Consider the following 144,179-nt stretch of genomic DNA (forward strand, 5'->3'; position numbering starts at 1 on the left):
GATTTGAGCTACGTACCACTTTATCTTGTATCGTAGCTTGGAGATACTTTCTCCCCTACATAATAGATATAATAATGCTTTGAAGTATTGCAAGGGTTGACTCTTGTGGTGTGCATGGTTTGTTTTCCTTTTTAGATAATTATGTATACACAAATACAAGGGATTAGCTACTCATATACATGTGAAATCATTGGACTATGGAACATCATTGTGACATACATACCCCTAGCCTAGGCAGGGGAAAGGACATTTGGTAGCCACTCGGATGTCTTTCCTAAGCAACATCGCCATCCAAATGCCTTAGGATTTGCAAACTTAGCTAGTCAATAAAGTCTATCTCACAACCCATTAAGATTGACCTAAGGGACCTATGACCTAATCATCTCTATCATCATTCTAGTAGCTAGCCAAGAAGGTCACTTTGTTAATGAGCTAAGAGAAAAAAAGAAGTGAGAAATGAATGGAAGCTGGGATTGACCCCTTTGCTCATAAGGCATAAACTTAGCTCTAGTCCCCTAAAATGGTGCTTAGTCAAGTTCTAAGACACTGACCCTAGGAAGTCATCGTCTGTCCTTGTTCCTATTTCCAATCTTTTGGAAGCACCTGAGCTTGAAGGGGCCATTAGCATATCGCCTGATACCGAAGGTGCTTCCAGCTCCTCTAGCTAGAGAAATATGCATGATGTAGGATTAGCAACTACTCCAGATGGCTCCAAGCCCTTGGTCTTCTTCTCTTGTCCTTTTTAGAGCAATCCATCTTGGAGTGACCTGTCTTTCCACATTTGTAAGAGTAGCATCATTTTTCTTCTTGGACTTGTCATCCTTCGTCTTCTCTTTACCCTTGTTTTTGTCTTGTACATTTTGACATGTAAGAGCCTCCGAGTTTCCTTTTCTAAGGAGACTAGACCTTGAACCTATATTCTCGGTCAAAGATCATGGAAACCAACTCTTTCCACTTAATGGAAACAACTGGCCCCAAAGTGATCAAAGAAGAGCATAGACTATTCTAGCGAGGTGATAATTGTGCCAAAAGAGTTATAGTATTGTCCTCTAAAGAGACTAGCTTTCTAGTGTTAAGAATCTTCATCTACAATTCTTGGAGTTTGTCAATATGATCCTTCATTACTGTGAAATTATTTGGATCCAAGGTCCATATCTACACCTCTAGAGACACCACCTTCATAAGCATCATCTAATTATATAGATACCCCAAGTGCACCCATATTTGTCAAGCACTTGTCATTTGCTTCACATGAGTAATAACTACTAGTGTACATGAGAGGAAAATGAATGGCTATGAGCATTTGGTTTTTCCCAAGGCATCTAGGCCTTCTCAAACTGTGATTTCTCAGATTGAGAAAGGATGGAAGAATCTTTGACCATTGAATGGTGAATGGCTTTGGTCACAAGATCCACCAAATGTTAAGACTTCAAAATGGCCTCCATTATCACTTTTCAAATGTTCTATTTCTCACAATAAAATTTTTTATCCTAGGAAAGAGTCAGTAGAACAACAACCTTATAGTCCATGAGGGCCTGGAATTACATGCCTACATCTAAAGACATCCTATTCTGTCTTGAAAAAACTCACGCATGCCACAAGTAGTCCCCCTCTAACTCCAAAAATGCAACCAGCTCTATAGGACTTCCTTCACCCAAACTTTGAGGAAAATTTATTGTCGAAGGTGACAAAAACTTAAAATCTAATCCAACAATGCAACTAGCTATAGGACTTCCTTCACACAAACCTTGAGAAAATTTACTATCGAAGGTGACAAAAAAAACTGACTCCAAAAATGCAGCTAGCTATATAACTTCCTTTGCCCAAACCTCGAGGAAAATTTGCTATCAAAGGTGGCAATATCTCAAAATCTAGTCCAAAAAGCTAAAGCATAGCACTTTTAGCAATCAGTCAATTGATTTTGCACACAAAAAATTAAGCAAACAAGTCTTCATTCAAATGCATCTTATGTCACTCCAACTATATATTGATATCCAACACTTCCACTCGTACTTATATGTTGAAACCCTAACCTTTTTGTTGCATAAGAACCTCCTCTTTATATGTGTTCAATTTAGATCATCCATGTCGTTTCACAAGTAGTGAGAGACAAACCCAAGTCACAACCCAAAAACACACAAGAAAAAGGGGTGCCAATAAATTGAATGATTTCGTTTAAGAACAAAACTCAACAAGGAAATTTTTCAAGCATAAGAAAATTGCCACCATTTATGCCTCACATAGCCGCAAAATACAAAACACACAAAGCAACAATAAACACCCAAAGAATAAAAATCATACCTCAATTTAACAATAAAATCACGAATCCGTAAAAACTTGTTTCTTGCACAATGTGCAAACCTCGAATGAACCAATACTCTACACAAACATCTTTTGTTTCTGCAATCTGTCTTTGCTTTTGAGTGACCCTCCTCTCTTACAAGGAAAAAAATCTTGATCACAAGAGAAGGGCCCCTAGCTCTAGTTCTTCAAGGGTTTATATAATTTTCTTTTCCTCCCTCAAACACATACGTGCTTTTTTAAAAAAACTTAAAGCTTTTACATAGACATTTAAAAGCCTTAATCCTTTTATCTTTCTTTTTAATTAAATTTTTCGTTGAAAGCAAGCCACCATACATGACGGCTAGCTCTAATCTTTGAGTTTTACTTTAGAGTCTAAGAGTGCACTAGAAGCCAGAGAGGTCCACTGGCAAGCCCCAAGTGCAGTGTATCCAACAAATGCAATGTGAAGTGCTTGTGAACCCACAATCCGTATGATGTGCAAAGATATCAACAAGAAAGTATACTTGATTTTAGGATGTCTAGCAACAACCATCAAAATACAACTCCAATCTATCCAAACTAACGCCAATCTCGACCAAGACTAACAAGTTTTCAAGCATAGCCAATCCAAAATAATGACAAAAACAATTCCTACTCTAGACAAACACATAAAAATTAGCTAAAAAGCATCAAAACAACGAGTCACGCAAATAATTCAAGCACAAAAAACCTACCAACAAGACGCAACTCTAGGGGTTTTCAGTTTACGTGAAAATGCTTGACACCTACATTGCTCTAATGCCATGCCAAAGTGCAATATTATGGAATTGGAATGCACATCCTAAGAGTGAGAATTGAACATAGAAAGAAAAAAGAGACAGAGAGAACTCAAAAATGAAGAAAATTTGAATAGTAAATAAGAGGGTTTAGAAAAGTACAAAGTGGTTGTGCATGGCAAATGTTTGAGGGAAGGGGGGCAAATGTTACAAGTTGGACCAAAAACTATGTCCCCCCTACCTATGCACCTACCATGTTGCCTATGCACTTGCCTTGCTACCTAGATCTGCTCCAAATTGCCCACCGTGGCTGCTTGTATGCTTATGACCACCTACCCTACTTGCCAAATGGTATATCTAGGAGGTGACTTCTAACAAATACTTTTCCCTATTACATCTATACAACATTGTACATGTCATTTTTTATATGAATGTTTACTTTACTCTGCATTTTAGAAAACAAAACTACAATATTAGTGGACTAAGCTCGAACTTTAATAGGAGGATCGCAAGGCCTACATATAGAGATTGAGTTCAATTTTTTGGACACTACTTGTAATGCTAATAGTAAAAAGTTTTCAATTATATGGTTGTTTTATCTGCATTATGTGCAAATATCCCATAGAGAAGTTCTATTGACCTAATTACTCATTGATGCCATTGAGCAAAGCCAATTGTGTGCAACTCTAAGCAAGTTAGAGCTTGCCATAGATGGATTTGGCATACCTTTCAATCCAAAGTCTTTTCAATTCAATATCTATATATGAGTAAAGGTTGTGTATGGTATTTGTGGGACTAATGAAAGAGACTAGATACTTAAGTTGTGCCCTTGGATGCAAGGGCAACCTTGTTTATTTTTTGCCATGGGTAGCTCCTTAAGGTACTTAAGTTGTGTCCTTAGATGCAAGGGTCCTTGTTTATTCTTTGCCCTGGGAAACCACCTTCAGTAGAAATAGACTATTTAGATTACTTTCTCTAATGTTCTTGTGTGGTTAGATTGCCTTCAATTGCTTCCTCTAATGGAGTTTTGAAAGGTAAGAAAATTATTGTATCTTGAGGCATAAACGAATGACCCTATGGATGTATTGTAAGTTTTTGACACTAATTGGTTGGGCCTTTGTCCATGAAATTGATTTTTATCCCTTTCCAAATACTTCTCTTGTTTACATTGGAGTTTGTTGTTTCACCCAAGACTATCCCAAGGAACTTGATGTTGAGCCCAAGAGGGAGGAATCTCCCATCAAAGAATTAGTTGAAGCTTGTGCAAAGGAGCAAGAGAAGCTAAAGCAAATGGTTGCAAAAACAAAGGAGACTTTTCCCCCGCTCCTTAAAAGTAGCCATTGGAGTCAATCCATGGGTGATAAGGAAGCTCAGCTCCTTTTAAGGCACCTAATAGGAGGGGAAAGGAGAATCACAACATGCATATAGAATCTTCATAGAAAGGCAGGAAAAAATAAGTAAATATATCAAAAATCTCACCCTTATATTGGTGGGTAGAAATTGTTATGTAGCAATTGAGGCAAATGATGAGACTTGTGAAGGCCTTGATATCCCTTATTAAAATGATAAGACTTCTAGCAGAGCCAATGTTGTTTCATGGGATGTAAGAGGAATTTGCTCAATAAAGAGGAAGGATGTATTGTACTCCATCATAAATCAAAGGAAACCAAATGTGGTGTCCATGTATTGAATCAAATTGGGGATGGAGGAATCCAAAATCTTACGATCTGCAAGTTGATCCATGCAAAACAAGCAAAGGAGGAACATTGTTAGCTACTCAAAGATTTGTTTGTATCTATCAAGATCTGAACAAATGCATATGGCTTGACAATTGCAATTAAACTAGGCATCATCCTTGCCCTAGTTTTGCAATATTGATATTGGTAAAAGTCATAATTGCTCATAATATGATGACATATTTAATGCACAATAGTTGAACACATTTTGCCTATTTTGTAACTGCAAAAGTCAAATAGCCATAATATCACGATCACAATAAATCAATATTTGTAGTCTTGATGGTTCAACGTAAAAAATGTTGTGATAGGCAATTACATCATATAATTCCACTTGAGATCTCGATGTTTCAATATTAAAAATGTTGCAATAGACAATTACACCAAATAATTCCACTTGAGATTGACATTGAAATTTATACTCCACATTTTAATGCATTATACATGTAGGACAACAAAAGAAAATAGAAAGAACATTTCAAATAAATATCAATACTAGTTTGCATGCACACATACATATATATATATATATATATCCATCTAGTAGCATTAATGAGAAGCAGAGAGGAGCTTTGTAAAATATAGCATGTGGATCTTTAGATTACTCCACAAGAAACAGTGGTATGCCCTAAAGCCTACTACATCAATAGTTGTAACTTCTTTTACTATTCCCTAACATAAACCCCATTACAAAATCTTGAAGTAAAATAGGAGAGACTTGCAATGTTGCTGTGTGTGTGTGTGTGTGTGTGTGTGTGTGTGTGTGTGTGTGTGTGTGTGCGTGTGCGTGTGCGTGCGCACGCTCACGTAGGACCACAAGGTGCATGTGTAAACATGGGTTACTATGACAATATTGAATATTTTGAACTTTGAGTCACCCTTTTTCTATGCCCAATCTAGTCATCCAAGCACAAGGTGCATGTGTGCAAACATGGGTTACTATGACAATATTGAATATTTGGAACTAAGTCACCCTTTTACCATGCCCCTAGCTAGTTATCCAATCCACAAAGATCTAGTATCAAGGACAAAGTAATGTGCCCACACATGTGAAGTTTTAGGCTTTAACCTTGGTCAATTGCATAAACATAATTTTTCTCGTTGAACATTAATACCACACATTGACTTGTTCAAGCAACAACCTAATATGACTTTGTGTTTAGACTATTCCACAACCTTACAGCTAGACCTATCTTCAAAAGCCCATAAAGCAACTTGAAAGGATGAACTCTTAACAATGACCATGTTATGTTATCAAAGGCTCTACTCAAGGATAGCTAACTTAATCATGATGGCAGATCACCCTTAAAGCAATATGCGTAATCCAAGAGTTTAGAATAAGTCGTCATTTCATGCTACCCTACAAGCAAGCGTGCCCTCCACCTGAACATGTGCACCCACACAGACCAAGTTTACATGCATGTACCTTGGATTGAATCCCTTAAAGAGTACAATCATCTACCTTTGTAATGGGAAACTTTGTATTTTGTAATCATTGGAGAAGTGTACTTTCAAAGCTATTGTGCAAGGCCTACTATAGATACCCCATGAATACTTCCCAGAACAATAATAATTGTCACACTTTATTTGTGGTACAACTTGCAAAATAAGAGTCACCACATATGAAGTTCCCTAAATAGTTTAGCTACCAGCACATTTATCACTTCAAACCAACCAAGAATAGTTCTACCCTATTATCTATATTATTTAACTAATATTGATAGTTTTGCAACCCAAAGACTAGCCTTACGTCTTGATTGGTTATACATCACTACTAAGCCCAAGTGTATCATGCAACAAGACACCCAAACTAGAGGCTGCCAATATTGCTACCTAAAACAAATGCAGATGTGCCCTACCATCCAAGAGTTAAAAGTTCAAGTCTGACCTTGTGTACCTGAAACCAGTTACTGTGAGCCATTAGAGAGCTTCATAAGGGTCGCGAATCATGTGATCTCAAGTTGTATTAATTTATACCTCTTAGTTTCCATATCTCCTCTTGATTTTGAGGATAAAACAAGGCAGGCTTGTTAGAATTGTAAGAGTACTATACTTGTGATTGTATCTATCCTTTTGGAGAGGGCACCAAGATTTTGTCTTACTCCAGTTTGTACAATCTTGAGCATTTTCACAACACATCATGAATCCTTTCATCTCATGGCACAAACAATCTACCAAGCCCACCTTATGCACATCCACGTTCAAATATCATACTGTAGGTTCGTCCCCAATGGTGTTTCACCATGCATAAGACGCACCAGGTAATTGGCCATAAGGTGGAGGGCATTTTCACGACACATCACTTCTTATCATCTCATGGCACAAGCTTTCTACCAAGCCCACCTTATGCACATCCACATTCAAATATCATACTGCAGTTTCGTCCCCAATGGGGTTTCTCCATGCATATTGCCAGATCATACTTATGATCTATGCAGCCTTCACCATACCTAAGTCCACTCAAGAGATGGCCATTCATGTGCTTCAATCCCTGCAACTCTTCCAACTGTCCCTCTTTGCATGGCATTTCCAAGACAAGCCCCAGCAGCAGCTGTTACCTGATCGAGAACCTGCTTAAATGGTACATTAGTCGATCCCCTCCCCGTCCCTTCAGCAACCTCCACTCTTCTCCTTCGTCTTTCACCCTCCCCTTCCAAGTAGTGCCATGCGGAGTTCATGAATGTTCTGCCCATTATTATACTACAACATGATTTGTCAGAATTCCGCCATGCTCTGCTTTTCCAAAAAGGCATTGTTCTAACAATTTATTGAAAGGTGTTCTTCAATCTCAAAAGGGAGATCTAACAATGGCACATGCCCGCCAGTTCTTACATGGAAATTTACAGCCTGAAGCTTTTCGTAAATAAAGCAAGAATTTGAGTGCTCAATATTTAGGACATTGAACTGCAGCAACTCATTGTCTGCCTGTATGATCGCCTTTCCTGGTTTCTTCCATGCCTGTGCACTTTCTTTCATATTATTGATAATCTTTACATCCTCCCACATCTCAGCATCAGCATAAATATTTGCCATAAGCACATATGCTGAGGCATCTCTGCAATCTGCATTGATTATTTGATCAAAGCAGTGTCTTCCAAGTTCCACCTCTCCATAAGATCTGCAGCTAGCCAGCAAAGATGTCCAACCAACCACATTTGACTGAAATGGCATACGTTGCAACATACTTTCTGCCTCTTTCAAGCATCCTGAGCGACTAAGAAGGTTGACCAGACAATTCAAATGCTCAACATCTGGAGTGATTCCATGGTCCCTGTACATGGAATTTATGAGTGCTTCGGCTTCTCCAAATAAACCCATATCAGTGCACGCAGAAATAAGACACAAAAATATTACTCTGTTGGGCTTAAGACCTCCTTTTTGCATGTCTTCAAAAAGTTGCATTGCCAATTTGTACTGGCAATTGAAAATAAAGCCAGCAATCATGGAACTCCACGAGACCAAATCTCGCTTTGACAAGGCAACAAACACTGAATAAGCGTCTTCAACGCTCCCACACTTGGCATAGAAGTCCACAAGAGTACTCCCAACAATGGTATCTCGTTCAAAGCTATTTTCAGTAATTTGTAAATGAATCAACTTGCCCTCTTTAAGAGTTGCTAAGCCAGAACATGCTTTCACAGCACTAGCCAGTGCAACCTTATCAGGCTGCTTCCCTGCTTTCAGCATCTGGTGGAACAAATCAAAAGCCTCCTGGTCATTCTCATGCTGAGAGTATACTGCAATGATTGCACTCCATGCCACCACATTCTGGACACACAGTTTTCGAAAGATTGACCGTGCGTCCACTAAACACCCAGATTTTCCATACATGCTAATAAGTGTGTGACTGACAAATAAATTTGGCTCAAATCCACTCTCTATGATGTGTGAATGAATAACTTTGCCTAACAAGAGGCCACACACATCAGCACAATCAACACAAGCAGTGAGTACAGCAACAAACACATGGCCATCAGGTCTCAGACCAGCCATATGCATTTTATGATACAACTTGATGGCCATTCCACCTTGCCCATTCTTTGAATGAGCAGAAATGATTGAACCCCATGTAAACACGTCTGGTTCCAAGACTTTACTAAATACTAGATTCGCTTCAGGCAATGCCCCAATCAAAGCATACATACGAATCAATGAGCATGCCAAATATGAGTCAGATTCATACCCATGCTTCAGTATCAAGGAATAAGCCTCCCTGCATGTTATAAGGTCTTGCTTTTTTAGGCAGCCTTGTAGAAGGCAATTCAATGCACTAGAAAAGCATGTTTGTGTGAAGTCCATATGCTCCACATATTGAAGTGCTTGAGGAAGCTTTCCTTCATTGCATATATTTCTAAGATATCCAAGGGGAGAAAGGGATGGCTCATGATGAAGATCGTGACCTGCTATCCTACAAAATAAAAACATCAGACATGGGGATCAATGATAGAACTAGTTCTGTCAAGCAGGATGGGAAGCTTGTTAGGAACATCCAAAAACTGTAATTTTCACTGTGAGAAAACATGTTTAGAAAATACAGTCACATTTGCAGCAAAACTTTAGGGCATGGCCCTGTATCAGATAATGTGTATGCTGCTCAGTACAAAAGGTTACAGGTCTGAATCAAACAATGTACTGGACAGCTTACGCGAAGATTAATCACAGCATTATGCAAAGCACAACAGGTGAAAGTGAGTAAAGCAGTGTTAACCTTACAAGTTAGCCAAAATTTGGCAAAAAAACCAAAAAAAACATGCAAACAATAACGCAGTATTGCTGGTGGCTGTACAGAAAGGAAAATTAACCGAAAGACCTACTTAACAAAATTCAACTGACAATGACTGAAGTCCTGACAGCTTTTTTGAACGTACAGTACAGCCATTTAAGTTGGGCTACAGCATTTACTGAATACATCAGCTCCAAACCAAAAATCACCTATGCCTACTCCTGCTATTACTTGCTCATACTGTTACCACCAAAAATGGGTAGACCTAATTGCAATTCTAGTCTTTACCTGCAAGATCTCTGATGAAGGAGGGTAGCTGACTAAAAATGCGGCCTCCAGGAGGTGTCCCACAATTGACAGCTGCACCAGCAGTACAAAATGCTGCAGTATGGTGCCACATGGCAGCCTGTATGCAAGTGATACCAGGCTAAGATGAAATGCAGCTGTATCTGGAGGAAACAGCAGTAAGTGGCACCACCAAAAGGGCTGGCAGCAGCAGGGACAGCAGCCTCTGGCAGTGGGTGGATAGGCAGCGGCACCACTGGCCAACCAGATGGGCAGCAACCAATGATGAATGATGATGATGAAGATGAAGAGCTGGCACTGAAAGTGTGGGAATAAGGGATCGTAAATGGATGCCCACAACATGTCCTTTCATAGGAGATTTTTGGGCAGTTATCCTTCTGCCACAAATAAAACATCATTTTCATAAATATTTCAATTTGGCACTATTTTGTGAAGTCAAACCAGGCCAAATTGAATGTTAATGTTCTCTTAATTGAGGGCTTTAATTCTAGGAGCAAAACCAGCTCACTATCAAAGCACACCGGCTTCAAGGTTTCAAACCCACCAAAGAAATTCAATGCATGTAGAAAGCCATGAATAAGGAACCACCGCTTCCAAGGTACAAGAGACACATGAATGCCCCACTACCAGAACCCTCTCACAATCTCTCTCTAGCCCAGTGAGGGGTGACACCTCACTGCCAAAAGTGGGTGCAGCAATGGAAGCATAGAAGATTGCTGTAATAGACTGCACAACACGAGAAAACAGAAAACAAAAGAAAACAAAAGAACACTACAAAGGAAGAACTCAAAGATATGCTCGGGAATGGAATCCATATACCAAACACAAGGCAGTCACGTACAACAATGAGTCATTGGCTGCATGGGCACTAGGACCTGCATTGGGTATCTGCAAGTGGATGATGATGATGATACAGATTGAGGAGGAGGAAGCCAAATATATAGGCGCAAGATAGTGCCATCAAATAAACAGGTTGGCCAGCATCATAATGCAGTTGGCCAGCAATAAATGGCCCAAATCATCAGAATGATGACAATGAAAAATGCATTAAAAAAAGCCTACAATGCCCAGCCAACAAATAGGCATGCCCAAACTCACTCATGAGCTGTCTAATCTGCTAACCATAGTTTCCATGCCTTCCTAATGTCCTTGTCGACTCAAACTGAGGCTCATAGGCAGGAGATAACCACACAAGACACACGACTGCTAACACGCCCTCTTAGATCTTGGATGTGGCGAAAGGCCAAAGGCAAGGCAGATCCGAGGATGGTAGGAAGAGTGCCAATGCCGATGTAGCCTGTCGGTGAAGGAAACTAGCAAAGGAGCAAAACCCCCTCTCCATATAACCATCTGATCAAACAAAAAGCCACCCAAGGGCAATGGAAATGGAGAGGCCTCAAACAGATCACGCCACGAAACTCCAATGAAGGATGGGGGAGTCAAGCCTCTAACCCAACTATGAGACAATAGGGAGGAACTATTGAAGGTGCCATAAGCTGCATAGAAACAACAAGGACCAAGGGCCAAGCAGTAGGGAAGAGTGGCTCAATGACAAAGAAAAGGGATAGCCACATAAAAGAAAAGACCAAAGTAGACTTGAAACCTTGAAGCAACTCCTCACAATCTTGGGAAGCCCCCTTTGAAACACAAAGAACCAGGAAATCCACAGCCGCATCACCAATATCGCCCCCCTCTAAAAGGGATGAAAGGTACAAGGGAACCATCAGAGATGGTGGGGGATGACATGAAACCTGTGAAATAGATGGTGCACAATCGGGAATAGGTGCAACAATAGAAAGCTGCTCCGTAGTGCCCTGCACAATGAAAGGAAAATGGAGCATCGATAGCCCCCTCTCCTACCAACTGATCACAAATGTGGCTCCTGTAGAAAAATCCTCGACAAAGACAGCCAGCCCAGTGAAGACGAGGTTCCTAAGTCTGACATGAACTGAGAGGAGAGTGAAGCCCCAAGTCATGAACATGTAAGGCCTTAGAAACAAACCTCGATGAATGGTCAAACAGTAGAGGACAAGGTGCCAACACCACTAATATGCACCAAAAAAATGTCACCAGTAGTGACAATACCCTCTGATGGACGAAGATCCTGCAACAAAATACCTCGTGGAGTCATAGAACTCAATGCACCACTGTCAAAGAGCCAAGGCTGCTCAAAAGATAAGACAGTCGAAGAAGGCTCCCCTACCTGAGAAATGTGTAGAAACACTGGCTCTATGGTAATAGCGGGTGGCAAAGAAGAAATAGATGAAGGCTCCAATGTAGATCCACCCTTCGCTCCCAAACAAAGTTGAGGGTATATCCTCCAACACTTCCCCCTCAAGGTGCAAGGTCTTTCCACAATGAGGACTTGTGGAATATCCTCTATGTTTCCCCACAAAAGCTATATCAGAGTCGAAAGATGACTCCAACTTCTTCCTCTTCTTTTGCTTTTTGGCTTGTCCAATACCTATAGATAAAACCACTTCTATAATCTATCTGATGAAGTGATATCGCACATCTATATGCTTTGTGCGTAAATGATACATGGCATTCTCAGCCAGATACACAACACTCTGGCTATCACATCCCAAAACTACAGTACCCATAGACATGCCGAGATCATCTGCAAGTCTGCTCAACCATATAGCTTCCTTAGAAACTTCAGTAGCTGATATGTATTCAGCTTCAGTGATACTCAATGCAACAATGTTCTACAATCTAGAACACCAAGAAACAACCCCACCAGCAACTGTAAAGACATACCCATTGGTGGACCTACGAGTGTCCAAGTCACCTGCCATGTCATCATCACAATAACCCTGCAAACTAAGTGCACCCTGCCCATAGCAAATACTTTTTCTTTGTGTACCCTTAAGGTATCGAAGAATACACCTGACAGCCTCCCAATGTGCTTTGCCAAGATTTGACATAAACCTGCTGACAACTCCGACTGCATGAGCAATGTCTAGATGAGTAGCAACCATAGCTTACATAAGAAAGCCACAAGTTGATGCATAAGGAACTCCCTTCATAGCATTTGCTTCCACGTCATCTTTTGGACTGTTGGCTTTGCGAAGCTTGAGATAAGGAGGTAAGAGTATCCCAAAAGGCTTAGCTTTAGCCATGTTAAATCTGTCCAGTATCTTTCCAATGTACTTTTCTTGAGATAAAAACAGCAATTTCTACATTCTATCTCTACAAATCTTCATGCCCAAAATATGCTCTGCATTCCCCAAATCTTTCATGGAGAAAGCTAATTTCAGCTGATTTTTTAGAGCATCCAAGCTAGTCTTTCTTTTCCCACTAGTAACATATCATCCACATATAAAACAAGTATGATGGGACTGCCATCTGTATCCTTTTTCATTTACAAACAATGATCTAGGGTAGTTCTTTTTGTTGTTCTATGCTATAAACATAGTTTTAATAAGCTAGTCTTGGGAGGGTCTCCCAAGTCTTTCTTCCATGAGCTGGCATATAATACCTTCGTTAATAATAATAATTATCTTCATAATGAGAGTCAGTTTCATAATTAGAGCTAGTTTTTTTTAAACCCCTTTTACTTTACCAAACTTGTCAATTTTTTTAAATTATAATTCAAATACCCCTTTGTAAATCTAATCTTATAAATTTTTGTAATGTCCCCATTACTTAGTTTATTTTAATGTACGTATACATTCAAAAAAAATTTGCTTTATGTTACACCAATAACTTTTGCATCCATACCACCTCATATGCTACCATAGCAACACCTTTGTACTTGGCCTCTATACTTGCTTGCCATAAGACAATGATAACAAAAGTCAGAAAACTTACAGTCAAGGGGTAAAATATATTGTAAATGGGTAAGCATTTTCATTTTGTTTAATGACATGTGTCTAGGGTGGTGATATCAACTCATGAGATAGCATAAAAGTGTCAAACTTTTTGTACAACTGCCGTGGTGCTTGCTTCAGCCCATACAGGCTCCGTCAATGTCACCATGCAGAAAAGATGTTTTTACATCCATTTGATACAGCTCTAAATCCAAAACAACAATAATAGCAAAAAACACACGTAAAGTGATCATCTTCACAACAGGTGAGAAGACCTCTTGGAAGTCAATCCCTTCCTTTCGTGCATACCCTTTGGCAACTAGCCTTGCCTTGTACTTGGGTTTCCCATCAACTGTCTTTACTTTGTACACCCATTTGTTTGGAAGTGGCTTCCTTACCTTGGGTAGTGACACAATATCCCAAGTATCATTTGCATATAGAGATTTAATCTCTTCCTGCATAGCTAGCTCCCACTTACTGCTGAACTCAAATGGCTTGGCCTCTTTGTATGTAAGAGGCTCACCCTCATCTATAAGCATCACATAATGCAAGGAGGGGTCAAACCTATGTGGTTGCCTTCTTACACATGTAGACCTATGTACCCAGTGATCAACATTTTCAAGAATTGGTTCTACATCTGGAGGTATATTATTTTCAACATTTGTTGGCTGTTGTAAGCCATTTTCAGCATGCTGTTCATGCAGTACAGCACCTTCATTTTCATTTCTAGGAACTACATTTTCATAATCAGCAAGCCCATATTGCTGTCCATGACCTCCTTGTGCTTCTATTTGCTGTCCATCATCATTTGGCTCAAAAATAACCGGCTGATCATCAGTTTCAGCCTGTGGTACATCACCTTGAGGCTCATTTTCTGAAGTAATGGGTGGCTGCAAACTCTGAAATTTCACCTTTTTCAGATCTTCATTAGAGGCTAAAGTGGCTTTCAGCAATTTTGCCTCATTGAGCACAACATTATGGCTGCGAATAATTTTCTTGGACTGAGGTAACCACACTCTATAGCCAAATTCACCCTCATCACTATAGCCCATGAAAATGCCTTTGGTGGATTTTGGGTCAAGTTTATTCCTTAGCTCATCCCTAACATGCACAAAAGCATCAAAGCCAAATATACGTAAATGGTCATATGAGGCCGATTTGCTAGACCAAACCTCCTCAGGGATGCCATTATTTAAGAACCTGTTTGGAGAGCAGTTGCAAATGTGAACCATTGTTTTGAGTGTCTCTCCCCAAAATGCATGAGGGAGATTCGCAATGAACAACATGCACCGCACTCTTTCAGATAAAGTCCTGTTATATCTTTCAGCCACCCCATTTGAAGAAGGGCTATAAGGGGCTGTAAGCTCCCTCTTAATACCATGCAAGTCATAAAAGGACTTGAATTCAGTCGATGTGAACTCACCCTCATTATCAATTCTCAAGCATTTCAACTTTTTACCTGTCTGAGTGGTCACAAATGCATGAAAAGTTTTAAAAACAACAAACACTTCACTTTTCTTTTTCAGCAAATACACTCAAATCTTCTTGGAACAGTCATCTATAAAGGAGACAAAATATACGGTACCATCCAACGATTTCACAGGCATACTACATACATCAGAATGCATTAAGTCCAAGACATTGGACTTACGAGAGACACCAGAGTAAAAGGAATTTTTTATTTGCTTTCCAAACTGACACTCATTACAAAAGTCACGTTTAGAGCCTTTTCCATCAACCCTCTTCAAAGAGGTAAGGACATCAAGTCCTTTTTGGCTCATATGGCCTAATCTCTTATGCCATAACCCCAAGTGGCTCTGCAAATTTCAGCAACTACAAGAAACTACAATCCCATCAATGTTGCAAGCATGGTTATTTCCAAAATACACCTTTCCATAACTGCCTGCATTGAACATAGCAAAATACTCCATGCAAGGAGTCACATGGAAAGAGGCACCAGAGTCTACAATCTAAGTCTGAGTGACAGTATCATCAACTGACAAGAGTGCATCAATCACATCAGCCTTGATAATCTACATATCCTGCATGTGACATACAAGGGCATCATAATCAACTGCACATAATACATCAGCCTCTGTATCTAAAAGCTCCTCTATGACCACACTAAAGGCCACATTAGCCTTTTCTTTGACTTTGGTTGTCTCCAATGCATCTATCTTATCTTCCTTCTTCTTTTTATCTCTTGCATTTTTCTCTCTCTCTTGTTCCTTCTTGTAATGCCTGCAATCAGGTTTCTTGTGGCCCTTCCAACCATAGTGATAGCAAGTAATGTCACTCTTTTCCTTTCCTTTGCTCTTGCTCCTGTTTCTCTACCCTACATTTGCATTTTTCTTTTCAGCCTTGCCTCTTATATTATAAGGTGAGTTATTGCCTTCTCCCCTAGACATACGTCTAATTTCTTCATTCAAGATAAAACCCCTCACCCCATCATATGAGAGATTGGGGTTATTGCTGAGTGAAACCACCAAGGTCTCCCAAGAGTCAGGCACTGTCATGATCAAAAAGATCGCCCTCAACTTGTCATCAAAGTCCAAATTTGCATCTTTGAGCTGATTTAAAATCCCTGTAAATGCACTCAAGTGCTCAGCTGCAGGCTTTGACTCATCCAGTCGCATATTCACCAACTTGCGCATTAAATCCACCTGATTAATAGATGTGGTGATCTCGTAAGTAGTTTTCAACTTCTCCCATATTGCATAACCTATATCTAAACCCTTAATGTTTGTCAGAATGTCATCAGTGACACCCATCTTTATGTAAGCCACTGCCTTTTTATTCACTCTGGCCAAATCTGCATCAAACATTAGTGCGGATTTATCTTCCTACAAAGCATCCTCACAATCCTTTTGGAAAAAGATGCCCTGCATACGGTCTTTCCAAAGATCAAAGCCATGACCATCAAACTGTTTGATCTCCATCAAACTCTTGATGTCTGAACTGGAAGAAGTTACAGCCATTTTATCATCAAGCTTTTAATCTAATGGAAGAGCCGGTAGAACAGACACCTTCCAGTCCATAATCGCCTGAAACTCTGTCTCAACCTCAAAAGACATCTTCACTTACAATGCCTGCACAAAACAAAAGAACAACCCCCTCTGACTGTAAAAATACACCGTGCTAGGACTATGGTTTGCTCATCCCACTCCTTCACCCGCCGGAGGCAATAAAAAGTTAAAATCTGCACTTGACGGCCAAAAACTCAGCCTTCCTCCTCTTGAAACAGCAACAAACAACGACAACTTCACCAACTTTGCTCCTTTCCCACACGCCCACGCTCGCTTCAACCTTGTTCCGATGCGCAGCCCTCCTGCTCGCCTCAAACACTGGAAACCCAGCCTTGTGTCGCACTGAAATCTCCTCTTCAGATGGGTCCTTCACTCAGTCAGCCCATCTTCACTATTCCGATACCATGTCAGAGTGCAGCAATGCAGAAGCATGGGACCAAGACTGAGAAAGTAGGGTGAACACAAAGAGGAGAGAGAGAAAGAGACAGAAGAACAAGATCTGTTGTATAAAGTATACTGAATACAAAGGAATGCAGATATGTACACGGGCGTAGTCTGTATGTCTGCGTATTTCGACCTCGACAATGTCTCCCTGCTAGACACCTCGAAGTCTGTTGCAGTCTACCCAATCTCTGCCCTGAAATCTGCAACTGCAAGAATAAGAGTGTGTGCTAGTGGTAGGCTGTTTACAGCCTGAAGAAAACGCAAAAAAATTGTTAGGTCAGCTGCACTGCATTAAATGCAGTCGATATGCTGAAATCTGGCCAACTGGACTGCCACATGGCAGTCCGACTGCAACCTATATGTCTGGCTGCTGATGTGGCACTGATAGATGAAAACACTGCTCCACACCGAACCACTCTCGAATGACTGGCTAGCTGGAAAACTACGTATGTACATAGCCTAACTGAGGAAAATGTCTGTCCAAGGGATGACAATCTCTAATAAAAGATACTATACTTGTTGAGCTTGATGTTGAACTTTGATAGTTGAATCTTCCCCTCCTTGCTGATTTAATGTGGCAATCTTGTTGGAACTTCAATAGCCCTAAGGTTGCAAGACGAATTGCAGAGCGTGCTGTCAGTGGGAGTTGTACGATCTGTTATGGGAGCACTAGATTGTGCTCAAGAGACTAGACTAGATGCAAGATTTGTTACAAGAATTTTGATTACAAGATAATCCCATGTAGGGGCACAAGGTACAATGATAACTTAACAAGATACAAAAAATCCCACAACTCGGAACCGTAGGTATAGACAACATGACTCCATAGGATATGAAGGATCCCACAACCCGGGACCGTAGGTATGGATACAAGATATCAAAATTACAAGATCTCTCTCGACAGGGATGAGCAAGATACAAGACAGTACTAGACAAGATCTCGTAATATGAGATTACAAGGTGTGAAAACTTTCACATATTTTGAGCTCTTTTATACTTTCAGATGTGAACTTGTGACCAATGTTGGAAGGATCACGAAGACTTGGCTGATTTGCTACCCTATCAGCCAACCCTTCACTTTCAGGAGGCAGTGGGATTGCCACAGGATTGACTTTCTTATCCACCGTTTTGTATTTTGTCTCCACTTGCGCTTCAACCTTGTTGAGTAAACCAATGTCTTCCTACTCAACAAATTCTTGAATTGTTTGATAAAAATCCAATGTATATACTTCTATGGACTGATTTTCAGCCTGATTTTTTGTATGAGTAGCTGCATATATTTCAGCCAATGTGTCAATAGTAATTAATCCAAAAAAAATGCCCAAAATATCTTCATTTTCAGCCATCATGTCATAAGTTTTCAACTCCCTTTTTACATGACATAAATATTTTCTTTCAGCTTTAGTCATGGCTGGAAGAGACTTATAACAGCCCATACTATTGGCTGTACATACATACAAATTTGCTAGAGAGACAGTTTCTGTAGCATAAGGAGGTTCAATCTTTTTACATGACGCACTGCCATAGCCTCCTTTTATAGCAGTGCAGCCCGAAAACCCTTAAATTCTCGGGCATTAGGAGGCACAGGATAATCACACAGTCGATCTCTATTTTGATGATGGTTAACACACACAGTAAGAAATTAAACAGCTCGTTCATTATCCTTGCTTCGGATTCGAGCATAGGAAGAACCATCATCAAGAGCTTTTGTTTCCAAGTGGGCTTCAGAAATGTAAGGTTTCCCAAGAATGATAGGGTAACTACAAGAGTCTTGAACAAAAAAGTGAAAATTGTATTTTATGTCTCCAATAGTTACCTACACATTAGGATATACAACATATAACTCTCCAGAAGAGTTGTTTGCAGCTCTCATTCGCCAACTTGGATCAATATCTATGGGCCATCCGCCGCTTTCATAAAGACTCCTTGCCATGACGTTTATCTCAGAACCATGATCTAAGAGTACAATACATGGTGTTTCTTTTTCTCCAATTTTTACAACTGTCTCCGTTGTTGCTCTTACCCAATGTGTACGGGAGTAGTGACTACTTGGAATGAACCAAGCCTCTTCCTCCTCATACATGTGCTGTAGAAGGCCTTCTTTTTAAGAGGTGGACTGTTCAACTAGTTTGGACCAGCCGACCATTATATTTTCAGCTTTTACTTCTTTAATTTCTACATTCATGCTTTCTTTATCTTCAGCTTCAATTGCTGCAATTAATTCTTTAACTGCTTCAAGATAAATTCCTTGTGAAGCTAGCTTCTCTTCATTCTGCACAAAAACTCGAAGAACTTTCAAAAAAGCATGTACTGTTTCTTCAGCTTCATCACCAACATATTGTCTTTTCCTTTTGATTACATTAATAATTACATCATGGAATTTACGTTTGGCAATTCCAAGAATTTTGCCTAAGGTGAATTTAATTTTGCTTCCCAGAATTTGTTTTTCTAGGACTCTTTTGAAATCGGTTGCAAATTCTATGTCCAGACTACAATTTGTATCCTGGCTGCTTGCCTTTCTTCTTTTCTTCGGTCTTCTTTGTTTGTGGCGCATCTTCCATCTCTTGATCTGGGGTTATATTTTCAGCAAACTTTGGTTGTTCAGGCGTTCTTCTAGTTACTCGTTTCGGAGGGCCAGAAGAGGAAGGCCCTGGTTCATCTTCTCTTCTTCTCTTTTCTTCAATCAAGACTTCTTTATGATTGACCTCAGCTAAATATGCAAAGGCAAAAAAATAATACCAGTTCTTTCCAACCAGTTATTCCTCGAATGCACTGACTGGCGTTAGCCAAATCTTCTTTGATTGCTTTACCACATTCCATTTGATCTAGTGTGTGCATCCATACTTTAGATTGCACATTAGCTTTACATGCTTTCAAATTTGATTTAGTTGGCTCAATTTGCAACCCACAGGTAGCTGCATCAATCGCTGCATAGGCATTCTTTACAGCTAAATCTTCTAATCTTTTCTTCATTCCACCATTGCCAAATTTTGGCTCCAGTGGAAGACCAGTTTCAGCTGCATGAATTTTTCTGTCTTTCCAAAAGACGAGCTTCTGTGCTTCAGCCTCACGGAAGACAGAACACTCCCTCTAGTCATGTTGTTTGCTATTACACCAAATACAACGTCTCTTAAAGTCTTCTCTCATGGGTCTTTGAGTTTATGATTGTCCTCGTTCTTCAACTTTGACATCTAGCTTCTCCACCTTTGAACTAATTTCTGTAAGATTCTGATGAAGGTCACACATGCTTTTAATGAGTTCATCCATGACATCATTTTTAGAAGGAACAGAAAAAGAAAGAGTTGGTTGATTAGTCAAAGGAATAGGGGATTTTGAAGGTGAAACGAGCTCCATCAATGGAGTTGTTGAAGTTGAAGTAGAGCCCAATCTTAGTCGCATCCGCTCTCTTCGAGCGATTATGTTAACTGCATCAATAACATCTGTCCATACTATCTTGACTCCTGATTCGGAGGTAGCATCTTCTAGGCGATCACCAAGCTTCGCTTGCAGAATAAGATCTACAGTCTTAAGGAATAATTCAATCTTCTGACCTTCAATACTTTGTTGGTCTTCAGCATCAAGTTGTCCAAATTTACTTTCAAACTCATGGTATAAAGCTGTTGCAGCTAAACCTTTGTTGGGTTTTCTCAACCCAATCAGTGAAACTTTTCTTCATCATTAGGCCAAAGTCTTCTAAGAATAATTCTTCACGTAGAGCTTTTTTTAATGCAGCCCAATCCGCATCTTGTTGAAAAAGACCATGGATTCTTCCTTGAAGACCATGCTTAGCTAGTCTGGCAAAATAGCAACTCCATGCATATTGCGGTGCACCAAAGAAGAGCATTTTCTCAACATACAAGCGAATGAAAACAGAGACATTTTGACCATTAAACTGTTTTAATTTCTGCCCAACTTTCTCTAGGGCCTTGATAGCTGTGGAATCAATCTTCTCTTTGTCTTGCCTTTGTTATTGTTGTTGTAACATTTGGATTTGTTGTTGTTGAGTCTGCTGCAGTATGCGCACCAATTGTTGCAGAGTATCTCCAAAAGAATTCCCTGTCTTGGAGTTCTCTTACACCGACCTTCACGTCGGGTTCATCAATGTCACCACGCGTAGGGTTGAAGATCACCACAAGGGTTTGGCAAGAAAACTAGACAAGATAGATAGAGATGTGTCTTCAAGAGATAAGTAGATTATAGTGAATGTTTAAAGGTTCAAGAGGTACTTTACGATCAATCAAAGGAGTTTAAGAGAGAAGAATGTATAGGGGTTCAAGAGCTTAGACTCCGGAGATAGTAGAGATAAGAGAAGGGTTGAAGGTTTTAAGCCAAGTTCTTGAAGATGTTGATAGAGCTTCCAACTGCATGTTCTTTGATGATAGCATAAACTTTCCCTAACACGGTGTCAGTGCGTTTGGCGTCGAGAGTTCATCATGAGAATAAGAGACAGCAGGGTGAAGGCAGATTTAGGGAGAGAAATAGATGGAAGAGAAGAGGTTCGAAGAAATTGAAAATGTAGAAAAATACTCCCAAAAAGAAATAGAAAATGAAAAAGAATACTAACAAAGATGAAGCCTGTCAATTTCTTTCAGCATTATGAGAAGATATAACTCTAATAGACAAAAATGTGTATAAAATAATACATTCCTCTATGCTGCTCAGATCACCAATCTAATGCTTCCATTGGCTCCGAAAGGGAGGTAAAATACCAGCACACCTAGCCAGAATTCTGCCAGATCACTCCATCTCCCACTCTGGAATGCTGTTCATTGCCTGAAAACAACGATTATGTGTCACGCAATTTCGCCAATCTCTCTTTTTACATAAAATCCTCTCAAATTAGCTGAAAGTTACATGCTTTCTTTTACATGTTATCATAATCTAGAAGTTGTCTACAGTTTTATGGATTTTTACAAGAGATAATGTCTAGAATATGAAAAATTGGCTAAAAACTAATATTTTTAAACCATGGACACTAATACTAATGTCTAAAATGGCATTGGCTCTCTAAATCAATAAAAAATCCACACTCTAGATTTTTTTTTTTAACACGGTGTACGCGTAGCTGCACGACACCGTACACTTGATCATGGCATGTTTGTGACACGATCATTCAGGATGCAATCTGGGCAACGAGCTGAAACAAGCGCAATCCTGGGCTACCAAGGGCTCGATGTGTTAAGGTATGAGGTAATAAAAAGTTTCCCCTTAAGCAAAAAAAGTCTCTAGAAGAAAACTTCTTGAGATATAGCCAAGATAAGGAGATCTAAGCACTCCAAGACACGTAGATACTGCTAGCTATGGAGGCCAAGAAGAGTAGAGTGAAGATGGAGTGAGGAGATGAAGTTATCTACTGAAACTAAGCTAGACTGAGATTGAGGAGAGTTGGAAAAGCAATGTGTAGAGCTAAACCGAGCTCACCATGGCTCTGATACCATGTTGAGAAGCACGGATCCTTGAGCAAGGTTTAGCTATGAAGGACAAAAATCAATGACAAGAAAAATTATGATGATTGAGACTAGACACACTAACCGTTACTCAAGTGAATTAGGTTCCAAGATTGATTGGCTTGGACTCATAAACACAATCTTGAGTAGACATGGACAAGACTGAAAATACAAAGTACAATAGCATTGCATTCAAATGATACTCAAGTACATTGCTTTATAGTTCCATGATGGTAGTACTTTCCCACACTGTGCCTATGGGATACAAGTAACTTCTCCTAGGCTGTTACATGTCTCTTGCCATACTACTCCATACAAAGAGGCTATCTTAGGAGTGTGATTACATAAATCTCAACATGGAAAACAGTGGCTAATATTGTGACTATGATGCCCTATGGAAATTCTAGTGCAGTATGTTTTTCTTTTGTCGCAATGCAATGCAATCGAGAATGATTGCAAGGAAATAAAGTGGGGGAGTCTGTCACGGGGATGTGAAATTTTGAGATGCTATAATCTTGCTGATAACATTTAATTAAGATATTAATCAAATGTGCAAGGTTATTAAGCACATGTGATGCACATGGCAGTCATTTCATGGTAACAAGCCAAGAACCCTAAGGATGCAGTGGTGGGTATCAAAGGCAAAAGTTGTAATAAGTTATGCCTAACAGATACTAGGTGGTACCCAATGTCAAATTTGAGCCTCGACCAATTTATTGGTCACTTATATCAATGGTGACATTAGAAACTAGGTATTAATTAATTAATTAATACCAATCTAAGGGTCAGTAACTACTCATGGATACTTGAAGACAAACTAGCCTAGCCAATTTGATTATTGACTAGTGAAATTAATTTTTTAGCACTAGAAAAATAGTTAAATTAATATTTTAAAAATTAATTTAATAAGCTGGATCATGTTGAAAATTGGAATTAGAAGACTACCACTTGGCAAAACTTGTCCATATAAGTAAAAAAAACGTTTTTAGGGTCTGGTGAAGTCTATACCAACCATTGTGAGAGACAATAAGGCTATCAAAGAGCAAGCAAAGATTACTGATGTGATTTGCAACTACTAGGGATCAGCCCTACAATATGTGATAGTAGTTTGAAGCCCTCCATGAGCAGGTGACAGCAACCCAAGGTCCTTCTAGTGGTACAGAATGATAGCATACAAGAGGAGGCAGCAATCTTTTTGATAGATAACAGCTTCCATGGCTATTTGAGTAGGACATTAGTAGTTGTTCAATATTTCTCACGATGAAACTATGAAATTTCTGTCTCTACAGCATTCTCTCTCATCCCCCAACCATCTCTCAAGTTATCTCAAAATTTTTCAGCAATTTGAACCATCAAAGAGAGAGATTTCAGTCAAATCTCTGCTGTAAACCCTAATTTAGGGCAAAAATTAGGATTTTGATAGTCACCTTGGGATACGTACTCAAAATTGAGGGCCTAGGACTTGAATTATAGTAGTTGAAATTGAGAAATTTCAGGGAGTTTCAAAAGGCCAGCCAACCAAAATCAGATTTGGGGCTAAATTTGTCTTTCAAGGAGCAAGGTAAAGGCTAATCTCCAAGCAAACCAAGGGGCAAATTGGTTTGGAGACTTGCTGGTCAACTTTGACAATAAAAGCCACTTGGATTAACAGAGGAGATTATTAGCCCTCAAATGAACAAGGTGGAAAATCCACAAGATCTAAAGCATAAGATAAGGCCAAGGCAAGAGCGCAATGGAGGACGAAGGCACGCCAAGAAAAATCAAAAAACACAAAAAGTGTGAAAAAGTCCTAAATCAAGGAAAGGCGCACAAGAAAAAGTGCAAGTCAAAACTTTTCTAAAAGAGCGTAAGGTGCACCATGATTTATTTTAAGAGCGCCGGGACTTTAACCCGTGCAAATTGTAAAGATAGACGGGTGGTAGAAAGAAACCTAGAAAGATAGGAGAACAATGGAAAAAATGGCCTAGGTTATGGCCGGCCATGTAAAAAGGGAATGACCGCCCAAGAGAAAGAGGATTTTATATATAAAGTTCAAAAAGTGAATTAGAGCTCATTCTTTGATATGTGGCAAAGTGGATTCTTCTTCTTCTTCTCTTCTCTTGCTAGCTTGTAGAGTGCTTGAGGGAGGGAGTGTGAGTGAGTGAGGGGGTGAGTATGTGAGAGTAAGGGATCTTGGAGGTAAAGCTCTCCACCATCTCCTCCCTTCTTCTTCTTTTCTCTTCTCTCATCTCGCGTGGCTATGTACTGAGAAACCCTTCACCAGCAGTTTGCGTTTTTGCATTTCCGCGTTTTGCATTTAGGGTTTGCAACCCCAAAAAGGGATGCCATTCTAGACTGACTGTGCCTATTTATAGGCCATACTTTCATTCATTCCTCACGGCTGATCCATTCAGTCCGTCACCTCTTCTTTCTCCAGCCTCTCCACTACCCTCACACCCCTTCAGGAGGACACTGAGGTTCGTGGTTCGTGGCTGTCATCGTCATCTTCCTTGTGCTACCACACCCTTGTTCCCTTGTATCACAATCACTCCATGATTCGAAACTTCATCATTCCATTCATCAAAGTTTCTTCTCTCTTCTCTTCTCTTCTCCATGTTTGCTGAGTTCACTCCCTATTCCTCCCCGCAAACCCTATTGTCTCGCTAGTACGTCATCTTTTGACATGGTATCAGAGCTGGATCTGCTCAAACAACGGCAAAGATCCTCCACTCCAGTAAAGGCAAAGACTGGTGGCGGATTCGGCATCCACTTCTCTTCTTCTTCCGCTGCATCAAAATCTCGTTTTTAGAGATTTCAGGTGTTTTCAACTTGCTGCCCACACCCCTTTCGTGGAGAACATCGCAGTCTTAGCTGTCCCTTGCTGTTATCTACAGTCTAACACCTGTTTCCAACCTTCCATCCACAGTTTGCAGCTGTTTACAAAGCAAAGTGACTGTTGCTGATCACTCTCCATTCAGAAAACAATCTCATTCTTGCATATTTTAGGTATTTCAGCTTATTGCCCACACCTCGGACATCGCAGTCCAAGCTGGCCATTGCTGTCTACAACAGTTTGGTGCCTATTTCCAGCCTACCACACATTGTTCGGAGTTGTTTTCAGCATACTGATTGCTGCTACTGTTTTTTTTCTGCGTTTCTAGTCTTTCTCTCTCCTGTAGGCTGTCCTGCCTGCATTTTTAGTATTTCTCTCACCTGCTGCCTGCATTTTGTCTCTCTCCCCTACTGCCTACGTTTTTAGTTTTTCTCTCTTCTACAGACTATTTTTTTCCTGCGTTTTTAGTCTTTCCCTCTCTTGCAGGCCGTCATGCCTGCGTTTTTAGACTTTCTCTCTCCTGCTGCCTGCGTTTTTAGTCTTTCTCTCTGCAGGCTGTCCTGCCTGCGTTTTTAGTCTTTCTCTCTCCTCACCTATGTTTTTCTCCTGGTGACAACCTCTTACTGCTGGTCGCATCCTCCTTCCAGTGGCAACTCACTTCCAGCCCTTCCATTGCCCTCCCACCCCTTGAGACAGACATTGCGGTTCGTGCTTCACGCTGCCCTCACACCCCTTGAGGCAGACATTGCGGTTCGTGGTTCATGGTGGCTGATCTCTTCCTTCTTCAGCAAGGCACACTGGTATCCATGGCTTCTTTACTAATAGATTACCAGACTACTGGGTGCTCCTACTGTGGCATCACCAAACACGCCACCAATGGTTGCTGACTTCGACCCTTGCTTTCCACCCCCCCGGAGTACATGCGTCTTCCACCAGGCACTCCTTGTGCCACCTCTCCTTTCTGGGCCATAGAGATCATTCTACATCGGCTATCAAAGTACTATGCTCAAGGCAATAAGACACATCTGATACGCACTAAGTCCCTTCAAGTATATGGAGGATCGATTGGGGCTACGACCTCTTGGAGATCGCCGCAATGCCAACGGCAGTCTTCTCCCACTTATTTTCAGGTACAATGGCTTCCACGACCTACGGATCTGCAGTCCGCTCCACCAAGAGACGGTGATTTTTTTATAGTGTCTCCTAGTCAATCCGCTCCTTCAAGAGACAGTGGTTGCTCGACTCCTTCCTCTTCTTCGGCTACCCAGTCTGCTCGACTGGGGGACAATGACTTTTGCCCACCTCTTGCTCATTCTGAGCCCCACCCTCAACTACTCAGGTTTGAGAGGCTACCTCTGGGAGCTCTTCAGTATCCCAGATACCTTCTTCGGCACGACCGGCAGCACTTCCTTCATCATCAAACATTTTGAAGTCCGTGATCCATGAGTTTTTGGATTCCCTATCTACTTCAGAGGGGCATTCTGAAGGGGATGTTATTTCTTTGCCCTAAGAGGGGGCATCTACTTCTTATTCGACTTCAGCGGGGGCCCCTCCACCTCCCACCTCAGAGGGGAAACCTACTCCACATGAAGTTCTTCACCCATCCTCTACTTTCTTGGGGTGGCTGTCTTCGACCAGTCATCTCTTCTACTAATACCCAGGATCTTCAGGTATCACCTAGATCGGAACCTCGGAGGTTCAGCCACGACTTGGTGACGAGGCCTTCGTATTCCTTCCAACATGGATGCACGGAGCTAGTGGCTTCTCTCCCGAGGTGTTACCGGTTGTCCAGTTCACTCTGTCTACTGTTCTTTACTACAGGTTTCCTTTCCGGTGAAAATCTTGGATCTTAGGAATCCTCTACGTCTTCTTCCTCCTCTTCTCTTCTTGCCTTGGTCACTTGGTTAGCATGGAGCCACCTCTCGAGATCGAATACGGGCATATTCTTATGTTTCTCGGCACCACACAAACTCCAACATTCCTCCTATGCATTGCATGTTTTCATCATCTTTGTACTAGGTCACTTGGGCAAGTGAACAATTTTCCCACGAGGGACACTGTCCAAGTGGCACCTGCTGCATAAGCATTGCATCTCCACCTCACTCTTCTCTTGTTCCCCTTTTTGGGCCTAAGAGGGGGTGTTGAGTCTTATTGTGCTTAATCTTCAAAGCTTCAGTCAGGGCTACTATAACATTATTCAAGAAATGTGACTCTCAATCAAACACGATCTCCTTCAGTGGATAGAAACGACAAACAATATGCTCCATGATGAAACTGGATCTCTCCTTAGCATTGTCCTTTACCGTTGCTTGAGCTTTAGACCACTTCGTAAAGTAGTCTTTTGCTATAATAATATACCACATTCACATAGTTGATGAAGGGTATATTGGTCCCATAAAATCAATACCCCATTTTTCAAAGGATAACGTAACCAAAATGGGATTTAGAGGTTGCCTATGATTTTCTCTTGCATCGTGTCTTTGTAGACATCAGAGTGCTTAACATAACTGCAAGTATGTTGGAAAATCAATGGCCACCAAAAGACGCTTGATGTCTGTAAGTACATCATCAGACACTGCCATCTTAATGTATGCAATGGCATTCTTATTAAGTCTAGCCCAATCCACATCTGTCATAGCTGCAAGCTTAGTCTCCAAGAGAGCATCTTCACAGTCCTTGAGAAACAAAATGCCTTGCATCCTATCCTTCCACAAGCCAAAGCCAGTGCCATCAAACCTCTTGATTTCAAAGAGGGATTTTGTGTCACTGCTGCTAGAAGCATTTGCAGCCATTTTTCAGCAATACACCAGAAATTCAATGCTGCAATTTATGACAGCAAAAATGAGCTGAATATTCAGCTGATTTCAGCCCAATTTTTCAGCAAACAATAGCAAGATTCAGTCCAAGTACATGTACAGCAGTAGAATGAATGACTTTCAGCAGTATGACTGCAATTTCAGCATACAATAAATGCATACATCACTGCCAAATAACTCCCACTTCAGCAATATCACCAAAAATACATCTGGACCAATCCCAAATCTACAAATGATCACTAAGACTGCTGCAACATGAATAATCAGCAATACATCAACTCAATGGGAGCTGCCCAACATGTGTACTGCATACATATGTGCTCGTATCAACTTGTGATAGCCCAAAACACCAACAATTCTCTGCAATTTCTCCAAAATCGCACAAGCGGGAGATAAAAATGCTCAAATCACTCTGGTTATGGCAACAAGATTGCTTCAGAAATATTCCCAAAGTTTGCCAAAATCCACAGATTTCAGTAAAAACCCCAAAATTTCATCGACCAATCTGCCCCGATTGCATTAATACATGTTCTCGAAAGCATAAAACGGGTAAATTTAGCAAAATTTCACAAAATTTTGAAAAGCCCCAAGTTTCTCGGGTTCAATTGTGCACCAATGTCTGCCAATCTGACTCAGCTAACCAAAATTTCGCCAATACAACAAAAGCCCCAAATCTTATGGGTCCAACGTTGAGAAATTTCACTCGGATGAGTAAAATTTCAGTAAATTTGGCAAAATTCCCAATTCAAACGCGCACAATGTCTACAATTTCTAACGCAGATGCCTCGATCTTGCATGAGCAGCACTCAATCTGAAAAGCCCCAAATTTCTAGGCCTAAATCTACACAAATCTGCACACTGTGCTTGCACATGGAAACACCCGGAAGAGAGGAGGTAAAAATAATCTCAACTATTTCTGAAAAAAAACGGAATATGGTTCCGTTGACCCGACGTTCAAGTCCGTGACCTGTCAGGCGACGTGACGCCTACCAAACTGCCGCCCATGCTGGTCGCGCTACGCCTGGTGTCATTGGCATGTCGCTACTGGACAAGAAGTTGACTACCTTTTTGCCATCACGCTGGTCATGCTGCGCTTGGACGCTGGCGTGTCGACGCGATGTTCACTGCCTTTCAGCCGTCACGCTAGTCGTCACGCCCGCTGTTGCTGCCTCCGACTGTCGCTCGTCCACGTTGGACCTGCCATGGTCCTCCCCGAATGTCGATGTCGCCTGCGACTGCTTCCTCTCTCCTATAGCTGTAGCTATCACCTACACCTGCTTGCACCTGTCTCGTCTACGAGCTTGGATCGTCGCACTCTGATACCACTTTGAAGGGGTGAGAGTGCGCAATGGCGTGCAAGGTCAAAGCGTTAGCTGAAGAGCAGAGATGAGCTGAGAGTCAGAGGAAGAGTGAATGCAGAGATAGGTGTACCGATGTGATGGTACACAAAGAATAAAAAGAATGTATTTATATGTTAGGGTACATTAAGGGTGTGTTCACACCCGTCAATCTCTTTACACGGATACGAAGGGACTTTACATCCAACACATGGAAATGGGACCACGCAAAGAGGAGCTTGTCCCACCACCTCCTTCCCCGTGGCTTGAAAAGCAACAACACAAAGACACTTGCATAGAAAGAAAGGCGGCACTGAGGGAAAAAAGAAAACAAATGGTGGAGGAGACAAGGAGAAAATGGAACGCCAAGGGAGTGAGGGCACCCTAGGCACCTATCCCACCATGTGAGGACAATGCCCCAACAAGCTTCCACACCGACCTTGTAATCTAGGAGAGCCAAGAAATGTCCAGAAGCCCCTTCAATTTTAACTTCCAGTTCCACACCACCTTGCTTAGGATCTTGCCCATCAAGGAGGTGGAGGAGGTTATTAACATCGAAAGCACGTTGGGCCAGAAATGACTAGAGAAGAGAGCGCAGAACCACACATTATGGGCCGCTGAAGATGCCAAAGTTTGGCAAAATAAAGTTTTTGAAGTACGAAGGTCAATGCCCGGCTACAAATGCCAACCTACATGGAGAATAAGGGTCTGCAACACCAACCTGGACACTTGGATGGCCTTTTGCAACGCTCAACCCTTCGAGCGGAATGACCCAACCTTTATGCCCTACCCTCGAAGGGTAGGAGTGGATTTTGACTCCAATGTCCACGGCTGCTACGACTTCCCTATAATCCATAATCCTCATTGTACTACATATGAAGATCCCCTTATCTTCACATCAAAAAACTTATATGATACCCTAATCCAATTCACTAACGAAATCTCTTCATGCCGTGACCCTGCCTTCATTACTACTTATTAATTACCTTAGATTGCGTAGGATACTCCCTAGGCAAGATACCACCCTGTAGGAGCATGGCCTCCCAATACTCCACTTTGATCCTAACACTATAGATAGTTACGCGATGGCTCGACTAATGATGCCAGCTACTCTATTGCCTTCATTTTGCTTAGCTTTACTAGAGGACATGAATGATAGCCACTTCACCCACTGCAATTATCCATTCCTCTCCACCACCACCCTTCAAGTCCGCCTAAACCTCAAGGGGTATCTCCAAAGCTGCCGATTCCTTAATAAATCTATTAAGCCCCTTTCTCCACCTCACTCTGATGACAAAGATTAAACTTCTTTCACGACCATGTAACTTTATAATATTTTATATTTAAAAATTTTTAAGGGAGAGAGAAACAAAGAAGAGAAAGAAAAAGAAAAAGAAAAAGGAAAAGATATCACATGTAGCCACCGCAAGTTTTACATCGACCACAGTCACTACACCTAGGGATCCTCAAGCTAGGTACGTCCGATGGCCTCGGTCAACTGGCTCCGTCCCTACCCCCCTATCCTCATTTTAATCCCCCTTCACGCTTAGGGCACATCAAGGGTAGGACACACCTAGGGAGGTAACACTCGCCTACGGTTAGACCTGTTACCCTAAGCCCCCTGCACCGCACCTTCTTGATACACCGACTGAGTCCTCAAGTGTGGGACACCACCAAGAGCTTGCCCAAGGTAGACCCATCTCCCAGTTCCACAAGCACCGGCACCACGCACTCCACGGTAAGGCAAACACACCCCCAAGTAGTGCACCTTCTTTTTTTTCCAAGTACAAACAAAGGCTCCCACCACCAACTCCAGAGACCCCATCATCCATGCAATGTACTCCCCATCTTATGCAACATATCACCATGCAGGCACAACAAAGCAAGGGGCGGACGCAACAGCCCTAGTCAAAAAGTGAATGAAGAAGCTCATTTAAAACCGTGTCGGAGACGGCAGCCACGGAGGAGCAAACAACAGATCTATCCAACTTTATCTTCAATTTCAAAGCCGGATCCGTCCACTAGCCTCCCTCCAACACTAGGGATCATATCCAACGCAAAGGCCTTTCAGTTTCATAAATCCCTTCAACAGGTCCATAAATCCCTCCAAGACCAGGGCTCATTCCAAAAGCCTAGGCTATGGCCGGCCACGTAAAAAGGGGATGACCACCCAAGGGAAAGAGGGTTTTGTACATAAAGTTCAAAAAGTAAATGAGAGCTCATTCTTTGGTATGTGGCAAAGTGGATTCTTATTCTTCTTCTCTTCTTCTCTTCTCTTGCTAACTCGTGAGTGCTTGAGGGAGGGAGTATGAGCAAGTGAGAGAGTGAGTGTGTGAGAGTGAGGGATCTTGGAGGTGAAGCTCTCCACCATCTCCTCCCTTCTTCTTCTTTTCTCTTCTCACGTCCCATGCGTGGCTATGGAGGATGGAGCTTGGAGAAAGAGGCTTAAGGATGCTTGAGCTTGCATCACGAATTGTGAAGCTTGGAGGAAGAGGCTTGAGGATGCTTAAGCTTGCATCACGAATCGTGGGGCTATCGGAGTGCTTGAGAGAGGAAGCAACTCACTTGGACATCAAGGTAAGCTCACTACACTCGTAGAGATGGATAGCGCGTCGGCTATGTGAGAGGTAGCCATTAGTGCTCGCTTGAAACGCTTAAACAATAAGCGGTTCGTGGGTCTTAGCGGTTGAGCTTGAGCTCGCCTCTACAGAGATCAAAGGATCTCGATTATACTCCTTCCATTTGCAATATAAGATAAAGAAGTGCCGCAAGGGGCACCAATTTTGGGATCAACAAGGTGCCCAATGTCTAAGATTAAAGTGGTAAGGCATGCATTTTCAGTCTATGTGAATTTTATGCTTGCTACAATTAGTGCTTAATTTGATACTTGAAGATTTGTTGAATATATATTCTAGCGATATACTGAGACTTGATAATTTGCTTGACTGGTATAAAATAAGTTCGCTTGCTGAACTTGTGAATAATAGTCCGTATGCCATCATTTCCATTTGTTGATTTTGGCAAGCCAAAAATAAAATCCATAGCAATGCTTTCCCAAGGTTGGCTCTGAATTGGTAATGGTTGCAAAAGCCATACAATCTTTGGGCGATCAAACTTTATATTTTTGCACACAAGATATTCTTTGACAAATTGTTCAATGTCTAATCGAAGACTTCGGCAAAAGAAATACATTTCAAGTGCCTTGGTTGTGACCAAAATACCATGATGAGCCATTTAAGGAGCAGCATGACATTCTTTCATTACTCTAGGCCTACAAACTTTAGTAACGCATAACTTATTCTCCATGAAAAGTGTTACCTTTTTACCAAGCTATAAATTCTCCCAAATGATTTTAAAGTCTTCATCACAAGCATACATGTCCCTCATACTAGTGAAATTTATATGATAAATCATAGACACTACATAAATCTAAGGCCTTCTTGGCAGTGGTTGCTCTACGGATGAATATCATCAATACTAGTTGCGACTATTCCATGATTTCTTCTTTTTGTTGTACAATCTTGTGCTTTTTCTAGGCTTTTGGCTCCGTGTTTTGTTTCATACCTGTCTTTAAGTTTGCTTGGTTGGCCAAGAGGTTCTTTGTAAAGAAAGATATAAATGTTTTATACATGTATTTGAGTTTGCTTTTAAAGAGACAATGCCATCAGGCATATCTACAGGAGCCATATATGAAGCAATGGCTATTTGACACCATGGTCACCCCAGCTCTCATGTATTCAACAATTGTTTGGGTCCCCCAAACTAGCTACATCAAATTGGACACAGATAGAGCAGCCCCAAATTATTTTGTTGTCACACATAATATGCAACAAACCCTCAGTATCCCATGAGATTCTTAGAGCAGAGTTTGCTACAACACCCATGGACATAGGGGCTCTCTTCCAAATAATCACTTTTATATGAATACAAGACATGACATTTACACGTTTTACCATGGAGGGCATTGGAGGCATCTAGACAAATGACCCAAAGGGATGTGAGAGCTCATGGTACTTCCAATTTGTTGGTTAGGTATGACATCAACATGATGAGTCTTACTCACCTTTTTGTCCAGCTCTCACATACAAAGAGAAACACAATCATCAAGTATAACTTGTGTCAAAGATACACATACAGTGTTGAGCTAAAACACACTTTGTAGCTGATTAGCATTTTTAAATAGCCCCAATACATGCTTAATTAATGAAAAACGCAAATTTGGTGCGTGGTTCGAGAAAGTTTCAATGGTCCCCCAAAACCCTAATTTTTGGGGCACCCTTAAACATCTACAAATAGACAAGCTGCCCACCATTTAGTCTTATTCTTTAGTGCAGCTTTCAGTCATCGACCTTCACGCACATAGTGGTCTACCCTTCACAACTGCTGCCACTCCTCCATCAGCTCTTCCAATACCAAGTGCCTTCTTCCACAACTGTCACCCACTCTCTAGCGCTCTCTCGTAGTTCCCTTCCATAGCATTAGGTGACCTTCTACACCTTGCGTTTGACCCTATTGCTTGCAAGTGACAACTGGTTGTGCTCTTCCTCCTCCAAGCAGCCCTTCTACTCTTGCTTTTGCAGTTTTCTACTACCACGCTCATCATCGCGCATCATCCTTTGCAATCGCTTCCATTCCCTAACACTTTGGTGATCAACGTTTGGTGTTTCCCACACTCCGCACTCTGACTGGTGGTCACAGCCACTCAGGATCCATCTCCGATAGACGTCACTCTCCGACATTGCATTGCTTTGCCCTTGGCCATTATGTACACTCATTACATTCATTTACAGCATTCATTCACTTCAAAGTTTCTTCTCTCTATGTCTGAGTTTTGTGTTTTGCGTTCAGAGTTTGAGTTTTGCTTGTCTCTCTCTGAGTCTTCGTATTTTAGTCTTGGTTATACATGCTGCATTTCCTCAATGAAAACCCTAGCATTTCTTCACATGAAAACCCTAGCATATCAGAGCCAGTGCTCTTCTAAAGAGTATCCTTCAGTGATGGTGAAGGCTAGTCTTTGTGTGAGACTCACACATGACTCAATTCTAACTCATAATGTCTCAGGCACCTTCTTCTAAGGATCTTATGATGCCCTATCCGGCTTCTCTATCATTGGAGGCTTTGAAAAGGCATTATGGTCTCAAGGAGGAGGTAGACAAACCTTCAATTTTACCGTCTTCTTCTTCTCGTTTTGGTCACCTTACAGATGAAGAGTTTGAGGAGCACTTGCACATCATGTACATTCGGTTTACACTCCTCCAACGAGTGCTTTTACTCTGTCTGGACCAATTGGTGAGACTAGCTACCTCTTTGATCTTAGAGGGACCACAACATTCGGTGCGTCTAGCGATCCATCTCCTTTATCTTAGCCAAGACTTATGTTAGGTTTGAATAACCCTTTTGAGTCATATGAGCCAAACCCCTCTCCTGTTTCTTCTCTTATTGTGTAGGATCCAGATGATTTTCAGTGTGTTATCTTTAATAGAGAAGGCTCTCGAAGCAAATATTCTTTATCAAGTATATCCTTATTATCTGTTTCATTTAAGCAAGTAAACCATACTTCTCAACTTCCTCCCATCCCACCATTGTCTTCTCCACATTCTGATCTACTCACATTTTCATTCCCAAACTTGAGATTACACTCCACTTCCACTCAAAGCACACTAGGGGTTGGATCTTCCATCTCAGCTCCTAGCACCTTCTCATTCACCATCCCACCATCCATCGCGAGACTACATGATCAAGTCCACAAGAAGTCCTTCACACATCCATTCAGAGATGTGAGGGTCGGTTGCCCCTTCTCTAGGAAGGAAAACCAACAATGGCAAGAACTTCTAAGATGCAAGGCAAACCAAAACAAGGGTGACACCACTTCCTCCGACAAAACCAAAGAAACATAATCCCTTTGGCAACAAATTCCTAAGCAAAATAGGTTTCGCACACATTGCCAGAGGTTAGTAGGCCATGTGGACGAGTGTCGTACCAAGGCCCAGGGTCTTCCTCCTAGAAAACCACCACACACTGTTGTGACTACCTCCACTGCAGCTGGCTTATGTAGTGGGGCTACGCCTCTCACTACTACACCATCTGCTCCATCTGCCTTAGCAGCTACTGGATATGTAACACATAGACAGTCTCAACAGCCTATCTCCTTCACTACTCCTCAAGGATTGGCTGATTGGTCTACTAGTGGCTCGCCTATTGCACTTTACACATCCATTCCTAGGGTATCCACTGCAACTTCTAGGACCCCTTCCCCACCTCATTATACGCGATGGTGGCCATACACTTAACCTTTCACTTTTTTAGACTTCCGCTACATACTTACCTACTCATTGCATTGCACTTAGCTTTGCTTTCCTTTATTTTCAGTTTTGTTTTTTGAAACATCTCACTACTCATCTCTATGCTTGCAGATCTTGATCTCTTTTGCAAAGTTTTTGTATTTCAATGTAGGGCTAAGATACAAGCTTGCACCAATCCTTCCTAAACTGCAAACAAGAGATACATGCCGTTCCTTTCATGGTTTCATCTGCTTGGAGTTTTGCTCTTCTACCAGTATGGAGGCTTCCCCTCCTACGATGGATCGTGCAGCATCTCTCTTGATGCTATCATGGTAGTGTCTTCTATCCTTACTCTTCGGTGAAATGCTTCTTCATTTTCATCCACATGGTTCTCAACACCACACAAGAACTGACATCCTCCAGCTCATCTTCCTTCTTTGGCCGCTGTGTTTGAGTTTTGCGTTTTGTGATTTCCTTTTGGGATTTGAGTTTTGCTTGTCTCTATCTGAGTCTTTGTGTTTCAATCTTGGTCGTGCATATTGTGCTTCCTCAATAGCATATCTTCACATATAGGACATGGGTGGCACCCCAAACTCCTCTTTCCACAAAGATGTAGTACTACAAAGACCTTTTCATGGGCCTCACCAAAGATGGGTTCATTACTAGACCCTTGTGCATCAATTTTTGCATGCCACAAACCATGTGAATTGCCCTATGCCAACTCAAAGTATCGTCACACCAGCAGCTGGAGAGAGAGATAGCCAAGGCCTCACAGGTACCCAGGGAGGAGAGGATCTATTAACAATGCCATGGAGGTAGAAACAAAAGAGCATTTCCTCTGCAGGTGTAGTGCCTACACCCAAATATGAGAAGTATCATACATTGTTTCAATGTTAGCAAACTATACAATCGATAATGAGAACATCAAATCAGAGATACTTGGACCAATACATATTGGAGATCCAAAGAGTCAAAGCATGCCTATTGGTAGTAGATGCACAAGATAAAGTATGATAGACATACATGATAGAGTTTTAGATATAAGGAGAGAGAGACCAAGAGGACTGTCCCTACAGAGAGAACAAGAGATTAGGGTTGAACAACAACCCAATGTATTTAGCAAGAGGAGGCCATAGTCCCACTAGCAAGGGGTCATCCAAATTTAACTGTGGCATCTATGAGACACATCTAGCCTAGCAAGCCAATGCCGATTCCCCATGAGCTACTCAAGAGCTTGTTCCCCCTATACTCACTGGATGGTGTTAGATCTACATGGCATCTATGTATCTCACATGAATAAAGCTTCACTTCTCCAAATGGCATACTTGTATACACTGAGGGCTTGCCTATATGATGATGCCTACAATTATTACACATTTAAATGGGATTTTTCCTTTTTCATTTTTCACTTTCCTAACATAAGGATTTTCCTTTGTACATGGACATGTCTAATAAACTGGTTTAGTTTTTACTAGGCTGCTGCTGCTTCTGCTACTTCTTCTTCTTCTTCCTCCTCCTCCTCCTCCTCTGTGTGTGTGTGTGTGTGTGTCTCTATGCACATATGTAATCCATGTCATAAAAAATACAAAATATTGAGAGAGAGAGAGAAGAAAAGAGACAACACCTGCTTTTGTTCAATAGGTTTGTTTGACATAAGTTTTGAGCTGCGATACCTGCCACCCATTTCCAATTGCCCATAGTTGTATAGATCCTCATCCATAGCTGCACTGTAAAATATTTATGTCAAAGCAAGTCAAACATTATCTCTCTCTCTCTCTCCCCCCCTCTCTCTCCCTCTCTCTCTCTCTCTCTCTCTCTCTCTCTCTCTCTCTCTCTCTCTCGCCCGAAGGGCTACAATGCCAATTGGAGGCACTACGGGTCTTTTGCCAAGATAAAGACCTCACCATGAACCTGGGGAAGACCAAGGTCATGGTGTTCAACACTTCAACCCAATGGATTCGACGGTCAGTACCCCCCTTCACATACGGCGTGGAAATCATGGAAGTGATCCAAAGATACGTCTATCTAGGGATTACATTTTCAGGCCTGAGATTCACTTTGAGAAAGGCAGCAAAAGATAGATTGACATGAGGCTATGCAGTCCTCGGATCCATGGAGAACCAATGCGCCCACATACAATTCCACGAGCCCCGTACAAAGCTCTAGCTATTTGACACTCCAGTCACACCAGCACTCTTGTATGGGGCTCCCATATGGGAATCTAGTCTCTACCACATGAGGAGGGCCACACAGGGCCAGCCATTGCCTCAGGAGGAGGCCACCTATGAGGGATGGGAGCAGATGGAGAGACCCCTAGTACTTATGATCTCACGGATGAGATCCGGAGCAAGCCCTCTGTGCCACACAAGATCATCAGAGCAGAGATGGGGCCACCGTCCATCGTAGCTGAGGCCCTCTTCCAAACAGTGGCCTTCTTGCATCCACTATGGGACTTGCCCCGGCATCTGTACCCCAGACTCGCGTTGGAGTCATCCAAACAGCTGGCACTGCAAGGGGACACTGAATGCTGGTATGCCGGAACAAAGACCTGGCTATGGCCACATGGCCTACACATGGACCACCTCCCCCCACTACAATACAGCCTAGATTGCCCCCACCTAGAGCTCTGCCAAGAGGAGGTGAACCATATCATCAGAATGGACATCATTTCAAGACGTGGGTGACTCCTACAGAAGACCCAGGGACAAAGAAGGCTTTCTACCAGGAGCACTTCCTACACATATCTCCAGACGGCTTCATTACCCGCCCAAGCTACATGGACACACACTTGTCCCATGGAGTCAGAAGCGCCATCGAACAGATCCGTACATCTTCACACCAACTACGAGTCGAGACAGGTAGATACGGGGCCCACCCCCTCCCCCTAGAAGATCGGATCTGCCAAATCTGCCAGCTCGATCCGGAGACAAAAGAACACTACATATGCAGGTGCCCAACGTACTACGAGATTTAGGGATGCTTCCACTACCTATTCAGAGAAGGATTCGGGCCACTCTCCAGAGTGATGATTTCAAGGACCAGAGATGCCTTGGGCTCTTCCTGTTGGAAATACGGCGCCACAAAGACCACCTCCTCCTGACCTCACAGCAGAGAGAGGGAGCCACCCCACGCCTGCTCACAGAATTCTACTGAGAGCCAACTACCATCCCCACCCCTGAGCCCCCACCAGCCCCGCAGACCTCCTGGCCACGGGGGACCACCTTAGCCATAGCCACAACAAGAAGCAAAGCCCGACACCCACGTCCAACCGGCCCCAGCCCCCGCAGGAGGCACATGTCGAGCGGAGGGCCCTGCCTTGCCGATTCAACCTCTCAATGTTAGATAGACCTGTGCGGGACATTTTAGGATGACCAAGCTCCATGAGCAGTTCCACACCATACTTGGAACACATATGAATTGTACCCAGCCTATATACCATTTTATACCTACTCAATCAGTTTATCATAGCATTAGATGGTAGTCTTACTGGGACCTGGAAAGTTTCCCAGACATTTTGTATGTAACATTTTGGTCTCATAGGCCAACTTCGCCTTTCGTAGATATTAATATAACTCTCTCTCTCTCTCTCTCTCTCTCTCTCTCTCTCTCTCTCTCTCTCTCTCTCTCTCTCTCTCTCTCTCTCTCTCTCTCTCTCTCTCTCTCTCTCTCTCTCTCTCTCTCTCTCTCTCTCTCTCTCTCTCTCTCTCTCTCTCTCTCTCTCTCTCTCTCTCTCTCTCTCTCTCTCTCTCTCTCTCTCTCTCTCTCTCTCTCTCTCTCTCTCTCTCCACACACACACACTATGATTGGCAATGACCTCCTCCAAACAAGTGGCAAACAGAGAAGTGACATTGTCGAAATGCTATGATGCAATCATGGTTTGGGACACATGAATTACAAATGTATGCACTCCCATTGCTATGAAATTTGGATGCCAATAATTGAATCCCATCCATATAGAGCAAAATCGAGTTATCAAGTTGGAGATTTCTAAAATTGATACAAATCATACATGGGTGCACCTATTGAGCCCCTTAGCACAAAGATGGCACGATATCAACACCATTTCCTACACATGTCAACAAAGGGAATCATTGCTAGGCTGAAGTAAACCTCTCCCATGGAATTGAGATTCGTATCCATACATCTGAGGATGTATCCATTTACTAGACATGCCACCGACAGGTTTGAAACTATGGAGCAATTTACCTGCAAATGTACTTTATATCATGAGATTAGGGGAAGATTTCATTGCCTATTCCAAAATGGGTTTGGGACTCTTTGTGGGGTGATCGACTACAAGGATCAAAGATATTTGGGACAATTTTTCTAGAGATTCATAAAGATGAAGAGAAACTTCTGAGGAGCAAGAGAACAAAGACACAAGCAAAACCACTAAGCCAACAAGTTCATATAAATTTCTTCAATGCCAACTCCAAAACTAGCTTGCCAAATACTACTACTACTTGCAAATGTACTTTATCTCATGAGATTAGGGGGAGATTTCATTGCCTTTTCCTTTTCCAGAATGGATTTGGGACTCTTTGTGGGGTGTGTTGGGAATAAAGGGCCATCGTGCCTTTTATATGTGCACAGGTATAAACACACCCTTAGCACATTTATACTTTCATATATATATCTATCTAAGAAACCTAAAGAGGTACACTCGTCATTGTACCCACAAGTTGTGCTCACTCTCACTCCCTACTATGCTCTCTCTCTCTCTCTCTCTCTCTCTCTCTCTCTCTTTTCGTAAAAGGTAATTGTATTAATTACGAAAAAAAGATACAAGTTTACATGATTACAAGATACACGAGGGCTCTAAGCCAACGTGTGTAAAATCCCAATACAAAGCCACGAAAAAGTTACACAAGTCATGGCAAAGACGCAGAGGAAATTGCCATATGCCAGGGAAGTAAGTCCTCCCAAGGGAGCAAGTCCAAGTGCCGAATGAAATCTATCTGCCAATGCAAGAGACCTTTAAGCCTGGCAATGTGTCTCGGTACATTAGAGGCCGAATCAAAAAGAAAAGCATTCCGAGTGGTCCAATCGTGCCAGCATCCCCAGTATCGAAAAAAGTGGAATAAGATCTTCATATGCAACTGTGGCAGTGTGGGGTATTTTGGGCACACAAAAACCCAATCGAAAGGGTTTAGTGAGAATCCCACCACCGCGCGCCGAACCTGTGACAAGAGCGACCAAATATTCTTAGCGAGCGGGCAAGAAATAAATCGATGTCGGGCCGATTCCACAGTAGTGGTGCAGAAGAAACAATTGCCGTTCGAGATTCGGCGCTTGGAAAGGGCCGAGGCAAGAGAAAGACCACCAATCATCACCCGCCAAAGAAAGACCTTACATTTGAAAGGTGTCTTATTCAACCAACCCTCCATCATAGTTGCCTTCCACCATGACTGAGATTTCCACAATCCCCATACAGTATTAGCTTTAACACCCAGCCATTGATGATCTTTAATCAGAAGATGATACACCTGATTAGCAGAGGCCTTTTCCAGACTCAACCGACCTGCAAGGGCCCAGTCCTGCCACGGACCACAGCAAGGGCAAGAAAGGGTTGCCTGCTCTGAAGCACTACCAAAAGCTGTTCCCATAAATCACGGTATCCATGCGGGATTCTGAAAAGCCTCCTGGCAATACGAAATGATGTGAGGACATTACGACTGGCAAGGGTGGCATCCGCAACTAAAGTCACACCCAAACGGGCCATGCGATTGAATTTTGGTTTGAGCTCATGTTTGTCTTCCCATGAAAGTAATCTCGAGATTGCCAACAATTCCAGTTGAAAAGAGTTAGTATGCAAGCGGTCCTCCGCTGGATGCCAACGCGCTTTTTGGAACAGCACTTTCCAGGAGCCGACCAAATGCAGTAACAGAGAGGAGGACGGACTGGAAAACCAAGAGTCTGCATTAAGGACATGCCACCAAGAGCTCCGAAGTTGGGTATTGCCATGCCGAAGCCCGCTGTCCTCAAGAAAATAACGGGCTATAATGGCCCACGGGTGATGATCCACACACATGGCGCGAAAAAGAGACCAACGAAGTGCCAGCATATGAGTTTCCGCATCCAAAATAGCTCCACCACCCAGGCATTTAGGAGTACATGTATGTGACCACGAAATCCATGAAATACCTGCATGCAATGAATCCTTCTTTCATAACATGAAACGAATGGGGCGAGTGAGAGCCTTCAAAGTAGTAGGAGTCCACGGCAGCAACGGCAAGAAATATGTGAGCATTGGCAACATAATTGTCTGAGCCACTTTGAGGCGAACATGGAAGGGCCACGCTTGAGACTTCCAATACATAAACTTAGCTGCCAATTTCTATGAAATCCACTCCAATAGTTACTTTGGCCAAACATCAACACCCAACGGGTACCCAAGATGCCTGACAATGGAACCACGGGGAACCACCTGACCCTGCCAACCCAATGACTGTAAATCAGACTCCGTGCAACTGAGAATGGCTGATTTGAAGACATTGATATGAAGACTAGAAGCATGACCAAAGAGCGTCCAAACATCTAATGCCTTGCGAATGTTGTCCTTGTCCGCACGCAAAATCATAAAGCTATCATCAGCCAAAGATTGGCTAATGAAGTGCTGTCCCAAAGGAAGAGACAATCCGGCCAGCTGAGTAGAAGCTGCCATTGAAGATAATATTGAAAGCACCGGGTGGGTCGCCAGGGCAAAGAAGAGAGGACTCAAAGGGCAACCCTGTCTCACCGAGCGTGCAAGGACAAATGGCTCTATAACACCACCATTGAGCATAACTCGCGAAGAAGCCACAGCACTAATGGTATAGATCAATCGGGACATCCGAGTACCAAAACCCATAGCAAACATAAGTTTTGCAATGAAAGGCCAATCTAAATAGTCAAAAGCCTTTTCCAGATCCAATTGAATCAATACCACTTCCTGACTAGAGTGCCTTGCATAGTCAATAGCCATTTGCACATTTAAGATATTATGCAAAATGTTGCGGCCCTTAATGAAACCATATTGAAGAGGATGCACAATAGCTAGGAGGTGCTTGTGGAGCCGATTCGCCAGCACTTTGGAAAAGATTTTATACATCGAACCCATCAAAGAAATTGGTCTCCAATGTTGCAACATTGACGGTGAAGGAACCTTTGGAAGCAGTTTGATAAGGTCTTCTTTCCATGAGGAGGGCATGACCCCTGTTTCCCAAACCTGCTCAAACATAGCCACCAATGGCTTCACCAGTTGGGTAGCCGAGCTCTCAAAGAATTCATTGGTGAGACCATCCCAACCAGGACTTTTATCCTTAGGCAGGTGTAACAAAACATCCATAACCTCCTCCTCACAAATATCTGCCTCCAAAGTAGTTTGCATATCAAGTGGAACCTGATGGCGGACCAGATCATAGAAGACAGAGCGTGCAGGCGTAACTTGGTCAGAAGGCGACAAAGAAGAACCAAGAAGATCCATAAAATAATTCCTGCACATATTAACAATGGTCTGCGTCTGACAAGCACTATCTTGCAAATTGTCAATCAAGTTGTGCAGTTTGGCCTGCTAATAAGATTTCAACTGAAATTCCTTAATAAGATCAGCCAAACACATCGCCAGTGACAGCAAAAATTCATCATCTGGAGTGTCCACCAGCAGCGAACGAACCAAAGCCAGTAAGTCCTCCGCTGCGTGTCGACGCCTCCGACAAATAGAGGCCTGATGGATCCCATACTGCCGAGTAACCCGCTGCACATTAGAGAGCAGTCGTTCAAAGGAAGCCGAGCCCTCAAAGGCGAAGTCCAATAAAAACCTCTCAATCAATTGCTGCATATAGCCCTGAAAGATTGGATGCTTCAAATAAGACGAGTTGAAACATAAAGGGAGTATATCCAACAACTGCATAAAAGGTGCAATGGGTTGTGCAAGTATCTCAAGCTGGAGAGGGAAATGATCCGACAAGGCATATTGCTGCAAGACTTTCATTTCCAGCATCTCAGGAAGAAAATCATCATCCTGCATGATATACATTCGGTCCAGCCGCGACCATGTAGTTGCATATTGTGCGAAATGAAAAGTAAACCCTGTAGAAGAAGGGTGGAGCCAAGACCATAGATCTTGCTTAAGTACCTCAAGAGCAAAGGCATTCCACACCCGAGTTTCTGGAGCATCCATCACCGAATGCCCTGAAGTGGACTGAGAAGAGTCAACACACGTATTGAAATCCCCCATCAAAAAACCCCTTCTGCCAAGTGATATGGAGCTCTGCAAAGTCTTCCAAAGATCCCGTCAGGATGAAGGGTCATTCGGAGCATAGAGGCCCAGCAACCATAAGATCTCTCCTTCAAATAAAACTTCAATCACCACAAAGCGGCCCTGTACATCATTTTTAATAAGAACCGGCTGATATTTCTCATGGACAATCATAAGCACGCCAGAATAGTGCATAGCATGTGTCCCTTCATAAAACAAGTGAAACCCATGGCAATCCACAACTTTGCCTGCTTCACCGTGACTCTTGTGCTCAACCGCACACAAGACATCCCACTGATTCTCATGCAAGATAGTCCACATGGCATGTTGCTTATGGTGAGAACAAATGCCTCACACATTCCACGTGGCTATCTTCATATACCTTCAAAAAGAAAATCAAGAACGAGGCACCGCTTGCCTCGATTTAACCTTTCTGCTAGAATGTCAAGGACACCTTCATCCAGAAAATCAGCTAACACTGCAGAGAAATTCTGACGGCCCGCTTTAGAGGTAGATGGAATATCCACTACCTTGGGATTGGAACGAGGGTAACGACGATCCCAGGGTGTAATCACATTACCTCTAGTATCAAACGCCAACTTAGCAGGTGGGCCCTTTGGACCGTCTGCATATACTTTCCTCGTAGACTGATTACGGGGAGCAAAAGGAACCATAGTATGTGCAACATGCTATGAAGAGACCATTTCTTTCTTGCGCATATACGTGCGTACGGAATCCTGTGAAACATTAGGCCCAAAATCCGCCAGGCCCACATCCAACTTTTCACATTTTTTGGGACGTGTCTCTAGCTAGTCATTGCTACGTGAATCCAAACCCAGGACCTGTTGTTTACCTTTATCCAAAATATTAGGTGGTTGGATGGCCTCCTGTGAGCATCAAGCACCATGTCCTCCATAGGCAGCACAACATGCGCATCCTCTAAAGACGGTTGCCTCTCTGGGCATTCGGCCATAAAATGCCCCAATTTTCCACACGAAAAGCAGTGTCCGGCAAAGTTACCCCATTTCAAGCGAAAGTGCAAAGGATGCATGCCAGAGCAATTAAGGCGAAGACACGCAGGCCTTTTCCTGGCAGTGTCCCATAACATACACAAACGGTTTTGATTCATGGCCCTTAGGCTTGGGGGAACCAGCACCGTTCCCACAACGGCCATGGCATCCTTTAACAATGGCCAATAGACAGCCGTACAATTTTCCACTTCAACCCACACCGGGCATTCACATTGAAGCAGGCGCTGAAAGTCTGCCATAGGGCGCCATGGCACAACATGGACCAAGCAGCGATCAAAGAACAATGGCAGTTTGGACAGGAGCTCTGCCCGATGCTTCTCTGATTTCAGCAGCACCTCAGAAGCCTCGAGGCCCAACAAAGATCTCCTCCACACACTCCCCTTGTAGTAAATGGTGCAGACACTGGCGAATATGGGAAAGCACTGGGATCCTGCCAGTGAAGAAGAGTATAGCCGCACGGTCATAAAACACCAAAAAAGAGCGCAAGATAGTTTTCGAGTCCACCGTGGCTTCAAGAACTTCTTCAGTTCCCGAGTCAGAAAAAGCTTCATGATTATGCTAGACATAATCACCAAGCAGAGTATTGGCAAACTCCAGCAAGTGCTCCCAGTCAATCTCCTGCGAATCCACAGAATTAGAGGCAACCTGTGCATAGGAACGTTCCTGATGACCCATTGTCTCTTCGGAAGTACGCTTAGAGTGTTTGCCCACAGGCGGAAAGTCCGAACCAGGAGGCACTTGCTCTAGAAGGGCTCTCTCTCTCTCTCTCTCTCTCTCTCTCTCTCTCTCTCTCTCTCTCTCTCTCTCTCTCTCTCTCTCTCTCTCTCTCTCTCTCTCTCTCTCTCTCTCTCTCTCTCTCTCTCTCTCTCTCTCTCTCTCTCTCTCTCTCTCTCTCTCTCTCTCTCTCTCTCTCTCTCTCTCTCTCTCTCTCTCTCTCTCTCTCTCTCTCTCTCACACACAGAGCAGGGCAATGCAAGGAAGGTTGCACGCCAGTAAGCCTGGCAAGTCAAAAGGGTATTCACAAGTAAGCAAGGGCAGGGTTCGATGTGACGGGCAAGGCAAAGAGGACTCTGCGTGTATGACGTATAGGGCAGGGCGCAACCCTAACGAGGCAGGTTAGGTCTGGGTTCAGAGCAGAACGGCAGTCTTTCTGTCTTGCTGATGCAGACAAGCAGGGATCGTTTCAGGCGCTGCCTCTCTCTTGCTTCGTCTGAAGTTGCATGGCCCTTATACGCTGCAGAGGCGGAACTAAAGTGACAGGTAGAGGCAATCCGCAGTGGGGGCGAATGGGGTGCCGCTGTCAGGTCGAAGGATAGTTGGCACAGGTCACAATCGTCGCCATCGCCCGCCTCTCTCTCCTCTTCGTTCTCTCTCTCTCTCCCGTCACGTGAGTGATGGGATGCTGGCGTGACGAGACATGTTTGGCGTGACGGACATGTCTGGCGCGAGTGACAAGAGCTGACATGATTGTCATGTCCATCCTACAAGAGGCAGTAGTCTAGTGGGAGCAACTGCAGTGACAGTAGTCTGGCGCAACTAGCATGAGTGCTGACCCAAAGGAGCTGCTCTGCAAGGTCACGTCTCTACACAAGGAGACAGCAACTGTCCTACAGGGACACAAATGTACTCAAAATGACATGAATGCACACCTGGGTGAATGTATTGATGCACTGGCCTGTGGACTAGTGACTGTAAACAATGTGAAGGCATTTGGGCTCGTAAAAGATTACTAGGCTTGCAAAAATTTAGTGAGGGGTTAGGAAAACCCTGAAAATTTACAGGAATCATAGAATTTGCTCTGATTTTGACAGTACAAAGTACAAGTTGAGTGGCTTTGTACACAATGTGTGAGAGATGGATAATGTAGACAAATGCAAGCATCAAACCATGGAAAATGAATATCTGGGAGTCGAATTTGATCAAGAACTAACACAATCATCCATGGAAGCAATGTTCAACACCCCTTCTAAGAACACACGGTACAAGACATATGGCCATAGGGTCCGTGATTGGACGCGTCTCCCCAACATCTGACAGGCATGGAAAGACCTCACGCACCATGAATGAAAAGAAATACGAAGAAATTCATCTCATGATTCGCTCTGAACTACGAATTATGAGACAAGAATTGGAGAAAGAAATATGAGAGTAGGTCAAAGCCGAACTAATAGTGAATCAGAGGACAAAAATGCAAGACATACAGATAAAGATTAAGAATGACTTACAGGCACAAATGCTGTCCGAAATGCACACACTGCAAAATGAAATGCTGAAAGTGGTAGATGCCTACAAATCTGAAATCTTAGAACTGGGGAAAGAATTGAATACATTTTAAAAAAAAGAAATGAACGTGCAAGAAGAACTACAAAAAGAGAAAGAGGCTTTGAAGGCATGTGAAAGGGAGGTTCACTCATGGGCAGAAGTGGCAAAGACAACACTGAAGCAGATAGAAGAAGCCAGCCCATGGATTGAGGTAATAAAAAAGAATAAGGGAACATCCATGAACAAGACTGAAGTAATGAATGCTACCTTGAAAGAAGAGGCTAGGAGACGAGCTAGGGTTTTACATGTACGAGTAGTGGGATGGGAGGAGAAGAGTAGCCCACATAAAGATGCTAAGACACTTGCTGACAAAAATGGGGCTTCAGACGTACCTATCGTCAGTGCTTGGAGAGTGGGGAAAGAGGACTCTAAGTCCAAGGCTCTAATTCTTCACTTTGGGGACATAGAGAAAAAAAAGGCCTTCCTCTCCAAGAGGAGAGCCCTCAAGGGTGAGAAGATTTATTTGGATGAGGACCTTACCCCAGCACAAATAGCACATCGCAGAGAACACATGCCCAAGGTATTGGAGGCTCGCAAAGAGGGAAAGTGGGCTGTTTATATAGGGATGGACGAGTCATCATCACTGACAAAAGGACTTCATGACAGTACGAGGCCTATGAGACACTTCGGATGTCAATATGGAATTGTAATGGAGCTCTACGCTTGGATACTGGTTACTTTGAAGATAGCTTCTGAAACATAGATATAGCAATGTACACAGAAACACACCAATGCAAAGGTAGCCAACTATCAGACGTGCGGGGATATAGGTGGGAAAGTGCATTTCGTCGTCCAACAGCTATTAAACAAGGAAGCACTAGGGGTTTTGGAGGTGTGACCATACTATACCGGGAAGACCTTAAAGGGATAGTGCAAGTAATGAAAAGAGATGATGATGCACGATATTTATGGATTAGGATACATGTAGGAAGACCACAGGATATAGTTATCGCAATATGCTACTTTCCTCTTGCAAATTCTACCTATGCCACACGAGATGGATCTCCCTTTGATGTACTTTATGAGGATATCATGAGATATGCTAGCATTGGGGACATATTATTAGTAGGAGATTTCAATGCATGCATTGGAGATAGACAGAGTGACTTTTATATGCATGATAATGCCATGTTCAAAGAGATCGACATAGATGAAATAGGCCTACGCAGGAGAGCCCAGGATAAAGAAGTGAGTACCTATGGGACACACCTATTGAATTTGGGAAGTGCACATAGACTAGCCATCTTTAATGGTGTACCACAATGGCCAAGATCTGACAATTTGACATGCTGGAATCACAAAGGAGAGGCAAGTACTGTGGACTACTTGATGGGCTCACCAGCATTGATACCAAACATCCAAAACTTTAAGATATCTAAGAGACCAATTGGCATATGAAACATTCATGCTCTCTTGTGTACATTCATGCTATTTTGACATTCATGCTCTCTTGTGTACATATGAAACATGAAACACCATGCCTCCCTAGACATCCCAAATACTACTTTACAGAAGACACCTCACACATCTACAGTGGTTCTCTGCAGACCAGTTTACATACATTGGACTTGAGTAGATCGTTGGAAGAATGTATAAGGGATTTAGTAGAGGCCATACATGGATCAACCATGTATGCATTCCCACACACCTTGCCCCGATGTAGACCCACATGATCTACTGCTCCCCAAAATAGCTAGTATGATGATGAGTACAGAGTCACCCAAGCTCGCTTACAAAGAGAAGTGGAGCTAGACACTCATACACATCGCCAAACAAAGGAACTTCGAACGCCTTGTGCAGAAGAAGAAACAAGGCTACTAAGTGAAAGTAGAAGCAAAGATATATCAGTTATTTTTGGGGCAAGATAGCAAGAGCGCATGGAAGATGTTTCATGAAAGACATCCCCCCATACAGATTACATCACCAAATGCTTGGCTTGACTATGGGAGACAACTATATGACCTGCCAAGACAGACACCTATGCAGCCCCCACAAGCTTGTAGGCCAACACAATGGTCTTTCTTCACATGGAAAATGGTCAGGGATGCAATTTATAGATTACAAAATGGGAGGGCACAGGATGAGGATGGACTAGTAGCAGAACATTTCTCACATGCTTGTGACATATTAGCACCCATATTAGCACATATGTTCAATAGAGCAGTATGTGAAGGTTTCCCTATGAGTTGGTCAGACAACACTATAATCCTGCTATTTAAAAGTGGTGATCCCCTGATTCTTCCTAGCAACTACAGGACTATCATGATCGGTCATACTTTGGCCAAGATATATGGATCTATATTGGAGCATGAACTCAATGAGTGGGCTGAAATGCAAGGCAAAAGAGCACAAGGACAAGCAGGTTTCAGACGAGGATATACCATGCTGGCCCACATTCTCACACTTAGAGCCATTATTAAGGAGGGTCGAGCCCGAGACAAGAGGATCTATTGTTGGTTTGTAGAATTTCGCAAAGCTTTTGATACAATGCCTCGTACACGCATCATGCAGAGATTACAGGACATTGGAGTACCAGAGGGCATACGATGGGGTGTCCATGCAATATATGAGGGAGTGACAGGTCATTTACGAGCACCTGGGGGGCTATTAGAGAGGATTGACAGTACCATAGGAGTGAAACAAGGATGTCCACTTTCACCCACATTGTTTGGTCTATACATAGATGAAGTGTCTGATTACATAGACCGAGGAGGAGGAGCTGGAACCAACCTGGCAAGGGTGCTAATACCGATATTACTATATGCAGATGATATTGTTCTCATTTCAGATTCACCGGAGGGATTACAGTGTCATCTAGATGCTTTGCACATCATCTGTAGAGATAAAGACCTCACAATGAACCTTGGGAAGACCAAAACCATGGTTTTCAATACTTCAGCAACATGGGTGACTAGATCTATGTACCAATTCACATTTGGGGGAGACATACTAGAGCATGTGAGGCAATATGTCTATTTGGGAGTCACCTTCTCTGGCCCATGTTTTTCGTTGAGAGGGGCATCAGAGGAACGTCTGGCACATGGATACGCAGCACTAGGGGCACTCGAGAGTCAATGTGCTCACATACAGTTCCAGGAGCCCTGCATCAAACTCTGGTTGTTTGACACCCTAGTCACACCTACATTACTATATGGAGCAGAGGTATGGTGTTGCAGCTTGTACCATAGGCGTCTTAGCCCACTCACTAATCAGATTGGAGTAGTGAGGGATTATTATGATGGTTGGGATAGCATGGAAAGGCCATTGATCATGATGATGGCATGCATGATTAGGAGTGAGCCCTCCACCCCACATCCCATTGTCAGAGTAGAGCTAGGGGCAACACCTATAGTTACGGAGGCACTCTTCAGGGCAATGACCTTTTGGCACAAATTATGGGAACTTCCACGCCATAGATACTCTAGATTGGCACTAACCTCATCTAGACAACTAGCAACAGGAGACGAGAAGAACTGTTGGTTTTCACATATGGCTATTTGGATGAGCCTACATGGTTTGGATATTGACCGTCTTCCACCTTTGGATTATAGCCTTGACTACCCTACACTTTCTCTCAGCCGATCAGAGTTGAACCACGTGATCACAGCTGATATCTTGAGGATTGAGACAGCAAGGACATGGGTCCATCCACCACTCTCTCTAGGATCGAGATAGAGTTCTACAGGAGTCATTTCTTGTCTCTCTCTAATAATAGTTCCACTATTCGGCCAGCATACATGGACACCCATCTCTCCCATAGCGTACGGGTTGCAATCGAACAGATTCGCACCTCCTCACGTAGGCTTCAAATGAAGACAAGCAGATGGACAAATATCCTAGCAAAGGATAGGACTTGCCAACTTTGTGGTCGAGAGCTTGAGACGGAGGAGCACTACATATGCAGATGCACAATATACTATGACATACGAGGACGGTACCACTACCTCTTCCGTGATGAATTTGGACCTTTTCATCGTGTCATGGAGTATAAGGACCAGAGATGCCTAGGTCTTTTCCTCTTGGAGCTCGAGAGACGCCGAACTGCACTACTACAAGACAAGAGTCCAGCTCATCCAGAAGGACACACACAGAGAGCAATGACAGACTTCTTCCACAGAGCCGACCCTACTGACACTACCAGCCTAGCAGAGATAGAGCCACCCCGCCAGACACCTTACAGGTCACGCCGTGGAGTCACATTGGATAGAGCCATTTCCCTTCGTCGAGCAGGACAACCCCATCTACCACGACCACGTCCTAGGAGGCCACACCACAATCAAATTAGAGCCATTATCACAAGACACCGAAGACTCACCACCGAGCATTTCGGTGAAGCAGCTAGGGACTGCATCATAGCTGAGATCATGTGCAAATCTTGAGATCAGCTACAATCTAGAGTCTCCACCATACTTTTATAGTTGCAATTTCAGCTGGTTCTGTCTTCACACTTCAGCATGTACAGCATGTACCTCAACTCAAAAAGAGCTTAGCACAGGGCAGCTAGATGATGATGGATTTCACCACCTTTGGTGATGGGAAATGGAAGATCTGTATCGGATCTAGAGTGATTGCCAGAGGTTGTAAATGTGATACCTTGTATCCTCTCCATGTATCTAGTGTGAGTGATCATGTTGTTTCCGTGACCGAGTAACCAAGTGTTTCTTTGTGGCATGGCCGGTTGGGATACATGAGTCAAATCGGAATTAAAGTGATTTCTCGTTTGGGTTACTTGCCTTGTCTTTGTTATGCTGATTTTGAGCATTGTGATCATTGTGTTTATGGTAAACATGCATATACATCTCACAAAAAGTCTCTTTCGCTGAAATCTTCTCCTCTAGAGTTAGTACATTCCGATGTATGTCACATGCCAAGGTTATCTTTAGGGGGAAAGAAATATTTTGTCACCTTTGTCGATGATGCTACACGGAAGGTATGGGTTTATCCTATTCGTAGCAAGGATGAAGTGCTTGACAAGTTTAAAAAATTCTTGGCATTGGTTGAGAATCAAACCGATAAGACACTTAAATGTCTTCGCTCTGGCAATGGTGGGGAATATGTGTCCAAGGCCTTTCAAGCATTTTGTGGCAGCAAAGGGATAAAGAGGGAGCTCACTAGCATTGGTTGAGAATCAGACCGATAAGACACTTTAATGTCTTTGCTCTGGCAATGGTGGAGAATATGTGCCCAAGGCCTTTCAAGCATTTTGTGGCAACAAAGGGATAAAGAGGGAGCTCACTGCCCCTCATAATCCACCCCAAAATGGAGTTGCAGAGTGTATGAATCGGACCTTACAGGATAAGGTCCGTACAATGATGTCTCATGCTGCATTACCCCATGGTTTTTGGGCAAAGGCTGTTATGACAGCCGTACACTTGATTAATCGGTCACCAGACAGGTCGTTAGGAAGGGGAGTTCCCTAAGAAACGTGGTCGGGCAAGCCACCTTCGTATGCACACTTAAAAGTGTTTGGCTATGAAGCATTTGTGCATATACATAAGGAGAAACGCAGCAAACTTGAGCCAAAGTCCTATAAATGCATTTTCCTAGGATATGGTGACGAGGGAGAAATGGGGTATAGATTATGGAATCCCGAGAAAAGGAAAGTAGTACGTAGCAATGATATTATCGTCCGGGAAGTTCGCATGCATAAACAGTCTGAAAAGACTGAGGAGGTCCGTAGGGTTGTACTCCGGAAAGAAATACCTTTTGGACAGCAAAATATACCCGCTATACAGCAGCAAATACCTGCTGTAAATGAACCTGCAAATGCAGAAAATAATGCTGGAAATGATCAGCCAGCTATTGCCCATGATAATGAGCCACTACATGTACAGGAACAGCTAGGACAGCAAGCTATTAATGCCGATTTGCAGGCTGAAATGCTAGGACAGCAAGCTGAAAATGCTCAACAGCCAACAAACAATGATCATTGGGTTAGGAGATCATCTAGGGCTACTAGACAACCTGATAGATTCATTCTTGGTGCAAACAATGTGGCTGATTATGTCACGTTGACAGACTGTGGTGAACCGTCTTGCTTCAAGGAAGCAATGGACAAACGGGACAGCAAGAAATGGTATAAATCCATGATTTCAAAGATGGAATCTCTTGAGAAAAATGGCACTTGGGACTTGGTGTAGTTGCCTAAAGGGCAGAAAACCCTTCCATGTAAATGGGTTTACAAGATGAAGATCACTTCTGGTTCCTTGTCAACGTACAAAGCAAGATTGGTTGCGAAGGGATACAAGTAGGAACATGGAGTTGACTTTGATGAGATCTTCTCTCCTATAGTCAAGATTATTACATTGAGAACCATTTTGGGCTTGGTTGTAGCTGAAGATATGGAGCTCATACAGATGGATGTAAAGACTGCATTCTTACATGGTGATCTACATGAAGACATATATATGCAGTAGCCTGAAGGGTTTGTGGCAAAAGGGAAAGAGAAGATGATATGTAAACTCAAAAGGAGTTTGTATGGGCTGAAACAAGCACCAAGAGAATGGTATCATAAGTTTGATACATTTATGCAGTCTCAAGGTTTTCATAGAAGTCAAGTGGATCACTGCTTGTACACCAAGAAGGCAACAGATGGCAGCCTGATTATCTTGGTTTTGTATGTTGATGACATGCTGATTGCTGGTAGGGATACTCGTGCCTTGGACTCACTAAAGCAAAGTCTTCATGGCAGCTTTGACATGAAGGATCTTAGTGATGCAAATCACATTCTTGGCATGCAAACACTCAAAGATAGGTCAAGAGGATTACTCTATCTATCTCAACAGGACTATCTCCAAGGTTTTGCAGCGTTTCAATATGGAGGGGGGGCAAACAATTGGGGTTCCATTGCCTCCATATGTGAAACTCAGTCCAGAGAACAGCCATACATCTGATGATGAGAAGGTTGAAATTGCCAAAATACTATATGCTTCAGCTGTTGGCAGTTTGATGTATGCTATGGTTGCTACATGTCCTGAGATTGCCTTTGCAGTGAGAGTGGTTAGCAAATACATGGCAAACCCTGGTAAAAAGCATTGAAAAGCCGTGAAAGGTATTATGAGATACCTCAAAGGCATAAAGAAGTTGTGCATCTACTTTGGAAAGCAAAAGGCATCTGTTGTTGAATTTACGGATGCAAACTATGCTGGTCATGCGGATTGCAGAAAGTTCACTTCTGGGTATGTGTTTACCTTCACAAGAGGAGCAGTCTCTTGGATCTCCATGCTACAAAAGTGTGTTGCATTGTCTACTACAGAGGCAGAGTATGTGGCTACCACTGAGGCATACAAGAAGGCTTTATGGCTTTCACATCTGGTGGGAGAGCTTGGCATTACAGAGTTACCTGTTCTCCATTGTGATAGTCAGAGTGCTATCATACTAGCACGGAATCCCGTCTTTCATGCAAAGACAAAGCACATATAGATAAAGTATCACTTCATTAGAGATGTACTTGACAGCAAGAGCATTGAGCTTGTCAAAGTGCATGCAAATGATAATCCTGCAGACCTTCTCACGAAGGGTCTTCCAACAGAGCTGTTTGCTCATTGCTGACAAATGATGGGAGTTGGATAGATATATGTATTTCAGCTTTGTACATACCTAGACTTAGCTGATAGCAAGACTCTCACTCCCTACTCTGCACTCTGTGTGTGTGTGTGTGTGTGTGTGTGTGTGTGTGTGTGTGTGTGTGTGTGTGTGTGTGCTGCTAGTAAGCACTGCGTGTCTCGATCCTCGCGCCTTGAAGCTCAACAGATGAAGAGAGACTTCTGAGGAGTAAGAGGACAAGGACTAAAGCAAAACCACTAAGCCCACCATTACCACTACCACTACCACTATCACTACCACAGTACGCAAGCTGTTGCTGTTGCTGCTACCACTACCACCATCCACCTCCCTTCCACAGTATGCAAGATCCTAACCTTCAATAGATTCGAGCTTTCATTGCTAGCCACCAAAGACAATGTCTCCTTCTAGTGGACTTGATCTTGGTCACCCCATGGCAAATATTCTTGTCTCAAGAATAGTACAACATTTGTAGAGAGCTCTTTTGATCAAGTTAGGATCTTACAAGTCAACTAACTAGAGGACCATTGAGAGATCATTTTGTACATGATAGCACTCGACGCTTGCAGCCCTTACGATTATATATTATAGTACCTAAGACTTGCAGTCCTCAAGAATATGAGGATCAACATAGTTAGTTATTTCTCACTTTCATTAGACAAAATGGTGTGGAGACAAGCCTTTTTGGCTTTTCGGAGACATAAATCTCTCTCTCTCTCTCTCTCTCTCTCTCTCTCTCTCTCTCTCTCTCTCTCTCAGCCTAGACGGCCTGGAGGGACGAGGGGATCAGGAGGTGTGGCAATTCTATTTAGAGAAGAGCTCCGAGATACAGTCCAAGTGGTACATAGAGATGTAGAGGCAAGATACATGTGGATCAGGTTACGTACAAGCAGAACTCGCGACATGTATATTGCCATATGCTATTTTCCCCCTGCATACTCTAAGTTTGCCCCTAAAGAGGCATCCCCGTATACACCACTATATGAGGACATAATGGGATACATGAGAATTGGGGATGTTCTACTAGCAGGAGACTTTAATGCACGCACAGGAAACAACCAATCTGCTTTCTTTGACACTAGTGATGAGATGTTCAGAGATATTGCATTAGATGAAGTGGGATTAGTTAGATCAGCCCAAGATAGAGAGATAACAGAATATGGAACACACCTACTGGCACTAGGAAGTGCACATGGTTTGGCCATCCTTAACGGGCTACCACAGTGGCCAAGATCTAATGGCTTCACATGTTGGAATAACAAGAAGGGGTCAAGCACAGTGGACTATTTGATTGGATCACCCAACTTGCTACCTGACATAAAAAGTTTTGAAATCTCGGACAGACCAATTGGATTAGTAGCAGACCATGCTATTCTAGCTTTCACAATGCAATATGGGCATATACATGAAGCACAGTCACATATACCAAAATTACCACGCTATGATTTTGTGGAAGCGACCTCACACATATACAGCATTACTGTGCGAGATGCATTGAGGGAGCTAGACACACAGGCCTCTCTGGATGAGTTTACAGGACAGTTGGCCGAGATAATACACACTTCAACAGCATACGCTTTCCCACACACTACACCGTCAGATAAACCTCCACGAGGTAATGCTCCACAGAATGGCTGGTATGATGATGAGTGCAGAGAGACACGAGCACGTTTTCAGCGAGAGCTGGCACTTGGTATATGCACCCATAAGCATGCTCGAACACTCTTCAGACGGTTGGTACGCAAAAAGAAGCAGGAATACCTGAGCAGACTAGAAACAGAAATGTATTCCATGTTCTTGGGGCAGGACAGCAAGAGAGCGTGGAAAAAGATGCATGAGAGCCAGCCACCCCTACAAATTACTAGACCGGATGATTGGCATGGATATGCTTGCACACTCTATGATATCCCTGGCCAAGAGCCTATGCCACTCCCCTCAACCTCAAGACCAGCAAATTGCAGATTTTTCACAGAAAAAAAAGTGAGGAATGCCATATAGAAGCTGAAAAATGGAAGAGCCCAAGACCATGAGGGTTTAGTGGCTGAACACTTCACGCATGCCTGTGATATTCTGGCACCAACGCTGGCTCACATCTTTAATAGGGCAGTTTGTGAGGGATTTCCAACCTGTTGGTCAGACCATATTATTGTGCCGCTCTTTAAGAGTGGAGACCCCGCGCTACCTAGTAACTACCGAACTATCATGATTGGACACATGCTGGCCAAGATATATGGCTCTATCGTGGAACAAGCGTTGAGTGAATGGGCCGAGATGCATGGCCTGAGGTCAAAAGGCCAGGCTGGCTTCAGGAGGGGACATACAACTCTAGACCATATCTTTACGTTGAGGGCAATCATTGAAGAAGGCAAGGCATTCAAGAAAAAGATCTATTGCTGTTTTGTGGACTTTCGCAAGGCCTTTGACACAGTGCCACGTGCTAGACTCATGAAAAGAATGCAAAACATTGATGTGCCCGTAGAGATACAGTGGAGTATCTATGCCCTATATGAGACAGTGACAGGCAGAGTACGAACACCTGAGGGCATCTCAGATACAGTCAATAGCACCATTGGGGTGAAACAAGGCTGTCCACTTTCACCGACACTTTTTGGGCTGTATATAGATGAAATTTCAGAATATGTGGATAGGGCAGGTGGGGCCGGAGCCAGCCTAGCTGGAGTGCTGATACCATTACTGCTTTATGCCGATGATATTGTACTTATATCTGACTCACCTGAGGGACTAAATAGACACTTGGATGCATTATCAGCTTTTTGCAGAGATAGAGATCTTAAGGTGAACCTTGGGAAAACTAAAGTTATGGTATTTAACACTTCAGCTGCTTGGGTGACAAGAGCTGAGCACCAGTTTACTTTTGACAGAGAGCCAGTGGAGATGGTTAGGCAGTATGTTTATTTGGGGGTCACATTGAAGGGACCACAGTTCTCTTGGAGAGAGACATCAGAGGCTCGTTTGGCAAAAGCATATGCAGCCTTAGGGGCATTGGAGAGGCAATGTGCTCACATACAATTCCATGAGCCGCGCACCAAACTGTGGCTTTTTGACACCTTGGTTACACCCACACTCCTATATGGGGCAGCTATTTGGGATCCGAGTCTGTTTCACACGAGGAGACAGCCTTTGGGAGACCAGGATGGACCAGAGAAGGAATACTATGATGGATGGGAGCATATGGAAAGACCACTGGTCATGATGATCTCACGCATGATACGAGCGAAGAGCTCGACCCCACATGAGATTATCAGAGCTGAGTTGGGGGCATCACCCATGGTGGCTGAGGCCTTGGTTCAGGCAGTGACTTTCATACATAGACTATGGGAGCTCCCCCAAGATAGATACCCACGGCTAGCCCTGGCCTCTTCTAGACAACTAGCAGCAGACGGTGACAGACACTGTTGGTATGCTCAGATGAGCACATGGATGCGTCTACATGGTCTGCAGATTGACAGACTACCCCCCTTTGACTATAGCCTGGATTGCCCTACACTTGACCTAAGCCGATCAGAGCTAAACCATGTGATCAGAGCAGACATACTGAAGTTAGATACGGAGAAGACCTGGATCCGACCCCCCTCGCCCCATGGCACGAGGATGGCACACTACCAGACCCACTTCCTCCAGGTATCTGAGGATGGTTTCATCACCCGACCCAATTACATGGACACACAGCTGCCTCATGGACTACGCACAGCTATTGGTCAGATCCGCACCTCATCCCACCACCTGAGGATTGAGACAGGCAGATGGGAGGGTATACAGACAGAAGAACGCATATGCCCACTATGCGACAGAGAGCCAGAGACAGAGGAACACTACATCTGCCGATGCACTGTATATTACGACATACGAGGTAGATACCACTGTCTGTTTCGAGAGGGTTTTGGACCCCTGAGACGGATCATGCAGTATGAGGATCAGAGATGCTTGGGATTTTTCCTCTTGGAGCTCCAGAGGCGCAGAGCAACAATTCTACGGAGTAGAAGGCCCCCACAGCTCGGCTCACATAGACAGAGAGCAGTCACTGACTTTTTCATGGATACACGACAGAATATGGCAGATACCACTACTACTGCCACACAGCCTACAGGAATACATCATCATTGGACCTCATCTTCTATAGGTGTCCCTTTGGATAGAGCAGTGGCACTTAGCCGGTCTAGGCGCCCATGTCCACCCGGACGAAGGCCTAGACATCCACATTACAGACAAATTAAAGCCATCATTGAGCGCCACAGGAGACAGATGCCAAGACGCCTTAGCTATGCAGAGATACACTTCCCTAGAGAACAGACATATCATTGATGGAGGGTTTTCCTTTCTCTACTCTCACTTTCAGATCACTGACATGTTTCCCTTTATGGGACACTATTTCATTTCATTTCATTTCCTTTTCAGTCTTATAGGCATGTTCTTCATCTTTCTTCTCGTTCTAGATGAGAAACACATCATCATCATTGTATGTACTGTTTTGGTCTCATAGGCCACATTGGCCTTTTAGAGACGTTAATATACTCTCTCTCTCTCTCTCTCTCTAGCTAGGGAAAGAGGACAGAAGAAGAGGAAAGAGTAGGTGCATTGTTATTATTTTGCTTGCAATCACTTGACAATGAAGTACTAGTAAGTGCGAAAACCCCATTTTTCATCAATCCCCCACTTCTCGTGAGAATCAATCGGGACATCATTGACCAATATATCAACAATTTTTTCCTCTACTTTGGAGGGCACCCTGAGAATTTCCAAACTTCACTACCAAGGGGAGCTTTTGAGTGTGCCATCGTCCTACTGCACCACAATTATATCCACAGCACCCCTAACTAGTTGAAACGGACTTGCCACATCATACACGCCTTGTGTAAGGTAGCTGCCCAACATCCCAACAGCATACATCTTGGCCATGCATCAAGACTTGCAGCCTTTCAAACACTTTGCCAATCTAAACAAGATATAGAGCTCTGCTAGTCCAAACACAATATAGAGCTTGATCGAAGACTGGAAACCCCCACCTTGAGGATGGCATCTGCAAACATACATGACCTTGTGTCCTACTGTAAGTAAACCAAGAAACGGGTGTTGTTGCAGAAAGAAGGGCCACACCTTCTTATGTTCGAGTTATTCAGCAGGAAGATAAAATCCAACATAGATGGCAACTGAAAGGGATACAAAATTTGCATCGGAAGGCAGACAAAGCAATGGCAGCCTGAAGGCCTTCTTCTTAGTGGTGGCATTGGATGTTGTCAAAGGTAGAATGTGGACAAAGACTGAAGCAAAACCACTAAGCCAATAGTAGCTCCATGTATACAAAATTTGCATTGGAAGGCAGACAAAGCAACGGCAGCCTGAAGGCCTTCTTCTTAGTGGTGGCGTTGGATGTTGTCAAAGGTAGGATGTGATCGGATGTGAGACGCAGAAAACCCTAGATTGAGAAGCAAAGAGAGGGAGAATTGTGTAGTGAGAAGGATGAAGAGATGGAGACAAGAATGCACTTTCAAGCAAAAGCTTCAAGGCGAGAGCACTCAACAGAGGAAGGAAAGGCCTAAACTTTGCAGGTTCCAAACTGTAGCCTAGTGAGACACGGGGAGTGAGGTTGTGGTTGTGCGCGTGTATGTACCGTGCCTAGGTCACACAAAGCACGATACCAATTTGGCGCTCCTCACGAGGGGTTGGACATGCAAGGGGTTGAGTAAGCTCACACAACCAACCATGGCATCAAGTAGAACATGAGCAGATATACATGTACATGTGTGCACGTGCGCATACACACATACAGACCTATACATCTACATCACCTCACAATTGAATAGATCTGACAGGTAGCACAAGATTTTGCAAAGTGAGCAATGTCTTTATACATCCCATGCCACTCATATCTCTCATTGATCTTTTCAAATGTACCCCACACACCCCTATGACCAGCCCATAAGCTTGAAAAGGGCGAGCCCAAATCACAAGAGAGAGTGAAGGCAGTCACGAGCCACGAACCACAATGTTCTCCTGAAGAGGTATGAGGGCAATAGAAGGGGCTGATGAGGAAAGGGTGTTTGATGATAGAGGAAGAGGGGTGAAGAATGATTGAAGAGTGGTGAGAGTGGTCATGGTGACGGTGGTGGTGGTGACCAAAGGGGGTGGTGAAGAATAAATGAACTGTCTATTTATAGGCATAAGCTATCTAGGGTGGCACACCACTGTGTGGGCAGCCACTGAAAAAGTGGCCAAAATGTGAACACTAGCTCTTTCTAGGACTGTCAATGCGAAACCCTAAATAAAATGTGTAAACTGAAGAAGTGATTTCTCAACAAGTATCAATGGTGGCACTAGAAACTAGTATTAATGCTAGTCTAAGGGTCAACAGAGGTTGAGGACCACTCTAGGTTGCAAATGGTCTAGTCAATTTAATTATGGATGGGCACATTTGATTTTGGGCAAGGTCAAAATGGCTAACATTAATTTTCAAGATTACTCTAAAAATTAATTAGATTGCTGGATAATGCTGAAAAATGGGTTTAGAGGACTACCACTTGGCAAAAATGCCCATGCAAACTGATAAAACGCTTTTGAGGATTGGATCTCGGTCATTCAATCAATTTCCAACTAGGGAGAGAAAGAGAGAGCTATTGGTCCATTTCTTATCAGAGAACAACAATTTGCTATGGAAGACCACTATCTGGGAGTCTCAACAAGCAAGGGACAGCAAGGAGACACCTTCCAGGGATTGGCAACAACATTGCTGATAAGGTAAAAGCATTTTGGAGGTGTTTGATAGTAAGTGACTGCATTAAATGCACACTGGAGCATGTAGCAAGCAGATTTTGTTAGGGTTTTCTTGCAAAAGAAATCAGATCTCGGGTTTCTCTCATCTTCTCCAACCCATACCTTGGAGATCTCAGCATTTCTCAGCCATTTTGAGCCAACCTCAATCAAATCTGGTGGACAGTAGAGGGGTCTCTGCTGTAAACCCTAAATTTCTGCAGAAATTAGGATTTAGCAAAACCACCTTGAGACATGTGCCAATAGGATCAGGCATCATACACTGAAATCAACACCTATAACTTGTTGTATTATTAGGGATTTCAGATGCCAAGCCATCCATTGTAAATTTGGAACAACATTTGGCCAATTGGGGTCCAATTAGAGCAAGTCCTGGGTGAAAATCAAGGGGCAAATTGTTCAATTTATTTGATTTATTGTTGGATCAACAAGGTGCTTTCGGATCAGCCAAGGATATCGTGGAATCTCCACTTGTGATACATCCATTGGCAATTGAAGTTAAAGAAATACCGGAAGGGGCACCAGTTTTGGGGCCAACAAGGCATCTATTGTCCAAGACTATTATAATAAATTGAGCATTTCAATTTATGTTTATTTGTTGATTGTTGTACTTAAGTGCTTGATTAAGGAATTATCACCCTTTCCAAGAAGGAAGGCTGGTTTCAAAAGAAGTCGTGTCACGGGATGTTCCACTATCCACGATACACTTACGAGACTATGAAGCCATCATTGCTACATCAAAAACTACCAATGCTTAAACCTCAACCACCTCAAAATGTAGGAAGTTGCTGATGAAGGAGCAGCCACCAATCCGGAGTTTTTTGTGGTATTCTTTTCTTCCTTCTGGATGTCTTGTCCTGCTTGAGGCAATCCTTCTTCCAATGGCCTCTCTTGCCACAGATGTGACAAGTAGACTCCTTGTCTTTGTCCTCCTTATTCTTGTATTTCTTCTTCTTCTTCTTGTCCTTCCCCTTCTTTTGGAAAGATTGACCTATCAACACCTCTAACTTTGAGGTCCTGCTAACCTTTGAGTTGCTCCTCCTGATCCAAGATCATCAAAACCAACTCCTCTCACTTAAGAGTATCTATCCACCACCTTGAAGCAATCAAGGCAAAGTAAAATACACTAAATCGGGGCGGTAACTATGAGAAAAGAGTTATCACCATGTCCTCTGAGGTAATTGCCTTCCCTATATTCTAGAGCCACATCTGCAATTGCCGAAGCTTATTGACATGCTCCCACATGGAAGAGGACTTGTTTGGGTTTAACATCCGCATCTATACCTCGAAAGATACCCACTACGTCACAATCATCCAATCAATTGATCAAATTTCTTCCGTATATCCCAAGCAATATTTCACCAACTCGGGTTTCTCATCTACAAAAAGCTTGGATAAATCCGGACTAATGGACGGTCTATGGCCTCAGTCACAAGCTCCACCAAATCATAGGACTCCAAGATGGCAATCATTACTCGCAAAATGTGGTAAATCTCCCATCGAATTTTTGATCTTGACAAAGAGCCGGTAACGTAGGGACCTTATGGTCCATAATAGCCTGGAACTCCAAGTCAAGCTTGAAAGACATTGACAACTAAACAACCTACAAAACAAGGGCAGTCCCCTCATATTCAAAAGACGCAGCTTGATAGGGCTTCCTCTGCTCATCTCGAACCTGTTTCGACCCCATGAGAGGCAATGAAAACTCAAAATCTACACCCAAAGGCTGAAAGTGCAGCCTTTTATCCTCCACAACAGTAAAACCTGCAAAAAATCAACAACTTTGCTCCTTTCCTACGCTTCTCCACTCACTTCAGCCTTGTGTCGATGCACAACCCTCTTGCTTACCCTCGAACACTGAAAACACAACCTTGGTGTCGCACTAAAATCTCCTCCTCACATCTATTCACAATCAATCAGCCCTTCAATGCTACTTTGATACCATGTCAAAGTGCTGCAAATGTGGAAGCAGGTGACCGAACTGAAAGAAAGAAAAGAACACAAAGAGAGAGAGAGAGAGAAGTACGCAAAAATCTGCAGTGAACAAATGCTGAATAAGAAAGTAGATATGTACAACGGGCTGTGGAAGTATGCCAGCCAGAGTCTCTCCACCTATGCACAACAGAACATAATGAATGTGATCAGGGTAGGGGCAGGGTATAAATAGCAGCAGAAAAATACATAAAATAATCACTTGGGCCAGCCTAAAACTGGCTGACCGCTGCAGGCTAGCTGACTGCATAAAAATACTGCAGAAAAACTGATGAAAACTGCTGTCTGTTGTCCACCTGCCATGTGGCACCTGCCCTGCGTGCCCAACACTGTCCAACCTACCCGGAAAACAGCAATCGTGCTGGTAAGTTGGTAACTACCTAAATGAGGTCCAACCTGCTCAGAAATGCATGACTCTGCCCTGAAATGAATGTAGACTGCCTGTGCCCATCGACAGGATGACCAAATCTCTAATAATAGCAGTTCTCTATTCCTGAACTCATAGGGAAGTTCGCATTGGTGGTTCCAAGGGTAACTGATTTAGCATTCAGAGATCAGTGAGACAAGGCTGTCCCCTTGCAACTCTAACTTTCTCTCTTTGTAGCAAAGGCCGTGATCTCTTTTCGAAGGATAGATTTGCAAGTATTTGTGGCATTAGATTGCCCATCCCACAGTTTGAGGAGCTTTTGGATGTAGAGTTTGCAAATAACATAACTATTAACCAGGAGGAAGATAAGGGGAACTTCAAGGTCTTTGTAGTTGTGATGGAGATTTTGGTAGAGCCTCTAAAGCTCTTATCAATTGGCACAAATCCTATGGATTTTGGGTTTCTGACACTCAACAATCAAATTGGAGGCCACATGATAGTTTTACCTCAAACTTCAATGAGGTACCTTGGTTGTCATGTGGGCATTGATATCACCTCAAGGAAGCAGCAGGCACCATTACTCAAGTATTGGAAAGAGTTATTACACTGGTGTATAGCAAGATTATCTTTAGCAAGGAAAGTGGTAGTGGCTAAGTTCCACTTGCGACCATGTGGCATATTCTTCTTGTTGGGCCTTCCCTAGATCATGCATTAGCAAGGTAAAGTGCCTTACTAGGAACTCCATTTGGTGAGGTGGAGATGGAAGCCCAACAAGGGCTAAAGTAGCATGGGATACTATCATTCAACCCAAATCCAAGGGTAATTTGGGATCATCGAACTACATAGTCAGTGTAGAATGCTGATGGTAAGGCTTATTGTAAGGGGCCTTCTTCTAAGGAAGGAGCTATGTAAGAAGTTATTGCTATGGAGATTAGAGACTATTGTTCCTACTAGCAGTAGAGTATGGCAGCCTAGCATTCACTGGATTTTCAACAAATCCATGCTACAAGGCTTGGAAATGGTTTTGAGGTCAAATTTATTGTTGCCTTTATCTAGGCTTGGAGACCAATATTTACACTACTCAAGCAACTACTTAGGGACAAAGATGTGGAAATATGCTCGGGTTTGCAAAGAGAAAATGCTTAGAGGGTATAGTAGCCCAACTAAAACCCAATGAGCTAAAACAAGAACATGAATGGAAACATGGTACTTAAGTACAATCTGTCTAGTCCATAAACTTTGCACATGCCTAAGCATATACTTTAAAAACTGCAGCATAAAATATAGTGTTTCATACGGTCAATGAAAGTTACATAAGAAATTAAGTGCTAATCTAGTAAATATTACTTGCTTCAACAAAAGAGTCACGACCCATGAAATAGAGTGTCACACAAGGCATTATCTAGTCAATATAAACTTTGAATCTATTGCTTCAACAATGAACATGACAAGAATCACGACCAAACTCAAATCCAAGTGACTTCGAAGTTTCAATATCATTTATAAGTTTCAAGACATCTACAAAAAAGTGAGCAAGGGCCAAGGCAAGATACATATACAATGTATCAAAACAGGAGCTAGCTATAATGAGTGGTGTAGCCAATGCCAAGTACAAAGACTAGTTAAAATTAAGGAAAACTAAGAGCTCATATTAGATGAGTCCTCAAACCCGAATCATGAGACTCATGATCATCACTAGATGAGTTTGCACAGCCTAGAATGAAATCACCATCACTAAGGAGATTGCCCTGCTTATCATACTCTGGCTCTCGAACAGTAACATCCACTCAATGATAAGTTGTCGATGCAGATGGGCTCCCAGAGCAACATCTCACACAAGTCTCGAATGCCACTTGTGTATTGCCACTAACTACAACAACTCGAGAAGTGGATCATCACTCCCTACGAGTACATGATACTCAGCAATCAATCTCCTCTAGCTCCATATAGAGGTCTCCAAAAATGGCATCTTACTAGTCATTTCACTCTCTATGCACACTTTTAAGTATGGCCCATGTTAACTTAAACTCATCTACATTCACCTGAAATTTTAAAGTTCAAAGAGATAAGATACTACCTGTCTAGCCATAGATATCTCATGCATATCACATAGTATGTGCCAATTAGAACAATAGTAGATTAGTCATTCTAACTACTTGGTGGTAAGCTTGTTTATCATGGTATATATGAGAGAATAGACTGACCCATTTCTATTACATGCTCCACATGGATTATTCTATTCAAATTAGAAAATTCACTTGTTAAAACTTAAAACTTGACTTAATTGTGTACAATGGAGAGAAATCTTTGCTAGTAACTTAATTACATGAGCCAACACCTTAAGAGCCACCTTTTGTACATTGGGTAATTGATACCCAAATGACTCCCACGAAAAGAGAGATTCGACCAAAGGATCCTTTTCCAACACATTGCTAGCAAAGGTTGTTTGCCTTTGGTCATCATAATTAATCAACTCTTGAAGAAATACTCCATGGACATCTTTATACAAAGTCTTTGGACATAAAGATCTCTATCCAAGGCTAGTTCTTGGTCCATGAACAGAGAACAGTTCTTCTGTGTGGAATACAAGAGAGCCACAAGACCGTAGATAGGCCTCTTCATCCACTTCCACCTCTTCTCAACAAGGTAAAAAATGTCATTCTACCACAAGGTATCATCCAACATATCAACAGCATCACTAACTAAGAAAAGATGTAAGCGACAATAACACTAGTTTGAGCTTTAACTGAGCTTGAATGTAAATCTAAACTCACACATCCATCCAAAAAGACTCTCTTACACAAAATCAATGAATAGTTTTGCCCCTCCTCCATGGTTGCAAGTTCCTTCTCGTTCATCCATGCCTTAAATGCTTCCTACAACATGCATTTTTGGATTTTGCTTTGCACATCATAAAATTGCTCATGGAGCAACCATGTGATGGCCAAATAGTCTTAGATGGCTACTTTAGATCAACATCGCTATGCATGTGAAAGATGGCATGGATCTTCACCTTTTAGTGATGAAGTTTATGATCATGTTTGCATCTGTTACTACCTTTTGCACCCACTCTAATTTGCCTATTTTCTCCATGCGAAGGTCAAAGCCAAGAGTGGCAAAAGGTGTCCACACAATACAATAAAATTTGACCTCAAGTAATCATCTCATCTTCCAACAAATCGAAGCATTGTGATAGAGATAGGGATAATTTGCAAAGGTAAACTCGTAGAGAATTGAGACAAGAGTCTAGAATAGAGGTAGAGAGAGAGGTAAAGATAGAGGAATAGATGTTTGCCCTTTTCCATTTGAGTATGAAATCATTTATTTCCCACATTCAATTCAATCAAACATATGAGTATGATTGCAACTATGGATACGATTCACTCATTCATCCTTTGAGTGACATAGATCTGGGATCAGCTTTGCAATATGCAATCAACCCTACTCAAAGCTCACTTGATGAGGACCGTTCTCTATAAGCTGCCTCCAAAGTCTCTGTGGAGATGTGCTACGATTTGCAAAAGAAAACATGGAGTGTACAACCACAACTGAAACATAGAGAACTCAAACACAAATGCAATAATGCAATAATGCAAAAAACGCAAAAACACATAATGCAAACACAAAAAAATATAACTCTGAAGTGAATGAATGAATGCTGTAAATGAAGGAAGAGTGTACAAGATGCTCAAAAGGGAGAGTTATCAACACCCAGTGGCTCTCATGGGAGCGGGCTGAGGGAGCTGTCGATGTGTGTCATCCACCAAAGACAAATCCCGAGTATTGTAACCACTGCTTAAAGCTGAGATGAGGCTAAAAGTGTATAGAGCAGCATGTTGGAAACCAAAATGAAGTGGTCTCTAGGGCTGAAAAGTGAATGAATGAATGCTGTAAATGAAGGAAGAGTGTACAAGATGCTCAAAAGGGAGAGTTGTCAACACCCAGTGGCTCTCATGGGAGCGGGCTGAGGGAGCTGTCGATGTGTGTCATCCAACAAAGACAAATCCCGAGTATTGTAACCACCGCTTAGAGCTGAGATGAGGCTAAAAGTGTATAGAGCAGCATGTTGGAAACCAAAATGAAGTGGTCTCTAGGGCTGAACCAGTATGCTGGAAACCAAAATGAAGTGGTCTCTAAGGCTGAACTCATAAATGCATCTCCAATAGGAGGCTAGGTGACAGGTGACAGCACCCGAAGAAGGTGAATCTGATGTAGGCTGAGCCTGCATTGCAATAAACGCAAGTTGTATGATGCTCGGGAAGAGGCTAGACAATAGGCAACAACTATAGACAAGGTGCCAAGGGCTACTGATGATGTGGCAGCAATCATTATGGGCTATACAACCAATGGATGAAGAGCTGATGGTTGAAATCCTCCAAGACAAGCGATAAGATTGAATGATGGGCAATCTGTTTATTTATAGATGAGTGGATATGCCTGCCCCACTGATGGACACTGACACCAGGGACTAGAGAACTGCATTGCCTCCTTGCCCCTCTCAACCTCCTTGGTCTGGCACTACCCCTACCAAAAGGGCCTGAGGTTGGTTTGGTAGATAGAGCATTGTCCCCTAAATCAAGACCATGATGCTTCAATAGAACCGCCATTGAAGGAGTAGCTTGAGAAAGCACCTGAGGATCCGAAGATGGAATGGTATGAGCCATCATGAATCAACACGTGATGTATAGTGTAATCAAGAACAAACCACGCAATTTTGATAGCCTCGACTAACTCTTTAGAAAAGCACAAAAGAAAACAGAAGTATAAGACCACGACTGAAACACAAAGAACTCAAACACAAATGCAAAAATGCGAAAAATGCAAAAACACAAATGCAAGAACGAAAAAAATGCAAAATGCAAACAGAGAAGAAAGAAAACTCTGAAGTTAATGAATCAATGCTGTAAATGAAGAAAATAGTGTACAAGATGCTCAAGGGGAGACTTGTCCAACAATCAATGGCTCTTGTAGGAGCCGCAGCAAAGGGAGGTATTGAAGTGTGTTATCCACCAAAGATGGATCCCAAATATTGTAACCACCACTTGGAGCTGAGATGAGGTTGAAAGTGAAAGGGCAGCAAGCTAGAAACCAAAATGCAGCAATTTCTGGGGCTGAACTGGTAAACGCAGCAATGTACTACCTAAAGGAGTGTGCAGCCGATCATGTGCAATAATAGGAGGCTGGTAACAGCTGAATAAGGTGAATCTGATGTAGACTGAGCTTGCACTAAACACAAGCTCTAGCAGCTGATCACGCACAGTAATAGGAGGCTGGTAACAGCTGAAGAAGGTGAATCTGATGTAGACAGAGCCTGCACTGCAGTAGACGCAAGTTGTATAGAGGCTAGACAGCACGCGACAGCAGTGGACAGGATGCCAAGGGCTGGTGATGATGAGGCAGTAGTCATTATGGGCTGGATAGCTAGTGAAAGGAGAGTTGATGGTTGAAAACCTGCAAGACAAGGGATAAGATCGAATGGTCGGCAACCTGTCTATTTATAGATGAGTGGATCCTCCCGAATTAGGGTTCAGCATTTGCAACACAGACATTCTCCAGGATTGCGCACTATTTAATGAAACTTTGGGTACTTTACATGTTTTGGACTGTTTTAAAGAACTCATCAGTTTATAATGCATTTTTTAGCTCAACACTTTGATCACGTGGTGAACGCCTTATGAGTTCTCACATCCACCACTCTAGCCAATTTTCAACACATGACCTCTACATTATTGGAGCATGAATCTACATTGAGATTACAGGGGAGGCTGCCATCTCATTCTAGTGTCCATCATGAACAAGCCTTAGTTGCTTCAAAGAGGGGTAACAAAAAAGAAGAAAAGGAAGAAGAAGAAGAAGGGTCACTTCTATGGAAAGAAGTCTAATTCTGTGGAAACAAGGGGCACCTTCGGAAGAATTGCAAGAAGCTAGCACCATTGCGAAAGTAAAAGGAGAAGAAGAACAAGGACTCCACCTCTTCATCATCCTCAAATTTCAGTAATGCAATGATGGCTACTGAATCTCAATGTGTTTGTTGCATGCATGAAAAACCAGATTTTTGGCAATGGCGATGCAACTCTGATTGTCACATCTTAGCACTCTTGGAACTTCATCCTATACTCCCATATGCCATCAGATCCTCCTTAACCATACTGCTCCACATGCAACAAAACAAGCTGCCTTGTAGTCTACTTCGGTAGAAAACAATGCCACAGTAGGTTGCTTCTTATTGATCCAAGAGAAGATTCCTAAACCTAAAGAGAAGCAAAGTCCAGAAACTAATTTCCTAGAGTCACTATCACCTATTCAATCTGAGTCACGGTTCCCTAGAGGAGCACTTCCAACACTGTATATGATACCATAGTCAAGAGTTCCTTTCAAGTATTTAAGCACCCACACCCCAGCTTTTCTTTCTCGTGGTTTGTTTAAGAACCTACTCAAAACACCAATAGCAAAACTAATATCCGTTTTGGTGTTTACACTGTTAGCAAATATGTCAGCTCATGAGTAAGTCTATGCATGCAAAGTCTGGCCACATTATTCAAGATATTTTAGGCATTTTTTATGGTCTTCATTTTGGTCATATTTAGCATTTATTGGTGGTCGACCAGCATTAAACGTTGGCCGACTTGATCATATTGAGAACATATTTTTGTGATATATATTCAGGCTCCTCCTCCTCACTCAATCACTCATCTGCCATCACATGTGTGGAGACTCCGTGGAGGGAGGAGCCAGTGCCAGTGCCCACACAGCCACACTACTCACTGTTGTATGCGACTGTCTCATGTTGGATATATGGATTCCATTTCCCGAGCATACATGTGAATTCTCATCTGTATTGTGTTCTTCAATGTTCTTTCTTTCCCTTTCTCTTTTGTCTTGTGTTTCAACAGTTTATTACAACATATGTTCACACTTCCATTGCTGCTCCACTTCTGATATGGTATCAAATTTCAGGTTCTGTCCTCTTGCTGTGTTTTCTTTGCTGATTTTAGGACTGTTTTGACCAATACTAATTAGGCGACTACTACTCCAACCAAGCAACCTGTTTTTCCTGCATTTTTGTTGACGTCAACATTTGTACCACCTACGTCAGCCCCTCTCCTACCTGCATGTCAGTTCCAACCTACGATTGGTGTTTCTACATCTCCTCCTAGTTGGGCGATTGCATTATCAGGCCGTTTTTGTTGTTTCAAGTAGTTTCGACTAAATTTTTTGACTTTTCGCAGCAAATTTCTTCTTGTTTTGGTCGGATTTTGGTGAATACTACATGTGAACTCTCATTTTGTATAGTCTGCACTTGTGCTTTGGCTATGTTTCCTCTCCAAATCCCTTCTTTTCTCTATTTCTCTTCTAAATCCTCTCCAAATGGCTCCTCTATGTACGTCCACTGATAATAAGTTATATGGACCTGATTATCTTACATGGAGTGCTATGATGAAGGCTTGGTTTATACAAAAGCGGTTATAATACGTGGTTTGCAAAGCTATTGAACGTCCTCAGCGGCCTTCTGTTCCAGCTAATTTTGATGAAGACAACCATAAGGAAGCGGTGCTTACATGGGATTCGGACGATGCCCGTGCTTACTCGGCCCTACTTTGGTGTATTTCCAAAGAAGCCCTATTGGCAGTTACCTCTTGCAGGACATCTTCTGAAGTATGGATGAAGTTGCAACTAATGTACGTGGCACCTTCCACCATGAGGGCAATTACTCTTTATGGACAGCTCCAACAAATTCCATTCGAGACTAAAGATACTATCCAGTCTTTTCTACTTCGTGTGACCCAAATTGAGGACCAACTTTGGCAAATGCAGTCCACCCTTCCAGAGGCTCATCTTATTGGACTCATACTCTCTAAACTCCCTCCGGTGTTTGATGCAGTGGCGAATGCATTGAGGGTGCAAACATTATCAACTCATGTTAGTTTTACACATTTGACCTCAATGCTACTTGAGCATGAGGCATTATTGCAATTACAAGGGAGGCTTTCGTTCGATTCTAGTGAGGCTCTTGTAGCTTCAGAGATAGGTTCAAAGAAGAAGAAGTCAAAGACTCAGTGTTACCACTGTGGGAAGAAAGGTCATTTACAAAAGGATTGCAAAGAGTTAGCGGCCTCCAGGAAGAAGAAGGAGAAGAAGACAAAGCAGGATGTGTACTCCTCGAACTCATCATCATCTGCCTCAAACTCCAACTCCGATCCTCCGACCACAGAGAAGTCCAAGGCACGAAAAGGATCAACTTCTTTGAATTGCAGAAAGGGATTGATGGCCCCTTCCTCAGCTGCTTTCTAGTGGTGGTGATGACAACATCCCTCACGACTCTCCAATGCCAGAGAGGAAGTGTGAGAGGGTGGTGAGATGGGGCAGCTACGCCTCATCTATACATCTATACAGATGCACTAGATCCAAAGAGGAACTTTCCTGACGCATCAATGGCAGGGTCAAATCCTAGAGCTAGGATTGACATCCAAGTTCATGATGGGCTGTGTATTTGACAGAGAGCGGGCTTGGTTCCTAGTCATGAGCTCACATGAGGGGCACTTTGGCAATCTGGCCAAAGGCGGGGACTCCATGGTCACATATGTTCCAGCGGCATTTTTGATAGGATGGTCATGTATGCTACTGAGAGACATTGAGACAAACATAGAGATATGCTATGATCTTCTTTATTTTCAAGACTTGGTACAATTGACATAGACATTAGGTTCTCTTCGAGATACCTTGGTGGTGGCTTGATCACCCACTGCTTGGGTATCCATGGTTCTACTTGGTGGTTCTATGTTGTATGGTTTATGATTCATTCTCATTGTACTATTAATGGTATTGAATCAGATCACCCATGATCTGAGAGAGGGTGTTAGCAGATATGTCAGCTCATGTGTGAGTATGTGCATACAGAGTCCGGGCACATTATTTAGGATATTTTAGGCATTTTTTATGGTCTTCATTTTGTTCATTTTTAGCATTTATTGTTGGCTGACCAACATTAAATGCTAGCCGACCTTATCGTATTGAGAACATATTTTTGTCTTATATATTCATGCTCCTCCTCCTCACTCAATCACTCATCTGCCATCACATGTGTGGAGACTCCATGGAGAGAGGAGCCAATGCTGGTGCCCATGCAACCAGTGACTCACTATTGTATGCAACTATCTCATGTTGGATATATGGATTCCATTTCTCGAACATATATCTGAGTTCTCATCTATATTGTGTTCTTCAATGTTCTTTCTTTCCCTTTCTCTTTTGTCTTGTGTTTCAGCAATTTATTACAGCATATGTTCACACTTCCATTGCTGCTCCACTTCTGACATACACAAGTAGATGAGGCTTCCAACCAACCTCCTGTACCTCCCAATGTCTGCTAACATTGATGTATCCTCAATGGATAACTTAACATTGACCTCCATAGGTGTAGCTATCTCCTTACACTCCATCATATCAAATGCTTTTAAAATCTCCCAAGCATACTTCTTTTGGGAGATTAAGATTTTGCCACAAACTTTAATCCCCAAACAATAGTGCAACAAGCCCAAGGTTATCATTTTAATCTCACAGCTCAATGAGAACAAGTGTATATACAAAGTTGAAATACACACATACTATCCAACCCCCATCATCTAGTAGCAATGAGCAAACCGCTCTACTGGAAGACCCCTCTTGAGAAGGTCTACAAGGTTATCATCTGTATGTACCTTGACCAGCTCAATGCTCTTGCTGTCAAGTACATCCCTGATAAAATGATACTTCACCTATATGTGCTTTGTCTTTGCATGAAAGATAGGATTCCGTGCTAGTATGATAGCACTCTCACTATCACAGTGGAGGATAGGAACCTCTATAATGCCAAGCCCTCTCACCAGATGTGAAAGCCATAAAGCCTCCTTGCATGCCTCAATGGCAACCACATACTCTTACCTCTGTAGTAGACCAAGAGAAAACCAAGAGAATCAGGCTACCATCATCTGCTGCCTTCTTGGTGTATAAACAGTGATCAACTTGAGATCTATGAAATCCCTAAGATTGCATATATGTATCAAATTTAAGATACCATTCTCGTGGTGCCTGTTTCAGCCCATATAAACTCTTATTGAGTTTACATACCATGTGCCCTTTCCCCTTTGCAACAAAACCCTCAGGCTACTGCATATAGATCTCCTCATACAAATCACCATGTAAGAAGGCTGTCTTGACATCCATCTGTATGAGTTCCATATCTTCAAATGCAACCAAGCCCAAAATGGTTCGTAAAGTAGTCATTTTGACTATAGGAGAAAAGATTTCATCAAAATCAATTCCATGTTCTTGCTTGTACCCTTTAGCGACCAGTCGTGTCTTATACTTTGGCAAAAAACCAGAAGTGACTTTCTTTTTGTAAACCCATTTACATGGTAGCACTTTCTACCCTTTAGGCAAATTCACCAAATCCCAAGTGCCATTTTTCATAAGAGATTCCATCTCTAACAACATAGCCTTATGCCATTTCTTGCTGTCTTTTCTGTCCATTGCTTCCTGAAAACATGACAGCTCACCATAATCTATCAACATGACATAATCAGCCACATAATTGACACCAAGAACAAACCTATTTGGTTGTCTTTGCACGTTGGTCAACCTACAGACCCAATGATCAAGATTTTCTGGCTATTCAACCTTCAAATCTACATCAACAGCTTGTTATTCTACAAGTTCAGCATGTTGTGCAACAAGTTCTGGTTGTTCCAAAGCCATCTATTATTGCTGAATTTGTGGTACATCATGGGCAATATCTTGCTGATCATTTTCAGCATTATTCTCTGCATTTTTAGGGACATTTACAGCAAGTATTTGCTGTTGTCTAACGGGCATTCTTTGCTGTCCTATCAGTACATCCTCCCGGAATACAACCCTTCTAATCTCCTCTATCTTTTCAAGCTGTTTGTGCATGCGATCTTCCCAGAAGATAACATCATTGCTATGTACTACTTTCCTTTTCTCGAGATCCCATAGTTGATACCCCCATTTCACCCTTATCACCATATAGGAAAATACATTTAAGGGACTTTGGCTCAAGTTTGTTGTGTTCTTCCTTGCGAATGTGCACAAATGCTTCGTACCCACAAACTCTCAAGTGAGCATACCAAGGTGGCTTGCCCGACCATGCTTCTTGAGGGACTCCCCCCCCCGGCCCCCCAAAGACCTGTTTGGTATCTAATTTATCAAGTGTGCGGCTGTCATAACACCCTCTGCCCAAAATCCTTGAGGTAAAGCAGCATATGATAGCATGGTATGGACCCGGTCTTGAATGGTCCTGTTCATATACTCCACAACACCATTTTGGGGTGGATTGTGAGGGGCAACGAGCTCCCTTTTAATCCCTTTGCTATCACAAAAGTCCTGAAAGGCTTTGGACACATATTCCCCACCATTGTTAGAGCGAAGACACTTTAATGTCTTGCTAGTCCGATTTTCAGCAAGTGCCTGGAATTTTTTAAATTTATCCAAGGCCTCATCTTTACAACGGATTGGATAAACCCACACTTTGTGTGTGGCATCATCAACAAAAGTAATGAAATACTTATTTTCCCCTGCAATCCCTGTCCAACCATAGCATGAAAAATGGTACTTCCACCAAAGTAGCATGGCTGCCCCCTCATAGCATGCATACCCGGTTGTCCAAAATCCATTGGATTGGCACTTCCATGATGGCCTTGCATTTACATTCCTTGCCCCGTAAGTACCAATTGTTTTGTTTCATTAGCATCTTTGGAAGCTTCAAATGAAGGATTTGGCATTACCTTCAATGGACCTTGTAGTTCCAAAGCTGTAGACGATATCTTCTTCTTCTTGCCTTTGTTGTCCTTCTTCAAAGCATTTAAGAATTGGGTAAACTAAGGATCCTTTGCCAATCTAGCAAAGAGATTTGCTGTTGTCCTCATCCGATTCTTAAACTAGTTATCAAATTCCTCTTTACCTTGCTAGTCATCAGCCTCATTATGCCTTGAAGGCCCTTCATCTTGCCCAATAGTAACATTTTCAGCTTGCTGTCCATGGGCTGAGCCTTATCCTAGATCAGGCATTGCATTTTCTTCATTCCCATATGAATGTTCATACTGAGAAGTACCATCACTGCTTAATTGCATCTCACTGTATGAAGACATATTGCTGCAATTTCTTAGCTAAGAGCAAAAATCAGGACTAGCACAAAGCTTTGGCTTGGAATTAGATGCCTCAAGCCCACCAAATCAACAGACTGACTAGTATCCCAACAATGGAACCATGAAACTAGCCTTCCTTCTTGAAAAGGGTAGTAATTCCTTGATTAAGCACTTAACTACAACAATCAACAAATGAATATAACTTGAAATGCACAAATTACCTTAATAATCTCGAACATTGGACACCTTGTTAGCCCCAAAATTAGCGCCCTTTCGATATTTCTTTAACTTAATTGCTAACAGAATGAGTACAAGCTAAGATTCACAATCTCCTTTGTTGTTCCAAAAAGCCTCTTTATTGTAGCAGCAATCAACAATCAATTTGGGCCAATTGATCCTTGAGTTTTTACCTAGGATTTGTACAAATGGTACCACCAACTAGCCAAATGCTGCCCCAAATTACAACGAATGGGCTGGCATCTGAATTCCTTGACAATTACACAAATTTCAAGTGCTGAATTTAGTGTACGATGCCTTCACTAATTGGTACATATCACGAGGTGGCTGTCAAACCTTAATTTCTATAGAAATTTAGGGTTTACAACAGAGATCTCTCTGTTGTCTACCAAATTTGGCTAAGATCTGCTCAAAATGGTTGAGAAATGCTGAGATTACCTAAGAATGGCTTTGAAAAGGTGAGAGAAAGCCAAGATAAGAGAAAAATCTGATTTTCTTCACAAGAAAACCCTAAATTCCACCTACTGCCTCCTCCAACCTGCATTTAATGCAATGATCTACTACCAAGTACCTCCAAAATGTTGTCACCTGATCAATAATGTTGTTGCCAGCCCCTACTAGAAGGTGACTCCTTACTGTCGCCTCCCTACTGAGGCCCCCAGATGGCTGTCTTCTGTAGCAAAATGTTGTTATCTAATTAGAAAATGAACCAACAGCTCTCTCTCTCTCTCTCTCTCTCTCTCTCTCTCTCTCTCTCTCTCTCTCTCTCTCTCTCTCTCTCTCTCTCTCTCTCTCTCTCTCTCTCTTTTCATAAATAAGAGTATATTAATGTATGGAAATATTTACATCAAGCATTCAAGCCAACCAAACAGGAAGGAAACAACAGTAATGAAGCCATCAGGCTATCAAAACAACCATTCTACACGAGTACCACTAAGAGATCATACCGAAAGGACAGCCGGAGTAGAGCGAACAATAGCCAACCAGGGAGCAACAATGTCAGGAAGAATCACCAAGTGAGCTGATATCATAGAAGAGATCTGCTATAGCACTAAACCACGAACACGGGCCACATGACCATGAATGGCCGATACCGAATCAAAAATAAAGGCATTACAAGTGCACCAAATATGCCACAGGGCTGTCCACCTAATGAAATGAAAAAGGCAGGAACAATCTGAAGGCAAAGAAGACATAGAGGGCATGTTTCCCATAATCCACGAACAAGCAAGCATCCGTTGTTGATGTTAGCAGTCATGTTTGTCATGCCTTGTCATCTCCTGCCTGTGAGCCTCAGTCTGAGTCAGACGAGGACATTAGGAGCTCTGACATGTCCGTCATGTGTTATGATGGAGGAGGCTAGTCACAGTCGGACTGGCTGTCAGTTAGCATTTCTATACATTCCCTTTATTTGTCGGGGTCCAGTGGGCATTTTTAGGGCAGTTTCTGCATTTCCCAGGCTGCCCACACCTGCCAGGCATTGTCTCCCTGTTTCGGGATTTTTTTGGCCCCAGATGTGCCACGTCAGCATTTTGCGAATGCATTTAATGTAGTCGGACTGCATTAAATGCAGTCGGCCCATTTTTAGGGCCCCTGGGGCAGGTCGGCCAGTTTTGGGTTCTTTTGGCTATATATAGCCAGCCCCCCACACTTGGCTGATCATCTCTCTCTTCAGCAGGTGCACACTCCGACGTCCTTCTCCTCCGTCTTTGGTGCTGCCATCGTCATCAGCCTGATCTGATTCCCTTACTGACGCTTCGGGCTGCGTGCAGGGACTGATCAGTCCATTTCAGTGTATTCAGCATTCATTTCAGTCAGTGCAGATTTTCTTCCTTCATTCTCTGCTTTCTCTCCTCTCCTCCGTGTTCATATTTCCTCTTCCGTTGCGCACTCTCACATGGTATCATCGCCAAACTGAGAGCACGGAGGTCTTCATCGACTGGAGAGAGACCACACCTCTCATCTGTTGCTGCCCCCCTTCTCTCCAACAGCCAGGCGGCCCCTCCAAGTGGTCTGAATATTTGCATTTGCTGCATAGGTGGTCTGAATATTTGCGTTTGCTGCATCAGCCCCTTCCAGAGGCTGCCACGTCATCAACCAGCTCCTGCTCCCTGCGTTTTCAGCTGGGTGGCCTTCTCTTCAGCTGGGCGACTCCCCTACTGGGCTGCGTTTTGGTGCCTGGCAACTTTCTCTCTCCTCCGTGTTCGTATTTCCTCACCTTCGTCCGGGAGCGAAGGGTGGATCTACATCGGAGCCTTCTTCTACCTCTACACCAGCTGTTACCCATGAGTCAGTGTTCCTTCATATCCATGCTTTGGTGGAGGATCCTTCTTCCGTGGCTGCAGTGTCTTCTGCGCAGCCTTGGTTAGTGGACAGTGGTGCTTCGAGTCATATGACTCCCTGAGGTGATTTGTTACAGGATCTCCGTCCATCAGAGGGTTCAGTCACTGTTGGTGACCTTTTATCGGTGCCTATTAGTGGTGTTGGCACATTGCCTTTGTTTACAGACCGACCTACGAGCTTCCTTTCACAGGCCCTATATGTTCCGGATTTGGGCCTTCCCCTCCTCTCAGTTTATGGCCTTACGAGGCTTGGCACACGAGTGATCTTCACCGAGCATGCCGTTGTTATTGAGGATTCTCTTACAGGAGCTGTCTTATCTACAGGTTGGCAGGAGAGCGGGCTTTACAGGCTCCATTCCCCTTCTTTGATGCAGGGTCCTCCGCGGCAGTCTATTGCTACACCCGTTCCCACTTGGCCCCTAGTGTTTTAGAGAGGGCTTTCCAGGATCGTGAGGAGCTCCTTCAGCGCCAGTCTACATCGACGGACTTCATTGACCTTGGCATTCCTCTCCCAGGCTGCCCACACCTGCCAGGCATTGTCCCCCTGTTTCGGGATTTTTTTGGCCCCAGATGTGCCACATCAGCATTTTGCGACTGCATTTAATGCAGTCGAACTGCATTAAATGCAGTCGGCCCATTTTTAGGGCCCCTGGGTCAGGTCGGCCAGTTTTGGGCTCTTTTGGCTGTATATAGCCAGCCCCCCACACTTGGCTAATCATCTCTCTCTTCAGCAGGTGCACACTCCGACGTCCTTCTCCTCCGTCTTTGGTGCTGCCATCGTCATCAGCCTGATCTGATTCCCTTACTGACGCTTCGGGCTGCATGCAGGGACTGATCAGTCCATTTCAGTGTATTCAGCATTCATTTCAGTCAGTGCAGATTTTCTTCCTTCATTCTCTGCTTTCTCTCCTCTCCTCCGTGTTCGTATTTCCTCTTCCGTTGCGCACTCTCACAGTTGAGTGGCTAAAGACCATACGCAAGAAATAAAACTCCAAATCTGTCGAGCAACAAGGCAAGAGACAAAGAGATGAAGCAATGTCTCATCACATGTAGTGCAAAATACACAACGACTAGCAGAAAACTTTTGGGCATGCAACACATCCCCAGTTGGAAGACCCCCAATGAGCAGCCTCCACATGAACGCTTTACCCTAATATGGAACCTTAGATTTCCAAAGTTGTATAAATCTTTCCTGCCATTTCTTTTTACTATCCCAAATATGCCATAATTTATTAACCTTCCCAATGACCTATTTCTTGGCCTCCACCATCTGATGATATATCTGATAAGCTAACCTCTTCTTGAAATCATTAGGAAGCACAAACATCCAGTCACACCACAGTTGCAATGGCTGTAATGCACGCAAGGGAGCGAACCTTTGAAGTATGTCCTGTATGGACAACCAAATGTCACTATATCCGCGAGGCACCCGAAAGTACTGACAAATGCACCTGATTCCTAAAAGAATAAAGACGAGGCTGCCTAAGAATAACACCATCAAAGACAATCTGCAACCCCAAACAAGCCATTCATGCAATCAAATGAGAAAGGAGAAAAGGCTGAGAGACCTTAATAGGCCTCAAGGAATTGAGCACATGCCACCAGGAAGCATAAATAACCGTACTCCATGAGATATGCAAGTCTTTTCTATGAAAAATTTAGCAATATCTGACCAAGGATGACTCTGTACACATACCGCCTACAAAAGGGTTAGCCTCAAAGCAACCATATGCAAGTTAACATCCAACAAAGCTGCACCCCCCATCCTTTTCGGAATAGTCACATGCAGCCACGAAATCCACACTTGTCCCAAACGATTGCCTTTCTTTTTCCACAACATGAATTTGATAGGCTGAACCAATTCCAAAAGGGACTTCTTAGTCCAAGGAAGCAGTGGCAGAAAAAACGAAATCATACTAATCATAATACACTGAGCAACTTTAAGTCGGACATGTAGAGGCCAGCCTTGAGATTTCCAATACATAAACCTATCATGAATCCGGGAACCCATCCAATCCAGCAAGGCACGAGGGGCTACTCCACACCAATAGGATATCCCAAGTGACTGGTTATATTTTCCCTTGAGATCACAATACCATGCCAACCCAATGCCTGTAGATCATTCTCCGTACAAGAGAGAATAATAGATTTTTGAGTATTAATATGAAGACCTGATGCCAAAGCGAAAAGATTCCACGCCACCATTGCCCGATTAACATTAGTGCGATCTGCCTTGAGAAACATAAAAGAATCATCTACCAAAGATTGAACCACAAGTTGGGTACCACAGGGAAGAGACAAGCCAACTATCTCACCTTGATCAGCCAACTTATCCAACAATGAGAGCATCGGGTGAGTGACTAAAGCAAACAGCAAAGGGCTGAGAGGGCAGCCTTGCCGAAGAGACCGGGATAAGGTAATTTTCTCCGTGATCCCTCCATTAAGTGTAATACGAGCCACGGCACCCTGACTAATGGCATCTACCAAAGAAATCATGCAAGGACTAAATCCCATTGTAGACAATAATTGTCGCAAAAAAGACCAACTAACATGATTAAATGCCTTCTCAATATCAAGCTGAAGCATAACCACCTGCTGGCTTGAAGCTTTGGCATAGTCAATTCCCAGTTGAACATTCAAGATGTTGTGCATTATATTCCGGCCTTTAATGAAGCCGTATTGATGTGGATGAACCAGGTGCAGAAATATCTTTTGCAATCTGTTGGCAATGATTTTGGAAAATATTTTATATAAAGAACCCATAACAAAAATAGGTCTCCATTGTTTCAAAGATGTTGGAGAGGGAACCTTGGGCAACAACCTAATGACAGAAATCTTCCAATTTGAAGACATCATACCGGAATTCCACACTTGCTAGCACAGGCGAGTTAATGGGTCCTTAAACTGCTCCACATGGGCTGAAAACAGCTCATTAGGCAGCCCATCCCAGCCACGGCTTTTCCTTCGAGGCAAGTGGAACAGTACTTCCACTTCATCTTCTGAAATATCAGCCTCCATCAAATCCACGCAATCGGGTTTGACCTGATTACTAACCAACCCACAAATATATCTGTGAGCTGAATAAATAGCATTTGAAAGAATCTCTTGCGGACCCAATAAGGATCTATAAAATTCAACACTCATCCAAATGATGGAAGCAGGATCGGTCACCATAACACCTTGTCCATCCATTAAACGCACTATATTTTCCCAAGCATATTTCTAGTGCAGACAAGCAAAAAATTGATGGGATTGACAGTTACTATCATGTAAAGCTTCAGCCCTGGCCAACAATTTGTATTTTGCATATTCCTTTTCTTGAAGAAATTGAACCCTACCTTTCAACCATTCAATGCATGTGAGCAAGTCATCATTGTAATCTCCTACCTAGTGACAATGAATGAGCCAATAAAGATTGAGTATGCTGCAATTCAGCTCGTAAAGAGGAAGCATGCTAAATGCCATATTGTCTAGAAAACGCTCGAGAATTGTCCCTAAAAATCCTCCATGCATCCATCCCTCCAATAGGACCCTCAAGCTAAAAGAAGCGATTAGTTGCTGAACACCATTCAAAAACTGATTTTGTTGCAGAAAAGATTGGTTAAAACGAATAGGCAACCGAACAAGGAGAGCTTTAAAAGCATTAACAGGTCCATGACTCATTTCCAAGACTAAAGGGTAATGATCCGACAAGACATGCTGTCTTTCCACCCACATGTCAATGACTGCAGGAAGAAAAGAATCAGACTAGCAAATGTAGATCCTATCCAATCTGGCCCAGGTATTTGGATGCTAAAAAGAACAATAAGTATATCCTGATTGTGATGGATACATCCAAGACCACATCCCCTGTTTCAAAGACACGGCTGCAAGAGAATCCCAAGCCTGTCTCTCAAGGGCATCCATGACTGAATGCGGAGAAGTCGCTTGATCCCCAAAAACACATACATTAAAATCACCCATGACAAAGCCTTGACAAGCCATGGCAAGACAGTGCAAGTCGTAGAAGGTACATATATGTCCACCAGCCACAAAACCTCTCCCTCATAAAGTATTTCCAGAATCAAAAATTGGCCGCGAGGGTCCTAAGAAACCAACGATGGTTGCAAGGAAGATTTGACAGACAACATAACTCCAAATTTATGTGGAGCTCGACCACTAAAAAGGACCGCATAATCCTTGTAAACATAAGAAGAGCCAACCAAAGCGTGTTGTTTATGCTCCCCAACACAAAAGACATCCCAATTTCCAGCTAACACAACTTTCGACAACCGATACTGCTTACTGCCCGAAGAAATACTTTTCACATTCCACAAGGCAATTCGCATGATATATCACAAATGAGACAAACTACTCAACCACCGCTTTCCCTTTCCCTTTTACATCATTGGCTTGAGCTGCCTGGAATCTCTCCATTTCACTTCGAATTACATCTACAAGATCCGCCCTTTGTAAACCAACAATCAAAGCATGGGAAGGAAATTGTTGTTGCTAGGAACAGAGAATATCTCAAGGAGGCACAAGCCTCCCACGTGCATCAAAGTGCAAAGCAAGATCATGAAACCTTTTATCATCCACTGCCAGTGTACGCAAAGATTGAGGTTTCATATAAAACTCCCTCCCTTTGCGTTGAAAGGTTTGAATGATTGGATGCGGCAATGAATGAACGAGAATCCTGTCTAGTCTTACGTCAAACCACATTGACCTAGAGACAAATTCCGCCCAACCACAAGCAACGCACGTTTCATACCAACTTGGAAAACATCCTTTTCCCATCATCACGACCATGTTGGGGAAGCTGCTCAAGATCTGCTTCTGACTGCTGAAGCATCTGCTGAGGATGGTGGTCTTGCATAACCATGTCAGGATCCATAGAGCGTTGCAGTACCTAAGGATTTTTATCGCATTTAGAAATGAAATGGCCCAATTGGCCACATCTGAAGCAGTGTCCAGCAGAAGTACCCCATTTCAACTCATACACCAACATTTGCAACCCTAGAACCTCAAGGCAGATTTTGGCCAAGCAAGGTTTCCCTGTATCCCAAAGCATACATACTCTATTCCTATTGCGGGAAGCTAGCTGAGGTTCCACCAAAACCTCACCAAGGATTCTCAAAACCAAAGGGAGGAGTCTCCAAAGATGTGAAGGAAAATCAACCACCTCCACTGAAATTGGGCATGCTTACCTCAGCACCTCCTAAAACTCGGCCATAGGCCGCCAAGGGACCAATGAACTAGCTGCCCATCCATAAACAAAGGAATGCATTGCATAATGAAAGCCTGCATGTCTGAGGGACGAAAGAGAACCTCAAAGAACCCCCTTGGTCCATTGTAAATCTCTTCAACAAGAGGAGCCTGCATATGCTCTGAAACATCATCATGGCACTGTTCAACACTGACTAGCATGGACTGCAGCCAAGCACAAATTCTGGTGATCAAGGGAGTCCTTCCAATAAAGTAAAAGATGGCTGCCCTCTCATGGAAAGCAGCAATTTTCTGTAAAACCAGGTCCATTCCCCTGACTGCAACTACATGATTTCCATCCGGTAAGGAGTTAGCTTTTCCCTCATTAGCATGGACATAATCTGACATAAGATGATTGGCAGTGGCCAGCATGAACTGAAGAGGCCCATCAGTCTGTGAACAAGAAACATTGACCTCTGACTGAGGCAAATTTGCGGGGGGGGGGGGGGGGGGGGGGGGGGGGGGGGTTGCGCGCGGTTTTAAGACCAGTTTTTCAATTGACATCCTAAGACGTTTGCCCATCTCATCCCCATCCATCAGCGGCTCGAGGTCTTCAACAAGCGAATCACCATCCGAACCCTCCAGATCTTGGTCATTCCCTTGACCTATATGTTGATCGAGGAAGGCCATGTCGATACCATTTGATTCCTGCAAATTCTACATAGCAGCACCAGATGTTGATCACAAAAGTCTTACTAAACCTTGTTGCACATTGGCAAACCACATGCCTGCTCGATCTCTTGCCTTCTCACTCTCTATGTCGTTCGGTCAGATGCCACAGGAAGGAAGGAGGACAATGTGCAAGTCATCCAATATTCAGGGGCAAGTCGTGTGTAGCAAGCAAGGCAAGTGTAACCCTCTGTAGAAGTGAAAGGAGGAATGAAGACTACTCTCGACCCTCTGAGACTCAGACGCACCTAATTTGTGGCTGTTGCCGGTGCCGCAGAATGGAACACTCGCTCGCACACAGCTCTGCAAAAGATGGGCAAACAGGAGGCAGGGTGGCATGTAGGTCAGTAGCGTCAGGCAGGCTGGCAACCAAGGCAGCTGAACCTCCTGTCCTAGACGAACAGGAGACGCAGGAAAATCCGCCGCAGCAGAAACATCACGTCACGAGCAGATTCTCTCTCTCTCTCTCTCTCTCTCTCTCTCTCTCCGTAAAAGGTAATTGTATTAATTACGAAAAAAATGTACAAGTTTACATGATTACAAGATACACGAGGGCTCTAAGCCAACGTGTGTAAAATCCCAGTACAAAGCCACGAAAAAGTTACACAAGTCATGGCAAAGACACAAAGGAAATTGCCATATGCCAGGGAAGTAAGTCCTCCCGAGGGAGCAAGTCCGAGTGCCGAATGAGATCTATCTGCCAATGCAAGAGACCTTTAAGCCTGGCAATGTGTCTCGGTACATTAGAGGCCGAATCAAAAAGGCATTCCGAGTGGTCCAAGTGTGCCAACATCCCTAGTATCGAAAAAAGTGGAATAAGATCTTCATATACAACCGTAGCGATGTGGGGTATTTTGGGCGCACAAAAACCCAATCGAAAGGGGTTAGTGAGAATTCCACCATCGCGCGCCAAACCTGTGACAAGAGCGACTAGATATTCTTAGCGAGCGGGCAAGAAATAAATCGATGTCGGGCCGATTCCACAATAGTGGTGCAGAAGAAACAATTGCCGTTCGAGATTCGGCCCTTGGAAAGGGCCGAGGCAAAAGGAAGACCACCAATCATCACACGCCAAAGAAAGACCTTACATTTGAACGGTGTCTTATTCAACCAGCCCTCCATCACAGTTGCCTTCCACCATGACTGAGATTTCCGCAATCCCCATAAAATATTAGCTTTAACACCCAGCCATTGATGATCTTTAATCGGAAGATGATACACCTGATTAGCAGAGGCCTTTTCCAGACTCAACCGACCTACAAGGGCACAGTCCTGCCACGGACAATCCACAGCAAGGGCAAGAAAGGGTTGCCTGCTCTGAAGCACTACCAAAAGCTGTTCCCATAAATCACGGTATCCATGCGGGATTCTGAAAAGTCTCCTGGCAGTATCTCTCTCTCTCTCTCTCTCTCTCTCTCTCTCTCTCTCTCTCAAGCTATAAACTAACTAAATGGCTGAGACCCAGCCCCCAATTGCCAAGTGCTCTCTCTCTCTCTCTCTCTCTCTCTCTCTCTCTCTCTCTCTCTCTCTCCCCCAAGCTATAAACTAATTGAACGGCTGAGACCCAGCCCCCAAAAACGTTTTCTCAATTTGCATGGGCATTTTTGCCAAGTGGTAACCTTCTAAACCCATTTTTCAGCATTATCCAACCATTTAATTAATAATTTCGATCATTTTAACCCTACACAAAATTAAATGTGCCCATCTATAATTAAATTGGCTAGGTCATTTGCAACCTAGAGTGATCCCCAATCCCTGTTGACCCTTAGACTAGCATTTAACAAATTAATTAATACCAATCCCTAATATCACCACCAATACTTATTGGCCAAATAACTGTCCTAGGGTTAAAACTCACACCAAAAACTGACCCCCAAAGCCTAGCTGCATAACTTATCACAACTTTTGCCTTCGATATCTATTGCATCCTCAAGATCCTTGGCCTATTACCATGAAATAACTACCACGTACATCACATATGCTAAACAACCTTGCACATTTGATTAATAACTTAATCAAATGTTATCAGCAAGATTAAAGCATCTCAAAATTTCACATCTCCATGACACTGTCTCCTTACCTTTAGTCTTCATAGTGCCATTTTTTTTATCTAACTTCTTGACATAACAATCTACAATTGCATATCCTTTCTTTTTGCAGTAGAAACACTCTCCTTGAAACTTTTTCTTACCATCCTTCTTCTTTTTATCACCATTGGTAAAGAAATCATATTTGCCGTTCGCATTAGGGGAGACATTGGTAGTGCACAAAATTCCTCAAACATCAAAGCTTTGAGTCTCACCTGAGTATTTAGGGTGATTACCAATCCATTAAACTTTGGTGGATAAATCCAAAGACATCTCCCAGCTAGCTCTTCACTAGTCTTTTGTATCCCAATACCAGCCATCTGATCGCATAGATTTTTTATCCGAGTAATGAACCCCTCAGCTGTCTCTCCTTCAGCAAACTTCTCTACTGCTAATTAATTCTCCAAGTTCTAAATCCTTGTTTGATTTTCTGTTTCATACTAACTCCTGAGTACATTCCAAGCCTCTAATGCCTTGGTTGTATATTGAATCAAGGTCAAAACACTATCAAAACAGCATGTAACTAAGCACACAACATCTACGTTCCTTCATTTCCAAGCTCGTAGAATATCTACATTTAGAGAAATCATAACACTTGAATTTGATGGGTTGTAATTCTTGGTCAATCCCCAACATCATCTCCAGAAGCTCATAAGAATCAAGGATAGTTGTAATTTCAAACTTCCACAAAGTGTAGTTTATACCATCTAACTTGCCTTCGCTAGAGGTTGGTGGATGAATTCTTAGTGTTTGAATTATCAGTACAACAACACCACTACCTGAATGCAACAAATGGCATTTCTCCTCTTTGCTATTAAACCCCTTGCCTCTCACATACTCTTCACTCCTCATAGCCCCTTGGGATTTGATACCATATAGGAAGTACACCGTGGAATGAACAAAATCTGAGCAAGAAGTAGAGAAGACACAGTACATATAAGAAAAACAGAAACTGCTTTAATTTCAAAACAAACTAATACAAAGATGGCTCTATCCACCCATGCGCTTCCATTGTGAAGCTTAGATGGCGATCTAAACAGATGATAAACGAAAAGCTAAAGGCTAGCTAGAAGAACTCTAATTGGGTGAATGATAAATTGACAATGGCTTTGAAGGGGTCTTCCTTTTATAGCCCAGGAAGGTAATCTAGTCGACCTAGCCAGGAAATATTTCCTATATCGTTGGCCAAGGGCATTGCTCTTAGATCCCTGGTCCCTGATAACTCCAACAACTCGATACATTATGCCTCAAGTTACTACCAGCATAACTACTCTATCTAACCTAAAGGCTAAATTCATAAAGTTCACCTTTTTGCTATCCGATCACGTAGACCTCATCTAATATACAAGTCAAGATCCACATGCTCACACATGGCTTCTCCTCATAATGGGAACCTTACAACTTAAAGCACCACGGATCCTTGGTGGCACCTTACAAGGGTGGGGCATTGAGCATATCTAACAACACCACTAACCTCTTCCTTCAATCATCGGCATCCGATAGTGGTAGAAATAGCTTACTTCTTTTATGAAAGCCTTTGGGTCTAGCTACTAGTCTCCCGTCCATTACTCAATTGACCAACACCTCTAATTTTTAAAACACACATTACCAAACCCAAAAAAAAAAGTTCGTTGTGGTTCCATCCACCTCTGCAGGACTCGGTAGGCCATTAGGCAACCAACATACACCCTTTATCTAATGCTCTCACCTCTCTAGGATGACCGCTTAGACTCCCTTAGTAAGATAGCCATCACCTCTGTAGCCTTGGTAGGCCATTGGGCAGCCACCATACACCCTTTGTCCAATGCCTTGGCTACTTTGGGATGGGACACCTTGAGGTAAAAACATAGTAACCACTCTCCCAACAAAAAAAACCCTCAAAATTTTGTGTTGGCCTTTCTTTCTAGCTCAATTTTTGGGCCTAAGAGGGGATGTTCAGCTAACATAAGCATTACATGCTGAATTAGCCACTTAAACAACCCTAAAAATGCTTAATTAATGAAAATCCTAAAATGGTGCGCGATTTGAGAGAGTTTCGAAGCATTGTGCGATATAAGGTCCTGAAACTTTCTATAAATAGGTGGGCTAGTCTCCATTCAACCAAATCTCGTTTTTACTAGTTTCACGCCCTCTAACTTTGCTGCCTACACCCTGTTCCCAAAGGACATCTCAGCTGAGGCTGCCCATTGCTATTCACATTCATCAGGCACCTATTTCCGGTCTCCCGCGTAGGTTTTCAGCCATGTTTGCTGCCACTAGCTGTCAACCCTTCTCCAAACAGCCAACCCGGCAGCCTGATCACAAGCTCCATTTGCTGTCTACACTCCCAAGCAGGTTGCATTTGACCAATCTAGCTGTCGCCCTGCAATCCATGCCATCATTACTACTGCGTTTGACCAGCTTTTGCTGCTGCCTGACAGTCCACACTATCAAAATCTGCATTCATTGTTTTCTCTCTCCTTTGCATGTCCCTAGCATTGATCCCGACACCACTCACTACTGCATTGGCTGTTGTTCAACATCCGAGACTGCCTCGCTCCATTTTGAGATCCATCAGAAGTACGACACACTCTCGCTTAGCATCTCTGCGTCGGTCCTCAAGAAATGAGAGTTCGGGGTATAGTTTTCATTCCTACATGGTTTGTTTACTGCATGAGCATTGTGTATTCAATATTTAGTCATTCATTTAGATTTCCATTGTATTCATTCTCTTTGAGTTACTACCCTAGCCCTAACTGTGTTTTGTTGAGTTTATGCTTTGTTGTACACTTTCATTTATGTTTTTGCGTTAGGTTATGAGCAAAATGTTTTAGTCCCTAACCAACTAGTATTTATGGCATTTCCACTTTAGGCCAACCTATTGCACTTATGCACCTTATCTTTGCCTATACATGTGCTCTATCTCCTCCATGGTATCATCTAATTGCACACTACATTCTATTGGAGAGAGGGAAACTTGGAGCACTCTATTGGTTGTTCTAGCTCTTGTGGTTTGTAGACACTCTCAAGATTTGGTGTATGGATTCCATTTCCCGAGTTCTCTATCATTGAGTTCATCAATTCTAGTCTTTTTGCCCCATTCATTGTATGTACAACAGTCGATCTGTTTTGCTTTCATTGCATATCTCTATCTCACAAAATCAATAAGGGATGGGAACTTAGGCAAAAGGCTTCACAATCATCCGACATACAGCCAATCTGCACTTCTTGGGCCTTCAATTCATCTATATAATTGGTGAAAAATGCATTGGAGATACCATCCCAACCAAGACTCGTATACTTTGGAAGGTGCACTAGAAAGGCATCCATCTCTCCCCAATTAATATCAAAGTCCAACCTAGAAGCCCAATCACTCAAGACCTAATCGCACACCAAATCAAACAAACATTGTCAAGCCGTCATGGCATTGTAATAACACTTCCATAGGACCAAGGAGACCCCTAGGGAGAGATCCATACACAACCCAATCTCCTTCAAACTGAAACCATTGCATCATGGGAATCTCCATACCTTCCTAAGCATACTTTTGCTACAGCAAAGCATAAAACTCATGATGCTGATGGCTCTGATTATAAGAGCTTCAAATTCAGAAAATGGTTTATACTGAGAACATGCTAGATATCTTCAATGGCAACTACGTGTTTGGTCAAACAAGCTAATTGGAATATCTAAATCAGGCAATGCATGCCCCAATTGACTCACGTTATGCACTCCAAGCAACAACGATAGCAAAAATCACAATTGGTATCTAAAAAGGCACATTATAAATCCCATATTGATGAGTAAGTTCCTATACACTTTGCTTAGAGACCCCATTAACTTGAACTCCCCAATCACAAGCAACATTACAAATATGTATCACAAGTTGGCTGCATATACTACTGAAGAACATCATTATGAAGAAAAGGCACATTGCATTGAAGGGGTGGCTTAGTTAGTTCTGTAAACATCTGTTGGGTGCTGCAATAACTCAACACCAAAGGGTAGTGATCAAGAAGGACACATTGCCTTAGCACATTTACTGAAGCACTTATAATAAGAACAAACCATGCTATGATATGTATATAATATCTGGTCTAGCCCAAGTGCCCTGATGTTGCTGAGACTGAAAAATAAAGCCATGATCATCTCCATGCCACCAAGACTGTAAATAATGTTGAGATATCGAGCTCCACTCGTGATATGCCAGGGTGACCGTTGTGCATTTATGTCACCGACGTGTTAGTTGCAGATGCGGTTGGTACACCGCCCATGAATAATAGCTACATGATAGCTATCCTTATCTACTCTAGTTCGTGGCTCAGTTAGTATGCCATAGTTGAGTTTGGTTTGAGACCCATATATAGGGTTCTTTTATTTTTTTGTATGAGAGTTCTTTTGGCTTACACAACTAAGAAGAGGAAAACTGTTTTTCAGCCTCCACCCTTGTGTGTATTCCCCCATTGTGCAAGCAAGAAAGCTTCAAGTGAGACTCCTTCCTTCTCTCCCACAATCTTGACATGGTATCAGAGCCTTGTTCGTAGTAAGAAGCTCAAAAAAGCAAGCCAAGCTCGCGGTGTTCTCGTAAGAGGAGCAGTATTGCTTTCATTTTCTGTTTTGGGAGCAGATCTCTGCAGGTAGCACAGCCGGAAAGTGCAGGAGTGCATTGTCTCAGGTTGAGACGCCCTTCGCGGTGAAGCAAGAGGGCAGTATATGCTGCGGGAGAAGGGATTTAGCCCTTAGCGACCTTGTTTTTTTTATTTAAGGCCATTTCGAGGCTTGTTTTGGAGGCGGAAGTTTTCTGCACGCACTCAAGAAAATGCCCTGTTTTATGCTGTGCGACCACTGTTCTACAGGTCGGTGAAAAGTTACTGTAGAAATTGCATCGTATGCTTGTGCGCAAAGACATTGGGAGTTTCAGAATCATCCTTGATTCCTGTTTATGCAAAATCATCACTAGGAAGTGACTGTGTAGTCAAATACCACTTTCGCCAGTTTTGCAGATTTGCCTTTGTGAGGCTAAAGCTGTGTTCTTTGCAGTGACAATTTTTTGCAGTGTTCTGTAATGGCGTCTGATTCTCTCTCATAGATTGTCACTAAAAAGCTTGACAAAAATAACTTCCAAGCATGGAAGTTTAGAATGACGAATTTCCTTATGGGAAAAGGATATTGAGAATTTGTTGCAGGAAATGAAGAAGAACCAGTTCTTCCTGATGTTCCCAATCAACAGCAAATGCAGGCATTTAAAGCATGGCATGAGAGAGCCAAGAAAGTTATGTACTAGCTGTCTATCAACATTTCAGACTCTATGATTGTGCATATTCAAGATACAACTACGCCAAAGGAGGCATGGGATACTTTGTCAAAAATGTATAGCACAAATACGCAAGCCAGGAAAATGCAGCTCAAGCAAGAGTTGCACAATGTGCAAAGAGAAAGTATGAGCATCAATGACTACCACATGAAGGTGAAGAAGATTGCAGATACACTTGCTTCCATTGGGTCGCCAGTGGAAGATGATGATTTAGTCTCAGTGACCTTGAATGGTCTAGGAAAGGATTATGCACAGTTCCGAACATCCATTTCCGTCCGTGAAAGATTTCCTGATTTTGAGGAGTTGATTGCTCTTCTAATTTCTGAGAAGCAGAGAAATGGTGGTGCATCTTCTTCAGGAGGAACTTCAAAAGAAGCTGTCTTCTACTCAAATGCTGGAAGAGGTAGAGGCAGAGGTAGAGGAGGCCGATATGGAGGCCGTGATAAAAATCAGAATATGCAGCAAACTCAAGAAAACCAGTCCTATGGAGGAGGACGTGGTAACTCTAGAGACAGGGGGAGCCAAAGAGGTCGTGGTGGATGGCAAAGAGGCCAAAATGCAAACAGTAATGTTGAATGCTACTACTGTGGTAAAATGGGTCATACGGCTAAAGACTGCTATAAAAAGCAGAATGACATCATGAATGGAAAACTGCAACAAGGAAATTATGCATCTTCTAGTAGACAGGGTGATGACAGAAATGAGCATTTGTTTATGGTGCAGCACATGAACAATTCTATGACAAGTACAGAAGAAAGCAATGATGTATGGTATGTTGACTCAGGTGCATCAAACCATATGACAGGTCATGCAGAATGGATGGAGGATGCAAGGAAAATGAAAAAACCAAGATTTATGGAGACTGGTGATGATACTGCACATCCTATTGTGCAGATTGGAAAAATTCCTTTGTCTATGCAGGATGGGAAAAAGAAATACATGTCCGATGTATTCCATGTCCCGAATATCACCAAGAATCTAGTTTCTGTTGGTCAAATGGTTGAGCAAGGCTTGCAGGTCAGATTTAATCCTCATGGATGCTTTATTGAGGATATAAAAAATAAAGGTCGCTTGATAGCAAAAGGAAATAAGAAGGGCAGAATGTTTACGTTGGATGCAGACATGCCTGAATTGAGTGCAGCAATGTTTGCACATGGGACCGGTGTAGTTGCAGATATTGATATCTGGCATAAACGCATTGGTCATGTTAATGTACAGCGACTTAAATCAATGCAAGCCCAAAATATTGTTGCAGGATTGCCCAAATTCAAGGTTGCAGAAATGCATAAGGTATGTGAAGCCTGTCAGTTTGGAAAACAGGCAAGAAAACCATTTCCTAGACATGTTCAAGAGAGTGAGAAGCCATTGGAATTAATCCACTCTGATGTGTGGACTACTAAAGCTGCATCTCTTGGAGGCTGTCATTATTTTGTCACTTTTATTGATGACTATAGCAGAAAAGTTTGGGTGTATTTTATGAAAAAGAAAAGTGAAGTTTTTGGGCACTTCAAAACTCTTTAAGCTATGGTTGAAAAAGAAACAGGTATGCAGATAAAATGCCTAAGGTCAGATGAAGGGGGAGAGTGCCTCTCAAATGAGTTTGCAAGGTTCCTACAGGAGCATGGCATAAAGCAACAATATTCATGCAGTCATACCCCACAACAAAATGGAATTGCAGAAAGGAAAAACAGGCATATTGGAGAGGTATCTCGTGCCATGCTCAATGAAAAAAACTTGCCAAATTTTTATTGGGCTGAAGCAGTTGCTACAGCAGTCTATATAATGAACAGGACTCCCACTGCAGCCATACATGGGATGACTCCAGAGGAGAGGTATACTGATAGAAAACCAGATATTTCTCATTTGAAAATTTTTTGTTGCATTGCCTATGTACATGTGCCAGATGAGCTGAGATCCAAGTTGGATCCAAAAGCTGAGAAGTGCATCTTTATTGGTTACTCTCTGCAGCAAAAAGGGTATAGATGCTATAACCCTTCTACTCGTAAGTTTACAGTGAGCAGAGATGTTGTTTTTGATGAGATGAGTAGCTAGTATAAACCAGTAAATGTGATTAATGATGTAGATGCACAAAATGGTAATACTGCACAGAATTCACAGCAGCAGTCACAAAATATTAGTGGATCTAGAGCGTCCTCTAGCAGTGGTTCACATTCTTCGCCATGGACAGGCAGATTGAGATCAAGAGAATCTTCTCAAAGCAATGCAGATAGTGGTATGCAGGTATCACGAAAAGGAAAAGAGAAGGTTGATCAGCCCATGTTTAATGTGAATGCAGGTCACTCTTATGTGGATGGTAAATCCAGTGGTTCAGAACAGAGCATTGATGATGAGTTGGGTATTCCTTCTATTGTTACACCTGGAGTAAGGAAGACCAATGATGTTTTGAGAGCACCTGGGAGTGAACCTACTTTGCACAGGTCTACCAGAGCTAGGTATCCTGTGGATAGGCTGAAATATGATGGATTTACAGTCATTCATTATGCATATATGGTTAAAGTGATACAGGAACCAAAACCCACTTCTTTTGAGGAAGCCATAGGAAAAGAAAAATGGGAGAAAACCATGGATGAAGAAATAGATGCCTTGGAAGCAAATGCTACATGGGAATTGGTACCTTTGCCTAAAGGTAAAAATACAATTGGCTGTAAGTGGATTTACAAGGTGAAGCACAATGCAGATGGTTCTGTGAACAGATATAAGGCAAGATTAGTAGTCAAGGGGTATACACAAACATATGGCATTGACTATGAAGAAACATTCAGTCCGGTTGCAAGGATGGCAACCGTAAGAGCAGTCATTGCTATGGTTGCATCAAAGGGATGGTCTTTACATCAGATGGATGTAAAGAATGCATTCTTGCATGGTGATTTGCAAGAAGAGGTCTATACGGAGCAGCCACCAGGTTATGTGCATGCTATTTATCCTGAGTTTGTTTGCAGGTTGAAAAAAGCCTTGTATGGCTTGAAGCAAGCACCTAGAGCATGGTCTGACAAGATAGGACAGTATCTTGTCACTATTGGCTTTCAGATTTCCAAGGCAGATTTCTCACTTTATGTGAGAAAAACAGAGAAAGGTATTATGCTACTTGTCATTTATGTTGATGATTTGATTATGACAGGTGACAGTGATGAAGATATCCTTCATGTAAAAATGCTATTGAAGCAAAAGTTTGAGATGAAGGATTTGGGAGAGCTGCATTATTTCTTGGGCATTGAGGTGATCAGATCACCAAGTGGGATACAGCTCTTGCAGAGGCAGTATGGATTGGACATGCTGTCCAAATATGGGATGACAGGCTGTAAGCCTATTTCAATTCCTTTGGAGCAGAATGTGAAGCTGAGCACAGATGCAGGTGAGCTTCTAGAAGACCCTACTATGTACAGACGCATAGTAGGAAGTTTGATTTATATGATTGATACCAGGTCAGATTTGAGCTATGCTGTTAAATTGGTAAGTCAGTTTATGCAGGCTCCAAGGAAACCACATTTGGATGCGGCTAGACGCATACTCAGGTATGTGAAGTCCACATTGCAGTATGGACTATTTTATGAGACTGGGGTTCAGATACAATTGCATGGATACACTGATGCTGATTGGGCTGATAGTATTTCTAATAAACGATCTACCAGTGGATATGTGTTCTCTTTTGGGAGTGCTGCAGTCACTTGGAGCAACAAGAAACAGCCTACAGTTGCCTTGTCAAGCACAGAGGCTGAGTACAGGGGTAAAGCAATGGCTGCATGTGAGGTAGCTTGGTTGCATAAGCTACTTTATGATATGCATCAGTCTACAGATGAGCCAGTTGTCATTTATTGTGACAACATGAGTAGTATACACTTGGCAAATAACCCAGTCTATCATGTTAGAACAAAGCACATTGAGGTGCATTATCACTATGTGCGGGAGAGGGTTTTACTAGGTCTTATTGATCTAGTTTATGTCAGCACAGAGGATCAGGTAGCTGACATATTCACGAAGGCATTGGGCGCAGAGAAGCTGCGCAAGTTCAGAGACCTGCTTGGTGTGCAGGAATTGGGATTGAGCTCGAGGGGGAGTGTTGAGATATCGAGCTCCACTTGTGATATGCCAGGGTGACCGTTGTGCATTTATGTCACCGACGTGTTAATTGCAGATGCGGTTGGTACACCGCCCATGAATAATAGCTACATGATAGCTATCCTTATCTACTCTAGTTCGTGGCTCAGTTAGTATGCCATAGTTGAGTTTGGTTTGAGACCCATATATAGGGTTCTTTTATTTCTTTGTATGAGAGTTCTTTTGGCTTACACAACTAAGAAGAGGAAAACTGTTTTTCAGCCTCCACCCTTGTGTGTATTCCCCCATTGTGCAAGCAAGAAAGCTTCAAGTGAGACTCCTTCCTTCTCTCCCACAATCTTGATAAATAATACATTCATGGTACATTAGTAAAGGCATCTCACACTTATCTCTCTAGTCCATCCATCAATGAATGTGGAATATTTGTTTGGGCTGAGAATTCACATGCATTAAATTTCCCAATAAAAACAGCTGGTTTGGCATAATGTAAAGACTGAAAATCAAACCACAAGCAGTATCAAGAAGCAACTTCATTCGGTGCAACGGACCTACCACCCCTAAGGGCTCAGTTTCAACATGACTCCATCACAAGAAAGTGTCAACATACGTCCTATATAACTATCTAAGTCTGAAACCTTGAATGGACTGTGATCATAACCACCAAACACTAGGTAGAATGCAACCTCAAAGATACGTAGAGAATAATAGTTGGAACCAAAAGGCTATACAAGTATATGGTGTGCTTATTGTTTATTTGTTTTACAAAGGGCTACAATGACAAGAGAAAGGAATCACAAAGTGAGCACAATCAGGATGGTGCATATGATATCCATCCATGGAGCAGCCACCTATCTGAGGATCATACCAGCAGAAAGCCGTGCGTTCCCCCGAGAGGTTAACATCAGTCGACTCTGTCAAAGCCCTCTATATGATGGGTCTTGTAGGATTGTAGGAGAACCAAGAGCTCTTGTACACTTTAGCGGCATTAATTTTTGTTCTATAATATTTTGCTGTTTACCCGTGATGAGCCATGGGTTAGTTGTACTCATCATCTTGGTCTTATGACCCACATGGGTCATATTCACTTCTAGTGGAGCGCGCTCTTCTCTTTTTTTTCGTAAAAGCGCGCTCTTCTCTCTCTCTCTCTCTCTCTCTCTCTCTCTCTCTCACTCTCAACCACTTTAATATTTATCACAAATAACTTCTCCATGCACCTGGAATGTGAAGCCTCTCATAAACGAATTCGCCGGTGAAGTATTATCATGTGCCACAGTCAGATTAGATATTTAAAGTGAACTGGTACTGGAGCTAACCTTTGGATGAGCCAGTGATGAAGACATTGAAAAGAGGGGCTTTGGCCTGGGAAGCAGGGGAGGATGCAAGGGATGGGGTTGTCTGGAGCTGGGCTCTCAGCGAAGCGACTAAGGGGCACGTCTTGCCTGCAGGAGCGGGAGGAGGAGGAGGTGGAGGAGCTAAACGAGAGTTGGGTCCTATTAGAAAGGAGCAGGGCCTCCCACCCTTTGCATGAGCAAGAGAGCACTCGATCAGTCAGGCTTAGGCTCGTTACGCACCAAATGACGGACGCCCATTTTGTAAGCTTTAACGAATCAAAACACTTATTTAAGGGTTGGGCGTTCGTAGTTCTTCACATTGGAGAGGATATGACTTGCTGTTTACATGCTAAATAGATAAACTTCCCTCTCACTTTTGGACAAGGAATCTTCCCTCTCCACTTTGTAAGGTGGTGGATAAAGGTGCATTGTTTGCATTTACAACCAATCAAAAAGTTTATAAGTTTATTGTTTTTTATTTTTTTTACAAACTATATCCATTTGATGTGTAAAGGTAATGACGCTTATGTCCATGCCCAATTTCAAAAAGTGCATGCCCACACTCTAGGCAAGGGTTAATCGTCAATTACTTGGTGTGTAACTAGCCTTACATTCGACAGTACCCTCCGCTCCCATGCAATGCTTCCCATCTCTCTCGGTCTCTCTCTCTCTCTCATGTGCGTCCTTAAAGCCTGTTATCTATATCTATATCTAAATCTAAACTATTTGTTGTTGTGAATGGGGTCATTGCCAATGGAATTGTAACTCGATTGGTTTGAGTTTTCAAGGTAATCCCAACCTAAATCTTGACAAAAAGAATATTCACCTTACATTTCAAATAACTAGTACACTTCGAAGTTTAAAGGACTAGCGTTGTTGGTAGCATTGAAAAGCTTGTGAACCTATTTTACAATGGTAACCTCTCGAGTTTTACATTTTTCGCATAGTTGCTTCCCTTTTCTCACAAAAATTGGAACATACATCGTGATTTGCACACGCATAATGATGTAATTTTTTAAAGTTCTTGAAGCTATGACACAAATTCTTGAATATTAAATTTAAGTTTTACGTGATAACTATAGCATATGACATATTTCTCAATACTCCCCCTCAAGCTTAGAATGAGCTTGTAAATATAATACTCCAAGTGCACTCCTAAAATACTTAAACTAATCTTTACCTAATGTGTTGGTAAAGATGTTAACTACTTGATCATTTGTTTTGACATCTACCAAGTCTCTCTCTCCACCCATGACTTTCTCTTTGATAAAGTGGTAGTGCACTTTAATATGTTTTGCTCTTGCATGATAGACTAGATTCTTTGCAAGCATAATGCTACTAATGTTATCACAATACATGATAACTCCACCATCTATCTCGATTCCTATGTCACATGGAAGTAGTCTCAACCATGTTTACCCATAATCTGCCAATGCTACTCCACTATACTTTGCTTTCGTGCTTGGTAATGTTAATGTAGGTTGTTTCTTGCTACTCTAATCTAACTCACCATTGATGAACCAAATGAAAAATCATATCCACTTTCTTTACAAGCCATAACTCATTATCTTCTTTACATATCTCAACACTCTTCTTATTGCACCCAAGTGTGATTTGCATGTCTTTTGCATAAATTGGCTAAGCACACAAACTGCACAACTAAAGTTTGGCCTTGTTATGGTTGCACAAATCAAATCGCTAACCATCTTTCTAAACATAGTGATGTCTTCAACACAGTAACCATCTTCTGATTTTGATTCAAAGGTGTATCAACTTACTTAAATGTAGTCATTCCATACTTTTCCAACATCTCTAAAGTGTATTGCCTCTGCACCAACCAAATTCCATATGGTGTGTCTATCACTCCAATACCCAATAAGTATCTCAATAATCTAATATCTATATGTTAAAATCCTTATATAAGCCATGCTTTACTTTTATAATCTCTTTCTTAAGAGTACCTATTATGATAAGATCATCAACATATATGACCATAACCACTATACCATCATAAGAATTTCAAGCATAAAAAGACTAATCAACCATACCCTGTGCTATATAAAAACATGCATATTATCACCATGGCAAGAGATGCACAACAGGACGGGTCAAAGTCTAGATCTCGTGGGTAGAGTTGTAGCCTTTGGCTCTAGTTCATTCGGTTGTTTGTGGTCCCATGTGCTATTCTTGGGTAATGCAAAGTATTTCGTTACATTCATTGATGATTATTCACATAAAGCTTGGGCCTATCCCATAAAGCAGAAGTTGGAAGTTTTGCCTACTTTTCAGTGCTTTCTTGCTATGGTTAAGAAGAACCACTCTTAGTACAAGCTAAAATGCCTAAGATCTGACAATGAGGTGAATATGTCTCACATGCTTTTGACTAGTTTTGTGATGAGGGGAATAGTAAGCATTTGTTGATTACTCCTTATGTTCCACTCTAAAATGTTGCTGCATAGCACAAGAATATGATTATTCAAAAAGGGTCTAGAGTATACTTAGGCATGTAGGTTTACCTCATTCATTTTGGGTTGAGGTAGTTACTATTGCAATTCTATTTATTAATAGATCCCCATGGACTGCTCCTAGTGGTAGGGTTGTTGAGGAGATATGGTTTGGTAAACCTCCCTCACATGAATACTTGTGAGTCTTTGGATGTGAGGCTTTGTGCCATATTCTTAAAGATAAATGTAACAAGTTGGATCTAAAGTATATCAAATGCATCTTTCTTGGATATGCTAATGCATGTGAGATGGGCTATCACCTTTAGGATCAATAGGCTTGAAAGGTTATTTGCGGCCATGATGTTACCTTTCATGAGGGCAAGAAGCATAAGCAACTAGAGCCAATGATTAATTTGTGCATGATAATCTTTTAGGAGAAGCCTCATGTTATCATATGGCTACACAGCCTATAGTTGCTAATGATATAGTGCCCCAAGTTCGGCATGTTTTGCAAGATCATGACGTTGGACAAAGAGAATAGGGTATACAAGACCCTCAACTACTCTAGTAGAGCCTCGTGTCCTCCTAATCGTTATGAGTCCTCTATGCATTATGTTGGTGAGCCCCTTATTTATTTATGAGAGGAGACTATGTGCAAAGGTGATAGTCACTCTTGGGAGAGGGCCATGCAGTTTGAGTTTGATTCATTGAAGAAGAATCATACGTAAGATTTGGTTCCATTGCCTAGTGGAAAACATACATTGCCGTGCAAGTGGGTTTATAAGTTGAAGAGCACCCCATGGTACCTAAGCTAGCACATAAGGACCCTATAGTTATCAATGGTTTTAAATAGAAAAATGGATTGATTTTGATGAGATATTCTCCATTGTGGTTAAGATGACTACCCTTTGCTTATTTTTGTCTTGGTTGTGTAGATGGATCTAGATTTGTGTCAGATAGATATGAAAAAGATTTTTCTACATGGGGACCTACATGAGGATATCTATATGCAATATATCTAAAGGCTTTGTGAAAAAGGGTAGAAAACACCTAGTGTGCAAGTTGAGAAAGAGTCTTTATGGACTGCATGACTATGGAGGTCGAAGCTCAAAGCTTGGAGATGGAGCTTGCTTGAGGGCATATCTTGAATTGTGGAGCTATTAGCAAATTCATGGGAGGAGGTACTCGATCTGATTCAAAGGTAAGCTCACTACATTGGTGTGCGGAAGAATGTGCATGGCTATGTGAGAGGTAGCTATAGCTCTTGGCTTGAAACACTTGAAGCAATAAGCAGTCCATGGGTCTTATGGTTTGCTTGTGAGAGTGATGATATTTTTGTTCTATTACTAGGACCAACGAATTTAAGCTTGAGTGCTTGTGTGCTCCAAATTTAGTGACAAAGTAAGAGTTTGTCTTTGAAATGGCACCTGGTTTTAGGTAGGAAACAAGGGAGTCAAGGGCCATTCGATCTCTCTTGTGGATTAATTGAGGTTTAGGAAGCTTTCTGTGCATTGGTTAGAGTAGGATAGGTGTATTTTAATTAGACTTGAGACATTAAGATTTGGGAAATAAGGAAAAAGAAGGAAAAGATAACTCTCTGTATAACCAAAAAATAGGGAAACATGGGAAGAAAGGAAAGTGATTTTTAATGTCTGGGAAGGAAAACAGAGCGTGAGGAAAGAAAGAGAGAACACAAAATCTGAAAAAGGGGAAGAGAGAGCTCATTTGCATTCAATGAGATTGAGAGAGAGCCATTGAGAGAGAGATAGTGACAGGTCCACAGCCATGTAGCAGCACCTATAATCTTTGCCATTGACACATTTAGGCCTTCTAGGTATGTTATGAATCCTTATTGATGATTATTGCATTGCTTTAGAATCCTAGGTGCATTGGGTGTTGATTATCAAGATATTAAAGTGGATATTTGTGCCATTCGGTGTGTTATTGTGCGCTGCTCAAATGGCAACCGCAAGCCTCGAACGGCCAAATCCTGACCAGCAGGCTCGAGGACACCGAGCCCCTTAAGTTGACCCACTTGGATGTTCAACTCGGATGAGAGTTAGCAAACCACTCAGACTTAGACCAAATTTGGGCCTCAGATGGCCACTTGAATGCTTAGATGGACACCCCTCATCCGAGTCTAAGTCTTACCACTCGGACAACCATATACCATGAGGAGGCCACTTGAACAATCAAATTTATGACTCGGATGGCTGGGTCTAGGACTTGGAAAAGTTGTCCAGAATCCTATTTTTGACTTTTTTTGCCACTTTGAGACCTGTTAGGGCTTTCTACCAAACTGTCTAGCAAGCTAGGTTGAAATCCGAACTAGTAGGTGAAACCATAGAACTGTTTGCACTCAAAAACCTTGACCTAACAGTCCAAAAGTGGCTGAAACAAACCATTGGCTGTTACCTTGGATATAGACGTAAGTTGACCCACTCAACTGAACGCCTATCAAACCACTTGTCACAATTCGTGAAGGATCCGATTTCAACTGTTAGGATTAAGAAAAATCCACTCGAAAAGCCAGAAATGGCATGAAAATGATTGGATGCAATTGACTTTATCAAATGTTACACTTTGCATTGTAGACATTTAAGCACATGTGAAAGTTGGAAAGCCTAATTTCACACACATTTGCAACTATTGGATTAATAAGGAACACACTAAGGGAAATTAAGCTAAAAATGAACCCACCAGTAGGAGTGCAAAATTGGGCATTAGACAAGTGACCCAAGGCACCCAAAACAAAGACCTAGAGGAGACAAATCCATTAGACCACGGAGGGACGGAAAGACAAGCCAAGATTAGGGTACATCCTTAGTCGACCTAGTTGACCTCATAGAAGCACTAGTGGATCAGGAGACAACCATCATGGTATGTACAAGCTTGAATGAGAACAACCTTGACCTTGACCTTGATGTGGCAGAGCACCTGGACGACTTTTGGTGACTTATCACACAATACGATTAGCAGACAAGGATAATGCATCATGGAAGACCAGCAAAGCCGATATCATAGCTGACCTTGAGGAGGAGAGGAGACTAAGAAGGGTAGCATTGCAATGCATTGCAAGTTATAGCCAAGAGCAAAGGGCTGAGAGGTTGTGCTAGGAGAGAGAGCTCAACAAGGTTCATAGGATCCTAGCCATCTTAGGTAGGAATAGAACGGGAGGCAACGCCGATAGGGAGAGAACCCTAGAAGCTGACCTTACAATGAACAAGCTACTCACGAAAAGATTGCTAGACAATACCAATGCTGAGCAAAGTGGAATAGTTTAATAACCTCATTGTGCTGATATATTTGGTGGAATACCAATGCTGAGGTTATTAAAGTGGAATAGTTTAACAATGAACAAGCCTTGGTGGAATAGTTGTGCTGGGAGTTACCCCAAATATATCAGGAGCCAAACGAAAATACCCATAGTTGCAAATCAACTCATGAAATACCAAGTAGGCAATGTGTGACCTCTACAGCTTTGTCAAGAGAAAATTGAGTAGGTCTGCGAGGCTAACAACCTCATGGGCCCTGCGCATAAGCATTGGAGGCAAGATACTTTAATAACCTCATTGTTAAGCTGATGAATGCCAACCAAAAAGACTGAGAGGACATAGAAGACTATGCCACACATGTGAGGAGTCTCTACAGAAGAGGATACTTGCAATTAAGTGAACCAATGAGAGAGCAGTCTCTACCATGTTCATTAATGTGATCCACATGAAGAACTCTATAAGGCCTTAGCGATCATCTCAAACTTGCAAAGGGATTACCTGCAAGAGTTTTTGAGGAGGCCATATGGGTAGATGACTTGCTCAAGGAGAGAAGCTCTTGGGCTATGCAGCAAGGGAGCAACACGTTTAGAAACATCGAGAGAACACCAACAATTAGTGAATGAGTAGTCACCAGTTAATAAGAAAAAGAAAAGAGTATTGACTAAATCCAAGCTATAGCCGATCTAAAATCAGAGATGCCTAGATTGCAAGAGTTAATATGAAGGCCAATACGACCTCATGTGTAGTGTGTGCACTATGGAGGGAACCACCTGCCATCTTAATGTCCCGATCCCAGATCAAGGCCTTATTCCAAAATTTCAAAAGATTCGGGCACGACATCATGCACTACTAGTTGCCAAGATGGTTGCCTTACTAGCAACCTTACTCTCAGCCATACTATCCTTGAATCAGGCACTTATACTTTGGAAGAGGAGCCCCTTTGGCTCTACTTGCACGTAATGATTCAAAGCCAACTGCTCCGAGGATAGCAATGGGAATCCCTAGACTACTAGGACCTATCATGATCCATCCAACAAGCGATGCTCCAGTGCACTTTGTGGAGGAACCACTAGAAGAAGACTTAAATGTGATGTTGGTGGTAAAGGAGACGCCTCCTCCTAGCCGCGTGTGTATTACTACACTGATAATACCCGCCGCTGCACAATGTAGGTGGCATGTGCTCGTCATCATCACTTTATTCTTTATTCTTTTAGTAAAATTTTGAAAAAAGGAAGGCTCGGTCACACATTGTGACTATTGGAGTTCCCATTTGGTCTTTCTCTCTTTCTTGCTCTTGCTCTCCCGACATAGCTCTTTCAAGCAAGCTTCGATCCTTCTCACCTTTCAATTGGTATCAAAGCAAGGATTCATGATTGCTCAAGCTTGGTTCATAGCATCTTTAGCTTCCTATTGAATCCCTTCACTCATTGGGTCTCCTTCCCGGCAGTCATAGCCAACTCTCTCGAGCTCCCGTCACTCCTTGGCTTCCTGAGTACCTTTTCGGTCCCTTTGGACACTCTCAGGGCATTCCAACAAAGGTATTCATTCATTTGCTTCAGGGTTTCATGTTGGTTATAGGTCTACAGGTCTGAGAAGAGAAAGGGGGCAGCACCATTGAAGCTCCAGCGCTCCATATCTTGACATATGATTTACTAGGGCACCTCAGGCTTGTTGTGTGCCCTCTTTGGCACCCACTTGAGCTTCCTACCACTCTGACCAGTGCAAAAATGTGAGCAACAACCCCATGCACATTTGTGCCATTTTTCAAGTTGCATTTATAGTACGTGATCGGTTGTTTGATCTCCTCCAGCTCATTCCAGTCATTGGCTGCCTCATTTAGGCACAATACACTTGGTTTATGCTTGGCATTTGATTCCGAGCCTTGGCATTGAGCATTGATGTGATTTACTTCAGGTTTGGGACTATTATACACAGTTCACAGGTAGTCCATAGTAGTGCTACATTATCATTTTATGTCTGGACCACTTTAGCATTGACATTGGTTGCTCGATTGGTCTCCCTAATGCTCCCCAAATGCTAGGATATAAAATGCTTTTGGGGTTGAATTTGCTTAGTCATTGACTATTTTACACAATCCATAGGTAGCCCAAAATAGGGCAGTTCCCTGTCATTACACTTTATGCTCATGCTACATAGTCATCTGATGCCCGATTATGCCCGATTGGTGCCTATACATATAGGAAAGTATGCTTATGGTTTATCTATGGTAGCTAGGATACAGGATTTGTGGGGTACACTGACTCTGATTATGCAAGACATGCAGACAGTAGGAAGTCCACTTTTAGCTATGTATTCACCTATGTTGGAGGTGCTATCGCTTGGATGTCCATGGTTCAAAAGTGTATTGCTGTCTCTACCATTGAGGCCGAGTATGTTGCAGCCACTAATGCTTGCAAGGAGGCCATATGGTTGGGCCATTTGGTTCATGACCTTGGGATTGATACTATACCTATGTTGCATTCGAATTCTATGAGTGCTATTTAGCTAGCCAAGAATCTGGTCTTCCATGCGAAGACAAAACACATTGAGGTGAGATATCACTTCATACGTGGGGTCGTGGAGGATAAGTCTGTTGATCTTGTCAAGATCTCCACTGACGAAATCCTATAGATCTACTCACGAAAAGCCTCACTACTAAGCGCTTTGCCTTCCTCAGGAGATTGATGGGTGTTGGATGAGATGATGTTTTTCCTCTTCTTGTTGTACATGTGTACATTATATTGTCTTTTATTTTTCTTTTCACTCCTCACTGGGGAAAATTCACCTTTAAGTGGGAGGTTGTCAGGGGTAAAGGTGCCTCTGCCTAGTAGTCTGTGAATTACTACACTAACAGTGCCCACCACAGCACACTGCAGGTGGCGGGCGCCCATCACCATCACTTTATTCTTTATTCTTTTAGTGACAGCTTGAATAAAGGAAGGCCCGATCACATATTGTGAGTGTTGGAGTTCCCATTTGGTCTCTCTCTCTCTTTCTTGCTCTTGCTCTCTCGCCATAGCTCTTTCAAGCAAGCTTCTATCCTTCTCACCTTTCATGTGAACCCTTAGGTCTCTTATGGACAAAGAGGGTAACCCATATTGATGGAATATAGACCTGTGAGGTCATGGCCTTAGGCAGAGGGAGAAATAGAGGCCTAGGAGGAACTAAGAACCAAAATCCCATAGCATGTTGGACGTACAGCCATCCAGGGCATATCTCATCTCATTACCCTAAAAAGGAGTAAGCAAATAGAGAGAAGGTCAACGTGAGGTGTCTCAAATGTAAATTCACACACTTGTTTGCTAATTGCCCCAGGTAAAAATCCTCCACTAGCTCGGTATTCATACCATCTATGCCGCTTGAATTCTTTTGTGTTGAGTCACTTGACAATGATACCACACTTATCCCCATAAATGTCATGACACTAGCTCAAACAAAGCAAGCTGGTATCTCATTATCTGGACCTAGCAACTTGGATGCATCCTCTATAGGAAAGAAGAGCCAATGAAGGAGGAAAAGGAGGACCGAGGTAAAAATAATGCTCAAGAATGAGAGTTAGACCACGTTAACAAAAGGAAAACATGTCATTGATGCTGACGTAGAAACATCTACTTCTAGGACGAGAGAGAAGGAAAGCACTAGGATTGGAGAGTACCCTAACCCCAACTACAGCTAACAGCTATGGATAAGGTCAAGAAATAGATATGGGAAGTAGAAGCTCGCTTATGAGAAGCTAAACCTATAATTGAGGATGGGATCAATGAACTATCAACCACGAGCCCACTAGTCTATCCCACATATCTAAGAGCAAGAGAGGCAACACCATCACATGAACAACTGCATAGGTAGATTGAGGGTGCTACAAATAGGTAGACGGCTTAAGAGCATTGGTAGGGAGCCCATGAAACTGAGGAGGGAAAGACAGATGGAAAATTTCTAACCACACTAATAACAACTCTTGTGCATTGTCGTTGGGAGAATTGCTTATGCAAAACTCCACAATATGGCAAGAATTGAAGCGATGGGTAGAACAAAGCAATGAACATAAACTGCAAGACTTTTCGAATCACAATGTTGTGACACACATACCAAGCCTAACGCTGAATCTAATGTCTAAGTCCCTACAAGTGAATGGCTTTTGGGAAGGCATTGAGATGCACACACTCTTACTTATCATTGCCCTAGGAGAAACTACGCGAAAGAGGATAGTAGACACAAGAGCAAGGATTAGTGTACTTAGTCATGTAATCTTGCAAGCTTCGGAAAACCACACAGTTCAATGTCCCTCTAGTGAATGGGATGAAGGTTAGACCTTTTGGAGTCTTGAAGGACTGGCCTCTAAAGGTAGTGGGAATCCCATTCCTTGTGGTGAACTTCATAGTCATAAAGGGAGTGGATTATGGTATCCTAGTAGGCACGCCTTGGATGAGGAATGCTAGAGTGATAGAGGATTGGGACAATAGCTTGATATTCTTAGGCAATAGATCAGAAGTAGTCTGAATAGAGATGGACATGTGGAAAACCTCACCCATGGACCTAGATGCCATCTCTGCCATGTTAAAGGGTGACTCAAGGGTTAGAAATGATTATGGACCTATAAGAAGGTACATTCCTTGTCTTGAGGATGAGTGTGATTGGATGCACGTGCTCGAAACTATTGATCTCCCATTCTTGGAGAATGAGGATAAATATAGACAAGCTATGGATTTAGTTAGTAAGGCCAACAACGCCATCACTTCTAACCTCCCCACAGTGCCCTTTTGCATGTGATCGAGAGTCCCATCAACCAATGAACGCCAATCACCTATCACATCCCGACTAACAAATTGAAACTCCACAAAATCCTCGAAGTACCTATTAAGTGAGCTAGATGGAAACCCACCTATGCCAATTTAAAGCCCCTCAAGAATCTTATGGAAAGAAAAGAGTGGCAATGGACTAAGGTGCATGACTTAAACCTGTCATATAACTAGACTCTCATGACAAGTGTGGCAGAGCTCGAGAACAACAACCCTACAAGCGACACATAGTCCTAGTACGAGGATTTTGACGATGTGTACGAAGATTGCTATTCCATCAGTGAGGAGAGCAAAGACGAATATGACATGGATGGAAGAGTAATTGAGCAAATAAGATCAAATACTAAACCTTGAGAGGTCAACACGTTTTGAGTGAGCAAAGGAGTTGCCAAGGTAGATTGTGATTGAGCCTGGCTAAAATGCCTAGAGGTGGTAGATTATGAGCGAGTGGGATTGGTCCACCCTTGTACCACACCATTAATTGGAGTAGATTTAGCTTCAAAGTTGTAACCTCTAGGGGAGATCGAGCCAGAAGTGAGGTTTGATAGTGACCCTAAAATGCCCCGATCACCTAGGACCAAATGCACCAAGGGGGACCTCCTAGTCCACCTAAGGCATAGGAGGTTAAAGAAGGAGAGAAAGAAATGGTCAAAGTCCTTAGGAAGCTAAATGATAGAAGAAACCCTAGGACCTACCCAAGTGCTTCATAAAGTTCAAGAAGGGTGATTGAATAGTGGTGTTAGTAGGCACCAGATAGAAAGGGTAAGAAAGTGAATTCATTGACCACCCAATCAAAGTTAAGGAGGTCAACTTGGCAAGAGAGGAGTAACGAGCCCATCTAATCACTGTTGGCTTAACCTCGCAGGAACTTGCCTTGCTAGGGTTTGGGGAGCCAGCATCAAGTGCAGCCACCTCCACAAGAGTCAATAGAGCCAATCCAAGAAGAAGGGCTTAATTTTGAATAGGACCAACAAGAGGAAGAACAAGTGCATGAACCGATCCCGCCTTTGCAACCACTCAAGCACAAGCAGAAGAGCAAGGGGAGGAAGCCATACCACCTAAAAGGATGGTAGAGATGAGGCACAAATGCAGAGAATAGGTGGAACTAGTATGTATAGGAAGCTCCAAGCCAAGCCATTGCAAGTTCCACAAGTAGTCATCCCTCAAAGCGAGGGGTGCGACTTGTAAATTGGGGCCAGGAACTTACAATGTGGGAGCAATGGGAAATTGTGGTTGCCCTTTTGAGTTCTCCTTCATCTTTCCTTGTACATTGGATAGGGTACTATCTTGAAGGGTAGTGGAGGATGCCATAAAGCTCTCAACAAGGCTAGGAAGGAGATGGTTGGAGGAAAGAATGAGACACCCCACAAGGTGGCAGTAGGAACGTGTAGATTATTGGGAAGACAAGGCAGTGGAGGTACCCCAGAGAGTGGAGGGATATGAGGCTCATCCTAAGTGGCGCAAAAACATTTGGGACCCTAACTTGGAGGCATGGATGGCTTTCTGTAGCACCTTACCTTATGAAAGGGATGATCCTACCTACATGCCCTACCTAAGGAGAATTGGAGTTGACTTCAACTAGGAGGTGCATGGTAGGTACGACTTCCCTCTGATCTATAACATAAATGCCTCAACCCTTGAAGAAAGCTTGATCTTCACTAAAAGGGGCCTCCTCCCATCAATAAAGCAGCTTTTCTCAAAGACTTCTCCTCATGCCCAGATCTTGCATTCATCACCACCTGTAACTATCTCTATCTATTTCTAATATTATTAAAACAAAAACCTACTACAGAGGAAGAGTAGTAACCACCCTCCTTTTTTATATTAATGCCAGAATAAATAGCTGTGCAATGGTGCGCCTCATGATGAGAGCCACCCTCTTGCTAGTATTTTTTATGAACCTATTAGAAGACATGAGTGACAGTAGATTCACTGGGTATAACCGCCCATTTTTGTCATCTACTCTACTCAATGTAAGAGCTAACTTGAAGGATTACATGCATAGTAGGGCCTTCCTAAGCAAAGCCCTTAAGCCTCTAGCCCCTGCTCATGAACGGGATATCCTCTAGTGTGCTCCCTTTATAATTCAAAAAAAAAAAAAGAGAAGGAAAAGGAAAAGCAAAAGACAAAAAAAAGAAAGGAACAGAGAAAAGAAAAGGAAAATAAGAGAAATAATTGGAAAGAAAAGGAACATACAAATGAAATCAACCCATCTATACTCTATGAGCATCACGATCACTGTACCTAGGGAACACCCTAGCCCTCCTTTACATCACAACTTAGGGCACATCAAGGGTAGGACATGATTGATAGGTCTGTCTCCCTAAGTCACTGATAGCACCTCCATTTACACGAACTAGGTCCTCAAGTATAGGACAATACCTTAGGCTTGCCTATGACCCATCTCCCAGTTCCACCATCAGTTGCACAACACATTGCATAGTAAGGTAGACACAACCCCCTAGGAAGTGCACCCTTTTTCTTTTTAGGAACATTGTACGGTAGTGCAACAAATCAACATCTATGGAGGCCTTCTTCGACCAATCGTCTATCTTTGCCATATCGGTGACCTCCCAAACTCACTTCACAGAGCATTCCTAATGTGACCCACCTCCCCAACAACCCCAAGAACCATTCCTCATTAACCCTCTACAAATTCAGCCCACACCATTAGGTGCCATGGGACTGGCACCCACAGCTAAGAGGGGGTAATCTTACACCCTTGGAAGACTAAGATGGAAAAGTGGAAAAATCGAAAATGGAAGATAGTCCCAAGGTAAGAAAAAAACGGAGAAGAAAGACACAATAATTTTTTTTTTGAAGACATAAAGTGTAGGAAAAAGTCTCGAATGTAAAAGGAAGCACACAATAATAAGCGCACAGTGATATGCTAGCAAGAAAAGCACTAGGCGCATTGTAAATTCATTTTGTAAAAGAGTATCAGTCTCTCTTCCGTGTAAATTGTAAAGAATGAGAGGTGTGGGTTGAGGCTACACTGATAGGAAGGAGAAGAAAAGAGAGTAGAGGGATGGACAAAGGTGACCAAAAAGGAGATGGCTGCATAAGAAGGGGATAAGGGCATTGTATAAAACACAAGAAATGAATGAAGAAGCTCATTCTTGTGTGTGTCCAAATGATACCAGGAGGCATATTCCATGGTGGATTCTATAAAATTATATTTATTTGCCGGGGCTCGTATACAAGGTGGATTCCTTGTGCAAAAAGTCGATGGGGACGCTTGTCCTTTTCGGGCATCTCATTAATTTAATGTGCACTTGGGTGATTCCGCAAAATACATATTTTAATTAATGGTTGTTTATGAGTTTAAAGTGCTGCACTCGTGTTAAATTAAGGTTAGGAGTGAGTTCCAACCTATTTATTTATTTTGTAGCTGAAGACTGCTAGGTATTCACTTTTGTTGGTTTAATTTTATTATTTTCTGACAATTGTGAATGCTTCAGTTGATGTGTAGAGCAGGTGGTGGTGGCAGTGGGAAGCACTGGGGATAGCGTGTATTCAAGTTATTTAGAAGAAATTATCATTTTTGATGGGCACGCGTCTTAGGTATGGCACCAATATTTATTTTGACGCACTTATTTATTAAACCACTTGACATATATTTATTATTTTGTATGCGCATGGACGCACGATTTAAATATTCATTATTGGACATTGTATTTGGGCACAGCCCGCCGACTCTTGGGGCACCCAACCGCTTTATTCTTTATTTGGACAAAAGCAAACACAAAAGCTAAAGCGTGCTAATTGTAAATTTGGGCTATTTTTTAGCTTGGAGATGAATAATATATTAAATACATGCTTTATGGAGTGCTCACACAAGGCATGGGGGGAGATTGTACCCAATGAGTCTTCTTGCTTCATGTTGTGCAAGTTTTCTCTCTTGGTTTTTGGGCAAAAAGTAGAGTTCTTTGTCCTTGGGGACCTTCTGGTGCTCGCTATATACACATACGGCATCCAATTTGCGCACCACCAAACTTGTTCTCTTCTTGCTTCTTGCTCTTCTCCCTTCTTGTGCATGAGAGAGGGAGTGTGAGAGAGTGAGGGACCGTGGAGAAGCTCTTCTTCTCCTCTCTTCATCATCATCTTCTTCTCTTTCTCCTTCTTGTGCGCATGGCTATGAAGGTCAAAGCTTGGAGCTTGGAGATGGAGCTTGCTTGAGGGTGCATCTTAAATTATAGAGCTATCAACGGATTTGTGGGAGGATGTATACAATCGGATTTGAAGGTAAGCTCACTACATTGGTGTGTGGAAGAGTGTGCACAACTATGTGAGAGATAGCCATAACTCTCGACTTGAAATGCTTGAAGCAATAGGTGGTCAGTGGGCCTAAGTGGTTTGCTTGTAAGAGCGACGACAATAGAGGCTCTAATAGAGCATTACAACTGGCTATGGAGCTAGTATATCCTACCCTCTCTATCGATCATCAATATAGTCATGCACAATAGGTTAATCCTAGGCCGTAGAGGAGCATCAATAGCAATTGTAGGCCATCTAACTGGGGCTAGTTATATAGTAACATGAGACTTCTCATAAAATATCACTTGTGAATCTCAATCACCAAATTAGGCTACTTATGCATCATTTCCTCATGAAACACAATATCATGGCTGTCGATACCTTTCTTAGAATTTGGATCCCAAAGATGATAGCTCATCTTACCTATATCCTCGTATCCAAGAAAGAGGCATTTAACAAACTTTAGATCTAGCTTGTTTTGGGAAAATGGCCAGTAAGGTAGGCATTGCGCATCGGCTATGTGAGAGGTAGCCATGGCCACTCGGTTCGAAACACTTGAGCAATAAGTGGTCCGTAGGTCTCGGTGTAGAGCTCGAAGCTCCCCTCCAGAAGGAGGAAACCAAAAGTCAACCTTTGATGACCTGTTTGACTTGATTGATGACCCTCATTTTTTACCAACTAGCACTAAGATTGGCTCTAATACCATGTGAAAATATTGAGGATGCATGCTAGCATGGATCACTAATGAGAAAGTAGACAATCATAATGGACCATAAGAACTAACAAAAGAAAGCAACTAATATCACTCAAGCATAATTCAAGTGCAACTAAATGAGAATCATTGATTGAATGAGTGTGGGGATGAGTGCCTTTTATAGGTTCACAGCAGGTGGCATTGGTAGGAGGAAAAAAGTGGAAAGGGACCATGGTATTTACCAACTATGGTTTCAATAAACCATGCATACATGGCCTAGTATAAGGCTTTATTAGTGTGATCCTTTTCCTTGATGTTCATTACAAAGAGGCTATAGAGTGGGTGTGCACATTTCTCAACATTGACTATAGACCCCAAGGCACTATTGAATATCCAAGTGCAACTTTATAAAGCCATAAGGGAGACTTCCTAGTGCTATTAGTGTCATCTACAAATTGATTTAAAATCTTTTTTTTTCCATGGTTGGGGAGGGAGATACCTTTAAGATTCACTTGTTCCATCTCAACCTAAACTAGCCATCCTAGAGTGTTAGCAACAATGACAAAGAGGAGTGGGGCTAGTGGGCACCCTTGCCAGATGGACTTTCAAAGTGGGAAGGGAGATGTTAGGACTCCATTTACTACTAGTCAAGATGAGGTATTGCCAAATAGCATTGTCACAAACCTAATATACATTGTTCCAAATCTTATGTCATGTAGGGATTGGAAAATGAAAACCCACTCTAGGCAGTCATATGCCTTGTCAAAATCGATTTTGAAAAAGACAAATCTTTTCTAGATCCCTAGGCATAGTCCATCCCTTTCCAAATGTAATAATAACATCAAGGATAAATCTTCCCTTGATAAAGCCCTTCTTCTCTCTTCTAATCCTCTTATCAAGGTATCCGACAATACGTCTCACTAGCGCTTTGGCAAAGATTTTGTATGTTGGGGTTAAGCAAGTAATGGGCCTCCAATTACTAAGTAGTGATTTGGCATCTCTCTTGTGTATGAGTTTAATGGCCCCTGCATCAATGCGATGGGGTAAGACACCAAATAAACAAACTCCTTCCAAATTTCTAGGAGTGGGGGAATAAGAATCTCTTTGAATTCTTGGAAGAATTCAATAAAAATCCCATCAAGTCCACGTGTTTTCCCTTGTTTAAGTTTGTCAATTGTGTCCCCTATTTCAATAGGAGAGAGGCCCTAATCTAGGTGATTCTCTATGGAGTCAGGAACCACTTTGGGTCTGACTTGAGCAATCTTTGCTCTGGTATTGGTTTTTTCTTCAATATAGGTGGGGACCAAGTTGAAGATGTTTGTGTAGTAGTTGTAGATAAGCGGGAGGTTTTGCTCCTGATCCATAGCATGGTTCCCTTTGTCATCCGTGAGGGGAGGGTGGGTCTCTCTTTCCTTCTTCTTTTTGATGGTTTGGAACATTTCTTTGGTGAGTCTGTCTAGCTTTCCACCCCAGTGGTTTCATATGAACAACATAAGTATTTTGGCTTCAAGATCTTCACCTTGTTTAAGGTCTAACCTCAATTGGAGGAGGTCGTGTTGGGCTTCTCGGTATCCATAATCAATAAGGGCCTTGAGTCTAAAGCATTCATCACACTTGTAGGCCCTCAAGGTTCCCCTATGGACCACAATTTGTTGCTTAACACTCTTAAGCAAGCCTTGGGTCAATTCAGTGGCATGGTCCAAGGCAACAAGATGGGGAGGGGAAGGATGAGCCCCAGATATACTTAATTTGTTTTTTTACTAGATCCATTTTTTATTAACCTAGGAGTTACATGGAACCAACCAACTCCCATAGTATTATAAGAGTTAGAAAGGATAATTTGAATATGGTATTGACTGGACATAGCTATGTCATTGTGGACTTTCAGAGAGGCATTCCCAAGAGCCCCCATAAGCTCAACCAAGACATATGCTCTGTTGAGCTGGGCTTTTCTCAAAGCTTCTCCCTTTTGTTAATTGGTCCAAGTGAATAGACTCTCTGGGTCAACTTCCCCAAGCCTCCTTCTCCTTCCTTGAGGCCTTTCTATAGGAATCTTTTATATGGGGATTCATCCACATAAAAATCTCCAGCTAGGATATTGTCTCTTTTAGAGAAGGGGTTGTTATGGTAAACTAAAACAATGACAAATTCCTCCTATCCCTTGATGAAGATATCAATCCATTGATGATGGGGATCAATACATAATTGTGTGACCATACTTACCATGTTGTGGTGAACCCCCATAGTTGTGTCCCCCACTCCCTCCTGGATGGATAGTAGCATGCCATTGATAGGCAAAAGAAATATTTCCCAAGTTCCTTGCAAGGGTAGGACCTACAATTTTAATCTCTTGCAAGCACACAAAGTCGGGGTTAAGATGCTTTTGGCTTAGCCAAGTTTTAATAATTATAGCCTTTGCAAGATCCATTAATCCTTTTATGTTGTAGGAAACCACATTAATTAATTTCATCATTTTACATATACAAATTACCTCTCCAAAGAGATCTTTAAGCTTGTAAGACAATACAACTTGCCTCTTGTGATCTTGAGTATGCTTGCATCATCCCACCTTAGGCCAAATAACAGCTTGAAGAACCCATACCCATTTCGGGGATTGGCAATGGATAGGTACTTGTAACCCCTATCTTTGCTTCTATGCCCCATCTAGACCAAGAGTCTCAAGCTTCATAGTTTCTTTTGAGATGAAAGCATGGAATTCATCCTATCATTTCAAAACAAAAATAAAACTATAGCTAGAGATAGAAAAGCACCTTATATACAAGCTAAGATATTAAACTATAAGGAGAGTTATACCATGGAATGGCACCACAATAATACGTTCCCTCTATACTCATCTCAACCTCAGCCCATTTCCTCATGTCTGGACTCAATCTATCTAGAATGGAGTCCATTTCCTCATCTCAACCTCAGCCCATTTCAACCTCATCTCAACCTTAGCCCATTTCCTCATGTCTGGACTCAATCTATCTAGAATGGAGTCTTTGTCTATAGTACCAAACTTTTGGAACATATACACTTCGTGCAATATTTGGAGTACATGCACCCTAAAAATACTATTGGAGAAAAACATAGATATAACATGAGAATGTTAGCTTAACATATTACAATGAGGAGAATATTTCAAAGAACAAGACTTAGACATTGATGGTGTCCAATGCAAGTAGTAGCTCTGCTTTCTTTGCCTTTGGCACCTCAATGAACACTACACACTAACATGATATTGAGCATTATCAGAGTTCTCTATAATTGAAAATTGACATAAGAATGGAATACTAACATTCAATGCTTACATGTATAATGGAAAAAGTATAAATGCTTATTTACTTTCTTTAATGCTTTTTCACCATGCTTTTAGCGTGGGGTTTCCATCCCAAACCAAGAACTTCTTACCCTTAAGATCTTGCAGATCTTGCTACTCTCTCCTAAGAACCCTCTCAAACTCCTCATTTCTTTGATGCCAAATCAAAACCCACTCATCCAAATTGTTGGCTATCACATGCATGGTCTCCCCTCTAGGACCTACAATTAACACAAGGAAGTGTCCCATCATCTTAAGATAACCAGTGGAATCAAAGGAAGGAACCAACCACTACGCATCATCCATGGCAAAACTGATTGCCTCATGAGCCACCAATCTACAAAGAGGCATATTAGGAGGCAATGTCCTCTTCTTGACATAAAATTGGTTCAACACATCCTTCATCAAGCCTAAAGATACTTGCTTGCCCAAGTGCCTTGAGTGCTTCTTTTCTTTTCCAACCTTATCCTCCCCTTGACTATTATCATCACTCACCTCTTCATTAACATCTAAACCATCATGGTACACAATAATCTCTACAAACACAAATATTAATTTAAAAACTAAAAAGCAATAGCATTAAAGAAATCATGTATAAATGAATAAACAACAATGAACAATAATAAATAAACAATCATTTATAAATGAATTGACATATAAATGACTACCTATGTGCTCAACAACCTTGTCAATGGTATTAGATTCCCCATCTACTTGTGCTTCATAGTCAATAAAGACACATCTTTTTGGACCATGTCCTTTCTTTGTTGGAGGAGTGTCCAAAGGTCTCGCAAGTGATAATGCTTCCTAGTCTATGATCCACCTAAGAACACACCCTGAACATAGCTTCATGTTGACTTGATGGCAACTATGAGGTGGCACACATTTCTTGATGGGAGTGAGCTTGGAGTGGAAGTATGAAAGTGAAAGCAAGAGCCATGGTGGAGAGAGAGAGAGAGAGAGAGAGAGAGAGAGAGAGAGAGATGTGGGAACTCCAATAGTCACAATGTGTGACTGGCCTTCCCTTATTCAAATGTCACTGAAAGAATAAAAGGATGAAGTGACAATAATGGGTACCCACCACTTGTAGTGTACAAATGGGGGGGTAAAGGTCAATACCCCTAGGTAGATGGTTTGTAATGCATCCCAAGAGTATCCAATGTAAACAGATAGAGAGGTGGTTTTAAGTGCCTTATGCAAGCCTACAATTCAACTTCTAAGGTGTTCTCTTAATAAGGAGATAACCTAATGATCCTAATTGTGTGGAAAACTACCCTCTACGATGGTATTTGAATTTCACAATAAGAAATTAGACAAGGTATTTGAATTTTCACATGTTCGATGAATGAGTGTGAAACATGGTGTTGGAGGGGTTTTAGTCGAAAGGTCGTATCCATTGGGGATTAGAGATAGAAGGAAGTAGAGATAGGAGATGGAAGAGAAGGAAAAGAATAGACAAGAGGTAAACACAATAAAGACAAAGCACAATGAATCGAATCAATATGTATTGATAGAACTTGGAATCCCTCGTCTGGCATTACTCAGAAGCAATCTCTAAGCATTAGATCTCCTACAGCTCCCTCCTAGACAAAAAACGTGCATCAAAACAACAGCTTCCTCTCTGCTACTCAGAACCCAAATCTAATGGCTCTATTGGCTTCAAAAGGGGGGTAAAACTACAGGACACCTACTCCAGAATCTCCCAGTTCACTCCTTCTTCCAGTTCAAAGTGTTGTTTTCAGCATGTCAACTGTGATCGCAACCCGCACAATTTCACCTATCTTTCTTTTTTATGAAAAATCAAAAATTTGCTGAAAAAAGTAACTTGCTTTTTGCATGCCATCCTAATCTAGAAGCTTTCCTAAATTTTAAGGATTTTTACAATAAACAATATAAAAATAGGCTAAAATTATCCAAAAATCTAGTATTTTTGACCATTCATGCCACGGACACTAGCACTAATGACTCAGATCACATTGACTCTCTCGATCAATAAGAAAGTCGGATGATGATGCACTCCAGAGTTTTTCACACTATGTCCACGTAGTGGCATGACAATGGGCCATAGTTTTAGGAAGCAATATAAATGAAATAAAACAAAATATATTAGTAAAATATACTAGTAAAATAATATAAATAAAATATAATTAAAATAAACCAAAAATAATTTAATAATATAATGAAAACATAAATAAATTTTAAAAATACATAAATACATTATTAAAAATTACACTATATCCAATAAAAAGATTTACTATACTAAAAAATCTAATAAAATGATTATAATAATGATTAAAGTTCCAAATGTGCAAATAAATACTAATACAAAGCTAGAAATATGAGAAACATTTAAAATTTTAATTATGACATATTCACAGAGAGAGAGAGAGAGAGAGAGAGAGAGAGAGAGAGAGAGAGAGAGAGAGAGAGAGAGAGAGAGAGAGAGAGAGAGAGAGAGAGAGAGAGAGAGAGAGAGAGAGAGAGAGAGAGAGAGAGAGAGAGAGAGAATGGGAGAGAGAGAGAGAGGGGGGTATTCTCCAAGATATGAAAGATGGTGGCTTTTAAATTTTGATGAAACTACCCATTCATTCTTTATGAATGATTAGTCATCTCAGTTTTCTACAACTTTTAGGTTATTCAAACCCTCTTGAGACTTCCTCTAGTCATCCCTTTTTCCTCTACACAATCCTAAAATTGTAAACTATTGTCTTCTCTTCATTAAATACACACCATAAGCTCTATCTAGAGTTGTCTTCTCTTCATGAAATACTAACCTTGCAGAGAGCACAACATGTTAAGTTTTGCCATTTTGACCTAGAGAATAGCCAGTGATTGCGTAGAGCATAGGGTTTCATTGAGAAATGGAGAGGTTCTTTTGAGTGAATACTGCCTATAGAATTTGTTGCCTCCAACACAAAAATTCAAGGGGTTGCAAGCTGTTATAGATAATGAAGGTGGAGCAAAGAAGGTTAATGTGACTCCAATATGGGATCATGAAGGGCATACACAATGTTTGATTGATAGTACATTATCAACCACCTACTCTATCATGCACTCAAATGACCATGTGTATGCATCTAAGAGTATTAAATTAATAGAAGATGAGATTGAAGACTGCATTGATTATACTTTTATTAATTATAGCAAATTAACTCTAGTGTCAAGAAGGATGCTAACGAAGTGACAATTTCCACAGGTGCATACAATGACAAAGGTGTCCACATGGAGTTGCATGAGACAAATGTTGTGGAGGAGCTTCATGTGGGTAGCCACAAGGATGTGTCTCGCTATGATGAGTCCATCGTGGCCTTCATTGTTGAGGAGAAAGATAGAAGTACTAGATTGAAAAAATCATTAGTGCTCTATGGCCCTTCACAAAAGGTGGATGAGCTCCCAACTATATATAATGGTATGATTACTTTTCTACTTCCAGCTACACATAGTAAGAAATGAATGATGGGTATGGAATAGAAATATGATGGTCACTTGTGGTCATCACTACCCTCATAAACAAATATGGCAATAAAGTGCACTATGCACTTGAGCTATTGTCTTGGAAGTCTTCAATGTCCCAGAATCACTTGCCCTTACTACATAACTAAGAGAAGATACAATGATGTTTTTTTCCATGGTCACTTGGATAGACAAGTGAGCATGGGTTATCCTACAAGTGAGGGAAACTCCATGATAATATGTTACTATTATCAAAAGGTTGCTTGTTGTACAAATGCATGATCTATCATGTGTTGCCATTGGATCCTACAAATACACATTTGGTGATCCATGTTGGGGAGCATGCTCACAATGTTCAATTGGGCACAAAGAGGGCAACCCATGAAGAGGTGTAGAGTCTTGTTAGCACAATCCTAAAGATTGAAAAGGAGGGCCCACAAAAAATATAGATGCTAGTTGCTTGGCAAATGTTATTTCAATCTTTGACAAGAAAAGACAAAATGGAGGCGAATGAGGTGGGTCTTAATCATTTTCTACAAGAAATGATGTCACTTATGTAAAATAAAGGATAAGCTTTTGTGTTATTATTTTCTGCTAACATTGTATTCCCTACATTTGAAATAACCATTAAATAAAAGCACAAGTTTCAAAGGTATTGTTTCACAAGAGAGAGCTAAATAAGGTCAAGTCCATGATGGGTATGACAATGTACTTATTATGTTGCAAAAATGTTGCGTCTTCCCTTTTTTCCATTGAAGTAGATTTCTTGGATAAGGTGATGCCAAGAGAAGTGCTACTTGTATAAAATTCCCACCAAGGGACCAACATCAGGGGTGGACTTAGTGAATTGTATGAGGCATACAAGGATTGGAGATCTACGAACTGCATTGGTGCACTTCGATCACACCCGTAGGATTGATGGATGGTGGGCAACTATATCTTGTTTAGTTTGTGATCACGATAGTGTGGAAACATGATTAAATCTTATATTGAAATTGAATTGTTGTTAGCAAATACTATACTAACACATCAATTGCCAACCAACATGAGAGCCATGGTTCAATGTGGCCATGATCCACCTGACTTTGATGGATTCATGTTTGATGAGGTAGGCACACATTGGCTAGCAATAAGGGCTTCTACCATGGAAGACCTCATAACATAATGGAAGGGGGAGAATGCTCTTATCTTTTTCATTGAGAACAAAGTTTACAAAAGCACACTAAGAAATTAATCACTACAAATAAAGAAGTGCATCACATTGAAATGTGTGAAGCATGGAGGCTAGCAATAACAACTCAACATGCCTCTCTTTATACTACTACTATCCAATATTGGTGGGTGAAAAATGTAAAAAGGATAACATTATGGATTTGGATAGGTGGTTGAAATGGTAGGAGCAAAGAATTGCCCATTGGGGAAGAATTGAATCTCATGTAGTTGTGTTGTTTTTCTTAGGTCATTAAAAGATTTGTTGCATCATGTACTATTTGGAAGAGTTGCTAACTCTATTCTTGGATTTGGCTCTGCAAGCTAACAAAATCCCTTCAGAACATGCTCAGATTCCAAGCATAAACTTGTCAGAAAGTGTCCACACTAGTAGCTGACTAGTAGGTGAAGGTGGGAAATGAAAGACATCACTTTATGATGCATGTGTTAGTGACATTTTGAATGCATATATTCAATGTGCATAGATGTTGAGCTATACCACATGTAGGTTTATTGGATCTAGGCCTTCTATGGACTCTTTGTTGGATAGTGCTAGCAAAAGGGAATCCCCAAATCCCACCTCTATTGCACATGCATTGCAAGGTGTTGCAGCTAGCAATCCTTTGTATGAGGAGCCCATAATGCAAGGTGATATGGACACTGTGCATAGGAAAAATAAGGGAAGTGGAGCAATTGCAAGTTCTCATAGAATGGGATGTGTGAAGGAGTTAAGGCAATGCAAAGTCAGGGATGCGAACGTGAACCACCAGGGAGTATATAGTTTGATGATGGAAAGATGGAAGAGACATATCTTTAAGACAATGAAGAGGATGAAGAGATACTCGTCAAGCCCTTTGCAAGTGGAGTAAGTGCACAAGACGCGTGAACATCAACCTATGTAGAAGGGGTAGAAGTGACACGAGAGGAGTGGGATTTACAAAGGATGCCACCTAAGTGTGTGAGAAAGTGTTTTGGTATGGAGGGTAAATAGAGTTGCAACAATAAAACACAAAGTCATCAAGTGTGATTAGTGACGCTATGCTTTTGGTCTAAGATAGCCTGTAAGGACAAGGCCATTGCACAATGGATATGGTTCTGTAATCATGAGGCCAAGCATACAAATGTTGTGCAAGAACAAGTGATAGTATCACCAATTGTTCCACCATTGTGGCCAATTGATATAGGAACAAATATATCAAAGAAAGAGTGTAGTAGCCTAAAACAAGTTGGTTTCAAGTTTGCATGCTTTGCAACACCACTAGGAAACAAGAAGAGAAAAACTCCTACTTTTGTAGAGGGTGGTTCAAGCAAAAGAAGACACAAGTGGAGGCATGGAATTTCCAAAGATGCACAAAAGAGAATAGAGGTAGCTACTTGCATGGTTGCAACTTTCTTGGAGGAGATAGTGCAACTTGAGAGGCAGCATTTAGTGTTTCAAGTCTTGACAGAGAACTGTTATGATGTACACATCACAAAGAAGAGCCTAGGTGTACTTGTCCCGATTTTAAATAAAGAGAATGTACCCAAAAGGCATTTATTGCCTACAAATATATGTCTTATGTGTACACCCAAGGACCATATGGTCATACATTTGCATGCAGTAACTCCCACTGACCTTGTCTTTGTGTTAGAAAAAACATGTAAGATATGCCCCATTATGTAGGAAGCCCAAAGCTAAGCACAGCTCATTCATTGTTTTGGCCCACTCATCATCATGCACATCAATAGTATGTGACATGTCATTTTTAGTGTAAGAAGATTAAGGGCTAGCAATCTTGAAAGCTTTCAAGGTATTGTGCCCTTTTTAGGTGATGTAAAAATTTAGAATATTTTCTTCTATAGTGATTATTTAATATCATTACTTCCTTTATTTTGGATAGTGTATATTTTGTTGGAAGCTCCCAAATGGTGATGAATGCATGATATATCATATATCTTCATGTTAAAAAAGAGTAGTAGTGTGTAGCATGACCACTATGTAATGGACTATAATGCCTATATCATTTGTAGAAAAAATCCAAGGTTGCTTCAAAAAGCTTGAAAATTTAATTTCAATTGTGAAAACACAAAATCGAAAGCTCGCAAAAATAACACACTTCTCCACAATATGGCTTCCTTAGGAAGATGATGGGCATAAGATGAGATGATGTCTCTTCCTCATCATGTTATACTTCTATGTATACTTTGTGATTTTTCACTTTTTTCTTATTCTCTCCACACTCAAGCACATTCGCCTTTAACTAGGAGGTTGTTGGGGGTTAAAGGCTGCCTATGCTTGGCCACCTACATTTAAATATTGTACCTCCACACTTGTGCTTGGTAGGTGGCTAGCACCCATCAATCTCACATTATTCTTTATTCTTTTAGGTGGCAATATAATAAGGGAAGGTAGGTCACACATTGTGATTGTTAGAGTTCTCACACATTATTCTTTCTCTTCTTGCTTGAACCTCCATAGCTCTTGCTCTCTTATTGCTTTTGCTTATTCTTCCACCTTTCAAGCGCTTCTAGTACCTCTAAGAATAGTGCCATCTTTAATATCAATAAGTTGGATGGCAATAACTTTAACTATTAAAAGACCTAGATATGGTAGGTTTTGGTGGAAAAGAAACAGGTTAGACAACTAAAATGCAAAGATATAAAGCCTAAAGATATGGGTGTTGATACTTGGGATGACCTTGATGAGATTTGCAAATCCATTATCATTTTATGTTTGTCTAAGTAGGTATACTTTAATGCGATGCATGATAGTTATGGAAAAAAACATGTTATCTTTATAATAAGCAAAGCTCTTCTTCACAATTGTACTAGCTAAAGAAACTTGCTGACCTTTATATGAAGAAAGGTACTTTTATGTCCACTTAGCACTAATGCTCGTGAGGATGGTTTTAAATATTCAAATGTAGAGGAAGCCTTGATTACTCTAAGGAGGTGAATAGAAAGAATGTTGATGTCTCATGCTCTTATTGTTAGAGGTGAGAATGATACTAGAGGTCGTTATGATCACTATAGTAGTGACCAATGGCAAAATAGATCTAAGTCTAGACCTCGTGGATAGGGTCACACAATAAAATCGGCGATCTTAAGAAGGCATCTCTTGCTTGTCATTATTATGGGCAATAGGGATATATATGGCCACGATGCCATAGCATGGACCAAGACAAGCATGAGAAAGGCAAAGAAAAAGTATAGGATAATGCTAAGACATCTAATGATCAATGTATTACAAAGTCCACTGTCAAGATTGAGGAGATAAATGCATTGTAGTACTATTCAGACGATTATATTTTGGCTAATTCTTCATTGTTATGCGATTTCAGTCTTATTTCTCCTAGTGTTGGTTACTCAATTTGGGTGCTTTCTTTCATGTGACCTCAAATCATAGTTGCTTCTATGCTTATCATACAATTTCTGGTTCAATACACCTAGGGGATGACAATGTTTGTGATATTTTGGCATTGGTGATGTACTTTTGTAGTTTCCTACCATTGGTACTTCCTTGGTTGTCCATGATGTATGTCATGTGCTAGCTTTGATCGAAAGCCTTATCTCTAGAGATGACACTTGGGTTTTGCTAGGTATCATGTTTCTTTTAGTGATTTTGTATGGAAAATTACTCGTGGATGGCAACCTTGTCTTTGGTAGAGGTGCCAAGTTTGGTAGTATTTATTATTTGCTCATCTCTCACTCTAGTAAACATGTATTGGATGTTACCGATCTCCCTTGTGTATCTCTGTGGCATCGGCACCGTGGGCATATGTCACTGAAAGGAATGAAAGTTTTGACCTGTTTGCATTATCTCATACCCTTGGATTACTCATATCTTTATTCTTGTGATTATTGTTTATATGACAAATAGACTGGTAACACCCATAAGAACTCTAATTATGCGCACATGGATGAGCCCATAGCTCTTGTTCATTTGGATGTTTGTGGATCCATGTCCTATCAAGTACATCCTTAGGTGGTACTAAGTACTTTGCCATGTTTGTTGATAACTTGTAGTATAAAGTTTGAGCCTATTCTATAAAGCTAAAGTCAAAGGTTTTAGCCATGTTTTAGTGCTTTGTTGCCTTGGTTGAGAACCAGTCTGGATATATGCTAAAATTCCTATGATCGGATAATAGGGATGAGTATGTATCATGTGCTTTTAAATAGTTTTGTGATAACTTAGGTATTAAGCATTAATTGACTACCCCTTACACCCCACCCAAGAATGGTATTGTAGAGTGCATGAACATGACCATTCAAGAGAAGGTCCATAGTATGCTTTGTCATGCAAGCTTACCTCATTCATTTTGGGCTAAGGTAGTTATTGCAATTCACTTTATTAATAAATCCCCGTGCATTGTACTTATAGTGGTAGGATTTCTAAGGAGGTATATCTAGTAAATCTCTCTCACATACACACTACCAAGTTGTTGAATGTGAGGATTATCCAAAAATCTAGTATTTTCGGATAATCCATGCAATTCACACTAGTACTAATGGCTCAGATCACATTGACTCTCTTGATTAACAATAAGTTGGATGATGATGCATTCCATACTTTTTCACACTATGTCCTCATAACATCATGACAACGTTTAGCCACCTCCTGGTGCACCAAACTCTGCAATTTAAGTTCATCTAAGTGGGCTATAGTCGTAAACCGCTCGAATAGGGCATCTTCATCACCCAAAGAATGATTGATTGCAAATCTAATGGTTGGCAACTCAATTTCTAAGGGCAAGGCAGACTCCTCCCCATAAACTAATTTGAATAGGGTGTGGCCAATGGCTCGTTTAAACGTCGTATTATATGCCCAAACCACCACATATAATTTTGTATCCCAGTCCCGCTTCTTTTCGGAGACTATCTTGGATAGGATACCCACAAGCTGCTTATTGGTACTTTCAACTTTTCCATTTGCTTGCGGATTATAGGGAGTCGTTTTATTATGCTTAATTTTCCATGCTTCAGTCAGGCTTTTAATCACCTTGTTCAAAAAATGGGTTCCATGGTCCGATACTATTTCCTTTGGCAGACCAAAATGACAGATGATCTGCTCAAGTACAAAACTGGTAGTCTCTTTTGCATTGTCCTGCCTCATTGCCCGTGCTTCTGACCACTTTGTAAAGTAATCAGTTGCTACTATAATGTATCTTTTCTGAGTAGTAGACGACAGGGTAATAGGTCCCATAAAATCAATGCCCCACTTCTCAAAGGGAAGGGTAGCCATAATCGACGTAAGTAGACGCTTCCTATTCTCTCTATTGTCATGTCTTTGACATGTATCACATCTCTTGACATAGTCAAATGAATCCTGGAAGATGGACGACCACCAATACCCAGCTCTTAAAGCCTTCTATGCCATTAACCGCCCAGCAAAGTGCCCTCCACAAGCGGAGTCATGGCACTCTTCCAATATAAATGGAACCTCATCAGGCATCACACATCGATGATAGATATCATCAACACCCTGCTGATATAGTGTTCCTGTGATCAAGGAAAATTTCAATGCCTGCTGTTTAATTTTCCTCTTCTCTGATTTTGTTAAAGTACCTCCAGTCTCTCCCATAGAAAGATAGTGTGTTATGGTAGCATACTAGGAGGGAATAAATGCCGTATCAATCTTGAACAAAGTTTCCATGTCACTTTCTCCAGTTGTGATCTCTTTTGGCTCTCCGAAAACCACAAGACACTCGACAATGCTCTGTAGCTTCACCGGCTTGCTCTTAATCTCATAATCAAATTCCTACAAAGTGGCTAACCACTTTGCTAAACGATCAGGCGAATGTAACTTATTCAACAACAATCGAAGCCCTTCCGCCTTCATATAAAAAACCACCTCCTCATAAAGAATGTAGTGCATGAACTTTTTGGTTGCAAATACCATAGCAAGGCACAACTTCTCCATATAGGTGTAGTTAATTTCCGATATACCAACTTCTGACTAGCAAAAGCTATCGGATGGTACCACTTCTCCTCCCAAATTTGGGATAAGCAGTAGATGCTACTATACATGGTTGCTCTGCTGAAAATATATAGAATATTTTACCCCTTTTAGGTGCTTTAAAAACAGGTGCTTTGGCAAGCTCCTGCTTCACATAATCAAAAGATACTTTGCAAGCATTACTCCATTCAAACTGATAGTTAAAGGACAATAGATTCGTCAGTGGCAACGTTCTTTTTGCCAAGGCATTGATAAACCTCTCATAATACCCTACGGATGACAGAAAGCTATGCACTTCCTTTGGAGTACGTGGCGGACTCACAACTATGACCTTGATCTTGTTAGGGTCAGTCACAATCCCTACTAAACTAACCACATGGCCTAACAATAGCCCATTAGGCACTCCAAAGACGCACTTCCATGGGTTAAGAGCTATGCAAAATTGTATGCAACACTCAAAACACTTCCGCAAAATAATCAACTACCTTTCTCTTACAGTGGCTGTCCCTAGGTCATCAATGAATACTTTCAACTCCTTTGGGGAGATGTCACCAAAGGTCTTGTCAACTATTCTTTGCCACGAAATAGGTGCATTACATAACCCAAATGCCATCACATGGTATGCAAAGGCACCGAAGACAATGATAAATGTCGTTTTCAGCTTGTCTTGCTCAGCAATCACCATTTGGTTATACCCTGCAAAGCAATCCATGAACGTATATATTTCCCTATCCGCCAATTGATCCAAAATTTGGCCAATAAATGGCAACATGTAGTAATCTTTAATAGTCTGTTTATTTAGCTCTCTAAAGTCTACACAAAGACGGATTTGATTATTATTCTTCTTTCTAATCACAACAGGTGAACACCATTCAGTATGCTGAACTGGGAAGATTAGACATGCCTTCTGCAACTTTTGAAGCTCTTCAAATAGCCCGTCCCTTAGTTCAAAAGGTATACGCCTTACTTTCTGACGTACAGGGCAGGTACCTTCCTTTATAGGAATGGTATGCATAGCCAGACTAGGAGGAATACCCCTAAGTTCATCATAGCTCCAATCAAAGATATCGCAGAACTCCTGAATCAGGGACATATAGTCCTCTCTCTCTTTTTCTGAACTGAGCATGGAACCTAATTTGATTGGCCGAGAATCATTAGGCGTGCCAAGGTCCAACTCAATAATGTCCGCATCTCTTATTCAATCTTAAGGCTCTATCAGCTCATTCAAGGTTATCTGATAAATATCCTCTGTAGTGGACCCTTCTTTAGATCCATTGCTCAATGATGTCTCACTACTAGATGGATCATCCACTATTTCTAGTTCAGTGGAGGATAATGGAGCTCTCTCACTCTAAGGAGACTCAAGGTAAGCATCCACTATTACACGATGTGCACCTCGACCTAGAATCACTCGACTAGCAGGTATATCAACTTGACAGTCTATCCATAGAATCCATGGCCTGCCTAGCAAAACTCGATAGCTAGGAGGTCTTGCAAACCTTATCACCCTAAAGCCCAGATAGCATTCCATGCTCGCAACTGTAACGTGGACTTTAGTGATGCAACCTTCCAATTGTCTTAGACTATCATCAGCCATCCTGAGAAGCATGGACCCATCTTTTTGGATCTCTAGACCTAACCTCTCCATCAAATCTGAACTCATGATATTAATGGAGGATCTAGTGTCCACGATAGTGTGCTCCACTAATATTCCATCCACATACGTTGGAACCCTAGGTCAATGCTTTTCAACGTGATCGAATCAATCTTCTCCCACTCTAGCTATGCCCAAAGGTTCTACAATATACCCTATATGCAGGATTTTCTTAAATTCCTTGCGTACTCCTGGAGAAAGTTTAATTAATTGTAGGAGATTTATGTTTGGTTTAACTTCGCAAAGAGAACTTGCTAGGTCAAAGTCGTGGTAGTTAGCCAAAGTTCTCTTCTTGCGCCAAACCATTCTCTCCTTTGGTCTTTCAATTGGCTTTGGTGCCTCTTTTTTAGCCTTTACCTTCTTTATTGGCAATCCTTTATCCTTCTCGGGATCAACTTTACTACCAATAGGTCTTAAAGGTCCACCTTCCATATCACGATTTAGGACTTGCTTTTCCTTAGCATCTTGCTTAGGGCTTCCCTCGACAGGTTTTACAATTCCCTTTTCACCCTCTTTGGTCTTTTAACTCTTGTTACGGCTCATAGATTAGAAGTTTCAACATCATTACACATACGGCCTCAATAAGGCTAACTCCACTGCCATGAGGTAACTCCTCTACAATAGCCTTTCCTTGTTGCACTATTTGTGTTGGTCCCTCGTCTTGCTAGAGATTATTCCCTTGTGCACGATGATTAACTGGACATGGTTTTTTACTCCCTTGTTGGAGAGAACTAATCTTACTCCAATAGATAGCAGCTAAGTGGCCAGACTTTTCGCAAATATCGCATTTGACATTTGGGCAATTCCTAGGGAAATGCTGGCCACCACACCACTTACAGCTAAATCTTGAGGGGGCGCCCTCTTCATGGCGTTGACTCCCTATCAAATTCTGCTACTTCTTAAGAAAATTGGCGTCCATAGCTATTTGCCTATATTGTTCAAAAATCATATCAGTATAGTGCTTCATCATGTCCTTAACTTTGCCAAGGACATTAGAGGCACTCGACTCATAGCCACGATCATCTGTCTGTCGTCCCATCGGCCTAACCACTTGATTAGGAATTGGTCGCTAACCTACTAGGACAAAATTAGGATTCATTGTTTGGCTTCCACCACTATTTAGTGAGGCCCCCTGACTAGCCATGGGCATAGTCATACTAGGAGGAGCTGGTAACATAGGCAAATTCAGCATGATACTCCCTCTTCCATTCGCGTTTGACATCGGGTCCCCTTGACTCCCATTGGTCAAGGCCAAATTATTACCATTCCAATTTATCCTTGCTCCATAAGCCGCTTGCAAGCGCGACTCTACTCCTTTTGCTTGGGTAATAGCAGTATCAATGTCGGCCAAAGCGACATTACTAAGCTACACTTGGATACTGAAATCCAATCCATGTAGGAAATATTGTAACTATGCAGCCGCTAGAATGGCAATATAAGCATTAAGTTTGCGAAGAACTTGCTTTAGTTTATTGGCATAGGCCTGGACATTCTCATTTGGTTCTTGGCACGTTACATTCAAGACAACAACCAATATTGTCCACCCTTCTTAGGAGCAAACTCTCTACGGAAAGCTGTAAAGAATTGGGCATTGCTAGTTATGGTTTCGACTTCTAGACCGTGATACCATACTGCCGCTCTTCCTTTTAATGTCATGTTGAAGAACATCTTAGGTGTCCTTCATCTTAGATCCGATAGTTAAACATGAGCCTTTGGAACTCCTTAATATGGAGTTCTTCATCTTCTTCTGCTAACCCATGGAAAATGGGCAAAGGTGCTCCTAATGCCAGTAAATCCGGTGTCTTTGCTGGAATCGCGATGGGTTGTGCCATGGCTACAATCGGATTGACAATAGGAGTTTGTGTAGGTGCAACTACACCCCCAGTTGAAGTGGGTTGATTAACTGGAAGAAGGGAAGTACCAAGACTTCCACTTGCACTTGAAGAGATGCTCGTAACACTTAGGTTACTAGAACCACTACCGCTTATGCGTAGTGGGCTGCTCCTTTGAGGAGAATAGCGTCTTACAATCTCCAACCATCGCCTAGCCCTCTCAGCACGTTCTACTTTTTGTATTTCAGCTTGACAGTCCTTGTCAGACATAAACCAATTATTTGGTCCCTGAAAACCCTAGATTCGAGAACCACCACTTGTTGGTGGCTCTTGACAGACGCACCACTAATGGGACCTAAAATGGGTCGGCACTGGCTATTGCACTAGCTAAACCTCTAACATGCATAAGACAACCCCACGGCCTTGCAGTTAGGAGCATCTACAGGACACATTGCCTTGCCATTGTACGTACATTTTGCATTTGTATCGTGTTTTGTAGTCCAAACCTTAAACTTCTCAGACTCTTCAAAGGGAGACCCTACACATTTTGGTGTAATTCACCACGTAAAACAACATAGGAGTCACCCCTCAGTTGATTACCGTGGCCCTACTGCGACCCTTCTACACCTTGGGGATTGGCCCCTCGATGCATCGCTAACACATATAACACATACGAAACAAACTCCACTCTTGGTACCAATATTATATCATTCCAAGAATATACCAGTCCTCACTTACTTGTCTCCCTTGGACCCACCATCTAGACCTATAGCTTGGGTGCCTTACTCTCTCTAGTGTGGGCCATTTATTATTCAACCAAGTGCTATGCATGCCAGGAATAGATACCATGTGTATATGATTCATGCAATGGTGTATGATTTATTGTGCACAAACAATTATGGTATGAAATCAACCTATATGTCGTGCAAAAATAGCCCTTTTAATGAATTTCCACTAATACACAATGCCTCATTATAGGAACCTAGCACCAAAGCTAACCTTGTGCTACTAGATCCATTATTTCTAAATAAACCGCATCCTAAATGTTATGCATAAAGAAAACAATTAGACTTTGTATTATTTCACTGTTTAAACTATTGTATAACATCATCATCCCCCTCACCGTTTAAATTTTGTTGCGGTGCATAGGTGTAGAGAGTTTTGTATGTCATTTTTTGTATGTAAAAGCAATAAATACACACTTTAACACAAAGGAGAAGGTCCAAACTAAGGCTTAACCTCATGCTTTAGCCTTGTGAGACATTCACATACATAGATCTTATTTTTTCATTTTTTTTCGAACGCAAGAAACCCTTTTTTTTCATTTTCTCTATTTTTCTATTTATTTTTAATAGAAAATAGGTATTTTTTGGTTTTTTCTTATGACTAATCATTGAAACTGAAACTTAGCATTTTTCCTCATTTTATCCCATGTCCACTCATTTTTTCCACTCAAAATTAAAAAAAACTATCAATTTCCATCGAAATTAGTGGTTTTTCAAGTTTTAAAAATTTATAATTACTGTAAATCAATACGAGTTCTACATAATAGTGATTGCACCCCTCAAACATAATGCAAAGAACATTCAAATAAAATTTCAGCCCATGTGCACACCATTTAGACCACGAACATTAAAAAATAAGTAAAATTCTTTCATAAAATAGAGCATACTACCTTTTTGCGTGTTTCGGGTTTCTTGAATATTTAATTAGGAGTGTGTATCAACCAACCAGCCATGGATTTTAGCATAGATCTTCAGCCTTCAACCTCCTCAGCCTCTTGGAACAATCCGGTGCCTCCAGGACAAGCATCCATCACCCGATTCTCTTCTTGATTCTTGCCACATGAAGTGCCTCTATGCATGAGAGAGGAGGAGAGAGAAATAATTTTTTTTAATCTCCGCAACCAGACAGCCAATGGAGGAGCGGAGACCAGCGATTGGAAGCATAGATAGAATGTAGATCATGTATCTTGTCACTTGGGGGGGTTGTATTCAGGTGCCATAGCCCCCTCCATCAAATCGTGGGATGATGGCACCCTCTTTTTGTCTGCGCCAAAAAAAAAAAAGCTACCCCCCCCCCCCCCCCCCCCCACGATTTCCAAAAAATTGAGGCTCCAAAGGGAGCCCCCAAAAGGCATACACTTTGGGGGCCCCTAAATCTATTTACACTTGGCCCTTTGGCCCTTGGCCTTCCGGGCATCCCCATTACCACGTCTGGTGTCCGTTTCGAAGTCTTAAAAATATTGGGCGTCCATCTTGAAGTCCTCCATTGCCAAGCATCTCCCAGGGTTTTTATCTGACATGCCAAAAATTTATGAAAATTCATCGACCGTCATCCAATGGATCTTTTAAGCATTTCCGGGCATTGCCGCTTAAAATCATACTAATTGCAACCGCCACCTTTGACGAAGTCTATTTTTTCCCTGAAATTCAAAATTTTTGGCTATTTTTAAGCACTTCTCTGCATCAAAAATCGTCTGTCACCATGTAGGCAAAGTCGCCCCATTCAACGGCAAATGTGGTCTTATGTCTACCGTTAGGATACACTTGCACCTGATTGTATCTAGGGAAGCCGTCCAAAAAATTGTATGCCTCTTTGCTAGCCACTCTCTTGAGCATGTGCTCAGTGTATAATAGTGGGTAATTATCTATCTTCATGGCTACGTTTACCTTCTTATAATTGACACACTCTAATCTTTCCATTCTTCTTTAATACGTTGACTATGGGGGAAACCCAGTCCGTGTGTTTAATTTTGTAGATGAATCATGCTCTCATTAGCTTGTCAAATTTCCAAGCCATATTGCCTTTGGGACAGCCATATACCATCATCACATCTGATCACCTCAATACCAAGAAAGTATCTCAGCTCACTCAAATCTTTCATCTCAAACTTCTTCTTCAAGAAGTCTTTAACTTCAGCAATCCCATTGTCATTGTCACCTGTAATAATCAAGTCATCCACATAGATGACTATGATAACTAAACGTACATCTCACTTTTTCACATAAAGTGAGTGATCAACATCAGAAATACAAAATTTAATATTGACAATATACTCTCCAATCTTGTCAGACCATGCTCTAGGTGCTTGCTTCAGCCCATAGAGAGCCTTCTTTAACTTGCACACATATGTGGGATGCTCTAAATCCTCATAACCTACTGGCTGATCCATATACACTTCTTCTTACAATTCACCATGCAAGAAGGCATTCTTAACATCTGTTTGCTGCAAAATCCAACCTTTAGCTACTACCAAGGCAATCACACACCTAACAGTTTCCATCCTAGCAACTGGACCGAATGTCTCTTCATAATCTATGCCATATGTTTGAGCATAGCCTTTTGCAACCAGCCTAGCCTTATACCTACTAATTGAACCATCTGCATTATGCTTGACTTTGTAAACCCACTTACAGCTAATAGCTTTCTTACCCTTAGGTAAGAGTACCAAATCCCAAGTCTTATTGGCTTATAATGCAGCCATCTCCTCATCCATTGCTACATCCCAATGAGCATGACCAACAGCATCCTCAAAACAAGTGGGCTCAACATCCTCAACTAGTTTCACCATATAAGCATAATGGTCAATTGCATAACCTTCAAAACCAAATCTTTTAACAGGGTATCTGACCCTGCTAGATCTGCGTATCACCAAATCACTCAATGGAGCCTTTACATTACTATGAGCTCTCTGTACACCTGGTGTCCTGACTAAAGGAATACCAAGCTCATCATCCAAACTCTCTGAACCACTGGAATCTTTGTCAAATCCCAAATGACTAGTAGATGCATCGTTACCATCCAACACTTTCTTCTTTCCTTTGTCCTTCCCTACAACACTTATAGATCCACCTGAAGATGTGGCGCTACTCAATCCCCCAGACCAAGGGCTCATTGTAGGTGTAGTACCAGATGATGTTTCGGGTCCACTAAGACTCCATGATTCTTGTTGATCTTTCTACACATAGCTATCCTAATCATTATCATTATCTAAAACATCACCAGTAGGTGTATACCAACTTCCCATCTCATCAAAGATAACATCCCTGCTCACTCTGAACTCACTTGTGAACATAATGTAGACAACAGTATGGACAGCCTCAGACTGAAAATGTTTGGGCATATTCTTTTCAGCCATTAATGCCGGTGCAACTTCTGCGATATGCCTGTTTTTTCTTTCTACAACATCATTTTGCTGTGGGATATACCTGCAAGTAAATTACCTATTTATCCCAAGAGTCCTCAAGAAGCCACTGAACTCATTAGAGAGGTACCTCCCCTCCATCTGATCTCAAGCACTTCACTTTTAAGCCTGTTTCTGTTTCAATAGCTGCCTTAAAAGATTTGAAGTGCTCAAACACATCACTCTTTTCCTTCATGAAGTATACCCATAGATTCTTTGAATAGTCATCAATAAATGTGACAAAGTATTTGCTGCCACCAAGAGGTACATTCTATGTAGGCCCCCAAACATCTATATGTACTACATCAAGTATGTTTCTGCTCACTTCTCTATCATGCGAGAAGGGTTGTCTCGCATGCTTACCAAACTGGCATGCTTCATAGACTTTATGCAATTCTGCTACTCTAAAAGAAGGAAACCTTGTAACCAATCCTCTCGACTACATTAATTTCAGCCTTTGCGCATTTGCATGTCCAATACGTTTATGCCATATTTCAATATCTGCAACTACTTCTTTTTCTTTAGCATACATAGCAGCATCCATTGCGAGAATGCCAGCATCTAAAGTGAACATTCGGCCAACTCTACTTCCTTTTGTGACCAACCTGCACTTATCATTAAAGTCTTCTACAAAACATCCTTTTGCATTGAATCGGACCTGCAACCCCTGCTCTACCACTTGGTCAAACACTAGATTCTTTGTAATTGATGGCACATGTAATACATATGTTAGACTCTTTGTTTGGCCATCATATAAGGACAAGGGAACCTTTCCAATGTGTGAAATTGGGTGGCATGAATCATCACCCGTCTGCACATAACCTGGGTTTTGTAAGTCCTGCATCTCTCCAAACCATTCAACATGACTGATCATTTGATTAGATGCACCTGAATTGACATACCATACATCATCATGTGTCCCCTTTCCTGTAAGTGCATTCAGCATATGCTACATAACAAACAAACACTCATTTTTATCTTCATTCTGTCATGAAGATGATGCATAGTTTCCTTGCTGCAATTTGCCACTGTGAATATCATCCTTCTTAGCATAACAATTGGTTGCAATATGTCCTGTTTTGCCACAGTAATAGCAAACAATAGCAGAATTTCCAGAGCCTCTGTAATGCCATCCACCTCTTCCTCTAGATCTCCCCCTGCCTCTAAAGTTTCCTCTGCCTCCAAAAACTTGCATTTCACCAAACTGTTGATTGAACTTGTTTTGCTGGTTATTACTAGCACGTCCCATACCACGGCCTCTCAAAGAGGATCTACCATGTCCCCTTTCTTGAAGTCAAGTAAAATGCTTGGACTTTTTCACAATTTCTTTCAAATGAATCACCCTGCATATTGATCTCTTCAGTAATCATGAGACAGATCATCTCATCAAAATCTGGAAATGGCTTACGTACATATACTGAAGTAAGAAATGATTTCCATGCCTTCTCATTGTTAAGGCCACTCAGAGTGGATGAAACCAAATCATCATCATTCGGCATTGCATCAATCGCTGCTAAAGCATCTGCAATGCTCCTCACCTTCAATACATACTCATTGATAGACATTTTCCCTTTCTTTAAGGCATTCAACTCTTGCTTGAGTTGAATCTTTCGTGCCTTTGTATTTACTGAAAACATGCTCTCAAAAATTGTCCAAGCTACATGTGAAGTTTTGCATTCCTGATATGTCCCAGTATAGTATTATCAATGACTACAGATAGCCAGTACATCACCTTTTTGTCTTTCGCATTCCACTCTTTCCATCCTTTTAACTCATCTGCAGTCAAAGGGATACCCAGCTCTGGCTCATTTTCTTCACCTGAAACAAACTCATAAAGTTCCTTTCCAATGAGGAAGTTCGTCACACGAAACTTCCATGAAGGGTAGTTGTTCTTGTCGAGCTTCTCAATAATGGGATTTTCACTGTTCTCTGCCACTATCACAAACAAAGATACAACAGAGCAAGCTAATTTTCTGCAATCTTTCACAACACGTGCACAACAATACACCAAGCAACCTTTTTCATTGATTGCTCAATAGTACATGTAATTTGCAATCTGTTTGTAGATAAAACTTATGTTTGCTTCCTGCAAACACCTCAAAAATAACAGATTCACAATCTGTAACCTGCGCACCCACTTTCGGTCAATACAATCGAAATCACAGTGTACCCTGAAATTGTTGTCCGCAACCTTGCGGCTCTAAAACGGGACCTGAAACGGCCTCAAACGCCCAAAATAACTGCGAAACAATCTTGAATGGCTTATTTGTAGAATATACAATGATCTGCTCGCACACCAAATCTCACAGCAATCTGAGATTTTTTTCTCGACCCTGCTTGCGGTGCCTCCACATGCACTATCCACGAGAGAGAGTGGAAGAATGTGAGAGCTTCTTACCCGTTGCTTGCTTGCTCGAACCTTGCTTCTTCTCCTTCACTTCAGCCTTCAAAATCGGCCTCTCTCAATGGCACGGCTCTGATACCATGTCAAGAATCACGTGATGGGGGGATGTGCTTGAGCTGTTGCGCCAAACACACACTGTATACACAAGAGGAAGCTCACTCAAGAACAAAAGAAGAGAGATGGAGACCAAACATTTTCTTGATGGTTTCGTCTTCTTCTTCCACACACTATACAATGTACACAAAGTATAGATAAGATACAACATAAAGGAAAGTGGCCTTCTAAGTCAAATAGTACATAACCAACTACACTAATAGACTAACATTATATCTTTGCCAGCTGTAGGTAGGTGTAACAAACTAAATATAATAAGTGATAAGTTAGTGGCCATGTGAGTATCATAATGACCACCAACGTGCTAAGTGTAGACGTGCGGACTCATCTAGCCTGGCAGTCCATCATCAATGTCTGCACGTGTTGAGCTTGCGATCTCAACACTCTCTATAAGTGTAGTGAGCTTACCTCAATGCTCGATTGAGTACCCTCCTCCCTCGTGCACACCGGTAGCTCCACGATTCATGATGCAAGCTCGAACAACCTCAATCCCTCTCTTTCAAGCTCCATCCTCCATAGTCGTGTGAGACAAGAGAGGAGAAGAGAAGAGAAGAAGAAGAGAGGAGATGGTGGGAGCTTCTCTACCCCGGTCCCTCACCCTCACTCACTCACTCACACTCCCTCACTCAAGCACAAGTAAGAAGGCAAGAAGAAGAAGAAGAAGAAGAAGAGCTTTTGCCACACACCAAAGAATGAGCTTTCTATCAACTTTTTTCCTTTTATACATTCCCTCTCCCCCCTTGGGTGGTCATCTCCTTTTTTACATGGCCAATCATGGCCTAGGCCCTCTTTCCTATTGTCCTCCTAGCTTCCTAGCTTCCATTCTAGTGCATGTCTACCTTTACAATTTATACAGGAGGGAGCTTGGTGCTCTTTTACTAGGATTTTGGTTGTGCCTTTACATTCAAAGATACACCTTCTCTTTTTTAGCACTTTTCGAGCTCGATGGATGTGCCTTGGACTTCTTGTGGCCATGCCTATTCTTTTGGGCTCTTCCAAGTCTGATTCTGGGCTCGATGGCTGCACCTTGGACTTATTGTGGCCATGCCTATGCTTTTGGGCTCGATGGCTATGCCTTGGACTTCTTGTGGCCATACATGTGCTTTTGGGCTCTTCCAGGTCTGATTTCCTTCTGGACTACCTCTTTGAGCTCTCAAGTTACGCTTCTCCACTTTTTCTACTTTTTCTTGTGTTGAGATTAACACTTTGTAAGCCTGCATCTAGTGAAAAGCAAAGAAAACATCAAATATCCACTTAGGAAGCACTGCATTGCACCTAATGGTCCTCAATTTGAGGTTTTTGGTGAGCTTGGTCAACATGCTCCATCTCTAACCCCCTAGCCCTTTTTCCAAAATCCCCAACAGGTCACATCAAGGTCAAGACATACTTACGGAGTCTTGGCTCACCTTGGTTACACCTATCTCCTAGCTTACTTGCACTTTTCCCTTTTCACATCATTCATCCTAGTGCTAATGAATCAACTTTGAAGTAAGAAGGAAAACGTACTTTGAGCAAAAAGGAACAACATATGTGTTTGGTTTAGTGGGGAACCATGTGCTTCAAAAGATTATTGAATTGGACTCCACCTTTTTTCAATCTCAACCATGGTGTCTCTCTAGCATCTTCATCATCACTCAATAATGCTACTTCTTCTCATATTTAGCAATGTAAAACTCCTTATTGTATATGAGTTTTCATCAAGAGAACAATCCAGGGTGCAAACTTCTAAGTACTAGCCTATGTAAGCATGTGCATTCACAATATATTTGCACATATCCTATTCAAGATTTTGGGTTCTCAAGTGTGATGCAACATTTTCGACTGATCCATCTCCTAGTTGCACTTGCACACACATAAATCACTTCACAAGCTAGACACACCCCTTAGAAAAAGTTAGGGAAAGTTAGATATAAATCACTACACAAGTTAGATACACCCCTTAGGGAAAGCACAATTTGGCTTGCAAGATTTTTTATAGAAGACCATTTGAAGAACCAACAATATCAGTTGTCTCAACATTATCACATTCTCTAATCCCATCTTCAATAGATTAGGGATCCTTCATGTGACTAGCATATTTCCATCATTGAGCCATATCTTCTTGGATGTATTTCACAACATCAAAAAGATATAATGATCATTACTTAGTGCTTCACTAGTAGTAGGCATTACTCCTCCATTAAAACTTCTTCATGGATGTTTCCTAACATTCCTTGTCTATCTTTGACATGACTGTTGTGGGAATAGTATTGTCTTGGAGGGGAATAATGTTAACAATAAATGTGGAAGGCTATAATCAAAGTCAAAGTCTAGGAAAGTCAAAGAGGTCAAAGTGCAAGTGCTGGAATTATTTATGAAAATATATTATTTTTGTGCACTTGTATAATTTTTTGTACTTCATGGACATCATATTATCATCAATGTATTGTTTTTTAAGAGCTACTAGTCTCACTATTCTTATGCACATTGTATTTATTACCCATGGTTATATTTGTTGCACCTAACTGATATGTAGGATGTATACATGGATATGTAATTACAATAGCATATGCTAGGTCTAATTAGGCTAAGATATAAGCATATATCAAGGAATGACTAGCCAAGATCCCACAAAGTGGGCAAGACACCCAAAAGAGTGTGTATTTATAATTATTTAAACCCTAAAAATGAAAATGGAGCACCATCCTAGAGAAGTGACCTAACCCTAAGCCTAATGTTAGTCTATATAAGGGTGGGTGGTCTCACTTGTATTTAGACTTTTTATGCATCCATACTATAGAAGCTATGCAAGTGCTCTATTAGTGCAAGTATTCAAGCTTGCTATTATCTTCTTTTATTCCATCACCTTGCTTCCATTGTTGAGAGAGAGTATGTGAGTGAGAGGTGTGTTTGATTGAGGGATTGAGAGAAGGTGAACCTCTACATTGTCTTCCTTTTTTTCTTCTTCTTATATATTAGGTTCTCTATACATTGGTGTACTTCATAGTTGACGTGAAGGAGTGATAGCATTGGATTGATAGCAAGCTCAACATGTGTGTCACATTGATGATGGACTGCTTGGTTATATAGGTATGTATACTTAGCATTTGTATCGTGGAACCATCTTCAAGCTTCAAGCCTTCAAGCTTTTGGACTATAATGCAAGAAGATAAGTTGGTGAGTTCACTATATCTCGAATCAAGTCTTGTGTTATTACTTTCTTGGGAAGTGTTGAGAAGACAACGTGAGAGGTTGTGGACAAAGCCAGATGCAATTATGAAAGAATACAAGTTTGTCCAATATCTCATCTCATAGATTATTAAGAAGAAACGTGCAAATGCACTTTCTTTTGATCATGAAAAGTATTATGGTTTACCACATGTAAGGCCTTATAATTAAGCAAACTTTTGGGAGATTCAGGGGCAATGCAAAAAGAGGCAAGAAAATTGCTATGTGACAATTGGAGTTGCATGGTGATTGCAAGAAACCTTATGTTTTCCACCAACACAATCCTTTTTAAAGTTCAATGCCATTTTTTGTGAGAGATGATTATGAATAGAGAGGATTTGGAGCATTGACATACCAAAGAAAATTGTTGTTGGTATAAATGCACATTTGTAACCATGATTCATGCCTTGTACAATCAAATGATTCATTGGCCTAGTACTTAGCTTTGTTGATCTACTTGACCTTTTTAGATCCACTTGATACCGATCAACTTATGACTCTTTGGACAATCTACAAGATTCCAAGTTTGATTATGCATGATGGAATCATATTTTTCCTACATGGATCCCATCCACTATGAATCCTATATAGCCTCTTCAAGGCTACCAAGCTCTTGCACTTTCTCAAAATTTTTTGGCAATGCATATTTGGCCAAATGTTCTCAAGACTTCCCTTACTCGCCTATCCTCTTGGCTTGATGTGGCACACCTTGAGTGTATTCAAACTTTGGTGGATCATTTCCATCCAAGAGTTGAGTTACCAACTTAGGTAATGGATTTCTTTTCTTTAGGTCCTTACACTCATCATTCTTGTCATGTTAAAGTTCTTCATTCCTCCTTCCTAAGTAGCATATGAGTGAGCTGACAAGAATCTAGTAGTTATTGACAACCCATAAAATTATGCTAGATATTGCCATAATTTTTAAACAAGATCATATACATTTTTATACATTATTCCCAAACTTTTATATCAATTTAATGTAGATGCACTTTTCGTAGTTGTTGTCTTTGGAGAATGATTTTCACAATCTAGCAAGGAGATGTTGGTGCAAGGAAGTTCTTGTATGAGAGAAAAGTGGAGTTATAGACAACACTTGATAGATTTTCCTAGCAAACCTTAGCCATAGCCATAGAATTAAACCTTTTTTTTGTGTCCTAATCATCTCTTCATCATCCACATTAATATTGTTGTAGTGATCAAGGGGTGATCATTAGATCATATGAACATTCTTGACATTTCCTTTGGAGAGGTGTTGAATATCAAGTCATTGGAAACCTCAAACCTTTTGGCAACTAACATAGATTGCATTGAGAGACTTCATCATGGTATGCTTGGAATTATATTCGCCAAAGGGGGTAAGATTATGCATGTTGAGACACTAGCGAGGATAAAAACATTTGTTTGAATTGGGGGCTTTGTGGGCCGGGGGGGGGGGGGGTGTTTCTTTTAATTATGGACCATGAAACATTACAGCATTTGCTTAATAAAGTAGAACTTTTTAATTATGGACCATGAAACATTATAGCATTTGCTTAATAAAGTAGAACTTTTAGGACAAGTGATTCTTTGGATATTATTGTTTCAAGAATTTTATTTTCAAATAGTTACTCATCCTAACAACGCTCATATTCTAATGGATCATCTTTCATGCTTATTAACATTACATAAGGAGGAAGGTTTGAATGATGATTTTTTGGATGCATCACTTTTTATTGTGGAGACACAAGTTCTATGGTTTGTGGATATTGCAAATTTTCTTAGTATTGCTTGATATCCTTTTAGTGTACATAAGTGAAAAAAGTGACAAATATTGATGCAAGCATGCTCCTATAGATTTTTAGAGGGTTATATATATAAATTCTTTCCATGAGTGTCAATGGATTGGTTGACCATCTAAGATATTTGCTATGCCTTTGATGCCTATATTGGCATCAGTGCCTTTTGAGAAATGGAAAATTGTTTTTACAAGTCCAATCGATCCACATACAAGATATCGATCTAATCGATATATCTTAGTTTGTATTGATTATATTACAAAGTGGGTGGAAGCAAAAGCACTTAAGATAGATAAAGCCATTGAGGTGGCAAAATTTATGTATGAGAATATTATTACCCATTTTGGTTGTCCACTAGAATTAGTAAGTGATAGAGGATCCCATTTTTGAACAGTCTAATTAGTGAGTTGAGTGAATTATATAAAACTAAGCACCACAAGTCAATGCCTAATTATCCCAGAGCAAATGGTCAAGTATAAGTGACTAATTGAATTATTTGTGGTATTTTAACCAAGACAATCACTTCTCATAGAGGAGATTAGGATGAGCATCTATATGAAGCACTTTGGGCTTACAAAACTACCTTTAAATTCATAGTGCAAAACACACCATTCAATTTGGTTTATGACACTAATGCTATAGTTCTTATTGAGCAAGAGTTGCCTACTTTACAAGTAGCCCTCTCGTTAAGATTAGGTGAAGCCAAATCATTGAAACGTAGGATTTTACAATTGGTAAAGGTGGATGAGGAGCGATTATTAGCATTACAAACTTTAGAAAATATGCAAAAGCATCATAAAGCTTAGCATGATCAAAATATCAAAGTAAGTGAGTTTAAAGAGGGTGATTTAGTTTTTCTCTATGATAATCACTATTCTAAATTTCCTAGAAAGCTAAAAATTTGTTGGCTAGGAGGTCATCAAAGTTTATGATAATGGCTCTATAGGTGTGCGAGATAATAATGCTAAAAATGAGATCTTTAGGGTTAATGGCTTACGGCTTAAACATTTTGTGACTTAGAGTTAGCAAGGTATAGTTAGAATAGTGATTATGGTTATCCCTGACTCATTTGAATTTTGGATTTCTTTTTTTTGGGGGGGGGGGGACCTTCTTCATGGGATGTAGGTATGGACATTTTGTGGATGGATGCTCTTTCCCCTAATCTCAACGCTCCTAGTTCAGATCCTATTCATGCAGGACCATATCATATTCCTCATTTTCAAATGTATGATAGGTTTTTGTATGCTCTAAGATAGAGGTGTGTTGTAGTACTTCTTTTGTAGTTACATTTTTTTTGCAGTATCACCCACCATTTAGTTGTAGGCCTTGTCAGTGGCACCTATATGTGCAAGTGTTACACTTCCGATGTTATGATACCACTACCATGTAAGAAGCTATAGGCTATACTTACCAATGCCATGATTCTGATAGTGTTTTCTCACTAAGCATGTCATTTATATGTATATGATGGATAGATAGCAACAAGAGTTTGCCAAATATCAAGCAATTGTCTATCATCTGACTCCATTATATGTTGACCTTCAATTAGATGATAGCTATCCTTATTGGGACTATATTTGTCAGTACATGGATGCAACCGAGGATTACTATTTAGGATGTTTAGCAGTTGCACCTATGCCTTATTATGACAACACAACCATGGCTCCTCCATTCCATGATGTGATGGATATTTTTAGTGATGCACCTAGTAGTGGATTTGTGACATCTTATGTGCCTATATTAGAGGCCATTCAGGAGCATCTTATATCTGATATTTAGAGGATAGGTTTAACTTTGACAGCATAGATGATTTTGGCTTAAGATTATTATTTATATTAAAGGATTTTAGAGAGTGTGAAGCATTTTTCTTAGATCTTTTATTTTCCTAGGTTCTTTAAAGACCTCAAAAACTTCCAAACAACGTAGTTGCATTAGTTGGATTCCATATGCATGTTGTCAAGCGTTTTTCTGAAAATGCAAAACCCCTAGTCAAATTGTAGTTAGGTTTGATTTCTGCTAGCTTAGTTGTTTGCGTGACTGATTGCTTTGTTGTTTTGTAGTTGGATTTTCTATGTTTGTCTAGTGTAGGATTTGTTTTTGTCA

The 144,179-nt window shown here is 41.8% G+C and overlaps 1 protein-coding gene across 1 annotated transcript; it reads right to left on the minus strand.

Moving 5' to 3' along the window:
* Nucleotides 1-6,366: 6,366 nt before the first annotated feature.
* LOC148036358 (pentatricopeptide repeat-containing protein CRR2, chloroplastic-like) lies at nt 6,367-97,823 on the minus strand. Its single transcript, XM_087678348.1, has 4 exons — nt 97,502-97,823; nt 77,065-77,149; nt 37,424-37,521; nt 6,367-9,203 (listed from the first exon to the last, which is right to left on the minus strand). Exons 3-4 carry the CDS (start codon nt 37,513-37,515, stop codon nt 7,553-7,555), a joined length of 1,743 nt encoding a protein of 580 aa, XP_087534474.1. The 5' UTR covers nt 37,516-37,521; nt 77,065-77,149; nt 97,502-97,823; the 3' UTR covers nt 6,367-7,552.
* Nucleotides 97,824-144,179: the final 46,356 nt, after the last annotated feature.

This window comes from Lygodium microphyllum, chromosome 5 (genome assembly GCF_053477565.2).
Source record: "Lygodium microphyllum isolate KBCC chromosome 5, Lygodium_microphyllum_v1.1.10, whole genome shotgun sequence".
In the NCBI taxonomy this organism is placed as follows: Eukaryota; Viridiplantae; Streptophyta; class Polypodiopsida; order Schizaeales; family Lygodiaceae; genus Lygodium; species Lygodium microphyllum.

Bases quoted from the DNA above. Each gene is read 5' to 3' on its own strand.
- LOC148036358 (XM_087678348.1), bottom strand. From the start codon at position 37,515: ATGAGGATCTATACAACTATGGGCAATTGGAAATGGGTGGCAGGTATC. The intron at 9,204-37,423 runs GTGTTGTCTCTT...TTTATTTTGTAG, and splicing joins AACCTATTGAACAAAAGCAG to GATAGCAGGTCACGATCTTC.